Source organism: Netta rufina (genome assembly GCF_964035555.1).
Source record: "Netta rufina genome assembly, chromosome: 2".
Taxonomy (NCBI): domain Eukaryota; kingdom Metazoa; phylum Chordata; class Aves; order Anseriformes; family Anatidae; genus Netta; species Netta rufina.
In genome coordinates, this window is record NC_140124.1 from 99102868 (window position 1) to 99247046 (window position 144179).

At 35.0% G+C, this 144179-nt stretch overlaps 1 protein-coding gene across 3 annotated transcripts; it reads left to right on the plus strand.

Moving 5' to 3' along the window:
- Positions 1-25369: 25369 nt before the first annotated feature.
- On the plus strand, positions 25370-95159 carry NETO1 (neuropilin and tolloid like 1; the record flags this gene model as incomplete). 3 transcript variants are annotated; one of them, XM_084306688.1, is made up of 10 exons in its annotated part: positions 25370-25397; positions 28988-29041; positions 30585-30722; positions 38391-38639; positions 63018-63059; positions 63135-63292; positions 76611-76839; positions 89649-89762; positions 92068-92626; positions 95075-95159. In XM_084306688.1, 10 exons carry the CDS (start codon positions 25370-25372, stop codon positions 95157-95159), a joined length of 1656 nt encoding a protein of 551 aa, XP_084162814.1. The 3 variants fall into 3 exon arrangements, with proteins under 3 accessions (XP_084162814.1, XP_084162815.1, XP_084162816.1); XM_084306689.1 differs by having other exon boundaries at positions 63165-63292; XM_084306690.1 differs by lacking the exon at positions 95075-95159 and adding an exon at positions 93730-93790 and having other exon boundaries at positions 63165-63292.
- Positions 95160-144179: the final 49020 nt, after the last annotated feature.

Here is a 144179-nt window from a genome sequence, read left to right on the forward strand (position 1 = left end):
TCCAGAACACAAATGGTCTGTGACCCATGAAATTAGAGAAACCTGATCACAATAAAACTGTTGTCTGATACCACTTTAGAAGACTAACATGATAGGACATAAGGAACAGATCGTGGCTACTTTGGAGCACACCACCTTGTGGAAAAAAAATTTATCTTATTTCTAACAGAATTCAACTGCAAAGTAGATATATCTTTGCAAATGAAGTACATTAGCAATAAGGACTTTGAGATTCGGCTCCTTAAAAGACTTATTGTTACATGTATTGTGCTTCTTCGAGAAAACAACTGACCAGTCTCAGCCTTTGAGAATCTTGTCCCACTTTTAAAGAACTGTTCATAACTTTTGTTGGTGCTTCCAACCACCTCATGAATATTTATGCTGCAGTTTTTAATATTTGCTTGTACCTTTATATAGAATAAACTAAAATCAGTAACTTCTTTTCTGTCCCAAACATGTATGACATGGATGAAGAAAAAGAGAAGGGACACATTATTATTGGAGTTGACGGCATTTTATTTTTCTTTTCAGTAGCGTGATTTCTTTATATGTAGCTATCATAGGATCTGCTTGTCATATGATACACTGGCAGTAACATTTATTATTGCCAAGTACAGCCAGGCTGGATTTTGATTTAAGGCAGTAGGTAATTCCTTTAAACAATGAATTATGTCTCTGTGCAATGTTAGCAGAGGACACAAATCTAAGTCCAGTTTCAGATTGCACTTATCCTACTTCACTACTGTGAAACTATATTTATTGTATTGCATTAAAGGCTTTGAAGGTTCAAACATGATCATAGAGGTGAAAAGCCTGTAGTTTTGATGAAAATGAATACATATGCAATGCATTTTGGGTATAATTTCTTACAAAATGAATGACAAAATACATTATTTTCCAAAATCATCTTCTTATTTTCACTAATTCTGAAGGATCACTATTTTAAGGTATGGTATGATTGATTATATTTAATTAAGTCTTTATATAATGAAAAAAAATCGGATCTCAGTATTTTCACAGATGTGTTATTTTTGAATAATAAAACAAGGACTTTTACTGCAGATAGCTATCTTGTTACTTGCTCTTGTTGAATTATAAGGTACACTTTTTACTAATATGTCTAGATGTTTGATTGATGCCATTTATGATGTGAATATGAGCTCTCAAATTCCTTAAACTCTCAGGGCAACTATGTATTTAATCCCCAGTTCCTACGAGAGCACCCCTGAGAAGAAAGTAAGAACTAGCTTTTGTATATATTTAGCAAAAGGCACATTAAATCATTCACAATCCTTATGTGAGATGTTAACAGTCAGAACAGACAATATAGCCACAATGAAAACCTTTTAAAGTTTAACATACTAACATCTCTTTTTCATCTTCTCTATAATTTTACTCTCCTCTAAAACATGTCTAGTTATCAGGAACTAAGAGTATCCTTAAAATCATCTTGTCATATTCTTTTCATCTCCCACTGAACTAAGAGTTCCATTGTATGTTCAGTGCATCTTTTTTTTTTTCTACTGAACATGCTATATTTCCCTACAATTACAGTTGCAGGTGCAGCAATTCAGAATTTGGATATAGAGAGACAATACGAGTCGAAGAAAATCACTTGCAGTTAAATATTTTTTTCCTCTTGGAATCTGCATCTGTTTGTGGCTTAAAGCTGTTGCACTGTAAGTGTTCCCGTGCAATAGGAAAGCAAAAATGCTGATGACAATGACAAACTTTGTGTATTTATGAAGATGCATACACACATACATATATTTATATAACTTGTCATTAAGTATAAATCCCAGATTGAAAGAATAATTATGATTGATTATCAACTATAAAAGAGCATGATTTGCATGACAAGGTAAACATTAACCTTTAAAATATTTTTGTACAATAGTTGATTGGAATAAAAGGTAAACAGGGAAATGAGGTTTTTCTTACTGTTCCAGTACAATCAAGATTTTAATCAAGCCATGCAGATTCATCATAATGTTTGTCACACTATGTGTCTACAATAGTCCTCACTAGACAGAGGAGCTTCCAGGGATCTTCTGTGTTACACAACAGAGTAATTGTCTCAGGCTAAGAAATGATCAAATAATAAAATGTTCAAAATTATAGGAAAGATTGAAAAGACTGAAGAATTCTAGGATTCTAGAAAAATAGTAAATAAAGTAACTTGAGAGAATAAATCAAGAAGAATCTAATCACTGCTAGGTTATTGTTATTGTTATTGTTATTGTTATTATTGCCATTAATTATTATTAATAATATTATTAATAGTAATTATTAATAATTATTAGTTTTAATAAATATTTAATAATAAATAAAATAATTTAATAAATAAGATAATTTTAATTAATCTTAATAATAATAATAATAATAATAATAAAGATTGTATTTTAAAGATTACCTGGTTACCTTTTCACTCACCTTTTTATATGTATGTTGCCTTTTCTTAAGCTTCCAAGTTTCTTTTTTATCTAATTGAAAAATAGTGAATCTCTCACATCCTGTAAGTCTTCTGTAACTCTCAAAAAGTACTGTTGAAGCTCATCTGAGAGAAGGAAAACTTGAAAGAGGAAAAGGTGTATTATTAAAAGGTACAATTTACTGCTTGATACTGTGGAGAATTTACATTGAATATCATGTGATTATAATACAAAAATATCTTTCTTTGTCATGTACAACAATCATAGAATCATAGGATAATTAAAGTTGGAAAAGACCTTGAAGACCATCACCGTACTACCACTGTCACCCACTAAACCATGTCCCTAAGCACCAGGTTCAACATTTCCTTGAATACCCCCAGGGACGGTGATGCCACCTGGGCAACCTGTTCCAATGCCTGACCACTCTTTCTGAGAAGAAAAGACTTAATTTCCAACCTGGACCACCCCTGGCACAACTTGAGGACATTCCCTCTAGTCCTATCACTAGTTATCTGCATGAAGAGACAGACCCCCCAGCTCAGTATAATTAACAATATGCTATTGGGAAAAAAAAATAATAATTTTGTTTTGGTTTGTTTTTGTTTTTAGTATGAACCAGAGATATTATAATTTTAGTCTGTTTTGCTTGTAATATCAAGGCACAGAAATGTCACTGTAAGTTTATACATTGCCAAAGGCCTAAAAAGAAATGATTGGCAGCAACTGTGACATAGTCTGCCAGTATTTCTCTTTGTTAGACTGGTTTGATAAATCCTTTTCCTGAGATCAGATTATGGCAGACACTTATGGTGGTGATGTTGCAGCCAGAAGTGAATTTTGCACTGAAGTAATCCTAATAATGTAAAAGCCAATGGACATAGAATCCTTGTGACAGCCCATTCATTGTTAGTATGAACTGAACTATTATGTTAGTCATGGAAAGAAGAAGACAAGAGATGGTAAAACTACTATGCATTAGTTCATGAATAATTGAAGTTAAAGGTGTTCTGGTGTACAATATAAAGAAAATTTTTGTAACTACTGCAATGCAGTTGGAAATAATGTACTGAATTTTTATAGACTGAAAATCTAATGAAACCAAATGCATTGAAAAAGCAGTGAAATAGTGATAAATTCAATCCATGTGTTGGTAATTGAACACTGAATGTGCGTGGCAGATGATTTTTTCTATATATTAGAAACCTATGTCTCATAGAAGCATAGCGACACATTGTGACATCAGTTTGCTAATCTACAGGGATTTGTTAATTTGAAGATGGTACATCTGTTTTTGTAAAACCATTAATGAATAAGCTGGTCATCACTATCTACAAGACAGTAATGTTGTAAAATATTTTTAATTTTGAATAAATGGATGCTTACAATTTATAAGCTGTAAAAGTTAGGATAATGAAGTGAAGATAAGACTTTTTTTTTTTTTTTTTTTTTTTGTCAATGCATTTTAATTTATCTTCTCTTCTTTTAAGCACTTGATTCATTCATAGTTTTTTACTTGTATTGTTTGAAATCCTGTTGGTAAATTCTGAAACCTTCTTTATATGTCAGTGAAAAATTCCTGGACACTGTCTTAGCTGTAATCCCCATTCATTCTGCTTGATTGTCCTTGGACAGAGAAAATAAGATGGCTCAATAGTTTATATAAATGCTTTAAGAAAAGTACCTGTCAACATTGTCACCATAGCAAACTAGTGAAAACTGCCCTAAAGTTTCAAATAATTTCTATGGCTATGTTTCTTTAATAGGATAGCATCTTCATTTGCTTTTATTTAATGCTGATTTTCCTTTAAGACTGCAATTATCCAGCTGGCGAACACAGAATGGTCTCCTTAGTTATTTCCCAGCTTAAATATACAGCTATTCATCCAAACTGAATCTACCAAATGAAATGTGTAGCTACTTTGGAAGATAAAGGAAAAGATAGCTCTTAACTTTTTGACCTGTTATTTTCTAAGTGTTTTTCTGAATAGAACTGCATCCACAGATAATAATTTACATATGAACGAAATACAAGTTATGGTGAATGGAACAATGGAAGCTGGGTATGTTGATGTTCTCTGGTAGCTTGAGCTTTTTGAGGAGAGGTTTTGAGAAAAAAAGTTGCTATGCCATCATCTGCACATACAGGATAATTTACTTAAGCATGTATGATCAGAAATATTTCAGAAATAATTTTGAGAGCATAAACAGAAGAAAATTACCTAACTCTGTTTCTTGGCTCCCCCGAAATTGTATTTATGTACCATACATTTCAGTGTTCTGATTAAACAAAATTGAAAGGAATGGAAGTATAACCCCATACTGACAGTAAATATGACCAGACTTTTTTTTCTATCTGGACTATAAGGCTATGTGGTACAGAACACTTGCTTTTCTGCATTTTAAAGAAAAAAAAAAGTTATTGCCAGGAAACATATTATCTGAAACTTTAGAGGTCTTCTAAAAGTGTCTTGATAAAAATAGATTAAAAAAAAAAATAGAGTTGAAACACAAAAATATGCTCAGAAAGAAGTAATTTTGACCTCATTTCATGTCAGAACATTCTTTGTAGTATTGCATTGCTTCACCATGTTGGTGAAAATGTTATCTCAGGCTGATTGCTCAAGGTCCCGACCTGCAGAAAAAAGAGATTTCAATTGAGATTTTTCAGTGTAGACTGAAAACTTTTTAGAATCCAGTCATCCAAGTGAATACACTAACCTTTATACTTAAAGGGCACACGCCTTTCTTATACTCAAAGGTTTTTATTTTATTTTTGGATTAAAAAATAAGAAAGAAATCCAAAGAAGAATGAAATTATTGTCTTATGCTATGTTCTATTAATAGATCCCACAGCTAAAGGCAATGATCTATTTCAGCTTTACAGAAGATTACAGCAGTCACTTGGTTGTTCATAAGACACCGGAAATTCAAGTGGTTGTTTATTTTCAACTTGTAATAAAAAAAGGCCCAAGGACCTGCTATTAATATCACTATGTCATTCATGTCACCATCATGAGACTGCCTTTAGCAACCTTTTAAGTGGTATTTACCCTCGAACTGGTACTTGAACAGCTTGTATAATATTTGCCTCTTTCAAAAATAAATCACTATCAAAACTTTCATATCCCCAGACAAATGACTATATCATTAGCAGTGTCTGTTTTCCTGCATGACCTTTCTCAATATATTTAGAACTGTCTTATTATTCTTGACACCATGTGAAAGATTTCAAAATAAGTGTATGCAGGTGAAATTGCTAAATGAAATCTCGTCTGACTTTTTGTTACCTTCTGGAAGAACTATGTTCTCTTTTTGCAGTGGTTATTCTGTAGGAATAATAGACTATACTGCTCAGGGGCATTTTGCAGATAGGCATTTGCTGCACAGAGTGTTTTTACATCCTGGAATACCCTGATGATTTTGAAACTCTAACATTATGTTAATATAGCTGACAATGTAAGACAGTCTTGCAAGCACATCAACGTTAGTTGCGAACCTAGATATGTCTTATCACCTCATTTTTCAAGCTACTATAAAATGCAGAGATAAATGGCTACACATTGCTTGCCCCAAGCACAGTGAACTGTAGGTGTCAAAACAGAGAAGACTAATTACTCAAAATCCACTACCTCAAGGTCAGAGAAACTTTTTTTTCTTTTTTTTGTTTCTTTTTTTTTTTTTTTTATTTTAAGCTTGCATAAAGTGATCATCTACACTTTCCTATGGACCATTCTGGTCAGTGTCCCTCTCTCCATTTTTTCTTTCCCTGTACCTTCAGCATGGGCAACCAGGAGGAAAAGCCTCCAGTATTCAAGTCCTTTTTTTGCAAAGTGCTTTGTTAATTACCAAGTCTTTGTATAATAATTTATTTCCCCATGGAGTCAACTGATCATGCCATCATCTTGGCTGTACTTCAGTAACTGGGTAATCTGACATTGAAGTCTGTTTAACTTCATATGCATTGTCATGTGTTTTGGATCTTTTTGAAGCATACCAGGATTCTGCGAGTTTGAAGGCTAAAACCATCTTGTACTCTTGTGTGTTTAATGTGCATGTATGGTAAATGATTGTCCACCCTCATTCAAGCTTTCTTCTTATAATGTCTTTGAAATCACTTAATACTACATTAATGCTGAAAATAAGTTCATAATTTCTAATACACTGTGATATCTGGGATATCTTTCACAGCTTTTTAAAATTTTATCCAAAATAAGCTTTTTCCAGTCACAATTATTTTTAAAGCACCCTGTAAGTCACATTTTGCACCATTCAATATTTGTCTAGCTGTAGATATTGCTCAGGTAAAAAAAAATACAGTTTAATAATTATAAAACGTTCTCTCTGTACTCTTGTAATTAATGAGATACAATTGCAATGAAGAGACATATATTCTTTCTAAAAAGGGCTTATTTTACAAGACTAACTTTGAAACCAAAATTATAAATAGGTATTTGCTAATGTTTATGTATTGCATTATATGCAATATATGTTTTGGATATAGCAAGATTTTCAGCATGTCATTCATGCAGAATATAGAAAACACCTGTAAACACAGCATATTGAGAAGCAGCAAAACTTTTTTTTTTTTTTTTTTCTTCATTTACACTTTAATTCATACAATGGAAGTGAATTTCATTTTTTCTTCTTTTAGATATGGCATCTTTATGTGGCATTACAAAAAGAGTTAAGTTAAGCACACTATTTTACTCATGATTGGGAAATATATAAAAGAAAATTTTACTCCAAATGCAGCTTTTATTATAAACAAACTGCTAACTTTTCTGTAAAATTCTGCAGAAAGAGTGTTGATCTGTTAGCATTTTATTATTTTTTTCTATTTGGTTGGGTAAGCTTTCTCTGCACTCTCATAGCAGTGTGTAACAGACCTGAGTTGTAGACTTAACAGTTTAATTCTGATATTGATTAAGTTTAAGCAAAGATTTTTGCCTCTGGTAATGTAAATGAATTAGATCAAATAAGTGCGTATATATTTCAAGCACTAAAAATTTTTAACTGGCTACAGATTTTTGCTTAAATTGCAGAAACAGCATGGGTTGTGAGACACTACTGAATTACTGACAGTGAGCCTGGAAGCCAGGCTTTCCAGACTCTGTAGCTGCTTTGAATTAAATTAGGCACTCCAGAAAACCCAGGGATTGCTAAAACAAGAAAGAACCTTTCTACACACACCCTAGTAAGAACCTGAAAATCCAGAACATTAACCTTTTTCAAGTACAGCTGGGAAGATTATCAGACCTTTGTGATTTCCAAGCACTTCAGAGAGCTTTAAATATTGCAAGAGCTTTGTGGTCACCAAAACAGAGGAAGGTTTTTTGGCAGGACTCTCCTGGACTTAAAGTATCTGATTAAGTTTTTGTGACCTACTTGAGAATAACTAAAAATAAAATAAAATAAAATAAAATAAAATAAAATAAAATAAAATAAAATAAAATAAAATAAAATAAAATAAAATAAAATAAAATAAAATAAAATAATAAAATAAAATAAAATAAAATAAAATAAAAAATGAAGAAGCTTCCAGGTCCTTTGTAGAAGTTGTGTTAACTAGGTAAAACTAGGAAACAGCTACCTTTGAAAGAACTGGTACCACTCAATGGAAGTCCGTACTAACACATGACAATGCCTGATCAGCAATTCATACGATAAGAGCAAGACAAGCTAAAAAATCGTCCTTTTTAGATTATCATACTGATTATATGCAAATTATGCTGACTTTGACATTATTATTATTTTTCTTCTTTTTGGAAAAGAGGCAAAAATCCATGCAGACAAGAGTGTTTCAGCAATTCTTCACTTCATCAGACCAGTTTCATTGAACCAGTGTCCTGTCCCTCATGACTGGCAAGAGCAGATACATAAAGGAAAATAAGAAATAAGGTGAATATATACTCCATTTATACTCCAGCTTTCCCAATTCACCCTTTTCATGTCACTGATAACTTTGTGGGCCCCTACCATACTTGCTACCAGTAGTCTTCACAGAATCAAAAGAATCACAGAATCACAGAATCACAGAACTGTAGGGGTTGGAAGGGACCTCAGAAGATCATCGGGTCCAACCCCCCTGCCAAAGCAGATTCCTCAGAGCAGGCTGCCCAGGTAGGCATCCAGACAGGCCTTGAATATCTCCAGAGAAGGAAACTCCACAACCACCCTAGGCAGCCTGTTCCAATGCTCTGTCACCTTCACCATGAAGAAGTTCTTTCGCATGTCAGTGCAGAACTTCCTGTGCTCTAACTTGTAGCCATTGCCCCTTGTCCTATCCCCACAAACCACCAAGAAGAGGTTGGCTACATCCTTCTGTCCCCCACCCCTCAGATATTTATATACACTGAGGAGATCCCCTCTAAGTCCTCTCTTTTCCAGGCTGAACAGACCCAGGTCTCTCAGCCTTTCTTCATAGGGAAGATGCTCCAGGCCCCGTATCATCTTTGTGGCCCTCCGCTGGACAATTTCCAGGAGATCCAAATCATTTTATTTTATAGAACCTATTGTTCCATGCCTTTAAATTTTAATATAAACAGAACTTCTGGCAGCAATTAAAAGTGTGAGTTCTAATCAAGTTGTCTCTTTTTTTTTTTTATTTTTTTATTTTTTTTTCCATTCTTAATCATTGCTAACACTCATTTTGCTTTTTTGCCTGCTGCAAATGCTATGTGATATTTTCAAGGAGCTATCCACATAAACTTCAAGAGCTCTTTTATACATCATACTAAAGGGCAGTAGGTTATTGTTAGTATGCCACTGGCTGATTTCTTTATAAAATGAGTTAACTATGTTACATCCTTTGAGTTAATCTGCCACTTTATCTTTTTTTTCCTTTTTTTTTTTTTTTGAGGCATAATCCAAATATTATAATACTTCATTAATACTTCATTAATACTTCACTTCATTAATATTTCACATTCAGCTTTGACTCTTCTGCATATTTTTTTTTATTCTCAGCAAGATATGTCACATCATTACTCATATAATTTTCAGATTTATTGCAAAAAAAATAAAAGTAAAATAAAATAACATTGACCTGAAAAGATTTATTTTAAAAGTCCCTACAATTGTGAAAACTGACTATTTAATCCTTTTTTTTCTTGCCTAGGTAAAATCTTAACTGGTATCACTGACATATTAATTTGTACAGGAGTTTTTGTGTAGAATATACTGAAAAATCAAGATTGGCCTATTAACCAAATCACCTCTCCCTTTCCCATGTTTATTCCTATCTCAGAGAACTCTAATAGATATATCAGATATGACTTTCCTCTACAAAAGCTGTATTAATATATTGTACCATACAGAATTTATCCTTAGGGTTTATCCTTAGGTGACCCCTTACTCTCATTTCTACCATTTTGTCCATGATAGAGCTCAGATTGATCTATGGTTATTCAGATCATCACCTGGATTACTGGCATTGCTAGTGTCACCTTTTATTACTCTTGCAACAATTACAGTTTAAGCAACACTTTAAAGTGTTTAAAACACTATCCTTAAAAAATAGTTCCAGAGAGGAAACATCCTTACCTCTGTGACAAAAAACAATACACAGAGCTTACCTATTATTATTTATTATTATTTATTATTATTAAACTTGATATTTCTTGCATATCATCTGTATCTTGTCTGTATCTGCCTTATATATCTACGTTGTGCATCTGTCCTGAAAGGTTTTCATTAAAATATGCAGCAATGGATACCAAACAAATGCATTTGATTTTCTGCTGAATCATGTATTTCTGATTCTGAAAAGTAGCATGAAATCCAATGCTAACTCTATTAATGTTTTCATCTTTGAATGTGAATGTGGCTTGTGGTAGACTTTAGCAAATAGAGCATTTCATTAAATCAAACAAAAGCGATATGTTTATTTGGTTCAGATCTATTATGGAAATACACTCATTAAACATATTAATAGTTTTTTTGTTTGTTTGTTTGTTTGTTTGTTTTTTAATTGAAATAATTTACTTTGCAAAGATAAAGACCCTTATAATATAGTGCAAGGGTTCAGTAGTGATGAATTTGAGTTCAATTTTTAAAACTGCATTTCAAAATAAAGTTAAGGACAGTACAACTTTTGTAACACTTTCATCCTACAAAAGAATGAGCAGATTGTATGTAACTCTCAGAACATTTCTGAATTAACTTTTGAATGATTTCATAAATGTTATCACCTGCAATTTCTCACTTTCTGTATGGCAGCTGAATTCTGAATATTTCTAAGTGGATTGATATGGTTTATGAGGATTAATGCTTTATTATTTTCACAAATGAAATCAAATGCCTGTCCTTAAGATTTATTAGAAATTTTAGGGATTATCTAGGAATTACCTAGATTCTAGTAAGCATAGCCTTGTGCTGGACTCTGCCTTCACATTATATGCTATAGGTAAAGCATAAGGAATTTTGTGGTTACTTTGTAATTTGTCTCTTTCCTTGCTTATGAAAGACTTATGCAGAAATGGCTTGTGATAACCAAACTCTGATTTGAAGTATCAGCCAAAATGGCAAGGCAAGCAGTAGTGAAGGGCATTGTTTCATATGCTGCACTAAACTGTTGGGAAAGAAATGGAGGAATACTTGGCATCCCGAATGTCTCAGGCATGCAGTCTCATGTTATATCCCATTCCACAAACAACTTAAACGGTGTAACTGAACTAAAGCTGCAATGCTTTCCATAAACCACTGAGAAATTACTTAAAGTATCCCATATATAGCTTACAGGGGCAGTGAAATTTTGGCAAAGAGTTCCTCTCCAGGCTCTTCGGAGGGAGGTACTGTGACTTAAACCTTTTGCTTTGCTTATGCTTTATCATAACTGTTTTTGATATCGTTAGTGATCTCTGAGCCAGAGAATACTAAACTGATCATACAGTTTAAGTGCAAAATCTAGTTGCCTTAATGGAGGAGTAAGTTTCAGCTCAAAAATACCGCTGTACTCAGAACAGTATAAGCCCACTTGTGATGCTTAGATATGCTCTATTGGTCAGTGGTATTTTGTCAATGTATTGTGAATTTGCATCCAGAAAGATTCAGGTTACATATTAGCATAACTATTTCCAATAATAAATTTACTGAAGCATGGAAATAAATTGCCCATCTAGACTTTGCTATCTCCTTCACTAGAGATTTTTAAAGATTGGCTACACAAGTATGCATCTGGAATGACAAAGATATAGTAGTTGATCCTGTCTTGTGCCAGAGAACTCAGTGACCTCTTGAAGTCCCTCTTAGCTTTATTTCCTATGATTCTGTGAAGATTTGAAAGTAAATATAATAAAAGCTCTGAGATACTCAGAGACTGCAGTAATGGAGCTGTATAATGTTTTGAATAGATGACACAAGTGCTCCCTTCCTGGGACTTTTGCCAGCTAAAGGGTTTTGAACTACAGCTTTTCTGAATACTTACACTACTGAATTCCCCAATTTATTTCTAGTGAAGCCTTTCTTCTTAAATCCATATAAATAAATTAGGCATCTGAACGGAAGGGAACACATTCTGATTGTTAGGAATTGATTAGTATGCTGTAAGTGGTAATAAATGTAAATAACCCTATAGAGGACATTTCTCTGATGTAGTTTATTTCCTCTTTGACCTGTGGAGATCTCTTTGACCTCTAATCTCTGATTTATTATACGTCATTATACGTCAACTGATTTATTATACATACATGCAAATCTCAGAGGATTGTATCATTATTTTTTTGGTTGTTTGTTTGTTTTTCTGCCTTTTTTTTTTTTTCCCTTAATATTGCCAATGGAAATTGACAGGTCTTTCTATGCTCAGTGACTCATTTTAGTATTATTTTTAAAGATCAAATCAATAGTGTTGAATACTGCAATATACTGTAGATATGACAGCATTTAAATACAATGAAAATTACCTTAAAAAGTACATAAAAATATCATGTATACGTTCAAAGGTTGAATTCAAATTCAAAATTCAAGTACAATACGAAAGATATTTTTTTGTTATTTTAACATGAGCTTTTTTTTTTGTATAAATAGTATACAACGTAATTAATTTATCATAACCTAATTCTTTTCTAAAAAGATATATATATATATATATTCTTCCACAAGAGCTAAGCAATAGCACCATCTAGAAGCATAGTTTCAGTTATGTGCTAGCTTCTTTGAACCTATCATTTCCCTCCTTTTCTGATGATGGATGGAGGATAGCCTTCATAAGCTTCCAAAGTGAATACTCTCAAAGTTTCCTAATTTCGGGAAATTTGGTACACTTTTATTAATTTGCACAAGTCACTGGAAATTTAAAAGAAATTCATGTTTCTCTATTTAAAATAAGGTCTCTATAAAAATTATCAGTGAAATAATTATAGAAAAGAATTATTGAAGAGAATATTTTTACTTTACTTCAGACTGAGAAATGGCAGAACTATTTTTGACATTTTTCAAAAGTCTATACTTTTGATAGATAGAACCGGGTAATTGGCAGAAAAAGTCTACACAGATGAATAAAGCTTAGAAAAATATAAGAAACTGAGAATGGACCTTAAAATTGAAAATGCAGAAAAGCTCTTGATAAGCCTTTATACACCATACAAGGTATGTGTTCATATCAGTAACATTAGACCAATACTAACATGTCATATGACAATAATGTAGCTTGTAAAAATTCTGTCTCATGGTCGTATTACCATGGTAGCCCTGACAAAATTTTCTCCCAGCACAAGAATGACATAAAATTTTATCTGTAGGTAAAGAACAGTTATTCCATGTGTAGTACATCAAAAACAAATTTCACTGATCCTGGATCACTGAATGGTCAAAGAAATGAATGGTTAAACTCCAGAAAATGAATTATTAAACATCCCTCTCTGTGTATCTCTGCTGGTAATGTAAATTCAGAAGCCAAGTTCAATAATGTTCACAGTATGGATATTTATGCTTTAGATTTGGAGTTTTCTTCTCTCTCAAATTCTGCAGCTGACCTAACCTGACACCTGAGCCACACAGTTTTAGTAAATAAGTGTACCAGTTAGTGTGACTAATACCACTCAAGTGTTTGACAGCTTTCTGTCTTGCTGTCTGGAGTATGAAGTGGAATGGTTTGCTATTTTTTGCTTTCTATATATATACATATGCATATACATGTACATGTACATGTACATGTATATATATATATATATAGTAAATGTACTATCTTAATCTGGAAGGTCTAGGATTTTTTTGGGGAGAAATTTCATGGAAACTATTATTATTATCATTATTATTTTTCATTAAAACATAATGACTTGTTGAAGTGAAACATCTTCTGACAACATATTAGTTTCAGGAAAAAAAACTTTTAGGAAAAGTATCTTCCATCCAGCATTGTATTTTCCAGAAAAAGTAAAAAAGTAAAATAAATGACTGTGGTCAACATTTGGATAATTGCTTAGAATGCAGCATGCAGAGATTGCAGAGATTTCTCAGATTCAAGATACATGTTTCCTTTCCAACTCTTTAAAAGTGTATTATTGAAGATGGGATCAAATAAATGAATGTTGGATCTGGGAAGAAAGGGGAATATTTTGCTTCTCTTTTACTTAATGGTGATCTTAAAACTTTGTACCAGTTCCTTAAAAACATAAATCCCACAGCTTTATCCACTCTTACGGACTTAGTCTATAAAGTGCAATATATATTTTTTTATTATTTTTGTATTTTTAACTGAAAGAATGAGTGTTGTCACAATTCACTTAATCTGTTCAGCCTGGAAAAGAGGAGGCTGAGGGAAGACCTCATTGTGGTCTACAGCTTCCTCATGACTGGGAGTGAAGGGGCAGATGCTAATCGATTCTCTTTAGTGACCAGTGATAAGACTCGAGGGAATGGAGTCAAGCTGCAACAGAGGAGGTTCATGCTGGATATAAGGAAAAGGTTCTTCACTGAGAGTGTGGTTGCACACTGGAACAGGCCTCCCAGGGATGTAGTCATGGCACGAAACCTATCAGTGTTTGGACTGATATCTCAGTCATATGGTCTGAATTTTTGGGTAGACCTGTGTAGTGCCAGGAGTTGGACTTGATGATCTTTGTGGGTGCCTTCCAACTTGGGATATTCTATGATTTTAATTCAAAGTAATTTGAATTAATGTTTTAGTTTCCCTAGGCTCTAGCCATAAAGAAACAACTCAACTAGAAATGTAAGGCAAAGCCAAGTATCGTGGACAGGAAAGGACAGGCCTAGTCTCTTGTTCATGCCAAAGGTATGTGCCTTTAATATCTTATTGCACAAGCTAGAATTTCTCCACATGGGAATTTCCATGCTGACTTGAAGTGCATTACTGTGGTTCAACTAAGAGGTGAAATAAACATGACAAATATAAATAAACAGGCAGACCTATGTTGTATTGCGCAAAGGAGCTTGGTACATGATACCTGAGATAGCACCAGAAAATAAACCATGGGTGCCTTGTAGCTCAAGCTCCTTCAGGCCATGGCAATTATCCTGATGGAGCAGGGTTTAGCAGCAAGTGGGATCGAAGCTGGACTGGGAGCTGCTATTCTGTGGCTCTTGGCACACTGAAGGCAACCTACTGAGAATTTCAAAGCTTTGCACAAGGAGACAGAATCACTAAGCAGGAGAATGTAAAATTGTAGTATAAACCAAACTGCCTAAAACTTCTTCACACATAGAGTAACTTCTTAATGTAAACCTAAATTTTGGATAACCTGGTAAAGCTGTAAATTTAAAAAGGATTTTCCTATACAGTGCAAGTTGGAAGAGAATCCAAAAGAAAAAATGTCCCAATATAAGCAAGAAATATGGTATATAATCTAACACATATATAATCTATATATATGTATATAAATATAAAGTTTATAAGTATCAGGAACTCGGCATATGCCTTTAATATATTTCAACTTACATTTAAAATGTATTAAACATAACTGATTTAGAATGTTCTTCATGTTGTAAGTACAAAGAAGCAGAACATTAGTATTTAGTGCTCTTTTAATTAAAATAGCAGTTTACTCTAAGCCCTGGAATTAATTACTTTTTGAACTGCTTCTCTGCTTTGCTAATAATGTTTGGCAGTTTTAAAATAGGGTAGCTAAACTTGAGACTATTCATTTTAGAAAGCTGATTCAGAAAACATTGAATAAGCAGAACTATAATTTTAAAAAAATGTCATTTATAACTGCATACTACTAATTTAACCATGAAGACCTCTGTGAAAATTTGCATATGTGAACTGTGAATGAAAGGCCATTCAAGAAATGGAAATCCAAACCAATCATAGCATTACTGACCTAATGATACTAAATTTTGCCCTAGTGAGGACTTTAAATACAGATGATTACTTTTCTGTGAACCTAGCCCTTGGAAAGAAACAGTGCATTTTGAAAGAGATGTGTACTAAAAATGCTGGATTTTAGCATATTTATTTAACTATGGAAAAATATTTTAGAATTTAAAAGACAAGATATTTATTTTAAACTGGAAATTGAGTAAAAATTTCATCTGGTAACAATGTACTGATTCAAACAGTAGTCAAGGAAAGATTCTGTATTTACAATAACTTTTTTTTTTTTCTTTCTCTTTTTTTTTTTTTTCTTCCAGAAATGATTGCCTGAATACCAACTAATATTATCCCCCATTTAGAATATTTTGGTGCTAGTGTCCTAAAAGCAAAACCTCCATGTATACAGAACAAGAGCAACACCCCAGATAACTTCAGGCATTAATAAAGCAGGCTTCCACATAAGTCAACTAACTTCTGGAAGCAGCAAAAATATTCAAGTAATGGCATTAGCGTGTCCATTACAGACAAGGACTGATTGTGTGAACCATGTGCGATACATAAGCAACAGTCCGTTCTTGATATTTGGGAAGGTAATGAACCGTCCCTGAAGTAGCAGTTGCCAGATATACTTGTGTAAGTGCTGCTGGGGCAGTGACTCTTTGGAGTGCTTTTTATATTCCCAAATCAACAGCTTTGTCCCCATTTTGGGGATGCTATGGCTTGGATTTACTTGTATTTCTTAGAACCGCCATGTGATTCTGTTTTCACTCATGGTCACTGTGTTTAAAGGTGAGACACCTGCTGGAGGGTGTAACTGGCTGGCATGCTCCTGAATGAATCAGTCAAAGGTCATTGCCAAGTACTTTTGTTTTATGAATTCAGATCCACTGAAGTATTTAATGTTCACCGCCAGATGTTGATTTGATATTTAATAGTGGAGCTTCCTGTATTTTGAAAAATTAATAATGATCTATTTTTTACCTGAGAAGAGTTGTCTGCAATGGTATTCAAGTATCTATTAGAAGTATGTCTCACTTGTCACCTTTCCACAGTCTGCCAGCCTTCCCTCTTCTCTCCACCCCAAGGTTAAGAGAAGAACAACGCAATGCTAGTGCTAATCTAGAAACTAATAGTTAATACAGAACTTCAGCTGGACTGATAAATGTGCATCCAATAGCCTCAATGAAATTTTGTTGATTTATGCCTGCTGACCAAGCTAGGTATCTACATCTAATTCAGTGTTCCTGTGTAACTCTTCTTCTTTTACTGTCATCTCAATCTAGTTATTGATACATCATTTATTTACTTGTAGCTTTGAATTATATACTGCATATATAACTCATGTGCTCATATATATATAACTCATATATAACTCAGGTATAACAAAGGTGCTGATTTGGCAGTTAAAAAATAACATGCAGCATTCAAATTCTTTTTCTCTAAGACATTATAAATGAGTATCCTTTGATGAGGTTTACAGTATTTTCATTGTATGTAACAATAAAGAACTTCAGTCCAAAATATGTGACCAGACACTGCCTTTCTTACTCTCTCAAAAAGACAAAATGTTTGACAAGACAGCTAGATTCATGCTCTTCTTTCCACATATTACAAACATTCCACTTAAATAAAAAAGAACACCTATCCTGCCTCCCCAGTGTAAAAGAGTATTTATCTTAAAATGTAAATTGAGTCCTATTAACTATCCCCTGGAAAAATGCATTCAATCACATTGTTGCAATGGAACATTAATGAAATAAAAATTAGTTGAACTTTCCAAATTAACTCTTTTAAGATTCCACAGTAGAAATAGAAAAAGTAGGTAATAGAAACAGTGCTGTTCAGTCTTAAAAAAAGGAGTAATTTCTTTTGTTAATGGCAAAAGAAATATTTAATGAGCTTCAGGAAATTTTGCAAGTTTCTTTATAAATAAATTCAACTTTACTATAACATACGTTAAAGAGAATATACTTTTTAATGTATCTTCACAGTCCCTATGCATATCACTATTTTTAAATACAGTTTTCAGGTGGGAACCCCATTTGCTATTTGGATATCTTTTTCCTAAATACAGTTATAGGAAGAAGGCAAAGGTGTAATGAAATGGCTCAGAGTTAAGTGCAGATGAATCAGCTAATAGCTAATAAGCCACTGGAACATAGCTATACAGCGATGTATAGTCTACTTTACCTGTATATTGTGCCAAGGTCCCAACGTCATCAATCATTAAGCTTCATTACCACAATAGTTATTTCCAAACATTTTCCATTTACACATGGCAGACTGATAGGCAAATGAATGGTCTGTTATAACATTTGCATGTAACCAGTTAGGGATGATATAGGAGAAATATTCTATTACCTTATGACTTGAAAGGGAAGGTTATATTTCAGAAGAGCTACAGGAGTGAGGCCCAGAACTGTCCTACTTGCACTCTCAAAAAGCTCCTCATCGGCAGCTTCTACTCTTTGCCTGTGGGCACTGGAGTTTTCTTAAGTATGCAGTCACATGATTATATTGAGAAATCCATCCTACAGTTTATATTTTATTCCTGCATTTGGAAGTGTCATGGCTTTATCAGATGCTTTAATTTGGATTATTTTCTACAGCTGGTATCATATGGAAAGAATTCATCCCCCACCCTCCCATCCCCCCTATTTTTTAAGGTTAAGCAAGATTTCTGCAAGACCTTATTTTAATTCATGTAAATATGGAAATTAAAATTTTAAATATGTTCTGCCTTGTACAAATGTTCATACTTGAATTGGCATAGTTCAAAAAAGGTGAAGTTAGAAAGCTCAAAGTTGACTTATTTCTAATCTTTGTTATACAATATAAAGCATTGCCACTATGAATATCTAATTCCAAAATTCTGCAATGCATATGACTGTGTTTATGCATATATGTAGTGTTTGATTTTAGGAAGATTTAGAAATTTGAAATACAGTTTAGGATATAAAAGTAAAAGATGACCTACATATTTTGCAGTCTTGAAAAATTCCCAAACTTTTATTTGTTTAAGTATGAATCAACAGGAACATATTTTTGCACCCAAGGGATTATTTTCAGGATGTAAAAATAGGTATATATATTAACCTTTTGAACTAGCCTGAATGATTCCATAGTATAAGATCCTGAAACATTTAATACCTCATATTGTTCTTGAATCTAACACATAGTCTTTCTTAGTATTAATAGCAGGTTTAATAATAAAGTAATTATAGAAGGACTGATAAAATATTTGTAATTAATTATAGTGATATATTTTTAATTTATTAATTCATAATAAATATCAGATAGTTGTAATTCTTTGACACATTTACCTAACTACCTTCTAACTACCTTTTTTTTTTTTTCTAGAAATGCATAAAATATATACTGTTGCATTTGATTTTGCAATAGGTCTTAATTAATTATACCAATTATCATTTATATGGTGGTCTTTAGTTTTAAAGAGTCAACCTTAACTTGTTTTGTTTTGTTTTGTTTTGTTTACTTATTTTATTGTTAATGTTACAAAACATGTTTTTTCTTCCACCCCAATGGATTGTCTCGTGAACCCTTTGGAGTGTGTGCACCCTGTTTTGAGACCACTGTTCTTGAAAAACCTAATAAGCCTGTGTGCAATAAGCAGGCTTTTCAATTCCTGTATCACACAACCTTTTAATTAATTCAATTTCAGAGTGAGGCTAAATCAGATAGTAATAAATAATAACAACAACAACAATAACAATAATAATAAAGCATCCTGTAGAAAGAAAAGTCTATTATCTCTTTGAATTATGAGGTATCATGTATATAACATGCATAGTCCAAGTGGCACCTAGTAAATCCTAGGCTAATTATGAGTAACTCTAGTTAAAAAGCAGATTTTTAACTAGATTTTAACTTTTTTTAATTTTTCTTCTTTCTCTGTCTAGATGTAACTGTTTTCTTCTGATATTTAAGTATTATCACCCATGCTGGATTGAAGAAGGGAAACACTCTTACATTTCCAAGAAAAGGTAGTGAGAAGAGGTGCTCTACCCCTGCTGTGTTCAGGATATTTGGTTGAAAATGTGTAGTCCCAGAGTCACTTACAGGAGAGAGGTCTACAAATGCCCAGGAAATGGATAACAAGAAAATAAGTTTTATTTGAAGTGACCAGAAGATGCCATTATCCTAACATCAAATAGCAACCCGTCTGATATATAAATTCTGCCTCTCGGTAAGTGTTTCATCACAAAAAGAAAAGAGTATATTGTGGTTTCCATTGTTTTAGCTTTGATCCCAGCTGAAAGAAATAGTGGGCAAGTTCACACTTATGAATAAGTCAGTGAAAAAAGAGCTTATCTTAAGGTCTGTCTCCACACCTTGTCTGTATCTGTTTTGGGGGAACTTATTATGCACTAACATAACTCGGTTCCTGTGGACTGCATGCCCTTTAGGATCTGGAAAACAGATTCTAATCTTGGAATTCATCTTTCAGTTTAGTTTCATCCATAAGTAATGAAATAGACTGCTCCAATTTGCAATCCAAAATGCAGTAAGTGGGGGCAATTGGGAAAATAACTTCAAAACCACACTCCTAATCTCAACCAAAGCAAGAATGTAGATGTGCTGATTGGCTTGGTGATTCATTTTAGCGTTTCCAAATGTCACACTGTGTATAGCTGTATTATTATGAGCATCTCATTTGGATTTGCTACGTTCTAGCAACAACAACCATTCACAACAAGATCGTGACAAAAAGTACATCTGTGATAACATACGTCAGCATAGAATTCACACCATTTATTTTTTTTTAAATGTAGAGAAGTGAAATATCATTCTCTTATTTGTTCTTTCCCATCCTCAGCAGGGTAGATTGCTATTCATAAAGCAGTAAGCCAAAGTCTCCTCCATTTCAGAACTTATCTGTTTATTGCAGTTCAAGGTGTTCTTTCTGAGTGTGGGAGTAACTCATGGCTACTTTGAATCTTTTCAGTCTTTTATCTACATCAAGAGGAATTAATTCATGTAGTTATTAAGTGACATAGAACAGTATTCAATGGCAGAATAGGACTAGGATGAAACAAGCTGAAATGACCAAGAAAGAGTATAAATGCTGGATTAGTTCTGTCTTAATAAAAAAAATATTTCAACAGAAAAAGCTACTGGGATAATATCCTACCTAGCATACCTTCATGTTACAAAATTATTAACTGAGACCGTGTAATTGTCCAAAAGATATAATTTGGTTCAAGGAGAAAATAATTCTTATATTTTGTCTAATTCTATTACTTGTTACAAATGAAAGCAAGATACTTCAATTCTCATCTCTAATTTTTCTCCCTTATCATAAAAAGGAGAAAATACTTTTAACCTCTTTCCTTAAGCTTCTTCTTCCCCCAGTGCTTTCTTCTTCTATTTATTGTATAAACATGGAGATTAAATACAGAAGAGAGAAAACAAGACAGAACACCACTAAAACAGAGTTCCAGAGGCAAAAGCTTTTCTTCTGTTTGCTAAAGTGTCCAGACCCTCACTTAGCTCCAAATGAGAGATTGTACACTACTGTTTCTGACAGAACTGTCAGAAATATTTTCATACTTTTTTGTCTTTTCTTTTTTTTTTTTTTTTTTTTTTTTTTCATTTTGTAGTTCTCAGCCAAAAAGATCCTCCATACTGCTTCTCTCTTCAAATGGTTGTTCTCTTTTCTACCACACTAACCATCCTCAGGATGATCAGTGCCTAAGGACTGACTACAGGAAGGAAGTGCTCCATGTCCTACTGAATAAAATCTTCTGGATCCAAGCAAACTCTCATAAAAATCAGTAGAAAAACTCAGCTGTGAAAGTGAAAGAGGGCTGGCAGAATACAGAGAGATTGCTATGTAAGTGATGGTTAAAACTGCAAAGAATAACATTGTGCTATATATACTGAATCAAAGAACACATTTCTTACTCTAAGGAAAATGCAAAATTTAGCTTCAAACCTAAAACAAACAAACAAACAAACCAAAACAAATAAAGCAAACACAGCAACCTTGAAAGCATTAAAAAATAATAGTAATGGGAATTTTAGCAAGGAAAACCAAAAGATTCCAAACAATACTTAGATGTCATTTGAGAAAACTGGTTATCATCAATAATCTTTCCTATTAAAAAAAAAAAAAAAAAAGTCTTTAAGCATTTCATGCTCTATTAAATGTGAATCCTTTTCTCCCCTTTTAGTTTACTACTTAGCAAAAATGTGAGGGTATGATATTGGCTCATTAAAGATGTAAAAAAAATACTCACTACTTATAAAATATTTACCCATGTAAAACCAGTGTAATAAAAGGTGTACACTGGCTGGTGAGCTGGTACCTTTTCAGAAAGAGTATTTACCAAAACTCTTGTTTTGGAAAACATACCAAACAGATTCTGTAACAAAATGGAACATAAAGCCAAAAAGGGTAGTGGTGAAGACTGTATGAAGTTCAACATTTCAGACTCTCTACAGGAGGGAGATCTATTTAGGTAGAAAGTGTTTTTGACTGGTCTGTAACTTGCAGCCCCTGTGTTCTTGCTTACAAACACATTTGAACAAGGTTTTTGGCATCCAGCTATGCAAATCCTAACATATCCCCTTAAGGTCTCATTAGCAGAACAGACAATGGTCACTGTGGCCATTCCTCAGCTATTTTGTGGATGTCTTACTCCGCAGCAACAATTACCAATTACATTTTGGCATAATTTAAACATATCTGCTATGTAGTACATGCTATTTGTCAATATTATTGCAGTGGTGTCCTTCAAATGAAGAGTGCCAATCAAAAGAAATCTAAGACCTTTAAAGAAAACCCACTAACTCTGAAAAGGGGAAATGTTGAAGCTCACTCTTATATGATATGATGCAGCACATTTTCCCAGGAGAGCAAAATCAGCTGTTTTGTGCCTACTTGTTCTATTACCTTTTTTTAAAGTAACTATAACTTGAAACTTAGCCATATGGATGGCTGCATCATCCTGCAGAAGAAACATCTGACTGTCTATAAACACTCTGGCTGTTTCCAACACTATCTTGCTTCAGTTAGGCTACTGTTGCTTGGCTAAGGCAGCCTCTACACATCTGTAGTTTAAAAGTTTATCTTATGGATAAATCAGATGACTTTCAATTACTGCACAAATGAAATACTTTAAGTTGAGGTGGGAGAGAATAAAGAAGGTCGGAGAAAGAGCTGAGATGGCTAGAAATCAGAGTAGAGTAGTTTATTAAGATTAACAGTTGTAGACAATGTTGCTAATGGCAAGAAAGATTACACAAAACATAGGTGAATGTTCTAATGGAGTCCTATTTTTCTAGATTCTTTATGATAGGGAGAGTATTGCAGAGCCCTGTAGCTGAATCTTGTGGCCTTGTTACCCAACAGGGCTTTTAAATGCTCAGAGCATCACCCTGGCTGGCTCAGGTGATGGCTGGCTGGCTGGATTGTGCCAGCCAAGATCACCTCAGACTTATTGTAAAGCACATGCTGCTATTGCTGACTGGCTGCATTCGTAAGAATCGATGGCAGATATATTCTTGATTTCAGAATACAGAGCAGGGAATCCACAGGCTGAAAATAAAAAATGATGCTCTTTCTTAGAGCACAGAGATTTGCTGAAAACAAACAAGCAACGAAAAAACGTCATCCTGAGGCTTTCTCATCGTTCACCTCTCAGATTTGCAGTTCAGCCCTGTCCCTAAGGGAGCAAATTAATAATAATAATAATAATAATAATAATAATAATAATAATAATAATAATAATAATAATAATAAAGAGCTGGTTAAAAAGACGCCCTAAGAACAACAGGTCTCCCCAGTGCTCTCTCTCTGTCCCTCCCCACCGCCCCTTCCTGTCCAGCCGCGGGGATCACCTGCAAACGCGCCCCACGCCTCTTGACCCGCACTCGCCTCCCCTTTGCCTTTCCTCATCCGTGCACAGCCGGATCCCGGATCTATTTTATTCCTGCTCCTTTTAAAGCTTCGTCCCCTCAGAGACCCCCCGGAAGGGGTGCGCTCCCAGACTTTTCTCGTTGCAGGTGCGGCCGAAGAGCGGGGAGTCCTTGCTGGCCGCGGCCTGTGGGGGCCGGGGAGGTCGCCCCCCGCCCGCAGCAGCGCTGTGGACAGGCGAGGGGCTCCCATCCTACATCCTATCCCCTCGCACTTCGGCGGCACAAATCCTTGACCCTCCCCGCCGTCCTCCCCCCCGCAGCACTCCCCCCCCGCCGCCCCCTTCATCCCGTTGCCCCGCCAGGGGTGCATCTCCTGGCTGCCTCGTCCGGGAGGGGATGCTGCCCTTGCTGTCCCTCCATCCCTCCTCCTCTTCTCTCTCTCTTTACATCCCTTTGAAATCCTTTCAGTTCCTCTCACTACTCTTATTATGAACATGTTTTCCCTACTGTGCTCCCATGCTAGCCATTAGCCCTCTGCAACCTCAAAGGGATAGGTGTCTGGGGTGAGATGTAGCCGGGGAGGATGATAAGCCTGAGGAAGGGAAGGGGGGGAGAGAAAGGGAGAGATTTTTCTGCTGTCTCTGGGCTGATTGGAAGAGGCAATCATTGTATCTGCGGCCGGAGGATTAACAGCTAAACTTTTATTGCTCCCTTTTGTGCTTGTGTCTGTGCGTGTGTGTGTGTGTGCAAATGGAGAAGTCTTTTCTCAGAGGGGAAGATCCTTTCAGGCTCCCTGTGGAGGGTGCAGTTCAAGGAGGAACTCAGGAGCGGTTTGTCTGATCCATAAAGTGACCAGGTGAGGGGAAACGATCCTTCTCCTGTCACTCTTCCTCTCCCAGTTTTGAAATCATTCTTTCCCCACCACCGCCACCCTCACGTCCTTCCCCTCCCCTCCCCTTCTCTGCACTGAGTAAATGGAAGAGTCTCCAGGGTTTTCTTCTGCTTCTCGCCCTGGACTGGAGAAGTGAGGGGACATCTCTCTATCCTCATCCATCTCTATCTCACTCCATCCATACCAGAAAGGATTTGAGACGCTGCAATGTGTTTTCATCCTCTTGACACTGCAACCACTTGATACTATGCAACGCATAGGGAGAGGGCTTTGCAAAATGGATTTGTGCGATTTTAAAGGATTTTTTCTCTAATAAGAATCGCATTGCACACAAATATGACTAAATCCCCTATTTGGTAAATCTTTCTTCCCCCCACCCCTCCTCTTTGGGTTCCCTCCCGCCCACCCCCACCCCTTCAGAGGAGCAAGCACAGGGAGCTGATGACGGACCCATTAATCCCTTCTTCAATGCATCAAAAGAAGCCGAAGGGCTGGAAATCGCTGGGCTCGGAGTCCTGCAGGAAATGCTTCGATCTGCTTTTGGTTTTGTATGAAACTGGTGACTAGGGGCTCGGTTCGCCCCGCCGCCGCCCGCCGGCACCTGGATGCGCGGGTCGCCGCCGCCGCCGCCGCCTTGCCCGCCGCCGCGATGCAACGCTTCTGGTGGTGCTGCCGGTAGCTCGGGTGCGATGGGAGCGAGCCGGCGGTGATTAGTGGAGGGCGGCGAGGGAGAGAGAGCGAGAGGAAGGGCTGCTCTGCTCTGCTGTGTGTGTGGGCTTCAGGATTTTTTTCTTCTTCTTTTCCTACTTCCATCCTCTCCCCGTCACTGGAAGTCCTCCCGTATCTAAATGGAATTAGTGGAGACCGAAGCCCCTTGTGTAAGGCACAGACATGACCCATGGGCGCAGCTTCTTTCACAGTGAGTATGTCCCTCTTCCTGCCCGCCCCCTCCCCTCCTGAGCTCAGCCGCCGCTCACGGGCTCGTACCCTCCGCTGCCTCCCCAACTCGCCTAACGGGACGCCCAGACTCCGCGCCCTGGGGGCAATCTTCCCCTACCCCCCCAAAAAAAAAACCAAAAAAACCCAAAAAACAACCGCACCATCTCCTTCCCCATCACTCTGCGGTACAGCAGAGGGAGGTAGGTATCTGTCAGCCCCACGGTCACGCTCGTGTGGGCTGGTGGCTGTCACCCAGGCGCGACGCGTCTGGTCTTTTTTGGCATGGTGGGGGTAAAGGGAGAGAGGCGACCCTCGTGCCGGCTGCGCTCCTGTGATGCCCTGGCCGGGACTCGAACCCTCATCCCCGGGGCAGCACCGAGCGCCGCGCCGGGGAAAGCCAGGGCGGGCCGGGGTCCCAGGCTGGCGGCCCCCTCGGGATAAATCCTCTCGGAGCGACACGGAGGCCGCGAAATGCGTTAATTATTCGTCGGAGACCTCGGGCTGAATGGATAGGACCCTCTCCCCTGCCACAGTTTTGCAGAGGGTCCCCTCTGCTGAAGGGGCTTGTCTGGCCCCTTAGTTTCAGCACATCACCCTACGCCCATACCTGTAAAACAACAGTGCTATGGGCAGGTATCGCTTTTCCCAAAACTCTTTGCTAGGCTAACCGTGTCCATACCAAATCATATCCTCTGAAAAGCTGCCTGGAAGAGTGATAAATCTCTTAATATACAACTTGTGATGGAAAAAAAAAAGCATGGATCCATGAAAATGCAAAGATGCGTAATCAGTGGAAATAGAAAGTGTGATTATAATTACACTCTTGATTAGGAGAGAAAAGTGGATGAGGAAGACAGAGAATGCAACAAAAATGTAGTGGAAACTTCTTCGAAATAATTCCCAAACCCGGATAATGCCAATATTGTTACAGTACTGTCAAAGCTTCCCAAGTGACAGCTTTGAATGAAAAAAGACTGTGACTGATCTCTTTGGAGTCATCATCATCATCATCATCTTCTTCTTCTTCTTCTTTATTTTTTATTTTATACCTCTGTGAGAAACACTGTTCTTTTCCCATTGTTTGAGAAAGAAAAATTCAAGGGGTTATAGAATAAAATGGACTATCTTGACTGCTTGAGTGAAAAATATTTTGTTATCTTTTCCCATAAAGCTCATAATTTTAATTACTTTCTGGCATCATACATATTTTTGTAATGGTGGTGTTAATGCTACTAAATCAAGAAGATTTTTTTTTTTCTTATTTATTTATTTATTTATTTATTTATTTATTTTAATATGGGAGAAGTATTTCACTCCAAATGCTGGATATGATATGTGCTGAAAAAAAAGCTTAGAGTCTCTTAGTCTCTTCTTATCTATTACATGTTACATTCTATTATCAGTACCATTTTGACTCCTTATTAATAATAAATACTGGCTTGCTAATGTGTAAGTGTAGCTCCCTGCTTTGGAATAACATGGCTCTGCAACTTGGAAGCACTCTTTCTAGTGGTAACAGCTGGAATTGAAAAGACCTGTGTTTTTGCTCTCATATCTGTAATAATATCCCATTAACTTGGACTGAATCTCTTTAATTCTCTGAACTTAATTTTTAACATGCAGAAAAACAGGGAAGTGTTAATAGGTAAAAATACTTGAAGGGAAGCTGTTAGAATAATATATGAATTAATTGCCCAAGAAGAAACATTTCTCATGTAGGGTTTGTTTAGCTGCTGTACCTTCCATTAGAGCTTTTATAAATTCGTGAGAAGAAAGAATGTTGGCAGCTGGCTACATATTCCAACAACAAACCACCTTAAATATTAAGAAATTAGATTTTGACTAGTGAGGATTATAGGCATAGATGCAGTATGTTCACTGCATGAAACCCAGCTAAGTAAATGAGCAACTTAGTGAATGCGTGAATCCTTCATTGCCTTCAGATTCTGACATAGCTGATGGACAGAGTCCCAGCTAGGATGTATTTCCAGAATCTATCCCTGAGGAGAGTAAAGGCATGAATGGTTGGATAGCATCCAGATCTGAGCAGAAGATGTAATGTTCTCACTGAATGCCCATGACACAGAAGAGTTTTTAGCCACCAGATCTGCCAATATCCGTCTCTGTTAGCTGGGGGATTCAAAAAGACACGGGGACTGTGAGCCTGACCAAGAAATAGTGAATATGCTGCCAAGCCTTCATTTTCCCAGCACTACGACCTTTACCTCTTTAATAAGTTAGCCATCATCCAGAGCTAAAGCCCTCTGTCATACAGGAAGAGGCATAGAAATAGAGATCTCCATGTTATCAGAATTTGGGAAATACAAAGAGACTTGTTTCCTTCAAGGTAAAAATTGCACACAATTTGCAGTAAAAAAAGCTGGAAAGTATGCAAGCACCATCTTCAAAAGGACCATTTGGGTACCTTCGTAGTAGCTCTTGATGATTTTTGGCATCTCTTGGAGATAAGAAGAAGAAAATATGTCTTTCAACTACATTTATTAAAGATTACAGGTCCATCAATTCCTTGTCATAGTCAACAATACAAATGGCAGCAGATCAATTCAAAATACTCAGGATAAATAAGGAACTTCATCTCCACTTTAACTTTAGTGCAGTCTGAGTGCTATGTCTGGGCTTTATGCCAAACTATCTGGGGTCAAAATTCTGAGCATTCCAGGAACTCATGTACCTGTTCTTTCATGCTCTTGCTATCCCACTTTCTCCAATAGCCAAACTGGCTATTGGACTTAGGAGATGGGAGAAAGATATGATTACCATCAGTGCATGTCTGCTTCATCAGGTAGCTATCCAGTCATTTTGGTCTTCCAAACCAGCCTCTTTGCTATTGATCTGAACTTTTCCCTCTTAGCCTTAACACCCAGAAACTCAAGAATTATCTGCAGTTAAAATCCACATTTGCTCCCAAGCCCCAGCTGTATTGGTATGGTTGGAAACAGGAGATTTTTGTTTGTAAAATAGACTGCAAATTCACTGCAGCATAAAGCAACATACCCTTGTCTGGTCAAACAAACTAGTGTAATGAGACTGTTAAGCACACACAATAATTTATTTCACCAAAGGTTTGCATATACCTCAATGGAAAAAGACAACCCTTCACTTTTTTCATAGCTTATGAAAGTACTTATTTTCAAATATTATTATGCCATGGCAAGGGGCCTAAGTGAGACCAGTGGCACTGAACCTTAGTAGGTCTTTGTCTATAAATACAGCCTTTTTTATTATTATTACTGAACCAACTGATGATTATATAAATATAAATATTGGTAAAATGTTTTCTTCTAATATTATTTTTTTTTTAAAAGAGGGAAACATCAATGCTTGAAAATTTTGTTTTAAGCCAAAAACTTCTCTTAATTTGGATACATTCACAGAGATAAATACATAGGCAGATCAAAAAAAAAATAATAATAATAAAAAAAATAAAAATCCAAGTAAATGAAACATCGGTTTTGTACAGTAATTTAATTTATATCCTTTTGCTTACAGTTGATTTGTTTGCTGGCCATATCACACTGTTATATCATCTAATGTATATTTCTCTTTCAGTTGTAGCAAGTCTAATCATCCTACATTTGTCTGGGGCAACCAAAAAAGGAACAGGTATGTAAATTTCAGACATTTTTTCAGACATCATATTAAAGCCCGAAGTGAGTTAGTGACCTGATCCATGGCTATATCTAATTAAAGGCTTAGCCTGACTCTTGCAAAGGCTGTAAACTTCTCCCCCCCCCCCGCCCCCCCCCCCCCCCCCCGCCCCGTCCTTCCAGATTGACATGTTCAGATTGGGTACTGAGCTGTCTAATCTTAAAGTCTTTTTGATTGTTGAAGTAGAATTCAAAATCTGAAATTAGGTATCCTGGCTTCTTGTGCAGTTTTGAGTATAGAAAAAGGTTCTTGAAAACCCTGGATGTTAAGTGTGGTGACAGCCATGCAGGGAGAGATGATAAGCACAGTGTGTGTCTGAATTTGTGTCTGCATGCTCAGTCCCTGCAGGCTTGAATTCATTTTAGGAAATTAAGATCCACACCGTCCTTAGTTTGGATACAGACCATGAAGAAAGAGAAATGTATGCAGAGTACAAGGCAAATCTCTTGTGGTTAAAATCATCCTTAGAAGTTTCAGGACAGGAAGAATTATCCTGTATCCGTTTGCATTGATCATAAGAGCAAACAACTCATCTCTGAACATGAGAGGCTAAAGTTAGCTAGAACAGTTAGATATAGGCACCTGATTTGGAGCAACACATAGGAGGCCTTACCCAGGAGGCCTGGGTAAGGTCTGGAAATTTCTACCCTTCCTAGAACCTACTATCCATCAAGCCTAATTTTTTTCCTCCAACAAATCCATTTTATTTTAGCTTACTAGTTAAAGTACAATGTTCAAGAAGTGATTCTTCATCTCCTTCAACCTGAAAAGATTCAAAGCTTCATGTCCAGGCTCTCAGAGAGTGTGCTGAAAGGAATGCAAGAGTTTCAGGGCTAGGAAGAAAGCAGATGAAAAGGTCTGATTCTCTTTTCTGATGACTCACCTAGGAAGAGGAAAGTTCTGGGTTGTGATTTGTGACCCCAGAGCTAATTATTAATTCTACAGCAAACAGCAAAATAAAAATAAAGAATATTTTTGAATCAGAATCCAGGATTTCCTCCATCCATCTCTGTCAGGTGAATCTAGAGTCAAGCCACAGTAAAATAAAAACAGTTCTTACATTCTATCAGTATGATGTGATTTATTTTTTTTTTTCTTGATTTTGTGACTGACGTATTTTGGTATTACAGCTTGTATCTTGCTGACAAGGCACATGTTTGAGTCTTTTGAGATATGTGAGTGGGAAACTCATGTTTCCCATTCTTGAGCACATGTTTTTCTTACAAGGTTGTTATTTAAAAAGCAATATAAGTACTACTTCCCCTAGACATCCAAGCCTCTTCTTTGTTTAAAAAAACCTATGTTTTCAATGAGAATTATAGGTTCATATCCTTAAAGCACTGACTCATTCCCCTCCAGATCAATGATCATACAGTCTAAACAGAAAAAAGCTGAGACCACCAAGAGAAGAAACTCTTTTATTCTGTAAGAGAGTTCAAAGCTTCATAGGGACATAACAACAGTTAACTATATAATACTTAATGTGATCATTTCACAGAAAAGCAGACTACTGCCGAAGGACAGAAACCAGTGCAGTGCGGAACTTGGACAAAATATGCAGAAGGAGGCATCTTCACTTCTCCCAATTATCCCAACAAATATCCTCCTGACAGAGAGTGTGTCTACATTATTGAAGGTGACCAACAAAATAATCTTTGTATTCTATCTTCAACTGATTCAAAAATGTATTTTACTTTGCTATATGTAAACAGTAGGTAAAGCCTGTAAGATCATGATCAATCTTTTCAAGAAGCAAGGTTTAGAAAAGCTTTTCCTTTCTTTTCCTTTCCTTGCCTTGCCTTGCCTTGCCTTGCCTTGCCCTTTCCTTTAAATAAGTTGCATTACATACTAAGAAATACTTGCAAATACTAGATTTGTTTTCTGATACTACTAATAAATTATCTCATGTAAGTATGCAGGAGTTCCTTAGTGATAAACAGTATAATTATTTCAGTATTTTCAGAGAATGTATAGAATCTAAAATGCTGTAACATGGCAGAAGACAGAATATTTAGAAATGAATAAAAGGAGTGAGGAAAAACAAACAAACAACAACAACAACAAAAGCTAAATCCATGTCTTTTGTATATAGTAGTCAAATTATTCTCCCAGCCCATGAGGCTGGGAGAAAGTAAGCCTATTTCATCTTCAGAAAACTGAGGCATGGAGACATAATCTTATAATCAAAGAGAAGAGCTATGGAAACAAAATATGACCACTTTTGTAAACCCTAATCCAGTATCTTAAACCATGAGTTGTTCCTCTCATTAGTAAGAAGGTGTTTGAATGTTCTTTATAGTAAAGACATGTCTTTATCATATTAATTACTTGCTTATGAAAATATAGGTAATAAGCTGAAAGGTGGCTTAATACACTATTGAAATAGACTGTTTTAAAATAAATTAGAAATGTCTAAGAACAATTAATAAAGGAAATATTTAATCAAACATCTTCTGTGATGAAGGTGAAATTCCATGTTGACAAGTCTGGAGTAATGAGCAGTACAAGAAATAGCCTGAATTCAATAGACCTCTTATTATATATATATAAAACAAACAAACAAACAAAAAAAAGCAAAAAACAAAACAAAACAAAACAAAAAAAAAACAACCCAACACATAATTTCTTACAACACACTTGCTTTCTACTACTGTGTGTCCAACCATGTTCTAAAGTTTGGATTCTAACTGCATAGCTTAAAACCTGTGATAATATTAACTGCATCAATATGTAATTTGGTGAAAACCATGTATACTGCACAACATATTCAGCTCTACCTGTTTCTGTCTTCTAAAAAGATCAGGAATAGATATGTCTGAAAAAAGTCACCAAAATAAATAGAAATGTCTCAGTAACCATACTTTAAAAAGTGACTGTTTTGAAAAAAGGCAAAAAGAGACACACCAAAGAGCAAACATATGTACATATATATACACTATATATATATATAGTAGTTAGAATAACTTATTTGTTCAAATTTATACTTTTTACAACATATAGATATGACAGAAAAATATAATGAAGTGAAAAACTTTTCCTATATCTTTTATATATACTCACTGACATAAGATTTAAAGGGTTAAAAAAGATTATATATATATATATTTTTTATTTTTATTTTTTTACTAATTGCAATATCTTTGAGGCAGGATAACAGTATACGGAGTGGATAATCTTTGCTAATCCAGAACCTAAACATCTGTTAAACCTGAGCATAAACCAGAAACATATCTATATACCTATTATTCCTGTAATTAATATTGATATTTCAAAAAACTTAGAATAGCTTCTCTCTGCTGTTGAATATCTAGTAGCATACTAGGGGGACTGTTAATGTGATCCAGTATAGCATCCCCACATTCCTCTCTCCTCTTTGTATGTCTTAGATAACTCAGTGTGGCAGGTTCTGACAGCTGTGTGACCTGAATTTAAATACATATATGGATCAACAGGTTCTTTCCTGTCTGCTTGCTTTCTTTCCTTCATTTTATTTTTTGCTATCATACACAATCTACAGCAAATTCTGGTGGCTTCTCTCAAACACCATTCCTACTGACTATAAAGGACTTGAGTGAGGACTGCAGCATGTAGTTTGTTGTAACAAAATTGAATTTAATCTCAAGATACAATTTTTTCCCCTGTATTTTAGCTCATCTTAAATGTATGCAAACCTTTTATCATTTCTAAATTACTTTGGTAAAGTAAAAGAGCTGGCAAAAATTGCCATGATCATACACTGTGAGTTTCTAAAAGGGAAAAGCATTTTTGATTGCAGTGGAGCCTATACTAGCAGTCAAAGAAGATCAGCATAAGAAGATCAAACAGCTAGAACTTTCTTTTTGTTTTTCTCTCTTTGTCTCCCCCCCCCCCCCCCCCCTTTTTTTTTTTTTCCTTCTATTTTGGTAGTAATGACAATTAGCTGTTGGAACAACTAGGAATTTTGAAGTCCAGGTTGGATGCCTTTCTAAAATAAGTCCTTTAGGTCATCCAGAAGTCATAGACTCAGTACAAAAATTATTATGCTATAGAGGAGCTTCTGGTGAGTCCCATCTGCCTTTCAAAATGCATTATTTATTTATTTATTTATTTATCTATTTATTTATTTATTTATTTTGGTTCAGTCTTATTGGGCATATAGAGAATGTAGGAAATAGCTGAGTATATAACATTACGTTCCCTGTTGGCCCCAATTTTACCCTTGTTTTGAATATTCATGACTCTTACCTGGCAAAATTCACAGCTGCAAAATTCAACAACCGCAGCAGCAGCAGCAGCAGCCTTTGCCAGACTGCAGAAAATTTGGCATGTGTGCTTCAAAGAGATATATGCACAGGAGTTTCTGTAGGAACAGTTTTTGTTGGTGCTAAAAATATGTGGGGAGTGGGATAGACATAGTTTACACAATATATTTTAAGAACTGGTTTGAAAATCTGGAATCTTATATGTTTTGATTATTTATTTATTTATTTATTTTAATAGCTACAAGCTTATTTATAGGTATAGACTAGAATTGATTTATGGAGATATAAAGAAAATCTTCCACTGTATATACTTCTGGATATTTAAAGTTAGCTCTCTTGAAGGTCTTCCATATTTTTGACTTAAGGTCATTAAACACCTTATTTCTAGACATTTCACTGTATGAAAAATCTCATGTCAAAGTCCTCTGGTATTTCTTAGTGATTTTTGTGTCCAAATAGTGTTCATTAAAATGAGGAAAGAATCTTCTTTTAGAAGGAGGTTATAAGTGATTTACTTGTCAGTAATAGCCAAACAACCAGAAATATCAAGGACTATCAGTTCTGTACAGCCCTGATAGATGTGGGCAGGGGTTGAGTTCAGTGTCTCATTTCCATGCAGTTGCATAAATTAAAACAGATATTTTTGCTTAACTTCAGCTGTCAGTTATGCAGACCTACAGGCTGATCAGAACTAAAACCTTAATTGCATGTTTGTTGCTGAAAATGTTCTTCTGAAAGTTGGAACCCAATGTCTTTTATTTTCATTGAATATAAAATCTCAAGATAGCACTTGTGTAAGATAATTAGATGAAAAAGATGACAAGACATGTAAGCATTAAGAAGTCTTTCCATGGTATTAAACATCTTTGAAGAAAGATAATTAGAAGCTAAATATGGAAAATTTTAATATTTGAAGTACAATCACTTTATGAGATAGCTTCAACATATTTAATTTGGACTTTATAACATCTTTTTTTCTGACATAGTAACCACCAAAAAAATTTTTTGAAGATGTGAATATGATTTACCTGTTAATGAGGATATCAGAAGTTACCACTTTACCCCTTCTTTTCTGATTAGATGTCCAGATACTGCTCCAGTGTGGAAGAGATATATATTCTCTTTTTACTGTTGTGGTGGCTGCTGGTTGTTTACTCTTTTGTTTTATTATTTTATTTTATTTTATTTTATTTTATTTTATTATTTTATTTTATTTTATTTTATTTTATTTTATTTTATTTTATTTTATTTTATTTTATTTTATTTTATTTTATTTTATTTTATTTTTTGTAGTTATACATTATTCTTAGTCATCATTCTGTACTTTTTATTGCTTTATTTCCGTAAGTTTTAAATTTGTACACAAAATTTGAAGGCAAAACGGTGGCATGAGATGTGTTCATACAATGCCTGCTTGCTTCAACTCACTTATAGCAAAGAAACCCTTTGTAAAAGTCAGAGTATAACTCTAAAAAGACACCTTTTTGGCTAAATGACAGCTAAAGTTGGGAATCTTAATCATGTTTTCTTCCCTTACTGTCATTTTCAGGAAGATCTGAATCACTTAGGTAGATTATTGCAACCAAAACATTTAATTTTTTACTCTAAGATGAAGCATGGAAGTGTATTTGAAAGCACATAGTGGAAAGGTAGCATGGATGCTTGCACAGTATTCCATTCTATCTTTGCCCAATATTCTGTAATGACCACAGTCACTGAAAATACAGAAACACAAAATATTACATTCCCCAGATGAGTTATGAGAAAGAACCTAGAACCATTTGGGCTAGTGTGCAGAGCAGGCTGGGACATGGGCTGTACCTGTGCTAATAATAAAACTTAAGTCAGGCCTAAGACTGATTGGCACAATCCAACATCCTTTCACCTTCCTAGTGAATAGTACATACCCAAACTAGTTGTGAATAGTCCTTGACCAATGAGGACCACTACATCATGCCTAAGACAGTTTTTGGCAGTTCTGAATGGCATGGGACAAAATCATGCCAGGAGGTGTTTTTAATGGTTGAAGGAATAAGGACAGTCAGTGGCTCAGCCCCCAGCCTTATTTTATTTAGCAGTGGAGAAGCAGTGCTGATGGACTATCAATACTCCATTGTTCCAGTGTTGCAGACTGAATCCATGGGAGACCTGGCGAAAAGTAAAAACTTCCTCGAACTCTCCTTGAACTGATGTGATTTTCTGTGATCCTTTAACAAGAACTGAGCTTGACTAGAATAAGCCTTATCTTGACTTTGTTGAAAAATAAATAAAAATAGAAGAGAGTATGCTATGGCAAAAAGTTGATCGTAAAACTAGTTTGCAATGTGAGATTCAGAGTTCTGTATGGATACTACAAAAATTGCATAGTCTTTACCAGGCCATACTTCTACTGAGTCAGTTGATTTTATGCTTAAGTTTGTACAACCGAGTTTCATTTACCTTTTTACAAGTCCTTTTACAAGAACTTCTTTTATATTATAGTGAGATTATAATGGACTTGAAGTTTCCTTTTCAACAACAACAACAACAAAACCTATATGATATGTATGACTCAGAGGGGGCCTTACGCCCATTCTTACCATATGTTGAGTTTTGGGTTCAAGCAAGGCTTGCTAAGTATTTAACTTGCTTGCTTTAGCTAGGCTTGCCCTGGTAAGCCTTAGTATAAAATGGAATAGTGAGACCTAACACCGATAGTTTAATGAGAACAAATGTGTTATGTTAATGGTATATACACAAGAACAATGGGAAAGGTCATTTTTGAAGCAGGTATCTTCTTGTTGCCATGGAAAGCAGAGGAATTATATGCTGTGTTAAGATGCTGTTTGACACTAACAACACTAGTGGAATTAATATTCATATCTAGTTTGCAACATTAACAAATTAAAATAAATCTTTAAGTAGGATAGTAACATTGTATTTTGGATAGTGAGTATATAAAACTTACAAGTCTTAATAAGAATTCTCAAGTTTACCCAAAGTGTTACTCTGTTGGAGTTTCTGATACTTAACTCTACAGTCCCTAGATGAATGATGAATAGATCTCAACAAGTCTCTTTACATGAATAGGGGCATAAAAAATGTGATCACAGACTGAAAGGTGATGATTGCTTTCTTCTCCCCTAGTATTTTTTTTAGTTAAGTTTAAAATAATATTTATTGTAAATATATGACACCAAGAGTAGAAACATCTGAAAAAAATAATTAATGATATCTTCCAGTTATTCAGACTATTACTATAATCTAAAAGATGTATTTCTGTATTTAAACCTCACCCAAGGTGGCATTAATTGTCTTTACAAACTTTATTGTCTGATTTTATTTTTCTTTCACTTTCAAAATAGTTTAATTTCCAGGAATTGTGAATTTCATATAATTCCATATAAAGTTTTAAGTTTTTATTTTTCTATTAAACTTGTATGGACACAAAGATCACAGGATGAAAGCATTACAGAGAAATATATATAACTCAATTACCTACAATGTCATGTAAATAACAGTGGGCCAATAGTAAGTACTTTCCTAATTATGAACTTGTTCAATTTTATAACAGTAGGTAAGGAGTTTGATTTTTTTTTTCTATGTTAAATATTTCAATAAATAGAAATCACACAAACATATTAAAATTAGAAGTAAAACTATTAAAAATATTTTTTCTTTTCAAGCAACCTGTGTAATTAATTTCAGAGTTAACTCTTCAGAATCTTATAAAATGAGCCTGTCAATTTATATGATAGTTGCAAGAGGGAGGTGTCAGATCTTATGTAAGAGTATAAGGTTTACCTTGTATCCACTTGTTTTGTTCATTTTAATTGTTCTCAATTATGAGAACAGGAGCTCATCCCAAAAGATTCATTTTCAACCATTTAAAAATGTATATTTTCAGGCCATGTTGATCATTTTCTCACTGTTCCTGAAGTAAGAAATAAAAGGATATTTGGCTGCCAGAGTGGCAGTAGTTGCCATGTTAAGCTTGGAGTTTGATCTTGTATATTTTAATGTGAAAAAAACTGATAACTTGGGCAAAGCTCGTAGAAATTTCAGTCTCTTCTAATATTTGGAAAGTGTATGATCCCATGAGAGGCGGAGGATGCAGTGACACAACAAACCTTTGTCTTAGCAGAAAACATTATTAGAAGAAAAAAGGATATTACACCAAGATCTGTACACATAATACATTTTTAGCTATGGACAGGATTCAATGCAGGAGTACATACCCCAGGGATTCTGCATCTTAAAATTTCTAGGCAAAACTATGATTTCATCCTTTTAACAAAATGCTGTAGTTCAAACAATAAGAGTTTTGCTTTTTACACAAAATGACAAGCAAATCTTGTTTTTGAGATCATTGTGACTACTACTAGCCTATGAATACTGGTACTAAGCTATGAATAATATAAATTATTATTGTTGTTGTTGTTGTTGTTGTTGTCTGAGGTGACTATTATAAGTTTCTTCAAGTTTTTTTTTTTTTTTTTTTTTTAAGAGTATTCTTTACTCTTAGTTAATTTTGCTTCATTCTTATTGTTAAATGAAATTTCACTTCACTATTCCTAGGACATAAATGAGATGATTATACTCAAGCTAGTCATTGACTGCTATACATATAAGAACAGAGTGCTTAGTCCTATAGCACAGTTCCCACCAGACTTTTCTTCATTAGGTTAAAAAGTATTCTGATTAACTTTTCCCCTCAAAACAATGTATGTATGTGGTTTTCCACATACATAAGATCCTTTGAAAGATTTTGTGCTTGAACCAATTCTTCCAAGGCTGTATGTTGTTTTACATCATACATATCTCTTTTAGTTTCACTAAAAACTACTATCATAAGCACTTCTAAAAGAAGAACAGATGAGTAAGCATATGATGCAAAATCTTAAAAAAAAAAAAAAAAAAATTTAAATATTGTACTAATTTTCAAAAACAGAATATACTTTTTTAAGGAAAAAGTTGATGCATACGTTAAGATTCATAAAAATATATATTTGATACTCTTAATTTTGTTTCAGATTTTAAGGATTTTGGTTCAGTAAATAATTTCATTTTCTTTTAATTTCTAGCTGCCCCTAGACAATGCATTGAACTACACTTTGATGAAAAATATTCCATAGAACCTTCTTGGGAGTGTAAATTTGACCACATTGAAGTACGAGATGGACCTTTTGGCTTTTCCCCAATCATTGGACGTTTCTGTGGACAGCAAAATCCACCTATGATAAAATCCAGTGGCAGATTTCTGTGGATTAAATTTTTTGCTGATGGTGAGCTGGAATCTATGGGGTTTTCTGCTCGATATAATTTTACACCTGGTGAGTACAAAACATCATACTTTTTAATAGAAAAATCTTAGTGTAGTAACTTTGTTAATGATGTATAATTGTGCCATTGTAATTAATATTAATGAGGACTATATTTAATATCAAAGAAAGTATTCATAGATAGGAAAATGGTATAAGGTATATATCTTTTACATAACTAGTAAGGCTAATTCAAGGAAGAAAATTTCAATACAGTTTTGTCTAAGATTGTACAATTATTCCCTTTTTGTCAATTTTTAAACTCAATTCATTAAAGTAAGGTAATATTCTTAGGCAAACTTTCCGTTCTTTTTTTCCTCCACTTATTAACAAAAGATTGCTGATCTTAGTTTTCATTTTTGGCTGAAGCTACAATATATTGCACTGCACTGCTGTATTTGACGTAGTTCTGTACTTTCTTGTTTTGAGTGATGAGTCATACCTTAATATAGCCTACTCCAGAGCACTATAATTATTATGTAATTTTGTCAATTATGTCACTATTGTTTCAACTGTTGTGTTAGGTGGAATATTTTTTAGAATATCTACTAAAATTAACTGGCTCAACATTCTGCTTTCTAAATTATTCCACTAGCACTATAGAAGATACCAGGACTACTTGAGTGTTCCTTTCTGTGGCCTTCTCTGATGCAAGAAAAATTCTTATAAAATTACACAGGGTAGTTCAATGTTCTTTTTAGTAAAATATACTGTATTCCACAGGAAAAACATATTTAGAAGATTTAAAGAGCAACAAAACACAGAATTTCTTTAGAGAATGATGTGATAGCCATATATATATCTGAATAGAAATATCTATTGTAAATGCAAAGACAATAGATGAAATTGTATTTTTTCCACACATTTGTCAGTGGGTTTTTGTCATTTTCCTCACCATCTTCCCCCAGAATTCTTTGCTTTAGATTTCATGTCCTTGTTTCAAAGCATTATGAGTGAAAAGATGTTCATAGCAGGACCTAAAGTTTCTTCCAAATAAAAAACTCCCAGGTGAAAAACAACTTAATGCACCATGTTTTATCAGCATTCCTTTTCTCCTGAAGTAAGGTGGTTTTCTACACTGAGATCAATTTTTTTTTGTATCTATATTACTGTAGCAGTATCAATTATTCCCAACTTCAGATGCAGTAGTTATCTCTTATATTATTATTATTTTATCTCTTCCTCCCTTTTTCCTCCCTTCCTTCCACTTCCTTTCTTCTTCCTCCTCAGCACTTCCTCTTCCTCCTTTCTTCTTCCTGATAGCTTGAAAGCTATGTAAATGGTAAATTTACATGTGGTAAAGGGCTTCTATGAATATTTGCCAGAATGAGGATATGATTAATTTTACAAGTGCAAAGCAGCATTTATACCTCCTTAATCACCAATAATAGGATGAAGCTATCTTTCTAGATGAATTGCTTGACCAGCTGTTTATTAGGTGGAATGGATTAGGCCTGACATTTTGAGATCCACTGTCCAAAGGTTTGCAGTGAAAAGGATGACTGTCAACTCATCAAAGAGTGACAGCTTTCAGAAATGTGTAACGGTAGCAGAGAGGCATTGGATCCAGATATTATCACCTAAACCATCTGGATCCATTTTGGTAGTGACTACTTCTGAAATTAAACTATTTGCATAGAAAATATCAGAAGAAAATTTTCAGCTAACCTCTCTTTAAAAAAAAAATAAATCAATAATATGACCAAAAAAAAAAAAAAAAGAATTCTGGAACTTTTCTGTCCAGAGCAGCTGATGCTCAGGGAGATGCAGTTTGTTGCCTCCATCTCACTAAGTGCAAGCAACAAACTCCATCTAACTGCAGTCCTAACTGTAGGAGGCTTCCTCCATCCTGGTGGTGAAAACAATAGAGGTGTCTGTTTAGTACCATTAGTCTTTGATGGTCCCCACCTGAGTGGTCGTGACATACTGCTGAAAAGTTCCTCAACTGCTACCTTTGCCGGTGGTATCTTGACCAAGGCTTTTGCTTGTTGATAAAAAGAAATGTGATGTTGAGTGTGGCTGTGTGTGTAAGTATGACAATTTAAAAAATAAGTAAGTAAATTTGACTAAATTGAAGCTGCAACCATTTATTACTATTTGGCTGGTACACAGAGAAACAGGAAAAGAAATTATTTACTATGTCTTCAGGGTGTACAAAAACAGCTAACTAGATGAAATTAGAAGAAAAAGATCAATTAGTGTAACTGGACAAATGTTCCAATGAAGAACTATTAGTCTGTGCATAAGGAAAGAGCCCTGTCACCTGGGGCTTTTTAAAACTAGTTAGCATTAAGTCCTAAAAAATAAATTATATAGAAGAATTCTAAGGAATAGAGCATTATTTTGCATTTACTAAGCCTTTTCTGTTTCATAATTTCTTTGACCTCTTGAAGTTTAAATTGTCAAAGTCCTAGACTCTGTGCAAAGATTGAGCTTCATCAACCAAAGCAAAACACCAGTGGAATTTCAGAAGTCTCTCAACAGGTTGGGATCTCAGGCATCTTGAGACAAGCATCACTGTCTTGTCATAAGCTCTATTCTGTTTAAATAGAACAGTACTTAATTTTCTCAAAGCACTTTCAGCACTCTGAAAGATGAAATCTAGCAGAACAAATGACTTCAATGACAAATAATTCCAGAACTCCACACAAAAACAAAACAAACCCTCTAAATAAGAGAAATAGAGAGAGAAATAGAGAAAAGATTCTATTTATGTTTTCATTTTTATAAGTCTTATGGTTAAGCAAAACATGTTTGAATAAAGCTGTATGTATGGAATCTCGCTTGAATATTTTTAATGTAAGGGAAGGACTTGTCTTTTTCTTTTATGTTATTCTTGGTAAATACCAGTAATAACAACATGTAATCTGGAAGTAAAATAAAGTTTCCAATATTTTGTATATGTGAAAGTTTAAAAGTCTCAGATATGATAGAAAGAACATCTCAGACTACAATATTTTCAGGTTGTTCCTTGTTCATTCTGAATAAAAATCAGATTGGCTAGGGAAAGACAACACAAAATGAATCACATGTTAAATGTCCCTTGCTCTTGTTTCATCACTTTCAGGATCATTGTAAGGCCTATAGCACAAATTTCATTTCACATCTCTGTGTCCTTGTATTCCATCTGTTATCCTCATTTCTCCTAAAAAGTTAGTGTCAAGAGCATTTTCTGAAATGATGTTGATTCACTGTTTTGTCTAGTCCAGTCTTTCTGTTTCGAATACTACTTCAATGGGACTTATTCTTGAAAACAATTCTTCATGATTAATTTTTTTTTTTTAGTGTAGACAAGGATTCAGACAGAGAGAGGACATTTATTTGGGCTGTGTTACTCAGCTCGAATAATCAGATTTTTGTTTATCCCAGTCCCTGATTTTGCAGGACAGTGGCTTAAGATAGCACATCATTACTTGCAGTTCCATCATTTAATAGAAACCATCTGTGTTTTTATTTAGCCTCATTAATATAAAGCTCAGTCAGTAATGCTTTCTGTTCAACTGCCTGATAATGGAAAAGTAAGAAACAAACAAACAAACTTTATACTCTTATGTACTGAAAAGTGGGGCATAAAACTGTCTAAGCAGAACAATGGTACTTTTACTTTAACATTGTACTGGTACAAGTAGCTGTAGAAAGTCAGAATATTACAATAATAACATCACCATGGACAGCAAAAAAACAAACAAACAAAAAACAAACAAACAAACAAAATACAAGCAAAATTCACCCTGACTGAAATTCACCCTGACTGGGGAAGATCCATATTTTAGGACTGATGAAAAATCAGTATTATAGGTGTACTGAATTCAACTGCAGTTTGAAAGAAGTTAGATAAGATATTGTCAAGTCATTTTGGCACCTAATGTCCAAGTCCTGTCTTGGACTTGTATATTTAAGCCTCCCAGCCATCTGGGACAGGTGAAAAATATTTGTAAGGGCTTGCTCACCTGCTTTTATTTTATTTTATTTTATTTTATTTGTTTTGTTTTGTTTTGTTGTTTTACTTTATTTTATTTTATTTTATTTTATTTGTTTTATTTATTTTTTTTCCATTTCTCTTCAGAGTGATGAAATGGTCTCTTTGCTTTTGATGAAAAATGGTCTCATTGCTTTCAAGTTAACTTCTGTGACAAAAATTATTAGCTAATCTGTAATCCATTTATGTTTTCTGAACAATTAACCAGTCGTATATGTGACTCTGAATGTGTCAGTCTTATCCTTTGGGATAAGAGCTGGTTTGAAATCAGTGAAATGACTCGTTATAACCTTTTCTTTAAGCTTTTGAGCTGGAACAATATTTTTTATTTGTTTGTTTATTTTGTTTGAGTTTTTTATTTACTCAGGTTTCTAGTCCTCAGCACTTCAAATTGCTACAAGCAGCTTCTTTGAGTTATGAATTTTTAATGTATCCATACAAGTGTGCAACAATCAGGCACTACATTGCTGTTTATAATAAATGTATTAGGACTTCTGGTCTTGTGAATAAGAATGAATTTCACTGTAGCATTTAGGATGATGAATTTTCTTGTTACAATCACAATCATGATTGGCTACATAAATGTTGTCTTTTCAAGGGAATTTGCTTTGCTCTGTGCTACAGACGCCATTAACTTCTATGAACTGTAGGCTTACATCCAGAGTATTTCAGTACCATGCGTATCAGAAGGTAATGGAGTAATATGTTTATTTTAAATGTCAAGCTAAAAAGGATTTATTTCATAGAGCAAATGAGTGTATATAAGATCTTACAGGATTCTCATATTCCATATTACCTTTTTATCACATCCTTATTTTATTTTATTTTATTTTATTTTATTTTATTTTATTTTATTTTATTTTATTTTATTTTATATTTTATTTTATTTTCTACAATACCCAAAAGACAATTACTGAACTTCCTGTTTTAGAAATCCTTGTATGCTGAAAGTATCACATTACCATATTATTGCTACTCTGTTTAGCCTTGCTGTAAAAACAAACAAACAAACAAACAAAAAACAATAGAAATAGAGGACATAGTTTTAAGTATTCAAATATTGCGGTGTTGGGGGGGAAAGGAGGCAGAACTATTGCAGGGTTTTCTAACAACTGCTTTCAATGAGGACATGAGAATTACTTTTGTGTTGACTGTGTATAAACATTGGAGCTAAGGGGCTTTCTAAGTCATGTAGTGTTGTCTCACATTAGGATTGTAAGCAACATGTTTCTAACTCATAGCATAAATATTCAAATTTGTCTTCCTTTATTAATGGATCTTCAAAGACTTTCATTGTTTATTTTATCTAGTTATTTTCTATATGGACATTCCTATGGAAGTCCTGTCTCAGAATCCAAATTATTATGATATCTGACTTATAATTATTCATGGTCAGTTTATGTCTTTGTTTTCTTGCACCAATATTACTTGTTGGCTTTGAAATACCTTTTTAGTTGTTTGTTTTTTGCTTGTTTGTTTGTTCCCACCAGGAGTACCTGCCACTGCAGCATAAAGATGTTAGTCATATCTTTTTTTAAGATGTCAATTTACTTGGCTGCACAAGCCAATTTCTTCTACTTGCTTTATGTTATGGACTCTTTGTTCCACTTGCCATCAGTACCACCCCACCTCCCTCCAAGAGCCTCTCTCTGTGTGTCTTCCACAATTAGCTGAACACAGACTTCTGAAGGAAGTTTACTAGGACAGTGCAATGTAGCATAAGTACAAATAATTATTTTTTACTTCCACAGCTTCTCTTGCTGTATTGTGAGCTCACCAATAAAGGTCATTATGGTGTTGCACTGTTAAATACTATTTACAGAGGAACCACACTTCCCTGACAAAGAATCTATCTTTTCGGAAGCACCTGGGAAGAAACTTTAAACTTTAACAAATTTAGATATTTAGATGTGAATTCAGAAATAGTACTAGAGAAAAAAAAAAAAAAAAAAAAAAAGAAAAGAAAGATAAAAAAAAGATTTTTAATATAAAGCTGCAGTTTTACAACATGATTCTAATTTTCAAAACAGTTTATAATATTAATTATTTCAGAAATCTAGAAAAATCTTAGAGGCGAAGTAGGATTTTCCTTCAATATTATCCTTTTCACATAATCACAGAATCATCTAGTTTGGAAGAGACCTCCAAGATCACCGAGTCCAACCTCTGACCTAATACTAACCAGTCCTCCACTAAACCACTAAGTTCTACATTTAAATGTCTTTTAAAGACCTCCAGGGATGGTGACTCAACCACTTTCCCAGGCAGCCTATTCCAATGCCTAACAACGTTTTCAGTAAAGTTCTTCCTAATATCCAATCTAAACCACCCCTGGCGCAACTTTAGCCCATCCCCCCTCATCCTGTCACCAGGCACGTGGGAGAATAGACTAATCCCCACCTTGCTACAGTCTATACTAGTCTACCTATAGAGTGTGATAAAGTCACCCCTGAGCCTTCTCTTCTCCAGGCTGAACAACCCCAGCTCCCTCAGCTGCTCCTCATAAGACTTGTTCTCCAGACCTCTCACCAGCTTTGTTGCCCTTCTCTTGACTCACTCGAGCACCTTAGTGACTTGTGACTTTTCTTATATTTTTTTCCACCTAAGGATACAGTTTTGTCTTTGCATTATTAGTACACTGAATTGGTGAGCCCCAGGTTTGGTACAGAGTGGTTAACCTTTGCTTTAAACACTGTTGCAAAGTGTTTAACCAGTGAGCCCTAGGCATTCATTTTCCTTTTCAAACATTTGTCTGTAACATTTGTGAAGCACTAGGAAATAATACAGAAAAGAAGGTATTACAGAATTTGTACTGAACAGAAAGCCTGGGTAGTCTTTTTCCACAAGTGGTTGTGGAAAGCAACGTGGTTACTATGAACATTTTCACCTATTCAGAATAACACTTGCAAAACTTATAAAACATCCTACTTGGTATTTATTATTCAAACACTTTTACACCTATTTTCTTCAGATAAAAAATTAAAAACTTCTTACTTCATATGTAGCAGGTACTGAGTTTTTGAATGCTCTTCAAAGCTGTTTCAGCAGATTTTCTAACAGTTCTACTGGGATGCATTTCTGGGTGACTCTGTTGTGGCCTCATCTTGGCACTGTTGTCTGTTGGTGACTTTGGCAATGTGAATGTGGAATTGAAGCAATTTTTCTTCTTTACTTATCAATTCCTTAAGCAGCTAAATTTTCATTTTTATGTATTGTATCTACAGGTTTCTGGGGTTTATGGCCAATAAATCTAGACAATCATCTCAGTACTTTTGTCTAATCAGTATGACTGTGGCCCTTCTGTTAGGCAGAGAAGCTATTTTCTGTTGTAGCCACAGACCTGTAAGTGGTCTGATTCTTTAGCTGTCCCTATATGAAATTATGTTTTTATGTTAGATACAAAAACATGTTTATATCACTTGTTTTCTTTCATCTATATTTGATAATTTGACATTTGCATAGGTTCAAGTAACTGTGATCTTTTATTTTTTATCATCTGTTCTTTTACTGAAGTATTTCTCAAATCTAACACCAACAAGTAAACCTCCTTATTGACATATACAGCTTTCCGTAGCAGGTTTTTGTACTCTTTGTATAGTTCTTTAATTCTCCTTAAAGAAATTGACCTTAGTAATTGACCTTAGTAAGTCCATTGTAACAAAGAAAAAGTTCTTGCCCAATAAGTAGGAGCTCTTATTCTACAAAATGTAGTCTTTGAAAAAGTCAGTCATGTTTCTGTTCCTGGAATTGAATATTTTTACAATATGCAGTGCTTAGTAAATGTGTCAAATTCAAGTATACCATCTGTCAGCTTTTAGTATGTATACTCAAAAAAAATGTTTAGCATTCATTTATTTTCTTAGGTTAGTATTTATACTTTTTGTCAAGAAATCAATCCAGAGGGCCTTTTTTTCTTACCAGTACTGAGGTGTTTTTTACTGAATGTTGTTTTGTATACTTTCAACTCCAGTGGGTATATGTTGTCATCTTAATATATATTTTCTGATATTGAGTGATATAATCAATACTGGTTTGTTTATTAGTTGTTGACTGTGCAATTCTTTCATCTTAAATATCACATTTGAGCTTCTTTGATGCCCATATCCAAAAGTAAGACTGCGCTTACATCAACTTCAGTAGAAATTTTGTCACACCTTTTATCTATGCATTTGATCTGTCTTCTCTTTCTTTCTTATGGGATATCAAAGACCTTACAATCTTCAATATATTATTATAGTGGTCTTAAGTGGTAGAGATTCTTCTGTATGAGGAATAGAAATACAAAATTATTGTGAGATAGATGGCAACTGCATGGCTATGCATGAAATTAGTGGAAAATCATGTGCTTGAATCAAGTTTCTAAATGCACAGACTTATTTCTAGCTGTTTTTCCCTTCCTCTCTCACAGTCTGTCTGTATAATTATATTCTAACTCAAGCTATTGACCAGATCTTTTTACTACATACACTTTTACCGTATATATATCCATTTCAGGATTTATGAATAAAGTCCATCTCAGTAACTGTAGCTGAAATATATAGCAAATATTAAAAAAAAAAAAAAAAAAAAAAAAAAAAAAAAAAAGATTTTAAGCAAAATTAAAAGAATACAAACTTTAAAATGAAAATTTATAATTAAGAAGTATGTGATGATGATAGTGGATTCATGTAAGTCACCTGATTATTGTGAGTCCTGTTTAATGTTTGTCAATGTTGAGTAGATTAAAGAATTTTTGTTTTGTTTTGTTTTTGTTTTTTCTTTTTTCCTTCTGATATTAATTCCCTTTGGGCAACAATATTCCTTTACAAGCACCTTCTTCAGGTCAAAAGTGTAAGGCTGAGAAAAAGTTCAGTCACCAAATATAGGATGCCACAGAGCATCCTTATTTAAAATACCAGAATCCAGAATTTGCCAGCTTCAAGTAATCTATTTCTTCAATGTCAAGGAATGTAGCTTACACTGTCTCTTGCAGGTGTCTTACAAGTTAGCTTTGAAATTGGAAAAAGAAAGAAAGAAAGGAAGGAAGGAAGGAAGGAAGGGACGGAGGGAGGGAGGGAGGGAGGAAGGAAGGAAGGAAGGAAGATAGGAAGGAAGGAAGATAGGAAGGAAGGAAGATAGGAAGGAAGGATAATTTCCATTCCTGTAAACCTTTGAAATCATCTTTACATGCCGAATGCCACTAGCTCAGCTGATGTTTTTCTTTTGCTTGGGAAAGCCAGTGAATCATCTTTGTTGAAAAAAAAATCAATTTGCACACAATTTATATTGTCGTAAGTCCAAATGTTAGGTATCATTATTTTTCTTCTCTTCAAAAAGTGTGCATTTCATTAAGACTCTTTGGCCAAATAATAATAAAGGCAACTATAATTTAACATTGTAATCCATCAAAAGTCACCAAAATTACTTTCTTATACACTCCAAATAATAATTCCAAAGAACAGTTGCTTAAGCTAGCTATATTCAAATACTGAACTGACAAGCTACTAACTCTAGTCCCAGTTTAGTAAAACACTTCAGGACAAGTCTACCTTGAAGCACATACCTAGATCTCTGGCATCTCACCATGGGTACTTAAAGGTATGTTCAAATACTGTCTTCCACATTGTCATCTGCTGACCTATGTCAAACTGAAATATTTATTTATTCCGGAGAACTGAACTACCATTTTTTCAACTCTTTTCATGAATCAAAATATGGTTTTCTACTTTTACTCAAATTATATCAATTTGGTGACTGTCTGTTTAACCAATATTGTAAACCTAAGATAGACTAAGTTTATTCACTAACTCCCTGTTTTCCTTTATTACATTTCCTTTATTAAATTCTGCTACAATAAATTGAGTTTTTGTATGTGTTAGAATGACATTTTCTGTGCTATTCTTCTTCCAGACATCCTTGCTCTTCAAAACAAAACAAAATAAAACAAAACCAAACAAATACCAACTCTTAATCATCTGCAACTATTTTTCTGTATATAAAAATAGTTCATAGAACAATTCATTCAGCTATGTTTTTTAGTCCAACTCAGTTTGTCAGTCAGGTTTACTACTCATAAAATGCAGTGATATTAGTTTTTCAATCTCCTTGGATTTTATATTTTGAATATAAAATAAATAGATATTTGATACATTCCCACTATGTCAGCTTTTGGTACTGCATCTGTTGGTAACTGAGCTTTTTAAAATGAAAATGGAGAAGTATTTGAAGATAATTTTTTGAAGGGAACAATTATCTAATTGTTAATAATAAGAAAAGAGGCTTTTTGTCTCTTTTTAAAAATAAGTATTCTCTGTGTGTGTGTGTGTATTATTATGTACTCCTTTCTCTGAAATTGGAAGTTAGGCTCAGACAAAATCTTTACAAGCAAAACGTACCTAGAAAAAGCCAAGACGATCTTCTGTCTCTCCAAAATCTGATCTCCTCACTCTGTCTGAATTTGGAATTCAGTAGAAGTCAGGATTGAGAAGTTGTCTTCCAAAAATGGAGAAACTGAAAAAAAAAGACACCATTCTTCTTCCAGAGATTGGTGTCTGTCTTCCATGTTATATGCTGTTGACAGTATTTTTAACTAATTTATTTCTTAGTAACCTCATCTATTTATTCAGCAATCTGGAGACACCTAGGAATTCCTACAATCTCTGTTCACTTATCTTCTTAGCACATTTAGGAACAAATATAAATGCATTAGAGGCTGAGATGTTTACTGAAATAAACAGAATTTAAGCAAAATTAGATTTAGAAATATTTTAATTTTAAAAGATTATTTTGATCTGCCAATTCATTATCTTTCAATTATATTTTATACATTTGCACCTTTCCCCTTTTGCTCAAAAAAAAAAAAAACCAAAAACAAAAGAAAACAAAACAAACAAAAAAGAAAAGCTTGTTTGCTGGAAATTGCATATTATCTTTTTATTTATTAATGCAAGGTGATACTATTTTCAAAGTTGGCATTTATGATTACTAAATGAAGACCACTGAATTCCTTAACTCTTCATGTCTTCCAAAAATGTAAATTTTGTTTTTCAAAGTGATTCCATTGCAGTCTATTTGTTTAAGTATTATAATCTTATGCATAAAAGCATTGTCTTCAATTTCATACAATATAGAAAATTTTCAGTTTAATGGACCAAATTGTTTTCCAGTTTCAAGATGAGATTTTAATCATATCATTGATGTTGGATACAGAGTCAGATGTGTTAGATTTAGTCTGGTATTCTGCTCTGCTATGATATTCCCAAACTAAACAAATCTTTTGCAATTGTAAGGACTGAGAACTTTTCACTGGGAATATATTAGTAATTCATAAATAAATGAAGTGATACTACTGGCAGCAAAATTACACCTGCTTACATTTTCAGTTTCATAAAAAAAAAATATAAAAATAAAAAAAAATTAAAAAAAAAGATATCATAAATACCACAAATACTCAAATACACAAACATATTTTGAAATCAAGAGATCTGGTGCCCTCAAATTATTCTTGCTCTGAAGACTCTATTTAGTTATGTCAAACGTACTTAGCATGACAAAAGCACAGTCTGTAACTCACTAGATTAATGACAACAGTGTTTCCTCATATAGATTTGCAGATGAGAATTTAAATTCAGTGAGACAAAATGTCTCAATCTAGGCTACGTAGTCTAAAATGGACTCTATTTAAAAAAAAAAAAAAAGTAACTTTTGTGGTAGTAACAAACAACAGAGAATATTGAGAATCACTGAGAATCATTGCAAAACTGTAAAAATAAGTAAATGCTTTTGAACAACACTTTAAAACATTGCTTCAGAGATCATTATACATTAGAGAAAGGTTATTTGAATACTTTGATGTTGAAAGACTACACTGTGGTTTGTGTTAAGAAAGATTGCTTGAGTCATGAGAAAGATGATGAGAACAGGAATGCCAAATATTTTCTGAGAATCAAATTCAAAAAAACTGATGCCTTAGCACATCCATTGTTAAAAACCTGTGGTAGCATGACAAAAGCAGACAGCATGAAATGTGTTATTCTGGTCACGTATCAGATCGTATCTCCCCTAGATGACACTGAGAAGCCAGAAGATGTTGTGTAACAGGATTTACAAACATCATTTGCCAGATGTTATCTGATAGTTGAAGCTCAAGAGACAATGTTACCAAATCTGCTGGCTTCGATATGTGGGTTAATAAAAGATCATATGATACTATTTCTTGATTTTTTCCTTTCCTTTCTTTCCTGTAGCTCATTTCTAAACTCGATGTTGAAATGAATATTAAAAGAGAATGCAGGAAATTTATCAAAAATATTTTATTCTTTATTGGTGATCTGATTTTATGGATTATAGTTATTAACTGCTATCAACTACAAAGTTCATATAGTTATTAACTGCTATCAACTACAAAGTTCATGCTAAAATTCTGCAAAATAAGGTGTTTTTTTTTGTTGTTTTTTTTTTTTTTCTTTTTTAATTTAATAAAATGCATACTAGTGTAGTAGTTTAAAAATCATATTTGGATAATTTGAATTTCCTTAATTGTTTATGCTCTCCCCAAAATGACAATTTGTACCAGTAATAGAGTTATTTGTATTCCAGGATGTTTCATGTCAGTGATATTCCAATATATGTATGTTATATCAATAATCTACCAAGTGCTTTTAAATGATTTTTTTTTTTTTTTTTTTAAACTAAAGCTTTAAATGACTCTTTCAAATCAAGCTAGGAAAAATCCTGCTGTTTGGCAGCCAGAAACTTGATCTGGTCAAATGAAATTTAATTATTGCCTGCCTGGATAAGCAGCTGACCCATACATAAAAATCCTAAGTACTGTGACTTATGATCTTGTCTGACCTGTTGCTGACAGAGAAAACTGTTCCGATCTCTCTCTCTTTTTTTTTTTTTTTTTTTTTCTAATTATTACCATATCAATGGAAGAACTGGAAAATTTCTAATCAGTACCTGGTTTGCTGTTCTTTTCCCAGTCTCTTCATCCAGTTAATGGCAATACTGAACATTGTATAACATAGACACAAGGGCCTATGAACACTGCTGTCCTGGTTTCAGCTGGGATAGAGTTAATTTTCTTTCAGTAGCTGGTATGGTACCATGTTTTGGAATTAGGATGAGAATAATGCTGATGACACACTGATGTTTTAGTTGTTGTAGAGCAGGACTTACTCTTGAGGACTTTTCAGCTTATTGTGCTGCCCTGCCAGTGAGGTGGCTGGGGGTGCACCAGGAGCTCAGAGGGGACACACAGAGCCAGGACAGCTGGCCCAAACTGGCCAAAGAGATATTCCTTGCTATATGGTGTCATGATGAAGAATAAAACTTGCAGGAGTTGGCTAGGGTGGGACAGACATCCTCTGCTCAGGAACAAGCAAAGTGTTGGTCAGCAGGTGGTGAAAATTGTGTATCGCTTGATTTTATGATTCTTTTATCATTATAATTAACAATTATTGTTATTCTTTTCCCTTCCTCTTTCATCCTATTAAACTATCTTTACCTCAACCCAAGAGTTTTAACCTTAACCCCACCTCCCAGCCCTCCCACCCCTGATTCTCTCTCCCATGCCACTGGGTAGAGGGGAGTGAGCAAATGGCTGTGTGGTGTTTAGCTGCCTGCTGGGTTAAACAACAACAACATTGTGTCCTTCAGTGGATCACAATGGTTTTTTAATATTGAATGTAATGCAGAAGACCAGTTTTCATTCTTTTCATGATACTAAGCTAGTCAATTAGTGTAATATTCAATACACTAATTGCTAAATTCATATCAGATTGTGGGCCTAAACCTGTTTATGTTAAAATGAATATTAAAACTGTTAGCAAATCCAGTGGTAATTAAATTATTGCTTCAGATTGGTAGTTTTTAAAGAAAGAAGAAAAACTTAAAATTTGTTTTATGGAAACTATAATTTTTTTAATCTAAATTCCCAAGCTATGAAAACAGAATTTTAAATTATGTAATAAGTTGAATATAATCATTCTTTAACCTGACTAAGAGTGGGGTTTCTGTCACAAGGAAAACCATATGTAACTTTTTTTTAAATTATTATTATTTTTTATTAGACATAAATATAAATCTGTTCAAACTCTAGATTACAGACACACACACACCTGTTTTTTTTCTTTTTTTCTTTTTTTTTTTTTTTCCCCTCATGTTTATGATAAACCAGTTTTGGAATCATTTAATGAACATTGAGTATGTGACATAAGTGATACTCAGAAGAACTGACAATCTATTACAAGGATCTTGTTTAAAGAAAAAAGTTTGAAAGTCTGAGGACATTTTGTTTTAGAATTTATCACCTTGCTAATTTTTTCATGTGGATATATGGCAAAACGTAGCTTACTGTTACTGATGCACAAAGCTTTTTATTCATTAATTTAAGTGGAAAATATTTAGGGATAGGATTAATATGAATTATGTTTGTTTTAGTCAAATACATAGTAAAGCATACAGTAGGGTTCTCCTCATCAAAATAATAAAGTCTCAACTGCACTGGTGTCTTGTTTCTAACAGATTATGTCTACGCTATGTCACTATTAGCAATTAATCGTGGTTTGGATTTTACTCTGGCACTTTAATTGTCTGAAGTGGGATCAAAATGATCTATTCAAACAAAAAAAAATGTCACTCATGAAGCTGTAACCAACAGAAAGCAACCGAAATGTAAGGCAAAAACTTAGCTGTAAATCTTTAGGTAGAGAAAGACTTATCAAAGTGTCTTCCTCGTGGAATCTCAGGAGAAGTTGAATTGCATAATGCTGGGAAGAGTGGAAGGGTTATTGCCCTCTTCTCATATATTATTTATATCCTTTAAATATCTAGATTTTATCCTGTATAATGAAATGTAAAAATCATAATTATTTGGGTAATTTAAGTAGGAATTCACAATTTAATACATACAGCTTTTTTTTTTCTGAGAACTGGACTATCCTGAAAATCTTCCCCCTAGTGAAAACTTCTACACTGTGTTGTTAAAAAGATTAATAAGGAAAAGACAGTGAAAAGATATCTCCAAGCTCATGAAAACCCATCTTCACATCTTGTAGAGAGTGATATGTAAATTTGGGAAACCTGCTGGGGTCAATAGCTCAGTGCTCCCTGAAGGAAAATGATTTCTAGGCAATAAACCTCCAAAAAGCAGCTGAAAGAAAAGCAAAACTGGTATCACTGTAAGCTATACTGTTATGTATCCTGGAAGGACAGGACAGAATACTTTTTTCCTTGAAGATGTTTCTTGGACTTGGTGCTGATATGCATCCCTCAGCAATTCCTTGAGTTGCTGGGCTCTTAGAGTTCTTCTTATTTGATAAAAGTGGATATTCCACCATCTGTGGTAGGCATACACAATAGCAATTAGTGTTAATGATTCGGTTTAATAAATTATATATATTTTTTTCCTTTAGAAACAGTGCATTCAGGCTCCAGTGAAGTGCAGTGAAAATCTAGACTTCTCCCTTTCTGTTAAATGTCTACAGATTTCTACTCCATTTTAAAACACATCCCATGACATTGGCTTTTGGAATCATAAAGAGATTTTGTTATAGGAGAGCTCTACAATACATTTCATCCAATAACTTCCCAAAGTCTTGAAGCTGCACAGTGAACTAATGAAAGGCACTGTACTATGGCTATTTCACTTTCCATTCTAAGGATCATATTTTCAAGAGTATTGTGTCTATTTCTTCTTTCTAGTATCTTATATGGCCAGATGATTAAACAATCTGTCGTTTTTGCAAACACAGCTCGATTCCCATTCTCATAAGGTTATTCACTTTAAAAAAGTACACTTGTTGCTTTGCTAGGCAGTAAGAGAAAATATTTGGAAATAGAAAGAGATCTCTTGTTAAAGTGGAAGATGAACTGTTCACACATGAGAACTAGAGGAGACACTTGTGGTTCTCATGAAAGATGAAGTTATCTTCACAAAAATGACATAACCTATATGCCATAGCTAGCATGGACAGCTACAGCAAGGGGTTGTCAGGTAGTATAAACACAATGCTGATGTTTCTGTCTGTATTGGAAATGAGTCTTACTGTGTGGTCAGCTACAGGTTATTCAGTACTACTTGAAGTAACAAAAATGATATATTTTGTTGAATATAATAGCTGAAAAAGATGTAGTTCTTCAAAATAATTGGGAATGTTGCAGTGAGTGTATTTGTTCTGGGTTTAAATAAATAAATAAATAAATAAATAAATAAATAAATAAAAAGTTAAATACAAGGAAGGCCTTTCCCTTATGATAAATTCACAATGGTTACTTTATATTGAGAAATTATTCCTTTAGGTTCTCTCTCTTTCCTGGTAAATCTATGAGATAGACTGTTGTAACATGAACAGCTTCTTTGCAAAGATTATGCACAGTTATGTAGTGGTAGCAAGTAAAAAACTTGTAAATTGATTCAGTCAGAAAAAGTAACACTTAGCAACCAGTTGTGGCTAAACCTTCTGAGTCATTTTTCCCTATGCACTGCAGAGTGCACTGAAAGTATTATTTTCTTGGATTGTTAAGAGTCATCTTTAACAAATCAGTGATACAAACCCTAAGCCTTGATATTATTATGATGAAATTGCATAACTGGGCCAAATTCAACATCACTCACGAAAGGCTCTATGGCACTTCTATGTTGTACCTTTCTTCCTAGTGAAGTTTAGACACAATTAGTCAATCACAGGAAGCCACTGAGATATTATATTGGGATGACACATATGCTGTACTGCCCTTAATGACTGACAGTCAGTCCTCATGGTTCGGCTGCACTTCGTCAGCAGAGATTGCTTGGCTGCTATTCTCAGATAGAGTGGGCTCCTGAGCTCATTCATTCTTGGTTCAGACATTTCTGGACAACTGGCAGTATATGCAGCCCATTAAGTATATGCAGCCACTGTGCTGCATGAAGGGAATCTGATTCCTAATTGGGGCATTCAGGAGCAAGTACAAATACTTAACATAATAAAAATTATCTGCCAAATAATCCCACCCAGATCATCAAGGACCCCAGACTTCCTCTTTCCATTGAGCAGTCTCAGAGTATGATGTTGTTGCCCATTACTGCTCTCCTTTTTAGAGTACGTCTATAATGCAGTATCAAGAAGTACTTCTCACTTTTGGAATTTAGCTGCACATACTGAATAGTCCAAACACTTTTTGAGGATGTGACCTACGAGCCCTCTCACCTTCCAGAACAGTTCCTTGGTTCCTGTCCATACAAAATTTACAATGGAGAAAGAACCTGCTCTAAGTAGGTGACAGAGCAGACAGGGGAGGAAAGCAGGCACAATATCATGCAATATATCAATCCTGCCATTGTGTACTCAAAAAGAGAAATCCAAATTCAATCTCTGTATTCATGTATTCTTTTCTAGTAGAGTTCATTCAGGCGATTTCTTGTCTAAGTATTTTGACCAATCTTAGCAAGAAGCTACATAAAGATACAGATTTTCTTTTTCTGATGATACTGCTTTTTCATTTCCAAAATGATGTCAAAGAAACAAGTATTAACTTTTGGTATAAAAATGTTAGCTCTTGTTAACACGTGCAGTATATCTCAGGTCGCCACAGTAGTGAAGTTTGTATGTCAGTATAATATACCAGTTACAGCCTACAGATGCTTTGCTTGTCAATATGAACTAAGATCAGTAAATATGACATTAGAAGAATTGAAAAACAAAACAAACAAGCAAACAAAAATCTCTGGGAGGCAGTCTGTGTTATTTCAACAATACTACAGTACTATAAGGAATCAAGTTGAAGTAGCTAGAGTGAGTGGATTGTATTTTTCTGTGATTTTTTTAAATTATGATGTTGCATCCCCTACTGCTTGCAGCATTCATTTATAAAATTTCTTCCTAAGAAAAATAGTAGCTGTGTATTTTACTGCGAATCAGAAACACAAGACAAAGTAGTCTCTCCTGATGGAACTACATCTTCAAAAACAGAGCGAATACTCCAGAGTATTCTTTCAACTTACTTGGTTTCACATGACTTCCTGCTGATGTAAGACTTTAAGGTGAAAGATTAAGAGTCATAGTCACTTCTACATAAACACTTATTGCCTTTAAATTCTTTCATAACTGTGCTGAGGAGTGAACAATATACAAAGCACTGTTTTAGATTATATGTATATTAAAAAAAAAAAAAAGTACATAAAAGTACATAGAAAACAAATAGAAAATGTAGCACATACTCTTGCCAGATAGAATTTTTATAGAACTGTTTTTTCAGGGTGTCTAGCAAACTATATGTTTTCTTTTAAGATCGTGTTGTATCTTTAATACAGATATAGACATATTAATTGAAGTTTCAATAAGATTACAGAACTGAAAATTGGAACAAATTTTCTTTTCAGCTGACAATACAACAGTTTTTATTTATTTTTATGTATCTACTCCACTTAATACTTTTGTACTACTTAACACTTTTCCCTCACTCTCTCAGCAGAACATTTAAGTCCCCTTGCTTGTACACCACAAAATGGTTGCTTATAGATTTTTTTTTTTCCTAATTTATAATTATTTTTGTGATTCTTTAGCTTATTTCAATACTTTTAAAATCTTTTGGTCATCATCCAGTCTTTGCATTGCATCATCAAATACTATAAGACAACCACATACAATAACTTAGAACAATCCTGTCTTTTTTTCTGAGTTCTGCAAGCTCTGCTTTTACAGAAAATTACCACTCAAGAATGCAGGACTGACATAAGCTCCCATAAATAATTGTAAAAATTACCTGGTTTCATAAACTTGAAAATAAATAACTAGTGCCTTGCTAAATATTGCAGTTCTGCTTACTCTTTCACAAGCATTTGAATGTAAAATTAGGTCTTTGATAAATACTATGATAGGCAACAATGTGTATACACTAGAATTCCTTAAATATTAATAGAATGAAGCTTGAATGACTATTTCTAGTTAGTCAAATATAAGAAAATGAAAAGATATATCTATAGCTGTCTGTTCAAGAAATGAAGTTGAATGTTTTCCTTATTCAGCAAATAATGTTTCTCTACATACTTTGAATATTCTTGGTATATATCCATTAAAAATGTAGGTTTTGTATTCAAAAATAACATCAACTTGCTTATGTTTCAGACATCAACTCTCTATACCATATAGTTTGATCAAATAATTCCTTCTTCTCTTATTTATTGAAAAAAAAAAAAAAAAAAAACACCAAACAAACAAACAAAAAAACCTCTATCAAAATGTCTCACAATTTAATTTCAAAACAGGGTTCATATCTGCAGCAAGATTTTGTGGCACACATTTCCTTCATCTTGACTTCTGACCATATATTAATTGTTCGTGTTCTTCAATATGTATACTTTATTCAGATATAAACAATCCCATGAAATTAAGTAGATCCTAGACCTAAAATATTCTAAGAAATACCAAGTTAATAATCACATGACTTGAAACAAAAACAAATTCCACCAGACTGAGTCTGCCTGTTGACAGGGATTTGTCTAACGTATGCTATTACTTTAGATTTATATTTTGACTAGGAATGTCACTGTCAGCCACTTTTGGTGTTTAGTTATTACAGTATCACAGAATGATGGAGTTTGAATGGGACCTCTGGATCACTTGGTCCAACCTCCAGTTTACCAGGGCAATCTGGGGCAGACTTCCCAGGATCATGTTCAGAGGGAACCTACTGTATTTCAGGTTGTGCCTGTTGCCTCTTGTCCTGCTATTGGTTACCACTGATAAAAGCCTGGCTCCCTCTTCTTTGCAAACTTCCTCCAGCTATTTATATACATGCAGAAGATATTACCTGAGCCTTTTCTTCTCCAGTCTGAACAGTCCCAATTATCTCTGCCTTTCCTCATAAGAGAGATGTTCCAGTCCCTTCACCATCTTTATGTCCTTTCTTTGGACTCTCTTCAGCATCTCTGTTGCAGTTTGTATTGGGAAATTCAATATTGGACACAGGCGTGACCTCACCAATGCTGAATAAAGCTTTCTTGGTAGCAAGAGCACCTTTCTAACTCATATTCACTTGTCCACCAGGACCCAGTATGTACTAGTGCCTGGGGCTGTTCTACCTCAGGTCTATGAACACCTTGTTGAACTTCATGAGATTCCTGCTAGACCATTTCTCCGGCCTGTCAAGGTTCCTCTAGATGGCACCATTGACCCTCTGGTGTATCCACTACTCCCAGGTTTGTGTCCTCTGCAAACCTGCTGAGTATATGCTCTGCACCATCTTCCAGACTAGAATTGCAGCCAATATTGTGCCCTGTGTTATACAAGTAGTTACTACTCTCTAACTAGACTTTGTGACACAGATCACCATCCTCTGGGCCTGGCTGTTCATCCACCTCTGTTTCCTCATCCAGCCCATTTTTTACAAATTAAGGAAATCTATAGATTTTCATAATTTTTGCCTTGGGCCACTCTGAATTTTCTTTTTCTGCTTGTTTGTCAGTAACTCTGAATAATCTGGCACATATTTTTACATCTCATAATATTTTTCAAATGTAATTCTGTGCTTCACAGAGACCTTACAGGAAAACCTGTGTTAACTAAACATTGCAGGAATCTATTATTTGTAGAATGGGTTATAATATATCACCAAAGGAAATTTTTGGATACTTTTGTTTGTTTGTTTGTTTTAAGAGAGATGTTCAATGCTGCAGCAAAGAATACCAGAATTTATTGTGGTTTCAAGATCTTCCATTTACATAACTTTTACACATTTATACATTTTTTATATAAATCCCCTGTTTTACAGATTTCATTTTACGAGAGAGATCCCCATTAAAAATAAATAAATAAATCCATGTACTACAATCCTCTCAAGACTTATTACCTCATATTTTTCCTCTCTCATTATAGGTGATCAATCTTATTTTTCACAACAAAATTTTTCTGACTTTGGATTCTTCCCTAATGAAACATAGTTTTCATTAGTGCAAAAGAAAAGAGTATCTGGCTATCAGAAGATCTAGCCAGTTAGTATTTAGATATCATTAAAAGGTTTCTGACTCAGCCAAGCTGATAATAACAATTTGATTGAATTACATACAGAAGAGCTGCTAAAGTATAATCTATTTAATAGTGGATTATTTCAAAACCAGACATTTGTTTTGGCAATATGCTTAAACATGGTAGAAATCTCAGTATTTCTCATAATACCTTACTTACAAATCGTTGCTTTTATTATAATAATACTGGTTATTAATGTTATTATTAAATATAATATTAAATATAATGTTATTATTAAAGCATGTTACATACTTTATTAGATTATCACTCTCAAAATCATGTAATCATAGAATCATAAAGGTTGAAAAAGACCTCAGAGATAATATGGTCCAACTGCCCCCCTACCACCAATATTACACACTAAACCATGTCCCTAAGTACAACATACAACCTTTTCTTAAACACCAACAGGGACAGTGACTCCACCACCTTCCTGGGCAACCTGTTCCAATGTCTAGCTATTCTTTCTGAGAAGAAATTTCTCCTAATTTCCAACTGGATCCCCCCTGGCACAAGTTGAGGCTATTTCCTCTAGTCCTATCACTAGTTACCTGTGAGAAGAGGCCAACTCCCAGCTCCCCACATCTTCCTTTGAAGCAGTAGTAGTGAGTAATAAGGTTTCCCCTGAGCCTCTTCTTCTCCAGACTAAACAACACCAGTTTCCTCAGCCATTCCTCATAGGGCTTTTGTTCCAGGCCCTTCACTGGCTTCGTAACCCTTCTCTGGACACACTCCATGGCCTCAATGTCCTTCTTGAGGTACACAGTACATGAGGTACCAGAGCAGACTACAGGGGGTCCTGGTCCTGCTGGCCACATTATGCCTGACACAAGCCAGGATGCCGTTGGCCTTCTTGGCCACCTGGGTACACTGCCAGCTCATGTTCAGGTGAGCATCAAGCAACAACTCCAGATCCTTTTCCTCTGCATAGCCACTCTGCCCCAAGTCTGTAGCATTGCATGGGGTTGTTGTGGCCAAAATGCAGGACCTGGCACTTACCCATGTTGAACCTCATCCCATTGGCCTCTGCCCATTAATCCAGCCTGTCCAGAAGCCTCTGCAAATGTTGAATGGTTGTAAACACAGCTGAGTACTTGCATGTCCACTTCTAGATCTACCATATTTCTAGAATGTTTACAGATTTTTGCATTTCTGTGTGATTTTATTATAACTGTATTGTTAAAAAAAAATGGGAACATATATTCAGATATGTTTTGCGGGTCAAAGTACATGATTGCACTTCAGACATTAAGTTTCTTGAAGGAAGAGATTTTGCAAATTAATTGTAAATATTATAGCAGCAGCTAGAATGAGCTGTACACTATTTGTAAGGTATGCTCAGACTTGGAAACCTCAGAGCAAAAAGTCATTCATGTTTTCTTTCTGACATGCAGTCTGCCTTCAACATCCTCCACATCCCTATCACCCCACCCCCAATCCTTATTTCTAATATGTTAAGTAAGGCCAGTAAATCAGCAAGGAATCTTGCTATCAACACTCCTGTCTATGAAAAACCTTTCATATAGGAGAAATCCTGTCAGAACTTTTTTCTCCCTCTTTCCTCCTCTCTACTTTGTAAATTTGCTGGAGTGTTTTGAGTAGATCAGACTGATCTCTGTAAACTCAGACTAGAAGAAATGTGATGGATACACTAGACATGATTTGAACCAGTAAAGTGTACTTCCTTTAAACACCTTGCTTTCAGCAGTAGATATCAACATATGAGTATATTAACAGAAATATCTAATTACATTTATTATCGTATCTATCTGCTGATCTATAAAACTGACTAACAATTAATACTAATTTCCTATTCACTTATATTTGAAGCTCCTTAAGTTAATGAGTATTTAGTCAGGACTTATATTGTGCCACTGTAAGAGGAAAACTGGGAAATAAAAAAAAAAAGCAGCAGCCTGGTTATAACAAGACAGTTTTAAAAGGTGATTTTAAAACTCTGCTTTTGACAGTATATCCTCATTGTTCAGGCTAAAATTGCTGTTCTTGCTCATAAGACACTAGACTTTGTTTTTCATGATATTATTTGGTTATAATTGTTACTGTACAAACTAAACAATGGTTAAAGGGGAACAGCCGGTTTTGCTGTATTGGTTTGGTTTTACTCCAGTTGATTTCCAACTGTCAGACTCATTGTTTTTATAGCTTTGGATACATTGAGTCAATCCTGAAGCAATAAGATGAGTTCCATGATTATATTGTATAGCTCAAATTTGACCTTGATTTTCTTTTTGTGCAGTCCTTTTGAGGCCTGGGTGGAATGTGGCCCAGGAGAAGCTTGATGCAGAGTGTTTACTTGTAGATGTTTAACATTGTTTTCAGAAGACCAGATCCTGCCAAATTTCAAGAAAGAAAGAAAGAAAGAAAGAAAGAAAGAAAGAAAGAAAGAAAGAAAGAAAGAAAGAAAGAAAGAAAGAAAGAAAGAAAGAAAGAAAGAAAAACAACAGTGGGTTTCTTTTTTGTTCTCTTTCCCATGAAGATGGGAAAAATAACACAGAATTTTCATGTTAAATAGCATAATAGTGCAAGAGATTAAAACAAACAAACAAACAAACAAAAAACAACAGACAAAACAGACAAGACTAGTCTATTTTGAGGAGATAATTGAAATAATTTAGCCCCTTTCACATTTCTGGCAATATATTCAAACTGCAGCAAAATTTTACAAAATGTTGGTTTGTCTATGGATAGCTGTTTATTGAACCATAGATCCATGACCAAACTCATTTCATATAAGTGTTATATCTGGCTATAAAAGCAAAATACAAAGGATCTCAGGCAATAAATATTATCATGTTTATCTTATTAAAAATAACACATGTATTAGACTTATTACCTTGTTAACACAATAAATTCCATGGTAAATTCTTATGATATGTATTCCTGGAATACCAAATTGATTCCTCTGAGAAAGAAAGAAACTCCTTATTTTTGGTAGAGTTGATATTCATAACCACAGAAGGAAGTTGTGTTCTAATAATGCTGTTAAATAAGGGTTTCTGAATGGATTTGTAAATATATCTTTTTCATTAGACTGATATCTCTAATTTAACTGATGTTAAAATATCATGTGGGTAGCTGTGTGATGTTCTTCCTTTCTAGTGTGTACAGATTTTGTTTTTTAATTCATTCTTCTGAAAAAGAGTGAGACAGAGAAAATTGTGACAACATTTTTCAAAGCAGGATTCTATAATGGAAAAATATAATAACTTTGCACGGTATTACCAATACTTTCTGCATTAATAATTAGTGTGTTGTCATAGCTTTTTAAGCCCATTGCAAGAAACAAGTCACATTCCAAAGAAATAAATGCATAATTATATCACTGAAGTGTCCAGTTTTAATGCATTGATGTTATACACAAGATATTGAACAAAACTAATTTTCTCTTTCTCAATTTTCAAGATCCCGATTTTAAGGACCTTGGAGTTTTGAAACCATTGCCAGGTTGGTATATTGGTTCTTCCTAAGACTCGGAAGCCTTTGCTTTCTGCTGTAGAAAATATTTTTTTTGCTGTTCAGGATTCATTCTTCTGGTATTTTGTTATTTAGTTTGTGAGTTTGAGATGGGAGGACCTGAAGGAATTGTGGAATCTATACAAATTGTCAAAGAAGGAAAAGCTTCTGAAACTGAAGCAGTAGACTGTAAATGGTACATCAGAGCACCACCCAGATCCAAGGTCAGTCCTTTGTCCACTTGCTTATTTGCCACTTAATTTAAGAAATTGACTTTTCTAATATGCCGTGCATTTCTTAATACAGACAGATCTTGTTTAATAACTTTACAGCTTGAACTTGTAAACTGTTTTTTCCTTCTGCTGTTGAAAGGTAATTTTTCACCTCAATCAAAATAACCTTCTTTCTCTATAAATAATGATGTGGGCAGCATTAATGTGCTTTTTGTGCCATAAATAATTTTCTTAAATTCATCTTTAATTTTGCTCATATGTTTAAAGAGTTGGTGTGTTTAGTTAAGTGGGAGGTGATCTTATCTAACACAGAGACTGCTGAGAACTGCTGGGTCCCTAAGATCATTACTGTTTCTCATCTGGGAATGGTGAAAATGGAGTCAAGGTAAATTAATGTTACTATGTACAAGGTCTTTAGTTCCTTTGTTTTAGAACCACTGACAAAAAGAGATAGTGTTCTCATTTCTCTCTCACCATAATCAGCAAAACAGGTCTTTGTAACACACAGGACAGTGCTGCAATGAATTTAATGATTTTTTATTTTTTATTTTTTATTTTGCTTGAGTTCGTCTCTTATCAGTTATTATTTGGATTAATTGTTGCTGGCTATACTACTGTTTCTCCTCTCTGCAGTTGGAACATCTCTGTGCTCCCATCTACTTTCATTTAGACTGCTAAAGAGAACTCCCCAGTATATTTTTACTATCTGTTTTTTATTGTACTAGAAAAGTTTTACAAGGTATAATTTTTATATCCAATAATCTCTGGATCTTTAAACAGGTATGGTTTTTGTGTGTAATCCCAGAGCAGACTGTATGGAATACATTACACTGTTCCAGCACTGAATATTGAATAAGCAAGATGAAGAGTTTCCAGTAGAGAAAAATGCATTAGTATCAAAAATTTTTCTATTGTGAAAGTTTAGGTGTTGAACAGTTGGCTCATAAGACTACAGATAAATTATTTCCAGAATATGTTTTAGTCTCATATTTTTTACTGTTTGGAAAATTCAATATTCATAAACGTTTCCAATTAAGTAGATGAAGTTTCCAGACTATACATGTGAAATGACTGGACTAATTTATCATTATTACACATTATATACTTAGATATTTGTTGGTAAGAAAACTGATAAACACACGATTAAAATACAGATTCAGCACAATTAAATAAGCGAATAAAATTGCCCTACAGTTTTAATTCCACTGTATTCTTAGTTGGTCAGATAATGTCATCATGACATTCTTATTTGATCTAACTCTAAAGTGCCACATGATTTAAAGTCTTCCTAGAAATGTCATATTTATTTATCTGTAGGATTTATCCACAATTTAGTCCTGATATAAAAAAACAATATATGTAGCCATGTAACTGTAACCATAATGTGTAACAGTAGAATGCCACACTACCACTGTCAATAGAGGGTTAGTTCTTTGTGAATAGGTTAGTCTGTGAATTTTTATACTTGGATTTAGCTGTACTTCATCTCAAAAAGCATAGACTAGCAAAAGAGTATATGGAAGGGAAAGCAATGAGAAAATTCTAAAAGGCATGAGGAGAGATCAAAAGTTTTTAAATATCGCATTAAGATTCTAGTGAAGGAGGGTGTTATGAGACAGTATCTAAAAAGTTTTAATAACAAGGAAGGGCTGCTCTCATGTCCATGGCTCAGACAAGTCATGGTTCTGCATTGGAAAAAGATTGATTCTGGTTAAATGTTAGGGAAAAAAATTATGGAGTGGATTACAAATGATTGGTTAAGGAGGTTTGTTCAGCCAGCATGGCTAACATTGTTAAAGTGGAGGTAAAATGAATAAATAAAGATAAATAAATAACTAAATATTAGACAAACATTACTAATCTTACCTTTAGAAAGAGAGGTGGTCTGGGTCATCTCCTGAAGAATCTTCTTGTTCCCATCTTACAGAATTCTCTGGGTAAAGACATTAAACAATATAACAGCACATAAATCAGCATTTCCCAACATGTAAATGAAAGCTTTTTTGGTAAGGTAGGAAAAAAAGCCAATTTTGAAGCCTTGATTCAGTTTGAAGGACAACTAATTTAGCATTTGAACTTTATTAGCCTGTTTTTCATATACATATATATATATATATATGTTTATATACACAAACACACGTATGTCCATGGTATTGCCACACTGGGAATGTTTGAAAAATATTCAAGTATTAGGGAACAAATTAATGGATAATTTTTGAAAAAAATCATGTAAGAAGTAAGATCTATGTTAATATTGTTTATTGGTCTGAATTCTGTTGTCCATATTTTACAGTCTGCTTCCTCTGTGCTTATCTACCCTTGAATTAATGACATATTCAGTACAATGTCAGTGACTTCATTCTAATTTATAGCAGTATCCACCTATGAAAACAGGCTTTCCAGCTAAGAACAGTAAGAACTCATCAACTGTCTTTATATCTACATGCTCCTGTACTCTGAGCTGTACTGTTTGTTACTGGGAACTATGCCTAAAAGGTCAGTGTTTCTCAGACAGAATTTGGGATGGATCCTTACATTTTAGTTTCTTCAACTGTGCCAGAGTGTGAGCTGTTTGCAATTTCATTTGGCTTAAGCTCATCCAATCTAAACTGTCTGCAGAAGGAAGATATAAGTCCCTTCCATGGTTTGCAGTTTCAGATTCAAGCCAAGTCTGAGCTCAACATGTATGCAATGAGATCAGTCTGGGTGTAGGAACTTGAGAGCTCTAAGCCTGAACTTCAACCTGACAGTCTGGGTGTAACATTGCTGCTACTCTCAGCAAGCTAGAATGGGACAGAGAATGGTACACTTCTTGCACATGCTTAAAATACTGAGTCATCACAGATCACCTTGTAGCACAAAAATTAAAATGCTGAAAATGCATGCAGAATGGAAACTTTCTGTAAGTGTAGAAGAAAGCAGAAGGCAGCTTAATCAGAACTTCAATCTTTATGCAGACTTGCAGCCTTATGTTTGATAGAGATGGGTTGCAAAATGTGTGATTAATGCGTTCATTTAAAGTCAATTCCTGCTGAGTAAGATAACTGTGAACCTGGAGTTCAGAAATATTGGGGGTTCTGTATTACATGTAGAAGTAGATTTCAATCAATAAAGAACAAGATTGGCAAATAAAGAAGAGAGATGCGGATTGAATGTGGCAACCTACTCAGAACAATAAAGAGGTAAAAGAACCTCTCCATTCCAAGATACTTGGCCCTTCACTGCAAAACAAATGCCAAAAGAGAAATTAGATAAGTTTATTGCACTGGGATTTCAAAAACTTTGGAATCGTCTTTGGCTACAGCTGTGGATAAACAAAGAATCCTTTATTTGTGAATAGAAAATTAGAAATATAAAATAACTATGGGAAGCAATGTCAAGGCATATGCAAGACAAAGAGGTGATCCGAGACAGCCAGAATGGCTTCACCAAGGTCAGATTGTGCCTGACCGATTTGGTGGCCTTCTATGATGGAATGACTGTATCAGTTGACAAGGGAAGACTGACCAACATCATCTACCTGGACTTCTGTAAGGCCTTGTCATGGTCCTACATGACATCCTGATCTCCAAATTGAAGAGACATGGATTGATGGGTGGATAAAGAGTTGGCGTGAAGATTGCTCCCAGAGAGTGGGGGTCATTGGCTCTATGTCCAGGTGGAGGCTGATGATGAGTGGTGTCCTTCAGGCATCTCTCCTGGGACTGGTACAGTTTAAAATCTTTATCAATGACCTAGGCAGTGGGATTGAGTGCATCCTCAGCATGTTTGCAGAAGACACCAAGCTGAGTGGTGCAGTTGATACAACAGAAGGAAGGGATGCCATCCAAAGGGAACTAGAGAAGCTTGAGAAGTGGGCACCCATGAACCTAATGAGGTTCAACAAGTCTAAGTGCAAGGTTCTGCACCTGGGTCAAGTGCATGAGAACAGACTGGGAGAAGAACTCCTTGAGCTCATGTCAGCTCTGCAGAGAAGGACTTCGGGGTTCTGGAAAAGCTTGACATGAGCCAGCAGTGTGCACTTGAAGCCCAGAAGGCCAACTGCATCCTGGGCTGCATCAAAAGGCAAGTGGCTAGCAGGTCAAGTGATTGTCCCCCTCTACTCAGCCCTTGTGAGGCCCCACTTGGAGTACTGCATCCAAGTCTGAGGCCCCCAGCACAAGAAGGATGTTAACCTGTTAGAGCGGGTCCAGAGGAGGACCACAAAGGCTCTCTCTCAGAGGGCTCGAGCACCTCTCCTACAAAGAACATCCCAGAGAGATGGTGCTTTTCAGCCTAAAGAAGAGAAGGCTCTGGTGTGACCTTACTTCAACTTTTCAGTTCTTAAAGGGGTCATAAAAAAGATGAAGAGCAACTTTTTGCTCAATCAGATAATGACAGGACAAGAGGGAATGGTTTTAAGCTAAAAGATGAGAGGTTTTTCTTAGATGTTAGGAGGAAATTCTTCACTCAGAGGGTGGTGAGGCAGTGGAACAGGTTTCCCAGAGAGGTTGTGGATTCCCCACCCCTGGAAGTGTTCAAGACCAGGTTGGGTGAGGCCTTGGGCTACCTGATCTAGTGGGTGGCATCCTTGCCCATGGCAGAGAGGTTGGAACTAGATGATCTTCAAGGTCCCTTGTAACCCAAGCCATTCTATGACTTTATGACTCTATGAATTTCTTACTTTCTGTTTGGGGTGAAAAGGTAGAGGAAAAGATTGTCAGGAAACATTTTTCTATTTTGGATACATCAGCAGAGTTTGACAAAGCCCAAATAGAAATAAAATGTATGTTTGTGATGATGTGGTGCTCCTTTTGGTGGTAACTTCCCCAGCAAGCTACCATCATATTGTGCTTAGTCCTTGAGTGGTTTTGTAGGGGAAAAACCTAACCAACCAACAAACCAAACAAACAAGAAACAACAAATAGTAGGTTTTGATGGTAAAAGTAATAAAATGTTTACAAATATGGTGTTCCAGTTCTGACACAAAACTATAAGAAGTGTTCATAATCAAAAACTCTGGGCAGCATAGGAAGGAAGACAAGTGTCCGAAGCACAGACAGGGGATTTGGAACTGGATGATCTTAAAGGTCCCTTCCAACCCAAGCCATTCTATGATATGATTCTATGGCTGGTGTTGACAGAGTTGGCCCCAGATTGAGCCAAAGTGGCCACTTGGTGAGATAAGGATGTGGGCAGTGAAGCTAAGCATGGGGTAAAAACTCCCATCCAGGGTTCTGAGGGCCCATGCTTGGGTTGAGCTACCCACCGCACAGAATGACACACCGCTGTACCATATTCAGCCAATTGTGTGTATGGGGGAACCCAAGCCAAGTGGAGCCTGCACTTGCACCCAGGACACTGGCAGGGGAATTAAGAGTGGGAGACCACTGCTTGATCATGTAGGCATGCCCGTAAAGTGTTGCTGTATTCAAGTCAGGAAGGAAGTTTCAAGACACTGACTTACTTACAAAGGATAAGTACTTCTTACTACTGACCTGGCAGAGGTTCTAAATAATTTATTGCTATTTTCACAATTGACCTTGTATCCTCTTACCTGACCAAACACAAGTATGCTTTTGATTCCAGGAGTACAACTTTCAGATTAAACAAAATTTTGAGAGAGACTTGGTTGTTGCCCATGTGTTTTCTGGACCAGCAGGAAGAAACAGGATGAGAAGCAAATTCCAGAGCAACAATTTTGTATAAACCAGCCTGACAAAACATTTTCTGTTCTCATAAGCAAAGTGGAAATTTATGCTCTGGGATGAGACCCAGTTTAAACTGTTTAAACTGTCAGCTCTAATGAATTAACATAAACCTATTTTTTGGACTCTTCTTTATCAGATGTAGAAAAGAAGCTTGAAACGGGACACTAAAATTCAATAGGAGACATTTGGATGGTGATTCCTCAAATGTTACAGAAAAAAAAATGGAATTTAGAGATTGAAAAATTTAAGAGGAGACAAAGTCATGTTTACTAGCTTCAGATGGGATCCATCCCTAAAGAAGCTCTGGAGATTATTAACATATAGATAATGTGAATAATATTTGCAAATAATGAGAAACCCTGTAAATTTTGATAGCATATTAAGTTTTCTTCCTGAAACATGGTGGACAAATTATGTTTAAACAAATATAAAATATTGTTTACCTATGTTAAAACATTAAAATTACTTATCAGAAACATTTTTTTTTCAGATGACATAGGAAGACCAGCATGTGTGTAGAATCTTATCTAGCAGATGTGATAATATGCATGCCCAAGTGTAACTGGCAAAAACAAACACTGTTAAGTTAACATGAATCTACCCTGTTCAGGTATAAAAATATAACCAACCTCAGCACTCTCAATCCAAACAATTGCTAGCAAATACAATAAAAAGGCTACCAATGAAAGTAATAAAACATCTACCAAAGAGAGCAGCAGAATCAGAATCTGATCTACAGTTTTGAGAATTAGAAAGCAGAACAGTACCAAGAAACTTAAAAGCTGTCACTTACCAGCATTTTTCCACTGAACAAGAGAACAAAATGAAGAAATCTTGATGGCTAGAATAAATGTCAGTTAATGGGAACTTGGAGAAGTCTGAAAAAAAAAATAGAACAAAATAAAGAAATCTAAAGAGTTTCACTTATAATGGAAGACAATATTCTGATGTCTAAGGCTGGCTGTGAATCACAGGGTGTTAGAAGTGCCGTATAAAGTTGTCATCTGACAGGTAGCATTCTCCAAGTCCCAGCAGAGAGGAAAATATGAAGCATAGAGTCTTTTCACAACATGGTCCCAGATGAGTAAAAAATAGCCCCCCAAAAAAGTCAAAATACAATACAAAACAAAATAAACAAAAAACAAAAGACCAAAAACCCACCCCCAGAACATGGTACCATTAACACTTTTCAGCTAAAATAAAGCTGATGTTCAAGAGAAAAGTTGCCTTTTTTTTTTCTTTTTTTTTTTTCCTTTTTTTTTTTTTATTTTCTTTCTTTTTTTTTTTTTTTTTTTTTTTTTCTCTTTAGGCCAACACACTGAAGGACTCGATGATCTTGAAGTCTCTTCCAACCTAGAAATTCTGTGATTTTGTGATCTGCTAATCACATAGAGCTGAACAAGATGTAAAACAAAGCAAGTACTGTAACTGGTCACTGAGCAGTAGGGAAGGACATAAACCTATTTTTCCCAGTCTTGTGCTCGCAGAAGAATTGACTGAACCTAGAAGCTTAATATGAAAAATCTGGAAGTTAGGCTCTGTTAAAGGTTTTTGTCTCACATCTTAAATACTTCTGGCAGTTGAACAATGTTTTTTGGTTAATTTGTTTTTGTTTGTTTGCTTTGTTTTGATGTAATATAAGGGACTGGATGTCTGTACACATATATTAAGTCTGATATGCTAGGATATGGTTTGAAGCTTTTCCTGACTGGTCCGATCAATCATGTTGTCAGCACTAACCTTCAGAGATTGATTAAAAAGCAGACCTCATGGAAAGTGATTCACTATGAAGAGATTATAATCTGACCATTTTACTGAAGTGATATATTATTCATAGTTTACAAACCTTTTTTTTTTTTTTTTTTTCTAATATATGCAGAGTTTTCTGTCATTTTCAAATTTAAATAAAATAGTAAGACTTATCCAGCATTTCCTTTTTCTTTATTATGATGACAATACAAATGTTAAGGTGACAAGACAACTATTTAAAATAGAATGTGACTGAGTGTAAATTATATATGCCACAGTACAGTGAAGCTTTGTTGTGAGTGGCATTGGCATTTGTAGTGACATCTCAAAGCTCTGTAAAAGTTAATACTTGTGCACTAGCAGTCTGTTCTAAATAATGTGGATTTGATGATTTGAGGAAAGTGTCTTATTAAAACTTTACAAGTAAAATGTGAAAGAAGATACTGCCTATACTTCTTTCAAATAAGATGTTCTCTTCAACAAGAAAGTACTTGTAATGCTAATCTTATGTGTCACTACCTACAGAAATATTAACATTCCAAAAGCTCTCACTAGCATCAATGGAAGAAGATTTAATGAAGACAGTGGATGATATTTGAATGTGTGATCTCCTTTTTTGTTCATTTCTTTGTTTTTTTTTTGTGGACAAAGTTGATTATCTGCTGGTAGAATTAATGGCTAAGTCCATAGAAAATGAAATAACCAGAATGGTTATCCATATCCATATGGATACTATTTTCTCTCACTTTATGTTTAATTCCTTTTAGTGAGATCCACATGCCAGTGAAAGTAATGAGAATCTTGCCATTGATTTCAGAAAACCATGCATCAGGAATATTTTGTATTTGATAACATTTTGTTATATAATCAGTTTTATTCTTTCCTTGTGAATCCTAATTTATTAGCAATTTTCTCTGCCAGTGTGGGTCTTATACCCAGTGACAGCAACAATGGAAAATATATTGTAATAAGACCATGAAAATTGGCAGAAGTTTGCAGATGCAATTAAATTACTTACAGTTCTTAAAAACAAAATCTGATTCAATATTATGGTGTCAGTTTGTATTATCAGCTCCCAGTTTTAAAAAATGTACTCCAGCCTTAATTCATAGATCTAATCTAAATAAACTTAAGTAAATGTATTTCAGGTAGCCTTGGATCAACTCTTCTTTGTTTTATATAAAGTTCTGGACATAGTTAATATGGAAATTAAATTCCAGCTCAACTCAGACACATCACAAGTTTATTTTCTCTAATTTATGAAACTTCATGCCATTGTAGAAGGTGTCGTCTTTCTTCTGAAGAATGGATGTAGATTATTAAGCCAACTATTCATTTCCAGTACCTATCAAATCTCTCTATATATAATGAACTTATCTGAACTTATCACACACAGAAATTAACTGGTGTCACCAAAACCAGAACTCAGTCTTGGGAAGAGCTTAAAATGTTGGCTTCTTCACTGAAAGAATCAAATGAAATGCTAAGCTATCATTCTCTTTATTCCTTCTCAACATTTATAACTGCCTACTCTCAGAAATACTTTATTATTTTAAAAGGCTAGCATGTCACCAGAAACTAAAGAATGTCAAAGGATGAGCCCAAAGTAAGACTTTGGCTGTACTGTTATAAGAACAATCTATTGAAACAGATCAGGAGTAATTGATGAATTCTGGAAATTGTTGTGAGAGCTGGTATTTTACAATAATAGTGAGGATTTGTTCACATTTCTTGTAAGAATGAAAGCTGTTATAAATTGCGTCTCAATACTGAAATGGTACACAACGTACAGACATATATATGTGCATAAATGTATATACGCACAAATACAAATAAGTGTATATTTATAAGACTGCAGGATAAAAAAAAAAAAAAAAGAGAGAACAAGCAAACAAAAGTGAGAGATCCTTGACCCATTTATTTATTTTTTTTTCCTTGAGTAGGTTAAGAGTTTTCCTGAATAGTGGAATAAGATAAAGTATGATCTATGTACGTTATATTATACCTGTATGGTCTATTAAACATGCATGTTGTCTATAATACATATGGTATGCATGAAAGGCATATAAGGCATAAAAACAAATTTTCATGACAATAATGTATCAGAAGCCTTCTGTCCTTTCCTATAAGACATTTTCATCTGAGAGTACATACATAGATGTACTTCATTACTTGGAAAACAGCCGTGTACGCAATATTGCACATAATCAGCTGCTGAAGGTTTTTATTCAATTGAATTTTATTCAATGACTTAGACAAAGGGATAGTCTACCCTCAGAAAGTTTGCTTATGATGCAAAACTGGGAGGAGTGGCTGATACACCAGAAGGCTGTGCTGCCCTGCCATCCAGTGAGACCTGGACAGGCTGGAGAGCAGGACAGAGAAGAACCTGATGAGGTTCAACAAGAACAAGTGTAGAGTCTTGCACCTAGGGAGGAATAACTGTATGCATCAGTACAAGTTAGGGACTGACCTGCTGGAGAGCAGTTTTACAGAGAAGAACCTAGTGGTCCTGCTGGACAACAGGTTGGCCATGAGCCAGAATTGTGCCACTGTGGCCAAGAAGCCCAATGAGCTCCTGGGATGCATTAAAAGAATGTCGCCAGCAGGTTCAAGGAGATCATCTTCCCTTTCTACTCTGCCCTGGTGAGGCTAAATCTAGAACACTGTATCCAGTTCTGGGCTCCCCAGTTCAAAAAAGATATGGATCTTGTAGAGAGTGTCCAGAGGAGGGCCACAAAGATGATTAAGGGCCTGGAGCATCTCCTGTATGAAGAAAGACTGACAGATCTAGGTCTGTTCAGCCTGGAGAAGAGAAGATAAGGAGGTGATCTGATCAATGTTTATAAATATCTAAAGTGCAAGAGGCCAATGGATAGGACAGGCTGTTTTCAGTGGTGTGCAGTGATAGGACAAGTGGCAACGGCCAAAAACTGGAACACAGGAAGTTCCACACAAACATGCGTAAATACTTTACAATAAGGGTCACAGAGCACTGGAACTGGCTGCCCAGAGAGGTTGTGGAGAAGCATCTCCTTTCTCTGGAGATATTCAAGACCTGCCTGGATGCTTTTCTGTTCAACCTACTGTAGGGAACCTGCTTTTAGTAGAGGGGTTGGACTCAATGATCTCCAGAGTTCCCTTCTAACCCCTATGATTCTGTGATTGCATTATTGGTGACAAAGCTGGTAAGCACTGAATCGCCACTGTCAGAACCAGGAAGTGGAAGAAAGAAAACTAAGATGCACATTTAACTCTGCATTCTAAGTGAAATATTATTCAGAGTTGGACTATTTCACCAGCTTTAAAGGAGAGGCTAGAAGCCAGGGTTTCACAGTGCCTGTTAGGCTCTTGTTTGAGCAGGACTGACTGCTCTCTATGACACAGGAAGCTGTTCTGCAGAGTGCCCCAGTTCTGGCCAGTTGATGGCCAGTATGCATGGTCCTGCTTTCCCTGTATGGGAATACATCCTTCCCTCTTGCAAAATCTTGCCCTGCAGGGCAGTGATGTGCCTGTACCAGCTGGATACTAGGAGCCACTAAAACAAGAGGGCCCTCTCAAACCACTGGAGTGAGGAATAAAAGCACTTCTCATACTGCCCATCCCAGTTCTGCATGACTTCATTTGAATCTCTCACTGGTCCAGAATTCTTGTCTGAACATTTCCCACTGGACTTTTTCTGCTGGAAGTGAAGTTCAGCCATCTGCCTGCTGGCTGTGGAAGTGGCTGATGTTGTATAAATGGAAAAGAGCAGCAGACATGCTGAAGACTTTGATGACCTGAGGGGTTAAAGTCATCAGACATCAGTAGGACATAATGCTCTAAATAGCTAGAGAACAGCAAGAACAAGAATTTGGAGCACAAGAAGGAGAAAGTCTCAAATTCCTGAGCACCTATTGAAGGGAGGGAGACAGCAGAGAATGAAAGAGAGATTTTCAAAGGGATACAGCCAGTGCAGAGAAACTTCAGAACTACAATACATGTACTCAACAGATTTAAGAATTCAAAACAAGCTCTTAAGTATGACTTTGCCAAGGCAGAAGGTGACTTGTTTTAACAGGAATGGAACTGTATGCCCCCCAGTAGGAGAGGAAATGGCAAGACATTTCAAGACAATACATTTATAAAATTGGTGGATACTGTGAGAAAATTTCAGCAATGCTGGATGAGAGAACTCATAATTTTTCATTCCACTGCAGAGTTGTAACAAGCGGTAAATAAAATAATAATAATAATAAACACTATAAAAAGTATTTCTTCACCTATGTTTTTTTTCTATCTGAAGATTATTTTTTTATGTATTGCTGTTAAATGTTCCATTTTGTAGTGATCAATAGAAGCAGCTTCCTTAATTTATAGTATTTAAAAAAAAGGGGGGGGGAGGGGGATGGGGATGGAAGAAGTATGAAAGAAGGATTTACTTAACAACAATTTAATTAACATATGTTTCTTACAGTTCTTTTGGAGGATGAGAATGTTGGAACTAAATTAAGATCTGCTGTAAGAAATAACATGCTAGAGAAAGGTCAGGCAGGAAAAATGAAATTTAGTATATTAAATTTAAAAATTCATTTAAAAATCTGAGCTGTTTTTAAGCAGCATCAGACTTCTTGATAGTACATAATTCTGAAAACATGAGAGTTCTAATATATCAACAACATGGAGTGTTGAGCCCTGTATGCTGCTAGGGTATGCTGTTTGTGTACTTTATGCAAATCCAGAGAAGATTTTTCAGCAACTGTTCTGTGTATGTAAAGAGTTACATGAAGTTAATAAGACCATTTGTAAAGAAGTAGATCTGATCTCTAATACAGTGGAGTCCTTTTTTTGGTCATTGTTTCAAGATGCATGCAACTGGATGCTGAGTATATTTACTTTTCATGCTAATTCTGCCCTCCTCCACTTTTCTGTATCATTCTCATGAGGTCTCCTGGGTGCCCTTAGCAGTTTGAACTTAGCAGTTAGCAGTACTGTGTGTCTACTGAAAATGGTACTAGTTTCTCTGTTACTGGAATATTTGATGTTGCTCATCTTAGCAATTGTTTTTAAAATGAGTGTGTGGACTAAAATGCGTGTGGACTATTAAAGTCCATATATAGCTGAGTATCAAATAATATCTTTTTCTCCTCACCCATGCTTCCTTTTAGGTAGGTTTAAAGAGTTCTTTGTAAAGGACAAGACATCTACTACATTTATAAGATAACTTAACTGGTATGCAAGAGACATTTCCTTAGGAAACTTTCTAGGTTTCTAGCAGTTTCCATCAAATATTCTTGATTTTGTCCCTGTTAAGTTATGAAGAAATATACCATACAGGCTTTGTTTAGAAAAGCTGAAATGATAGCCAAATTGCTTGAAGAAACATAAAAAGATTAATGATTGAGTTCTGCCTGGCTCCCAGCTTCTCACTTCCTGAAGCAGTGTAGCTGAGACATATCACAAAGATGACACATATTGACTCTGAGCAGGGAGCAACAATTATTTTCCTTATTATTTTCCATGTCAGGGAAGTAATAGAGCAATATTGTGCCAGTGAAAGAAGAAATTTCTAGCTTGTCTGCCCTTCAGCTTGAAGGACTGTTGTACACACTTCTCATGGAGAAAGAAAAGAAAAATCTGGATCTTCCACTAGATTCTACTTTGAAGTAAGGCAAAATACAAGGAAGAATAAACTGGGCTCACTACCTGTATTAATGCCCATCCAGAAAAATGACCAAGAAATGAAAATTCTGGATCTCCAGCACCAGAAAAATTATTTTGATGTTGTTGTGTGGTCTTTCTCTCACAACACCGAGCAATGTTTTTTAATGTTTGTTTAGCCATTTTCAAATGTGTCTACATGTTGACTTTTTTGTTTGTTTGCATCATAGATATACTTGCGATTCTTGGACTATGAGATGCAGAATTCCAATGAATGCAAAAGGAATTTTGTTGCTGTTTATGATGGAAGCAGCTCTGTGGAGGATTTAAAAGCAAAGTTTTGCAGCACTGTTGCTAATGATGTAATGCTGCGGACGGGTCTCGGTGTGATCCGCATGTGGGCAGATGAAGGCAGTCGAAGCAGCCGATTCCAGATGCTCTTCACATCTTTCCAAGAACGTAAGACCTTAATATGCCCACCTTTCAGTTTGTTAAATGACACTAGTCCCACAAACTGCTAATGTTTTCTTCATGCAGAGTAAGGATAAATAAGTAACATCAAAGGATGGTCCTGAACAAGCTATGTAAATCACTAGAATAGTTTAAATCCATGCATAGTGTGCAATAATTTGTAACACAGTAAGTAGAGCACAGGATTCAGAGACAGAAAGACGGGTATAGCTAGTCACAATGACCACAACTTACCGGATTCCCAAGATACCAGTCCACTCTGTCTCAGTTTTCCTTTACACAATTGGAAAATAATACAGCTCTGAAGGATTTTATCAAGCCTAGTCTTTTTCTATGAATTTGATTTTTTTAGATCTTACAATGATGGGCACTTCAAAAACACCTTATGATTATTTTATCATAGATGATGAATATGTTTGTTCATATGCTGGAATGCATATATCAATAAAAACATATCAGACAGTTTTAAGCAAATAATTTAGTGGTGATTTTGTTGTTGTTGTTGTTGATATATGTATATGCATATATATATAGTAACAGAAGCTATCTAAAAGCTTAAATGATATATCTGTTTACAAACTTAATATTCTCCCTATGCAGATTGCATTCATTTATATTTATATTCATTTAAGGAGAGATTGGACTGTGCACTTAGTCACATGGTCTGAACTTTTGGGTAGACCTGTGTGGTGTCAAGAGTTGGACTTGATGATCCTTAAGGGTCCTTTCCAACTCAGGATATTCTATGATTCTATGATTCTATGATTTATATGATTTTTGAGCTCAGGTAATAGGAAAAGTAGCCTTTGGGGAAAAAAAAGAAAAAAAAAAGAAAAAAAAAAAAAAGGCTACTTATTGCCAATTTGAAAAACAAACAAAACCCCATCAAACCCAATAATCTCATTCACTGAAAATTATTAATTCAGTTAATCACCTGTGAAAGATATTGGTTTATTTTCTTTAATGGAAACAATGAAAACAATGGAAACAATGATGGTCCCTTAAGGAGTATAAGCATTTATTTTCACATGCTGTTTCATGGTGTTTTTTTGTTTGTTTTGTTTTTGTTTTTGACTTGTGCACCACAAGTTTCACAAGAAGATTTCTGTGTGACTGTGAGTTACTGAAATGAATGCACACTCCTACCAAGCATAGTCTTCATCTGTATTCTGTGTGTGTGTACCCTGCAATGAGGCAATAAGACTCTGTTGAGAACAGCCTCCATAATTTCTTAATTATTGCTCTGATTAAAAAAATTCTGACACTTTGCATGTTTGAAACGGCATATGCAGTTTTACTGCATATGCAGACTACACTACAGTGTAGTCTCACACTGTAGCATTAGGGTGGGTTATGTTTTTCTTGTCTGCAAATCAGGCCAGGGTCTAAATGATACTGAGAACTCTCAATTGAGATGACACTGTCTTTGTCTCATTTCTGCAACTGAGGATGTCTTGAATATTCAAGATCTGTTTTTTTTTTTTTTTTTTTTTTTTTTTTTCTTCACAAAGCATCCTGATCTGTTACCTTAGAAACAACTGCATAGACACTGGAGGTTCACAGCATTAAAAGAACTGGAGAGTGAAACACTATGATGACTAACTTGAGATGAGGGTTTGCATAATTGTATGTTTGCAAGGCTTCATATTTTAAAAGAAAAGAAGGACAGATAATGTTTTTGTTTGTTTGTTTTTCCTTATAGCATTCCTAATATGGTTATTTGACATCCTACAGCTTACGAGCTACTCTTTTCTCGTAAACAGATAATGTTTTATAATGTACTGTGACTGGGAGTTTAAAAATATTAACATGATGTGTCTTCTGTAATTCTACTGTACAAAGTTGTTGCAGACTAAAAGCTGTAAATTTACAAAGGGTGAAATTGTACTTTGAGATATCTACACAGCCTGATCATAAATATTGGGGGAAACTGCATCTGTGTTTTTAATGCTGTAAATTGATGTTAAAGGTTTAAAGGTGATGACAACTGTACTTTCTATGCTATGTCAGCTGTCCATAAGTTCTGTCCTATACTGTAAACTGGTGTTGAATGTATGAAGTAAGGTAGAGCAGATGTCCAGTCTGAGCACAGTGAGACACAGCACATAGCATGCAAACTGTGAGGTCTTTCAGTAATGTGTGGGAATAATTAGATCATCTGTGTGGAAAAGTAGGAATGTCAGACTTAATTCAGGGAGATAAGCATCAAGCAACAGACGTCTGTGTCCCTGCAAAAATGCAGGGACAAAGAAAGAGGGAAAAAAAGCTAGTTTGTTCCCTTAGAGTTGTGGAGGAAAAAAAAAAACAAAAAACATATATATATATATATATATTTGATGTGAAAGAGTGACAAAGTAAAAGTTCTTTTTTATTGTTGCTGTGGTAATGGCCAGGAGGTCATTGACCACATGACCAGGAGGACCAGAAGGTTATGTGTAGCTCCTCAAGTTCCTCTCCTTAGTGTGAGGTACTGTCTGTAGAGTTAAGTGAGATTGTAGTCCTCTGTCACACAAAGCTCTGTGAATTGGAAGGTTTCAAAGGTGTTTTTTGTTTGTTTGTTTGTTTGTTTGTTTGTTTGTTTTGTGGAAACAGAAACAGGCTACTTAACCTGAGGAATCTTTTCTTTCTGTCTAAGTCTGTTCAGTGTTAATTCTTGTTACAGAGCTGTTTCCTGGGGACTTGACATTTGTGTAGAACAGAGAAATCTTAAAGAGATTTCTTATATGATTATTTTCATATGGTTTGATCAGCGCTCTCCAATTTCATCTGAAATATATGTAGATATATGTTGTTTTGTTTTGTTTTGTTTTCCTCTAAAATGTGGTCTTACAAGTTTCCAAACCTCTAGTGGTGATGATCTGCCAAGCAGAAGTGCTGTTAATATATCTCAAGAAAGAACAGGAATACAATGCAAGAAATCATTATATTTACTATTCCAGAAAATCAGTAACGATTCTTAAATCATGAAAATAGCAGTATAGCTCTAATCAACATTTAGCAAACATACAATTCTTAATAGCTGATAAGGTACAACGATGATAGATATTTTATGATCAGTATTATCAGCTATTCCAAATATATATTTTTTTCTGTTCATGCCCTTATTTTTTCAATCTTTTATACAACCTGTAATCATATACATTTACTTCATACTTTTCTGTATGGTAGTATGGTAGTCACTTTCTATAATAGATTTCAAATAGCAAATACATTAATTTAAGAATCTGAAAAAGGAAAAAAAAAAAAAAAAAAGAAATCTGGTATCATCAAAAGGCATATGTTCATCTGTTAAGAAGACTTGAAAAATGAATCCTTGTTTTCTCACCTACTAACTATTAATTTCACTTTCCATGGTTGTGACAGTGATCTCCAGCCTGATTAATGACGGACATGCTACACTTACAGCTTCTTCAAAAGCTGTTCCTGAACAGGCACACCTACACTTTAAAAAATAGTTTCATAAAACCAGGGCATAGGGGATAAGAGAAAATCCCTCTATATGCAGAGCACACAAGATGCTTATTCTCTCAGCTCTGACAGCTATTTGATAGCACTGCTTGCCTCTATATCCAAAACTCCTTTTTTTTTAAAAAAAAGAAATCAAGCAGAAAAATATTATTCATTCTCTTATTTTGTTGTCACTTTGAGCTTTAAGGGTGTTTTTAAAGCCCTATCTCATGGTGTTTTCTTAAAGGAGCACAAATTCTATTATAGTTGCTTTCTTTTTATTAAAAAAAAACATATTTAGATAGAAATTTAATGCTGTGTTTAGAAGAGTAGTGCACAGCTTTATAGAGTAACAGCAGCCAAGTCCTTATTTACAGCCAGAATCCCTGAAGATGATCATCCCAGCATGGGCAATTTTCTAATGGGGAAAAGGCTCTGCAGGTATTCAATATTAATGGCTGTGTTTATTGTGATAATGCAAAAGGAACAAATGAGAAAAGGAACAGCAATGCGATAAGTGCAATACATGCAAAGAGATAGTTTCCTCTTGGAAGGACTTAAGAGTGTAAACAGATTACAGCCTTTTTGTTTTTGCTCCCTGCTTCCACACACATAAAAGAAATCATTGTGATTGCCTCCTTAATGGTGAATACTCATCTGTGATTTTCTGCCCCTCTGTTATATCTACAGCTATCTGTAGTCAAAAACCTTCACTGGCTAACCAACCCTATGCCTTTCTGTTCCTGAACAAAATAGGTGTCTGTGGTGCCTAGAGTGTATAAATTGAACTTTGAATGGAGCTCTGAGCACACACTTCTGAGCTGACAGTCTCTGCTGATCTCATATTGACATGTGTCTGGTATTAACACTCAGAAAACATTGTATTTATTTTGAACAGAGTTGTCTGAAGGTGGCTGAGGAGGAAAATTAAGAATTAAACACATTCCATTTTCAAGTATCTAATAGCTATATTTTAATAAGATTTTTTCATTAGTGGCAAATGAAAAGATAAGTAATTTTACTTCAGATAACACAATTTAGTATGCATTACTAAAACCATTGTAATAATTTTATTATTTTAAGAAAGTAAGTGAAACTGTCTGTCAGCATGACTGATGGACTTTTCCTTGGGGATGCTGAGAGAAAACTTCTGTTTCAAGGATGATTTGAGGAACGTCTGAAGAATTTAATTTTTCTTTTTCTTGTGAAGAAAAGAAAGCTCCATTTTTCAGTAAGGAACAGTGGGAAATTCCAAATGATCTATGCCTAAAGAATTAATGTGCAGAGCATGATGCAATAAGCTATCTTGAGAACATGAAGAGTAGGTGTGAAATGTGTAATGAGTTCAGCGGAAATTATTTTTCACATCTAACCATTTTTCAGACTTCAGAATTTTCCCATTCACCCTCAGGAGAAAGCAAAACGTCTCAGAAAATGTTATGACAAGAATGGAAGGGGTGGAGATAGAGAAGCCTGAAAATAGTAAGTAGAATAGGGATCTAATATTAAGGAGTCCCACACTGAAATCCCTACCCTGAAATGGACTCAAAGGGCAAGCCCACAATGTTCAGTGAAGTGAGACATAGATTCCCAAGCTAGCTTGCTCAGATCTAGTGCACACCTCACGCAGAAGGTATGGAGTTAATGCTAACTCTACATGGTGCTTAGAAACAGATTAAATACACCGGGGAAGGCTGAAGTAGAACAGCTAAGCTTCACAATATGTCCACAGCAAGTCGGCTTTTGACTTCATCATATAAAAATATTTTTACACCACCATGTCTGTATTTTATATCCAAAATATCCTCACTCCCCAAAATTATGCACACCACACACACAGAGACATTGTATTTTATTATTAATGCCACTATATCATGATATAATAATTATTAATAACACAAATAATGTTTGCTATAGTGCTGTATAAATATTGCTATTTTATTTTATAAATGGCCATATACTACTTGCAATTATTTATTTTACTGCCCCAGTGAAAGCAGTATTTTATTGGAAAAAATATAAAACATGAATTTTTATTTCATATTACTTTGTAAGCATGGCATATGGAGGAACTATTAATGCTCTTTATGTTCCTTTGCCTTAGGGTTATTCAGGATTAAAAGAAATTGTGATCATTTTTCATTAGTAAATGAAAAAGTATGGATTATTATCTCCATATGCTTTTTCAGAACCTTCTAATAGTAATCAGATATAAGTAATAAGACAACTCCATTGACTCTTTTTTTTTTTTTTTAACTTTTAAAAGCAGTAAGTTTCAAATGCTGAATATGGGTTTTTTTGAATACTGGGATGGTAACTTTCTGGAAAGATGATTATTGAAACAATCCTCTAACCTCCTAGTTTGTCCCCATTAGAAACAAAAATATATTTACAAGTCAGCAAACATAAATAATATAATTAGTCTAGGATTTTTTTTAAGTATAGGTTTTCTAAATCTGAAAAATTCACTGGGTTATCAAACTGCATTTGCTTATATATGTTCTAGGATAAGTGCTCCATCTTGTGTTCAGTATAAATACTTGTTGAAAAGCGGAAGACACTACATTCTTTTTTGTCCATAACTAAAATATCAGCTTGTGTGTTAAGATACCAGTTATCCTTACACACAAATATATATATATAAAAAAAAAAAAGAACATATGGAAATTTAAAATAATGGGAAAGGTTTTGAAAGTTTATATGTATATATATGTCTATATATAATTTTATATATACAATAAAATAATATATGGTTCAATTTTATATTATATATATCAATTTTATATAATATATATCAATATATATTTAAATTTTCAAGTTCAATTTTGATATTATATATATATTTATTGGCACTTTAATTAAATTATAATATATGAAATATGTAACTCTTGATCTAACTAAATAACCATCTTTTCAGAGAGAGACAGAATGGCTGAGGTTGGAAGAGACTTTGGGGTTTGGACTTTCTTTGTTGGGGGCTGTGGGTCTGCATTCTGTTGGGTTTTAAATATCCCCAACACAGTCTTCACAGCCTCTCAGAGAAACCAAATCTTGCCCTGTGAATGACAAGCCACAAAGTAAAAAAATTGTTCTGACATGTAAGTGAAATTTCCTGCATTTTATTTAGTGCTCATTACATATTTTTTTTTTTGTCTTGTCACTAGGCTCCACTGAGAAGATCCTAGCTCTGTCTTTACTCTGCCCTGTCAGGTATTTGTACAAATTGACAAGATCTCCCCTGAGCCTTCTCTTCTCCAGTCTGATCAGTCCTAGCTCTCCTAGGCTTTCCTCATATGTCAGATTATCCAAGTCTTTGATCATCTTCGTGGCCTTTTGTTAGATTGACAAAAGTATGTCCATGTCTTTCTTGTGCTGGGTAGCCCAGAACTGGACCAAACAGTGATTCACCAGTACTGGGCAGAGGGGAAGGATCACCTCTCTTCACCTGTTGGCAATGATCTTTCTTTTTTTTCTACAATACTGTGTCTTTCTTTGTCACAGGGGCACAGTGCTGGCTCATGGTCATGTTACTGTACAGAAGCACCTTTTCTGCGAACTTGCTTTCCAGTCTGTCATTCCCCAGGACTTAGTGGTTCATGGGGTTATTCCTCCCCAGTTGCAGAACTTTGTATTTCACTGTTGAAATGCACGTGCTTACTATAGACATATTTTTCCAGCCTGATAAGGTCCATTTCTACAGCTGTTCAACCAACTGTTCTATTAACCAGTCCTCATAGGTCTGCATTGTCTGCAAACCTGCTGAGGGTACACTCTGCCCCATCATCCAGGATATAAATAAAGGGAGATAAACAATACTGGCTGTAGAAGTGAACCCTGTGCTAAAACATTAATGGTTGGCCTCCATCTGGACTTCATTCTGTTGATCACTTTTTTGAGCCTGGCTGCTCAGCCAGTTTTGGTCATAGAATCATAAAATCACAGAGTGGCCTGGGTTGGAAGGGACCTCAAAGACAACCTAGTTCCAATCCTCCTTCCATAGGCAAGGACACCTCCCACCAGACCAGTGTGCCCAGGGCCTCATCCAACTTGGGCAACTTGTTCCTCTGCCTCACCACCCTCTGAGTGAAGAATTTCCTCCTAACATCTAATAAAAATCTCTCATCTTTTAGCTTAAAATCATTCCCCCTTGTCCTATCATTATCTACGCTACTAAGGAGTCCTTTTCCATCCTTTTTATAAGACCCCATTAAGTATTGAAAGGCTGTGATGAGATCACCCCAGAGCCTTCTCTTCTGTAGTCTGAAATGTGCCATCTCTCTCATACGTTCTTTGTAGGAGAGGTGCTCGAGCCCTTTGATAATCTTTGTGTCCCTTCTCTGGACCCGCTCTAACAGGTTAACATCCTTTTTGTGCTGGGGACCCAGACCTGGATGCAAGTGGGGCCTCACAAGGGCTGAATAGAGGGGGACAATCATCTTCCTTGGCCACTCATCTTTTGATGCAGCCCAGGATGCAGTTGGCCTTCTGGGCTACAAGTGCACACTGCCGACTCATGTCACTGTTGACTTATGTCATGAGTCTATGCAGACTACTCCCTTCTTGTCCTTCATTTGTTTGGAAACCTTCATTGGTTTCCAGGATAATTAGGTCCATCCTGTTTCCAGGGATTAAGTTGAAGTTGAACAACCTGTAGCTCTCAGGATTCTCCTTCTTGCCTTTCTCAAAGACAATGGAGACATCTGCTTTCTTCAGGTTTGTGGGAATTTCTCTCTATGGCCATGAACTTTCTGAGATAATCAAGAAAACAACATCAGCCAACTTCTGTGGGCATCCCACAAGTCCAGGGTCCATGGATTCATGCCTGTACAGTTTGTTTGATGTTCTCTGACCTGGTCCTCCTCCACTGGGGGTAAGTCCTGCTTGTTCCAGACTGTCTCCTTCATCTCAAGTGCCTGGAACTCCAAAGGGCAAATCCACCAAAAAAGATGGAGTAGAAGAAGGCATTTAGTACCTTATCCTTTTCCATATCTCTTATCAACAGGTACCATGCCCCATTCAGCATCACACACACATTTTCCCTCACCTTCCTTCAGCAGCGAATATACCTGTAAAAATCATTTTTGTTGCCTTTCACAGTCCTTGCCAGATTCAACATCAGATGGACTTCAGCTTTCTTAGCTGTTTCCCTGTATGCTTGGCCTATGCCCCTATACTTCCACTGGGGTCACTTGACCCTGCTTCCACCTCATGTACATGTCCTTATTTTTTGTCTGCATTTTGTCAGGAACTCTGTTTATCCATGCAGGCTAACTGCCACCTTTGTTTGATTTTCTGCTTGTTTGGATAGGTTATTGAGCTTGGAAGAGGTGATCACAGAGAGTCAACCAACTCTTCTGTTGGACCCCTTATCTTTCCACGTGGAATTTTTCCAAGTAAATCCCTCAACAAATTCTGCTCTTCTGAAGCCAAGGATTGTGATCTTGCTTTTTCCTTATTCCCTCCTCTCATGATCCTGAACTGCAACATCTCACTATCACTGCAGCCATGTAGTGTTCACATTCCCAACCAGTCTTCTGTGTTTGTAAAAGCATGAATCCCACCAGAATTCTCTAAAACAGCTCCCTGTATCAGGAAGTTATTGCCAGAGCTCTCCAGAAACCCAGAAACCTCCTGGATTGTTCGTGCCCTGCTGTGCTACCCTCCACAGGTAGTTAAAATCCCCTTAAAGACCAGGGTCTGTGAATGTGTGACTTCTTTCACATTGGTCTGCCCACTAATCCTGACCCAAAAACTATCAGTTTGCTCAACACAAGCCAAGGCAGAGTACTGTTCATTTCCACTGCTCTCTCATATAAGGACACTTAGTCATAGTGAAGATTGCATACTGATAGATCTGTGGAGACAGGTTGGTGGAGAAGTTTGCCTTATTTTATCTAACTGAAGGTAGTGATAGAAGTAAATTCCTTTTGTGAAAACATTCATACCCTTTCTTCATTTTTAATTATTTTTTTTTCACGTATTGAGGCAACACCACAGATGTTCAAAGGTTAGGTTAAGCTCTCCAGTGTTGGAGCCACATACTTTGTCTGCTTGATTCCACTACCATGCAGGGTTCTGTAACGGCCTCAGGAAAGTGTTAGGACCAGTTCCACCTTGCTGCAAAAGAATCCTGTTCACTACCAGTTCATGTATCTTTCTGCTATTACTAGAATATCCTTGGATATTCGCCCTAAGATCCTATTACTGTGCCTCTTCAAGAGGAATAAAATAAAATACAAAGAGCTAATTCCTTCAATGAAAATTGGGACTGACAAGTTTTCAGCTTCCCTTTATGCTTTCATTCACTCTAACAAAAAAGCCTCATTAGAGTGGGGAAAAAATATTGATTTCTCGTCCAGCTTAATCACTCTAGGCTCAAGGGACCACAGAGAGGATTTGACTATTCTAATTTTAAAAACATAAACAGAAGTGTACAGTTTATCTTTAGATTTAGAAATCTGCTGCACTTGGGTTTCTCCAACGCTAAGACTTCTGTACTTGTTTTGAAATTTCTCTGCTGTCTGTCCATCTAGTGAGACTATTCACGTAGCATTTCTTTCCTCTGTAGTTCAACAGCATGATTTAGGGAAGCAGAAACTCTTTTTTCTTCCTTGTTTCCTCATCTGCTGTCTTCAGATCTCCCTGACATCACTTTGCATAAGTATTCTGTCTTCTAAAATCCAAAAGAAAAAAAAATAAATTAATTGCTCGTATTTTTTCTCTCTTGTTCCTGAAACATTTCCTAATATTCTCACTTGATACAGTATGTTGTCATTTATTTCACTGCAGAATGCCTAATATTTCATTTATTTTGCTGTCTTGCATAGTTCTCTCATTCTTCCTTTTCCTTTCTCTTCCCTTACTTCCTCCATCCAGATCTTCTTTTTCTATTTAACAAGTGTATGCTTCTAAATGCCCACGTTTCTGCCCACACAACTGTCCTTCTTTCCCGTAAGTTGTTCTCTATTCTTCGGGGGGGCTGTTTTCCCACTATTATTCCTGTCTTTGCTGTCACATTCAGGATAGGATCAGCTTGGATTTAAAGTGGGAAGGGAAAGTCATATGCATTTAAAAGGTTCTCCCTGCTGAGACAGGACTTTTTCCTCACCACTTCACTTGTAATGAGAATGACAGTCTCTGTTTTATTTGTTTGTTTTCTTTATGTCTTTATTTCTTTCCTAATGCTGCACTTTACCCCACCACCCCAACCCTCCTTGTGCTGCTTATTGGTGTACTTTCCCAGTTGCTGTGGTGCAGTAGTTTTTTCCCCTTTCTTAAATTAGCTCTCACAGAGGTGCAAACAACATTGCTTATTGGCTCAGCTCTTGGCAGCGGCAGGTCCCTTTGGAACTGGCTGAAACTGGATCTGATCTGACATGGGTAGCTGCTGGGCTCTTCTCACAGAGACCACCCCTGCAGCCCCCTGATATGAAAATCTTGCCATGTAAATGCAGTAGCACAGCATTGCACCCAAATCTCCCCCCAGCTCTTCCAGCAGCTGGAGCCTTGAGGCCAGATAACCACAAAACTCATGCTGAAACTCAAGCAGAAGGAGCATACAAAGCTCTTAGCATTACATTAGATCTTCTATTGTGGGAGTAGCTATTGTGACTAAGGGGTATTTTAATGTACTATATAAATTTTCACGTTAGCTGCTACTTTTAGAAAGCAGTGTAAATGATGGAGACAAAAGAGCTGTTATGTCTCACAGTTCACAAACACGTAAAGCCAGTAGAGAACACTCCTACAAATAAAATATGTACTTTTTTTTTTTTTTTCTCCATAAGCATCTCCACTTTAAAAATGTGTTATTTATATATTAGACCAATAACTGTTTAAGCTCCTGACAACATTAGGCTTCTGGTGAAGTGAGTAAAAGTGATGGGTGAGTAAATTTGAAAATATATGCTCTTTGAAATTGTAAACTTCTGTGCATGCTACTTTAGTATATGTGTATACTATTATATCTGATTGGATGGCAGTGTTTTTAGGGACAAGTTTTGATGGTGTTTATCATTTCTTTAACAGACTATAACTGATCTGAAGAAGCCATTATAGTCAGTTATGGATATCTGAACTTAAGCAGTTATTTAAAAGTGGATTTCTTGATGTGATGTATGAAGTCATTACATTCTACAATCTAAATCCTTTGTACTGTCCTTAGTTAACAAACAACTAAAGCAGTCTTCTGCTCTGAGCTAAGGATATATGTTGTCATAGGAACTGCTTTTAAAATTGCAGAAGAGAAATATTGCCATGAAACATCAAATTATAAATACCAAAATTTAGTAATGTGAGCATCGTAACTCCTTTCTGATTAGTAAGGGTCTTAGGTTATTCTTTAACTTTTCCTTGGGAAATAGTTATAATATCGTTTTTCAGTTGAGCTTAAAAAAAGGAAAAATAAGTTCATTTTTTGTTGATTTAACACTGATAAAATATATATATATATAATTTTTCTTATATTGAGGAAGAGCTTCTGGTTTATTTTTAATGAATAAAATATGAGGAGTAAATTATCTTTACTGCACAGAATTTTGGAGTACAACCCAAACTTTAAGGATACATGTAAGGATCGCTAGCACTTGAGTTTAGCAGCAGGTACACTTCCTGCTGATGACCTCCAAACTACCATCATGGTAAAGGTCCTTCAGTAAAGACTTCATCTGATAGCTTTAATCCTGCATGATTCTTCTAGATCATAGACTCCTTGGACATTGATGACTATTTCTGTTTTTAATCTCCTCATGTAATCAAAAGAATACTTTACTGTAACCTTTTGTATGACTGGGGTGGTGTTTTGTTTGTTTTGTTTTGATGGTTTTATTTTCTCTGGGAATAAATGCTCAGATACCATTGATATGAGCAGTAAAGTATATATCTTCATTCAGTCACACAGTGCTTTCTCTAAAACAGGACTTTCAGGAACTTTGAAACTAATTATTTGCCATGTACTGGCTATGATATAGTTAAAATTCTCCACAGCAGCCCATACAGTGGTGTGTTTGGGATCTGTGGCTAAAACTGTGTTGATAATGCACCAATGACCTGCCAGAAATGTGAAGTTGTCATCATACTGCAGCCATTAGAAGCAAACTATGGGAAAGAAGTCCATAGTCAATGCACTTAGACAAAAGTGAAAATATATATTCAAAGAATATTAAGTGTGTGACTTAAGTGCCTTTGATGGTGAATGTCAGATATTAAATATGTCAGATATTGAAATAAACAAGGATCCTCTGCTGTAGAGTTTTCCCCTGGTACAGACTACACGATTCCTCCTTGATGTGTCTGTTGTGGAAAATTGAATGACTTACTATTTAATATCAGCTTTTTCTCTTTGTTTTTAGCCCCTTGTGAAGCCAACACATTCTTTTGCCACAGTAATATGTGCATTAATAATACATTGGTCTGCAATGGACTCCAGAATTGTGTGTATCCTTGGGATGAAAACCACTGCAAAGGTAATGTGTAGGACTGAAACTGTCAACTCATTAGACTGCATGAGATACAACGTATTATTCTTAGTTTCTTGTTAATATCTGTGAGAGGGCTCAGGAGGAGTAATTCAGGGTCAGCAAGCATGAAGCAAGAGAGAAAATGGAGAGGGTAAAATACAGATGGATTTTTCTTTCAGTTTTTGCAATTGTTTTGCTTAGTGTTGATTTGTGGTGGTTATAGCTTTCTGGCAGGCTTTCTGATCACTTTGTTTCTGTACAAGCTACAATGCAATTAAAAGTAATACTTTAGTTCCTTTGTCGTAGTTACTTTTGTAGTGAAGTAGCATATGCATAACAGGTGTATTTTAGCTGCATGCCATGTCCATAATAGATCAGGTGGGCTAAAAATCCCAGATGAAGTAGAACTAACATTGTAAAAAGGCAGCCAAATCTGTATATAATCCTCCAGTGAAAATGAAGTGCAAAGACAACACACAAAATTAGACATAAAGTCTATTTCATAGGTAGGGACTGATGTTTCCTACCAGATGTTCACAATGGTTTCTAAATATAACTCTGTATTTAAAAAATAAAATGAAATTAAAAATCATCAGAATCTTTGTTGTCTTCAGAGAAAAAAAGCTTAACTAACTTTCATTACAGGCTAGAGAGGCAGGGACACAGTTTTTATTTTTTTTTATTTTTTTTTTATTTTTTTATTTTTTTTCCTCCTCTATTACAACAGATTTGTTCCTGAAAACATGGGTAATAACGAACTTAGAAACCAATCAAGAAAATATTCAGAATGAAGATTAGAAGTCATCCCATTAGTCTGTTGAAGCCTGTCAAATCTTGACAAGCAATGCAGTAGGGTAAAACATAAATGAAATCATATTTCAAATGAACATAACAAAACTGTGATGTGAAATAATATTCTTCAAAAGAACTAAACATGGTAAAGAACTATATGTTCTCTGTTTCTTTAACACAGAAGAAAACAGAAAACCTTCCCCTGTGTAATTTCCAAAATTATTTTCATCTTTTATTTGCTGAGTGTCTTTTTATTGGCTCATGTGCCAATAGAATCACCCTGTCTTGTATTTCAGACTAGAAAAATGAGGTTTGATAATTACATGAAAAAAAAAAAAAAAGGCTATTTGTTGCTGTGTTGCTTTTTCTAAACCAGCTCCTTCTGCAGAGTCTGTGTCAGTCAGAGAAACCCCAAATGAGTCTACAAGAGTAGGCAATAGGGAGTGCTGAAAAGTTCATTGTTGGTACCTAGAAGATTATAAAGAGGTGAATGTTATTTTTTTTTTCCTCAAGTCCTTTGGTATGTTTTAGGTTGCCAAGAAAAATTACACTAAACTGAGTGTTAAAACTTAATCAGACGTGTCAAGTCTTGAGATGCCTGTAAGAGACTGATGTGAATACTTTCAGCTTGGCTCAGTCACTGTTTTATCTCTCTGAAGCCATCTGAAAGCAAATCACAGAGAAATATGCAGAACAGGAAAGCGAAATTTTGTCTCTGTATTATTTTACTGCATACTTTTTATTTTCTTTTATTCTTAATACTGATTTTGCTGGCCAACTTCCTAGCAGCCTCTGAGTAAAGGATAGTAGGTCTAATCAGCTTTTGGATTACTGAGTATGTTTTAAAACATTCTGATAATTATTAGGTTAGGAAAAAAATAAATATCTTGCACACTTTTTGTTGTTGTTGTTGTTGTTCTTTCTGAAAACTCCTTTCCTTTCTGAATAACATTTCTATTTTATTCAATTTAGTTTTAGTTTTTCACTGAGTACAGTCAACAGTCCCATTCAGCTCATAAATTGTAGGAGTTCAAAAAAGTTCCCAATTTATTTTTAAAACTTGTAAAGGCTTGATATTTCATTTATCCTAATGTTCTAGCAACATATATTTACTAGAGAAGACAGTAAATAATGGAAGAAGCTCCTGCAGAAATCTTAGGGGCTTTAACAGGTGAATAGACTGTGACACGAAATCCATCCGTTTATTATGGTGGTTGCTTTTTATATATGAAATAACAACAACAAAAAATACATAAATAAATTTTTCATCTAGTTAAAAGAGCTTGAAAAAAGCACTAACCAAGCCACTTAGTGGAGTCATGTATTGTTCATTTGGTTTTCATGAATACTTGATTTCTTTTTTATTTCCCCACTAAGACTGATTAATTGAACTCAGACATAGACTAGGCATGGCTTTACAGTAATCTGTGAACCCTTCATTGCCATTGTTATTTTTGAACTGCAACTAATTCTGTGCTTTTTTTTTTTTTTTCTTATTTATTTATTTATTTTAACACAGAAAAAAGAAAAGCTAACCTATTGGACCAACTTACCAATACCAGTGGGACCATAATTGGGGTGACGTCTTGTATTGTTATCATCCTCATTGTTATCTCTGTGATAGTACAGATCAAGCAGCCTCGTAAAAAATTTGTCCAAAGGAAAACAGACTTTGATCAAACGGTGTTCCAGGAGGTGTTTGAGCCTCCTCATTATGAATTATGCACCCTCAGAGGGACAGGGCCTACAGCTGACCTTGCTGATGTTGCAGATGACTTTGAAAATTATCATAAACTGCGGAGATCATCTTCAAAATGCATTCATGACCATCACTGTGGATCACAAGTGTCTAGCATTAAGGGCAGCCGTAGTAACCTCAGCACAAGAGATGCTTCTGTCTTGACAGAAATACAACCCCAACCTGTAAAACCACTCATTCAGCCCATGAACAGGAGAAATATCCTTGTCATGAAGCATAGCTACTCACAAGATGCTGCAGATGCGTGTGAGATAGATGAAATTGAAGAGGTACCAACCACAAGCCACAGGCTGTCCAGACATGATAAAGCTGTTCAGCGGTCAGTATCAATAGATTTTTGATGAAGACTATTGTGTAAGGACTTGATTGCCCAAGCATATTCACTCTTTATTCAGTAAAGACATATTTTCTTTCCTCTCTGTTTATTGTTTAAATTTCTGTTTCTTGATAGCATATACCATTATATTATCTTTCTTTGTCTCTCTCTCATCTCTGCTCCAGTTTCCTGGAAGCTTCTGTATCTGTTTTACCCTTCTACGTGATATCTTTCTTTTTCTTTTACTATTTTATATACTTGCCCACATGCATTCATGCACTGATCAACAGAGAACAAGTACGTTTTTTAAAAAAACAAAGAAGATTTTGTGCAAGTCTAGTTTTTGATAGAGCCATGTGCATGTGGTTTCCTTGAAACTGAGGTGGCCTTGAATATCATCTACTGTTAGTCTAACATTTCAAAATCATTTTGATGTATGACACAATAATGAGAATCACTAACTTGGGGTAAGGAAACCCCTTTTCCCATGAAACATTATCTTTTATACAACAAATGAAAATATTTGCAAAACGTTAACGTATCTGTTCCATTATTGATCACAGTATGTTTATAGATACAAATATATATTAATTACAGTATGAGACAGAATAGTAAATAGAGAATGATCCTATATTTACATAGAATAGTGTAGTTAAAAGGAATCTTTCTAATCAATGAAAAAGTTGAGCATGATATTTTTAATAAAAGAGATATTTCTACTGTATATTACATTCTGAATGACTGTAAATATGAATGATTAAAAGTAAAAGAAAAAGAAAAGAAGAAAGAGATATGAACCATTTATTTGGAAAAGCAAAAAGAAACTTTTTATATATATACTTGTGTTTTCTGTTGCATGCATAATTTATGTACTTCTTGTGACTGTTTACATGCTCTCCATATTTTCTTTGCACATTAAGGCACTTCTATCTTTTAAAAACAAGTTATTTGACTATTTTAACCTAACTGCATGCCAATGTAAATTTCTTCATGAATATTGATCAGATTATCAATTTGTGCATTTTATTAAGTATCTATATGCATATATTTCTTTTTTTTTCTATGCAAACATTATTATTTTGAATGAAATAGCCATAACATTCCAGGTTCTGCCTCATTGGGTCTCTAAGCAAACATGAGTCTGAGTACAACACAACTAGGGTCTAGGAGACAAACTTGAGGTAAGTAAAAATACCTATACAAAAAAATGAACCATCTGTTCCATTCCATTTTATTTGTTATGTTGTTAAAATGTCTGTTAGTCCTCAAGCTATACACCACCTTGTCCTTGCATGGAGAGAGCCATGTTTTAATAATGAGAAGATTGAAAATCAGACAGATGACCACTTCAGCACTGTAAACTATGAAAAATTAAATTCCTATCCTAATTAAATTATTACTCTTGACTGTAGAATCAGTTAAATATAATCCCCCAGCCAAATATCATCTGTATTCTCAACATATCATAAAGATAAATGTTTTTCATGGCTGTAGAGTTTTATTCATTTTTAATTTATGAAAATAAAATTTAGAGTTCCAGCATGAGAAACTGTAAAATTTGGCAACCTAGCCCAAGCCATGAAGATATGGAACAACTTGTATTCAGTTTGTTTTACTCATTCAACCTTGTGAAGTATATGGGAGTATAGGAAGAGTACATAAGAGAACAGATAAATTTAGAGATTCTGTAGCACTAATGTTAATGTTTGATTATTTTTTTTGAGTCTTTTCCTAGACTTTTCATTTTGTATAATTTGTTATCAACACTTAATAAACATAATCTCATATTTTATTGAAGTTATAAATAGCTGCTAGTCTGTCAATTTCCTTATATACATATCTAAGCATATATATGTATATACATGTTTACACATGCATATGTATATAGCAATTTTTTAATGGGAGATATTCCATTAATGTTTCTATTGCTTCCAGATAGTTTAGGTAAATATTTGTCTGTATTTCTCTTCACAGGGAGAACATATTTTAACTTTGTTTTGCTTTCAGAGAAACACTATTTATACAATCAAGGGAACTGTGAATGGAAAAATCTATAGTGAACTATTTCAGCTATCAGGAAGACAGAGTGGACATGTTTCAAATTTCATTTCACTGCCTTTATCCAAACTTAAAAGTTACAGACATTTCTTACTCCTTTTGAAAGGGATTCCCACTGCACAATAATATGTTTATTTTGTAATTCGCTTTCTGGCCACCAAGTGTTCCTTAGTTTTTAAAAACATTATAAGGTTTACTGCAAACTTGAAGAAATTAACTCCTGACTGAGATGACTGAGACTGTCCCTACTTTTTTTTTTTTTCTTCTTTTTTTTTTTCTTCATTTTATTTTAGTTGATATGTTTTAAGTTTGTTATCTACTTGTTTGTTGTGTGATATGTGGAAGAAGATTACATTGAACTTTTGTTGTATGTACATTGTTTTCATTATATAGACTGCTTGAGAATAGTGCGCTCCTTGGTGATTTTGAACATGCTACAATGAAATGTGAAACTATCGACCTTGGAAACACCAGCTAGAGGTTTTATGGACTCTCTGACCAGCTATTCTCATATCATGACAAAATTCAGCAATGTTGAGTAAAATTACTAGAAGGCAATAAGACTTTCATTATTATGCTTATCAGTCATTTCTCTTTTTCTATTTCTCTTTTCTTGTCATTGCAATTTAAATTCCCAATTTCAGGAACAATTTATTGAAATCAGGTATTTAGCCATTCATAATCACTTCAATAGAAATGTTTGTTGGATAAGCATCTAGCAATATGACTGAATTTGACACTGAGAAAATAATTTGCATGTATGTTACTGAATATTTGAGTTGGCAAAAATCCCCTTATTAGACACATTGTAAAAAAGCATGCATTCACAATTGTTGCTGTTACTGTTCCATTTCTGTGTCATATGCTTGCTACTTGTAACTTTTTATATAAAGATACATAAAACGATGTATAATAATTTCTTACCTTGGGTTTAATGTCAATATTTTCTTTTACTAAAATTACAAATTTTGTAGAAGTTTAACTGGAAAGTCAGACACATTGGAGTATCGGCTGCCTCGCACCCCTTACTTATTGAGACATTAATTTCTTGAGATTTAATTGAATTCATATTACATAAAGATGATTGCTTAATTTCAATGAAAAGTTTTGTGAAAACATCTGGTTTCAATTCTGCACACTGTGTTTTTTACATTAATATGTTATCAGGAAGTTTGTTTCAATGCAGCCTAAAATCTGATTTTTACCAGTTATGCAAATATTATGGAAGGACTTCAGTTTTAGAGATACATATAAACATCAGTTCCTCCTGCAAGATAAAATGCCATTCATAATTCAAGCCATAAACATCAGTAACCAACACTGAAATCAAATACAAAAGGTTAATTTAGTACGAAAATAGTGTAGGCTGAAAAGCCACAATTATATAAATTTGAAAAACAAACAAATATACAAAATCATTTTGTTTTGATAACTCATTAACCATGAATGAAGTCATAGGACGATCATCTATTTAAACTGTTACCTTGTAAATTCTGTCTCAGAACAAATCCCAATCCTTTCTTAAACATATTGTATCATTTCTGTTCATTTTAGCTTTTTTTTTTTTTTTTTTTTTTCCCCCCTGGTATTGCTGATAGGTGTTGCTAGTTTTACTGAAAAAGTAGAAATAATATCATGGATATCCCAAAAATATAAAAAGGTGGGAGAAGAGAAGCCTTAAATGCCAGCATAATATATATCTATATATATCGAAAGGTTATCTATATCAGTTATTTATATATAGAGAGAGTACATCCTTTACATAATTACAAATACAGAAAATCTAATTTCTACAAAACATTTTCTACAAAAGTAATTTAGGAATTACATAAGAGGAAGGAGGAGTTCAGGTATTTTGTCTCCTTTTTTGTACAGGATACAATAAGTTTTACATAACAGGATTTTACCTTGATTCGTTTGCTATAACACATAATCTGAAAAACAATCCTCCCTCCTTTACAGTCATTGAGAGCCATCTCTCAATTACATGGATATTTTTTTGCATGTGATAATAGATTTCCAGATGTACTCCAGAATTCCAGATGAATTTCCAGTACTATATCCAGACGTATAGATCCATTTCCAACTTCACGTAATTTATCATTTTTTTCCTAAACTTTCCAACGTCTATTTCATGATCATTTCTTAAATATATTATGTTAAGATTTTTTTTTCTCACATCCATGTTTAAAATGGATACAACCGTGCATCCATTAAAAAAACAAGGAAGTAGGCTTGCTGACAATAAATGTATAAACATTCGCACACGTTTATGTATATTTATAAATATTTGCTGATAAGATAGTGTATAAATAAATATATAAGGAGAAATCTAAATATGTGAATTTAGCTTTGAACTAATTACATTGGTCACCTAGAAAAATGCTAAAGCTGCTAAATTTTAAAGCTGCTAGATATTTAAGTGCCTAAATCCCATTGAAATGTACAGCTAACCTGGTCTTTATTAATCATGTAGACAAGAAAATCCATTTTATTTTATTTTTATTTTTATTTTTTTGCTGTTTGTTTGTTTGTTTGTTTGCTTTTTGTTTTTTAGTACAGTGTTGGCTGAGAGAACTGGAGAAGGCATGGGTATTAGTACTTATGTAATACGCACATCCTTACTTTCTTAAAATAATTGTATCAGGGAAAATAAGAGAAAAACATTAAAACCTAAAATATAGCAGTTCAAACAAAGATGGAATGCTTACTTGCTTACTTTTTCTTGGAAACTCCTCAATAAATAAGAGCTAGGTACCCTTACACAAAATTGTCATTATTAATGACAAAATATGTTTATACTGGGGAAAGAGGGTCAAATTATACAATTAATTTTTAAAGAAATAAACAATTATAAATTCAAGCCAAATTAAAATTATAAAATAGAAAGATTTAATTTTGAGAAATTATATTCTGCATATAGTCAGTGTAAATAATAATCTAGTCTATTCTATAACAAACTAAAGAAAAATTTTTCTCAGTATCACACAACAGTAAGATATCTTAATGTAATCTATAAAACTCATAATATTAAAATAAAAGGGATTGTCATTAAAAGTAAAAAGTTCGCCTTTCCTATGAGTATTTTTTATTATCATGAAGCCACTTTTTTAAAAAACAGAAAGCAACTCAAGCAAGTTTTTCTGTTTCAAATAAAGGGGGTGCTCACAATTGCAATTTGAACACTCTACAAGGAAATTTTTACTTTTTCTATTATACCTTTTTGCATTAATTGGGAAAAAAAAATGGCAAAAAAAAAGGTTTAGCTTATTGAATTAACACAGTTACATGTATTTTGTATATTAATTTAGTAAATAACTGAATCAGATGAGTTGGGCATGTTAGCTTCATGCATTTTACCTTAGATCTGTTTTAAGATAAAAATAAGACTAGTAGTTATTAGACTGCTTTGGTTTGATTAGTGGGTGCAATGTGTGTGATGTATAGCCATGTTCACAGTATGTTTATTCCTTACATATTTTTTTAAAGATGAGTTTTTCCACCATGATACATTACCATATTGCTCACAGTTTTGCTTTTTTTTTTTTTTTTTTTTCTTTCCTAGAGCTGTATTTTTATGCATTTACTTTTATTTTTAGATGATAGTCTGAACAACCAGCCTCACCCATTTTTCTCCAATACAGGGAGTAAGGTCTTTCCGTTTGTGAAGTCTTCTTTTCAACGTCATTACAAAATTACAGGAATTCCTTTTCCTGTAATTATACCTTTCCATTTTTTACAGATTGAAGAAAAAAAAAAGTAAGAAAAGAAAGAAAAAAAAAAAACTACATGGATCTGAGAAATGTTAGTAACATATTCTTCTATTTTTCTCCATTTTTCTACTTAAGATATTCTCTCAGACCTAGCAAGGATGTAACCAACGGGAAAGGTTTCCTGCTAGCACCAAAATAAGGCAGAAGCAAAGAAAAGTAGCAGAGAAAGGAATATAATTAGAATAGTAAGAAGGACTTTTTCTCACGTCCATTCACAAATTTGTGGACACATTTAGCTACCATGTAAAAAGTATCCATGTCCAGCTCCAAGATAACCGCATTACCTCTGCTTTATGGAAACACTATACTGCAGACAACAAATTCGTCTTTTGTATTTTCTTGTCTTCTGCTTTATGTGGACTCTCCCTGCTATCACACAGAGATATTCTAGTTAAGGGAATATAGACGAAGACTCTTTTGATACAAAGAAGGAAAAGTGCATCATTCAGAACTGTTAAACATGGAAGTTTGTATCTGAACTTGGAGTCTCTTATCTCCTCACTCTTGACTCAACATTTGATATGAAGTCCTGGACTCATGGCTTTGCTCCTCTTCCTTATCATTACTTCAGCATCATCTCTCTTTACTCTTTGATGATGATTTTATGTCATTCTCACTTTTACATTTCTTTTTTGTCCACAGTGAATTTAGTTTTGTTCCACTCTTTCCATCAAATTAATTGAAAATGCTGAAATCCTATTAGCTCCTTGACCTTATTGTACCTTTTCGTTCACCTGGCTCTGTCCCATCTATCACTTCAGAGCCATCTTAATCTTATCATAGTTACCTTTAATTTATACAGCACAACAAAAGCCATAAAGATGTATTGGGAAGGTCTTGAGTAAAGGTTCATTAAGGATACTGGGTTTGTATCTTAATTACTGGGCCTCAGTGTTGTCTGGGCTGCCCACCTCTGGGCTGGCATGCTTGCTCCTGCTATAGCCGTACCTCAATGTGCTGCAAAGAGAAACTCACCTCCACCTATTCCCTTCTCCCAGTGATACCTGCACTACTGTTAAACCAAATTTTGCTTCAGGAACTTCTATGTTTTATCCTATTTCCCACAACATAAATCACCATCCTAGTTTCTTTTACATGTCTAATAAAACACATTTTTGCTGCAAAGCCTTGCAAACACCAGCCAGTGGTATGGCAGAGATAGCAGCAGCAAGGTAAGAACATCATTTACTGGGAGCTGCTGCTTCCCTTTCATTTTCCTTCCCAGGAGAGAATCATGCTGATCTGCAAGCTCTCTGTCACCATAGGAGAAAGGAAAACCCTATACAAACTGCAACTGAGAGTACAGACTATCCAAATGCTCATGATAAAAAAATGGAAGCAACAACATTGCTCAGATTTCATTATCAAAGTAACAGGCCTGACCAACACCATGCATAAACATTACGTCTCTTCATTCTCAGATAATGGAAGACTGCTGTGAAATTCTGCTTTATCCCAGGCAGCAGGACACCACAACTGTGAGTGCTGACTCTGTGCAGTGCTCTGGAAAGGACTTAGCAGCTTCTTATACAAGAACGTCACAAGAATGTCACATGCAGCACATAGCTCTGCAATATCTACTTGTTTAATCTTTTTAAGCTTACCTTTCTTCAATCCATCCTCCTCAGCTTCAGTGAGAGACACTAAACAAAATCAACTTTTTTTTGAAATGGTGGCTTCACTGGAAGGTGGTCATTTGGCATTTAACAGTATTCCTATATGAAAGACAACAACAATGTTTGCTGAAACTATTGTAAAACAAAAATATTTGGAGTTTTTGCACAGATCCTCAATACAGGTTAAATGAACCATTCAGCTGCAACAACTGCATCAATAAAGGAAGACGCCTTGCATCTGTGATTTTTCTAATAGTACTGCAGGCTCTGATTCATGACCTATTCACATCATCCCTCTTGATCCTACTTTTCTCTCTTCAGTGAAAATTTTAATTAGGAAAAAGCAGTTTGTTGGAAGTGAATAGCTTTCACTGCCTTTAGTGAAGAACAGAATGCAATTTACATTGGGGAAGGAGAGCTTCATTCCATGATTTTTTCCTTAGTGTTAAAGGACTTCAAAATCAGTGAAGATATAGGTGAGCTGCTCTTTCTCTTTGTTTAACAGATCAGTGATTCAAAGAAAATGTAATGTTTTATGCTTAACTAACCCCTTTAAGGTAGAAAAGTAAATGCCTTTCTAACTTTTTCACTCCCACATTTTACTGGATATTTTGGTATAGAAAATGCATTTGGGGTGGTTTTGTTCGATACTCTAAATGCATCTGGCACTTACTTAGACCAAGGTTGAAGAAATTCCCCCTGCAGACAAAAGTGTAATGTTTCTTTACTTTCATGACTGAGGCCCAGAGACTTGTGCCATCATTTGAGAGTAACTTTAGTGCCATAATGGATCTTGTTAACTTTTAGTGTGTTGGTGGAAAGTCTTCACCAACCTAGGCAAATATTGAATATTTTGAGATAGCTATTAATAATAAATACTTTTAGAAATAATGCAAGTATAGGATCTCCACTGGTAGTGTCATCATCACTTTGGTGACTGAAAAAGAGGAGTGACATTAATTTCAAGAACTTTCAGTTCTTATCAGAAGGGAGCAAAAATGATGTGACATCATAAGTGTTTTAATATGTGTGATTTTTCTCCTTAAATTCAGCTAGGATTCTTAGTTTTAGTCTTCCTATCCCTTTCCTAATATAGACATGTTTATGTCAATTTGGTGACTCAAAATAAAAATTAAAAATCAACAAAACAAAACAAAAACATAAAACTACACTGTGGTACAATGCACAGCTCTTTTTTTTTTTTTTTTTTTTTTAAAAAAAAAAAAAGTGCTATCAGATGTCATTAGAGTTTAGCTGAATCACTTAATGTACTGCTGGAAAATTATTATATCCAAGATGCATAAAAACAGAAATAGAAAACTCTGCATGATTTTACTTCTCTCAGTTTTATTATTCAACTGGCTTTGATCAAAAGACAGAAAGCTCAACAAGCATAAACTTTTATAGAAATCTCTACAGGGACATAAACTTCATATAGCATAATGTTCTAAACATACATCTGTTTTGAGTATATGGAGAAAAGAAAGAAAACATTCAGGAACTTTTTTAATGGTTTGAGAAACTGAGTGGTTCTTCTGACTCTCAGAACTAGTCAAACAGAATTTGCATAGGTTCTTGTCTGCATAGTTGGTACACCATGGTGAACAAAATATCTAAATAAGTATAAAATCAGTATTTAAGAAACAAGAGAAGAAAAACATGGTAAAAAAGACTGTTGAGAAGTATGGTGTGTGACTTCAAACCTGTTAAATACTACCCTGAAATACTGTAAAACTTGACACTTCCCTTTGTTTTTAGTTTTACTGTAAGCCTTATGGTTTAAAGCTGCCACACACTAAGAACGTAGTATACAATGAACCCACTAACAAAACTCTTTGATTACTGAGGCTCTTGGTCAGCTCCTGAATCAAATCTTGTCACCCAGTCTGTGACAGTGGGCTCACCACCCTTTGTTGCTGATGACACTAAATTGGCTAATGATACAGAGGTGATGTTCTTTGTCTTTGTGACAGACTTTATTGCTGACTTTGGTGGCACTTTCAATTCAAACTCCATTTATGATGATAACAACAGAAGTTAGTGGGTAATGGAGAACTTGTTTCAGTTAAGCCTTAACCATACACCCATCCATATCAACCGTATCTGCCTCTATATTTTAGTAGTCAAAGTAGAAATAACTAATTAAATTTAAAACAAATTATTGTTTATTCATATACTATTTATTATTTATTTTAATTAAATATTATTAAATATTTAAAAATAAATTTTAAACACATTCTATCATCCTGTCTGGGTCTTCTTCAGCATTTTTGAGACATATTCACATCTGAAGTATTTCTTGTTGAATACCATGATTCAAAGGACACTTTGTTTGAGCACAAAACTCTTAAGATATTTTTATTTTTTATTTATTTATTTATTTTCCTGAGATTTTAAGGCCCTCCAAGCCAATCGGGAACTTCTATACTGTTTGGGGCTGACTTGTTAATGATGAGTATCAGCTGGGTCAAAAGAGAGAAGAATAAACTTTGCTTCTGAAGATTGCTAAATTATTTTCTCAATGTGAAGAATGACCTGAATACTTGGATCCTCCATGTGGATCTTCCCAATATTAGGGGAAAAAAGAAACTAAAGTTCCAGACCCCTAGGTTTATGCTATAGTTTAATTTTTTCCACATTAAAACTGGTTATCCTAGTTATCTTCATTTGCAAAATAGAAACAGGAGAAAGTGGAAAGTAAAGTGGCTGCTAAGAAAAAACACTGAAAAATGCAGCAGTGGTAAGTAAATCAATTATTGTACACTTACACATACAAATAATGTACAACATGCTGTGAAATGGGACCACTTCTGTTTCTGCTGGAGAATTTGCAAATCATCTAGGTTTATTGGTTTTGGTTTTACACTTGGACAAGACATTGGCTGACAACTTTTTAATTATGTTTATTTCATATAGCTCTAAGAATTATGAAATCTCTACATTCCGAAGTAGTCAGAAAGCTCAGACACTTTCTGCTCTACATATTTTATAAATCTTTATAGAAGAAACAGGATCTATGCTATGGAATTATTGTTGTGCCTTGCAAAACATTGCATAGATATGGCATCTAGCCAGTACTGTAGTCATAATACATTGTCTGATGGAGAAAAATACAATGATCTAAAACAAAGTCACAAGATCCATACAACCTTGAAATGAATGTTTAAGTGAAAAGTCAGTGCAGAGTTATTTTTGAAGAGCTTGAATTTTTCCTTTTTCATATGCGGATGTCTCAAATGATTAGAGGCATTGTGAAGGAGAAAGGGAGAACAAAAACATAATCCAGATTTTTTCTTTCGTGATAATAGTATTGCTTATCTCTATATCTGCTGCTGGGGTGATGTGCTGTTAGGAGAAAATTCTGTGCTGATACAGGCTTTTGATAGTTACATATAATGCTAATGCTTATACAAGCCTCCCCTAACCTTGTTATTGAAGGTTTTTAAAATTCATAAGTCCAATAAACATTTTATCAGAATATTACAGCATTTTGCCTTTTCTGTTTTCAACAGAAAAGAAACTCCAGATAAAAAATTAGAAAGAAGCTTGAGTTTGAACAAAGGTCATGAATCTCCCCTTAAATCATGCATGAAGAGGAGTTTAACACAGACTAATTTGTAAAATGTGGTGCATACGCTGACATATGCAATCAGTTTTGTAATATAGCATGCTTTCCATCATTTAGTATGCATACTTCACAGGTACGTGGATACTTCAGAATGAACACAAGGGTTTATGTGTCCCCAGACAGCAGTAAGCAGTCATCAGATTGCTGAAAATGGCAAATGTTCCCAAGTTAATGCTGTAAGTATTTGGACTGATATTACACATAGAAGTTAGACTGAGAAATACAAAGAAAACCTCTCATCCATTTCCAGAACATTTCATGCTTGGCATTCCAAAATGTATTTCATTTCCTATGATAACGAACATAAATTTAAAAGATTTATTAGTTCACTTGCTGAAGTTGCTTGTAATGTTTTATTTGGGGAGGTGGGGGGGGAGATGGAGGAGAGAAGAATATGTAGTTAAAATGTCATGATGCTTAGAAAACATCTGCTCTACCAGATCATGACTAAAATATTTTATTTGTATTTTGCTATAATTCGTTATACCTTTCAATTACTCTTAATGAACGTTATAAGCTGCTAGTCAAGGATATGTAATATCTTGAAACTGAATCTTACTTCAAGAAGCACTTCAATGGGTGGAATACTCACCAGGATAAGATGAGGAGAACCAAAGGGAATGATGGGTACAAATGGCTTTCTCTGCAAAAAATTCGACATGTCTGTTGTAATCTTTAATCTCAATGTATGTTTGAAACCAAAGCACTGTAAAGAAAGACCCTCATCTGTAAAAGATGCTCTTGCTGACATCAAAGAGAATATGAGATGCAGATTCAATCTCTCTCTCTGTTATTCTTCTGTTTTGTTAGCAAGTTGTTGTCTGCATTAGTTTTCACAAGTAGAATTGGTCTCTCCTTAAACTGATCCATGAGGTTTGAACCTTAGTCTCCCACATGAAATAAAATGGTCTATAACCACTGGGCTAAGGATTTATGCTCTTCCCTACTCCTCTACCTTAATTTTCCCTCTTGTTCTAATGAATGGTTGTTTTTAAACAGAAAGAAGAATAACTCTCATAACAGTAATCTGACAAAGAACTATGGAAGTACAGCTAGAGCTGCATTTGCAGGCAATTAGTTTTAGGATAATTCATTACACCTGTTTCTTGAATTGCTTGAATTGACAGATTTGGGTAACAATATCTGAAACCTTCCAGTTAAAGGAGAACTCTGATATTGCATCCATCTTTCCATGTTTCAGTTCTGCTAGTGCATTGAATTTGAAATTTCCTGCTTCTGAGCCCTGGAAGAAAATCCCTACAGAAAATTCCCCAACATAATTAGATGGCCTTAGGTAGCCTTCTGCCAGATCAGTCTCTCTCACAGATGACCTGGGACAAAGAGGTGGCAGCAACTAGTGGCAACAACTAGTGGCAACTGGAGGAAGGAGACCCTGAGGTGGTGTTGGGAGAGGGCAAAGGAGGTCTTTCTCTCGTCTATTATTATGTCTTTCATCGCTAACAGCTAAGTCCTTTTGCATTCAGGAAAGACAAGTGAAGATTTTTAAATAGCTCCTTCTCTTGTGAATTTAAAGTGAGACTGGTAGAGAGGACTGTAAGCACAGAAGGATGAACCCCTTTTTGTCAACTAATTCTGCATATTTTTCTGAGAATGGTTCAACAGTTGTTGTGTTAAAATAGAATTTCCTTCTCAGGAAGGTGTTTAGACAGTTCAGGTTTCAGTTCAGGGCAGGTTTTAGACACATACATTTCAAATGGAAAACTGAATGTCTAACTCCATTAATTCAATGAATTCATACTCAAAATTACTCTCCTCATAAGTACTTATTTCCTTTGATCCAGGTCAAAATAAACTCAATTACCTGCCTCTTTGACAGATTTCAATAAATCTTTGTTGTTTCTTTCTGCTAGAATAGACATGTGAAGGAAAGAAAGTAACTTATTTTATCTGAAGTCATTTATTCATTCAATTAGAACTTCATCTTGGCCCCACTGAACTCACTGGGCTTTTTGCCATGGACTTTATTAAGGTTAGAATCAGAATCATAACACACAGTTTCTTATTTGTTGCAGATAACCAATTAAAATATCAAGTATCTCAGAGGGAATGCTTCTTTCTCTTCTACCTCTCCCTTGATATTGTGCTATTGCTTTTTCTGTTCTTCATTAAGTTTTAATTAAGAGTTCCTTTGTTTGTAGGTAAAGAAGTGTTATTTTATTTTTAAACTTTTCAGAATATGTTTCAGTTTTGATGGTTTTCTAAAGACAGAAAAACACGATAATGAACATGACTTTTCTAGTGGAGACCTAATCTATCAAATGTGTTTGCCTGAGGATGAATGGGGAAAATAACGGGGATCTGAAAGTAAGCATGCCTTCTCTCTCTTATTCTAATTAAAAAAAAAAAAAATGCATTTGGTTAATAAAAATCATGTTTATCATCAAGCCTTTCTAGAGGAAATAGAAGCCTATTCTATTTTCTATCATGGAAACAAAATATTACTGATACTCAACTTTATTTCTGAAGTTGCATTCTTATTCATTCATTCTTCTTTGTAAACCTGTGAGATCAATTCTTATGAGTTTACATCATTGTCAACTAAAAATATTGCCTTTTGATGCAATTTGTGGCAGTGTTTGCTGTGGCTGACAGTACAAGTGAAAAGTATGTGATAACAGGGACTACAGATTCAGATAAGAGAGTGAAGGAGGAGATGTGGACCAAGCAATGTTTCTGAAAACATATTCATATGCTGGTATGATCTGGAATGAAAAAGACAGATACTTACCTGAGTAGTGGAGAGGGACAAAAAAAAAAAAAAAGAAAAAAAAAAAAAGTATGATGTTCACTTTGATTTGTTTTAGTGACTAAACTGTGACCACAGTTTGTATTAGCAACTTATTGGGTTGCTGTGTATGTATCAGTAGTATTGCATGGCTTATACATTAATTCATGTGCAGTGCCCTCATTTCAGGTACATACATGAAAATCATAACTTTGATCTATGCAAAGATTTTACACTACAATTACTGACTTGGGTTTTGTTCAAGGCCAAAAAGATCAGTATTTATCTCTCTTCTGTGTAAGTGCACACAACATATTGGTACATGAAGATGACAGTTGAAGACTTTGGTAAGGCTCTTGAAAATAATGAAAAATTGCATTTTCACTTTCATTTAATAACTGAAGAGGGAGAGAAGAGAAGAAGGAGAAACTAAAACCCAATCTACTTTTTTGCAAAAGTAACAAGGGACTTCTAATGGCATAAAATGTAGCTTCTTCTGCTTTAAAAACCTGATTTATAAAGTCTAAGGTTTTAGATGTGTTATAGGAAGCCCTACTACTCATAAGAATGAAACTGTTCGTTATTTACAAGGTTTTTCAATGAAAAAACTGCCTGTGAACTAATTCCAGCCTTGTTTATTGATTTCTTTAGGTATCTAAGGAACGTTACAAACTTACCAGAAATTTTTATTTCCAATGTACTCTGAAAGACGGAACTGCTAATATATATATATATATTTAATATACAAATGTCTCTGCCTAATTTTTTGATTTTAAAACAAGCTTAAACAATACAATGGATGTCTTCGTGACTTGAACTTTTCCTCTGATGAGGTAGTTTAAGCATCCTGTGTGCTTTAAGTTCCTTGCTGTAGGAAGTAGACAAGGAAGAATTTTTTTCAAAGCAGAATTGTGCTGTGAAATCCTCTCTAGCAGTGCTGGACAAATACTTTGTCTATCTGAAAACCAATGGGGGAAGTTTTCTATACATTGTACATCTTGGGCAATTTCTACAATTTGAATTTTGGATAGTGTCACTACAAGATTCTAAGTGAAGGAATTTAATATTTATATAGTTAAATAAAATGGGGGCTATAAATCAACATATTATTTATAATCTAATAATCCAAGCTAATTTTAGTTAGCTATATAATCTAATAATCCAAGCTATTTAGTTAGTAGCCAACATGCCTCAGGCAAGCAGTTGCTAAAACTTGTTTGAAAAGCCTTGATATCTGATAATCTTACTGATGATAGCCACAGTTATAATCTGAAAAGTCATAAATGGATATTCTCAGATAATTTGAAAAACACATCAAGGCAAATTAATGTTTTTTTTTTTTTTTTTTTTTAAATAGATGTGAAAAAAATCTTTGATCTACATTGGCTTCAGACAACAGCATGTAAAATGCACAAGCTTTCTTTCTTTTTTTTTTTTTTTTTTCAGCTGATCCAGGTGGTGGGAGGCTTTCACTTTTTCCATTAAATTTCAGACTTTGATTTGAATGAAATAGGATTGACTAGACATTACACAAGGATGAAGGGAGAAAAAAAAATAAAGGGAGCTTGTACTTCATTTGTTCAGTGAACTTTTAATTTGGGTTTGTTTTGTGTTGGTAAGTATTAGATTCTAAGCTGAAGTAGTGAATCTCATCATTCTCACAGAACGCCTGAAGTAAGAAGGGACCTCTGGAGGTCATCACCCATGGCAAGTTGCCCAGGACCATTTCCAAGTAGCTTTAGAAGATCACCAAGGAGGGAGACTCCATAACTTCTCTGGGCAACCTGTGCCAGTGTTCTATTACTGGGAGCTCTAGAGAAAGGCAAATTTTACTTTGCCAAAAAAAATTGCAATATTTGTAAGTTTTACGTACCTTTATTTTACAGCAAAATCGGCATAGTTTTTTAATTCAAAAAGAAAGAGAGAAATCCAGAACATCCAATAACATTCATAATTATAGTATTCAGGTGTTTTTTTGTCTGACATGATTCATACCATGGATCCAAATATAATTTTTCCCATTCTTCATAAGAGTTCTTGGATTAGCAAATTTGTGATTATAATTAAGAAAAATTAATATACTAATTAATATACTTATCTGGAAAAGTGGTATATTTTGATGAAGAGATTTAAGACCTCATTTTTTTTATATCTGAAATTAATTAGTATAAATATTATCAACAGGTTATTGAGTTGCTTAAAGTTAAACCTAAGTGGTGTCACAGTGTTACAGAAATGCATCTGATAACTGACGTAGAAATGTTTATCTACATTAATGCAAAGGCAAAAAAAATTTTTCGGCTCAAAACTTACCTTAAATTTTTCTATCCCACTAGCTTAGTGGGAGGACCATTATGTCACTTGTTTTATTTTTCCATTCATTGATCACTGAATATGTTGATCTGTTAATAGTAAAGCCTGTTGAATTTACAATAAATTTACTTTTTTTTTTTTTTTTAAGAGATAAAATATATCTTTAGAAAGATCTTTATTATATAGTGCACAACAGCCTGGATGATATAGATATATATTTGAACTATTGTTGTCAATATGAATAAACAAGGTAAAATAATAAGTATTGCTAATGGCAATTTAATGAAAGATAATAGATAACATGGGGTTCTTGGGTTCATTTGGAATGTCTGATTTGCCCACTGATTTATTAGAAATACAATTTTAAATAAGAAAAGCACAACATATATTTGTTTCAGATTTTTTTTATATAAAACTGATCACATATATATATTTGTATCTGATTTATTGACACTGTAAAAATTCCATTCATTTACTGTCAAAGCTTATACTAATATAACATTATTTCAAAATTTATATCTGCAAGTTCAAAAAACTTAGAGGTGTTATTACTGTTTGTAATGTTAATAACTTTCTGCCATTTTCATTATGAATTTATTGTGCTTTGTCATGAAAACTGAGAAAACACTTTGAGAATCTTTGTACCATGCTTTGTCTGTTAGCTTAAAAAGAAATAAAACTAAAACTCTTAAATATTTAACTGCGTTATATATAACATTTTAGCTTCTCCTGTATAGTCAGCCATTATGCTGACCTCTCCAAAACCATTGTGTTGCATTTGTTCATTGATCAAATTAGAGCCTACACTATGCTTCTGAAGCATAATATATGTTCAGGACAACATAGATTTCTTTAGCTTCACTTATTCTTGGTGTTTTCTCATTAGGATGCCTAAAGATTTCTACTGAACTGATGGGTTTGTCTATAATTAGGAAATGAAAATGCCCACAGTTTAAGTTTTCTTATCACCAAAAAAAGACCTCAGCTTCATCTTTCAAATTTCAGTGGACTGCAGTCTAAAGTGAAATTGATGGGACCTTAGGTACTCCAGGCTACTGGACAGTCATCTTATTATTAACGAAGAGACTGGACTTAGGGCATGATCCAGAGCCCATTGTAGTCAATGGGATTCTTTTTCCATTGACTTCAGCGGGGTTTGGATCAGGCCTTTACTTCCTAAAATGAATAGACATCTAGCAAAAGTCTGCTCTAAGCAAGTGGCATCCTTTCCTCAGACCTTAGAAGATCTTGAAGATATAATAGTTGTGATGTGATTGGCAAAATGGTTATATGTATGGCTCACTGCTCATATTCAGAATATGAATCAGAATCGCATTCAAAATACTTGATCTAGAAAGCAGAAATTTATGTTCATATAATAAACTGGTAAATTATGAGAAACAATGCAGATACATATCTAAGTATTTCTTAGTTCCCACAGGACAGGGGAGAATTTAAGTTTTAAATTTCCAACACATTAGTATGTGAATACTTGACATACAGATATAAAACTATTAGTGATATCACTAGACACTTGACTTTCTGTCACTAGCATTTTAATTAAAACTAATAGCACAACCAAGAGTTGTACATTTTATGAGAAGTGACCATTTTCAAAATGTCTATATATATGAAAGGAATTTAGACATTACAAATTGAAGGAAAACTTTTTAAAGGAAAGATTTCTTTAAAAAAATATCTTAGGGAGATAAAAGGGTCCTTTTTTTTTTTTTTTTTTTTTTTTTTTTTTTTTTTTCTTCTGAATAACTTCAAAGATTTTTCCTAAAGTGAAGAGAAAGTAGTAAAACTAAATTCTCCCCTACCTCTTGAACCCATGTATATTCAAATGGAAAAACAAACAAACAAACAACAACAAAAAAAAATGTATCAAATGTAAATGTGTGAAATCCTGAATGCCTGGGAACACAGACTGAGCTAATGAATTCAGGGCTTTTAGCTTCTTATTCTTGACATGTCTGATTAAGACATCTGCAGGACTGTCTCAACATCTGATTTAGTTGCTCAAGATCTCTCTTGTAGATTGTGTGGGCGCTTTTGTAGCAGAAATCTTATCATGCTCATGAAGTTATTTAAAGTAGATCTGATGAACTAAGTCCCTAAACCACATCCCCTCTCCACTGATTATGAAAAGCATACATATGACAATTTAAAAATACGTCTGCATTTGAGCACATGATTTGCTTCTGCCTTCTCCAGTTGATATAAAAGGAGATCCTTAAACCTCGTGACAAGGACCAACAAAATTCTTGTACTCAAGGCTAGAGTACTCAAAAGATGTGTAGTTGGACTTCTGGTTTTGGCCTCTGGACTTCCAGGAGTCATTATTGTAACAGTGAGAAGGTTTGGACACTGACAATCATAATTTCCATAGCTCTAAAGCAAGTAATTTTCAAAGGCAAGAAGAGGGAGCTTGAAAGATTTCTGCCAGATGTGTCCAGACACTCCTGATACTTTCTCCTTTTTCTCCTTCTGCATAATGGTGCTCATGTCCTTCCATTTCTGCCCAAAAACTTGAAGTAATCACTTTCTGGTACTTTGGAGAAAAGTCAAACAAAATTTGTCTCTTTTTATCAGTGTTTCATCTCCCTCTCCTAGGCATACAGATATGCACAGAGTGAAATAAAATGATTCTGAAACTCTTGTTCCTTCTGGCACCTCTGAAGAGAGTAACTTGTAATTTTTAGCTAGCACAATCTTCAAAAAAACTAATCATTTCTGGTGAACAAGTAGTAAAAGGTGGATTCTTGGCACATCTGAGGTGGTTCCATCCTCTACAATACTTCCATAAACCATGAATCCTCTGGCTGACTACAATGGAACTTTACAGGAAATGGAGCTGTTTGAAAAATCTGTTTTAGAAAGAGAATAATACAGTGGGACTCCTAAATAATTCTTGTCTTTTCCCATTAGAAATGGAAGGCATTAATTTTATCATTAATTCACAGAAATTTCACAGAAACTTTATAATCAAATAATGCATCTTAATTAGCATAAATGATATTTTGCCTGCTAATGTGTTCTCTTATAGAAAGTGTTTCATACGAGGTGACTCTTGTAATAGTTCCTATTTCTCTTGATTGATGTGAGCCTAATTGACCCCATTTGTGCTGTTAACAGTGTTGTATAGGTCAACAAGACTCTCTGAACACTGGAAAATTGCACCATTGTGTTTTGCAAACTTATATCCTGTGTGGGCAGAGTGGCTTTACTGTAGATTATGACACAACCAAACTGCAAATATGTATATATAAGTTGTAAATATATTCCTGAGGTTCACATTGGGTTACTAGATATTTGAAAGTTGCTCTTATATTATAGTTTTCTAATAAAAATTGCACTTGTTCTTTTATTTTAGATAGTCTCTTTGTTAAACAGACTTTGTTAAACACTTTCTTTTATTATTTTCTTATGGCTAGTTCTTAGACTTCAAGCAAGAACACAAATTATGTCTATTATTATTATGCCTGACACAAGAAATCTCTTTTCCTATCTTGCAATTTTGGTGGTATGCCAAGCTATATTCTTAAAACAACAACAAAACAAAACAAAATAAAATAACAATGACAAAAACCCCACAACCTAGGATCACACTGCTGAAAAGTTTTGGAATATTATTCTTTTATGTTATGTAAATTACTTTTGTCATCTATATTATTGAATTTTAGTTCAGTAAAACTGAGTTAAAATATGAAAGCTACAGGCTAGAAACCTTTCATCAATATTGGCAAGAAAAGTTACTCAGGGAAACCACTTGTACAAGTAAGAATAGGGATTTGAAGGACTATCTGTGTGAGTGATGTTATAAAAGAAGAACCACATTTAATATTATGGATAATGACACATCTTCAGCTTGAAAAAGTTTACATATTTTTTTACAAAATATGATAATTTAAAAATTATAAGGAATTATAAGTAAACCTCCCTTTTTTATGTCTACCTAAAATAAAACACTTTTCCTTTCCCCTTCCATTTTTTTTTTCCTTTCCCCTTCCTGTTTCCCATTTTTCTTCTTTGTGAAACAAATATGACATAAAAATATGACATAAAAATATGAAATGCTAGAATTCATTCAAGTATGATGTTGATTATGTGATATACATGTATTACATATTGTTTCTACTCAGATAGGATGCTCTGCAGAAATTTTACATGTTGTCTCTAGAACTTTAAAATATCTACTTGTAGATCACCTCAAACTTGTCACAGTCTTATCTTTAAGAATCTTTTAAGAATTGTTAACTATGTAGCTATCTTTAAAACCATCAATGTTTTGGATACATCAGGATACTGATGACAGGATACATCATCCTGCTAGTTTCTCACATCAAAGTAATGTTTGTGCATTAGCAGAGAATACGGATGCAATGGCTGAACATTAGAAAACCATTCTGAAGGGTAAGTTGGCAAAGAAAATTAACTGAAAATTATGAGGAACTGAATGGCTATAGAGGTTTGTTATCTCATTGATTAAAGTTCACTTAGGAAAATAACCCAAATACATGCAGAAATATAACTCAACCTCTTATATACAAAAGGAGAATGAATGTGTGCTGATATGGAAATTAATTGTCTAAATAACCATTACACACAGGGGTATTGAATGAAGCATAGTTTTTGGCAAACATGATTGATTTTTCTATATTGCCATTTAATGATTTAAATAAGACTATAAAACAAACCATTAATGTGAAGAGACATCTTTTATGAGTGCTAGAGAGTCAAAGTTGGTTTTGTACACAAGGTTGTGTACTTTTTGTACAAGTTGTTTTGTAACAAAAGTTAGAAGAGAAACCAAATCAAGACCTCTTAACCTAAGAGCATACATCACATGAGCAGAATAATTATTATGATTCAAAGTTGAGTCTCAAATATATTTATGTAATTGTAAATTAGTTTCACTGCTCCTAGCTGGTATATCCCAAGGTACTACTATGTAGAGAATCCTGCATATTGAGAGCCTGAAAGAAAATCCCAGTTACCATGCTCACTTAAATATGCAAGGAAAAAATGCTGTTCTTAATTGAGCTGTGGAAATGTGATACACACAGAAACACAGGCACACAGTCCCTGCCCACACACACAGATGATACTTTTACTATTCACTGTTTTGATGATTCAGATTCCATACTTCTGATGTACTTTTTGAGAAGGGAGGATGTACTTTTTTGAAGGGAGATCTTCCATGAATTACACAGACAGCTGATAGAGATTTTATTTTGGTACATGTAAGAATAAATTTAGGAACAGCTAAACTACAGTTTCTGTAGTATATAGCCCTAGAAATACTTGCATGATGGTACAGGATACAACATGGTCTGCGGATATATACCTAGTCTGGTAACCTGCATTGTTGGCTCTGTCCTGGAGAGGACATCATGCAGCCTGGTCAATTGTGGATCTACCATCACCTCTTTATTTTGATGCACAAAAACAGAAACCTGGATCTTTCAGAGGTTTCATTGTGCATAAGAACTGTATTATTTAAGTCACTACAGTGGGCCTGTCATATTACACCTGTAATTATCTTAGTATCATAGTATGGTTTGGGTTGGAAGGGACCTTAAAGTTAGTTCCAACTGTTCCGACCCCTCTGTCATGGGCATCTTCCACTAGACCAGGTTAGACCAACCCCTTCTAACCTGGCCTTGAACACTTCCAGGCATGGAGCATCCGTAACATCTCTAGGCAACCTGTTCCAGTGCCTCACCACCCTCACAGTAAAGAACTTCTTTCTAATATTCCTCATTATTCCTAATTATTGGATTATTGAATTATTCTTAATCATAGAAACTATCAAAAATAAATATTTTAATGTTATTTTTTCCACATACTTAATAAATTATTATCACTAGTAAATTCTGGAACTGATATATATATACTTATATATATATATATATTGTTCCTAACTGTCACAAACTGCCAGATGAAGCTGAAAATTGTTAATGTGATGCAAATAAGATGTTGAAGATGATATGTTGTGAAGTAGACAAGTACTGCAATTATTAATTTAAATTTATATCATTATTTGATATCAGTACCACTTAATGTCCCTGACTAGCACTGAAGTTGCATTTTTTTAATTTAATTATTATTTTCATAAAGAATTATCTGCCTATCTATTTGTTAGGGTATATTAGTTTGGAAACAAAGATGATGAAGTGTAGTTCAGGTTTAGACTAACAGACTAAAATATTTTTGTTTTAGTCTCTGCAATCATTAAAATCTTAAAATTGGACAGGGAAGAGATATGTTTTTGATAAATTACTTTACTTAAAATAGACTGCTATGTTCTGTGAATCTTGTATATACCATTAAAATACAGGACATACTTTTGTAAGTTTTGAGAGGTGAGCATTCAAACTTATCTTTTGCTTTAAGTCTCTCAAAATCTTGCCAGGTAATGAGGAGGTATAGGTTTCAACAAGGCTCCTTCATTTTGTTAGGGTCTTATCTGTCAGTGTGCGTGCGTTCATCTTAAATTCCAAATGTTTAGTTTATGTCACTCTTTCTTTCACACTTCTCATTTATATCTTTTTCCAGGAGTGACCCAGAGAAAAAATACCAAAATTGATCAGATTTTGCATATTAATTGTCACAGCTCTAACATAAAAACATAGATCCTTTTAGCCTGTGGATATATTGAAAATATTGTATTCTTTCATGATACCAGATGGTTTCTAATTACTGAGGCAGTTGCCTGAAAGAGTTTTTAGTCACTGACAAACAACTCACATCCATTTGCATTTAAATGTCTCTCAGATGTGACTAACAGCTTCACAATACGGTGTCAGTAGGGACGTAATTCTACACTTCAGTTCTATACAGTAGGTACACATTTCAGTGTACTACATTGCTACCACATGTAGCCTGTCTAAAAAGTGAACACTTCTGATTGAGGTCTGTGGCTCTAATGTGATGAGTGGTTACCTGCTCCTTTATTCTTTGGAGCAGCTCCCCAGTCTAATAAGCAAACCTTTGCTTATCTTTGCTTTGCTTTTATCTTATCCAAAACATCTTAACACCAAACATTCTTCTGACAATCTCTTACGCCTTTCATTTTAACTTTCTCAGGGCTAATATGGTTTTCCCTAACTAAGTGAATGATTTCCAAGTACTACAGAGTACTGTGCTGAAAAAAGTCTTCCTCTTACTTTAAAGCAGAGGAAAAAAATCCCCATTTGTTTATGTAAAGCTTTCATCATAGCATTACCAAATACTGATTGATTATTGCATTTCATCTGCAAACTGACTGAACTTTGGTTCAAAAATGATTTATCTTTGAAATAGGTTAACTTTTAATCTATAGAATAGATTATACAAAACTGAACTTTGCTTCAAAGGCAACAACTTCACTGTGTTGCTTGCAAATTCTCTGTTGACAAAAAAAAAAAAAAAATTGTCTGGAGAATGTGTGTAATATAAAAATATGGATATTTTAAAGTTTAAGCAACCATTATACAGACTTGTATGCTAGTGGTCACTGACACAGAAATTGCATTAGTATTATTTCAAACATGCTTCTGAATTTGACTAATCTAAGACTAAAAATTCAGAGATAATTTTTTCTGATTTGTGAAAATGAAGTTGGCAGGGTGTCCATTAAATTAATGTGATTCTGTCTTCATTGTATATATTAAAAGGAAATCTGCATTATTTTTCTATATACAGAAGTTTCATTTGTTTGCAAATGTACCATAAGATTTTAAAAAGTATTTATGCTTATAATAATAAGTCATAAAGATGAGAAAAACACCAACTCCTGATTGTTCCATCATATCAGCTAATGGCATGAATTTACTTCTGCGAGCTCTTTTGAATTTCTGTTTCACTGATTACTCCATACATATATTTATATTGCTATAGCAGATTTACATATTGTTGCTGTTGAACAATTGCAATGTCAGCAAAACGCATGATCACTGTCCTGAATCTGTACTAAAACCTATACTGATAAAAGAATTCTAAGATCTGCAGGTAATTGTTTTCATGTGAGGTATTTTTAAACTAAGTACTTTTAGTAGCTTAAGGTTTTAGCCCACAGAAAGAGGGGCTTTTCTGAAGCAAAACTTCTGTAATACTGTTCTATTGATGTCGATATTACAAGGCTCACTGAACTCAACCACACCGGATTTCACCTCTGGTATTTATACTCAACATAGACTGAAGTAAACTCAACATAGACTGAAGTAAAAGCAAAAGCTTTTTCTACTTTTTTTTTTTTTTTTTTTTTTTGGTGGGGGTAGTGGGGGTGGTATGTTGGATTTAGCTAGATATGATTGCAGTCTGGATAGTATTGTTATCATGAGTGAATGAGCATGAATCATATACTGGATTGGGAAAATCAGCTGCTAGATTTTCCAGCACCTGCAGCTTTAAAAGAAATCTGTATTTTGCTGAGGCACATTATTATTGTATAATTGGAGACAGTAGTCCTACAGCTGCCAGTTCACATGGCAAAGGCTGGAGGCTTGATACATCTGTGAGCAGTGGGATTTTTTTTTTCCTCTCTACCTTCAGAATTGTTCTGGAATGAGCTGTTGGTCTTTTCTATCGTTTATGTATATCTTGTTTAGCTGAGTTACCCCTGCAGTCAGTGGAAAGCCATATGCTTCCCTGAAGAGTGAATCATTCCATCCAAAGGCAAGTGTGAAGAAGTGTGTGGAGAATGATTCATCTGCATTTTTTCTATCCATCCACTTTGAGGGGAACGAAAGACATAAGTAATATCAGCAAGTCAAAGATTCAGATCTCTAATGATTCTTGTAAATGTGCTCTTCAAAATATCTTATGGAAAAATTTGACATGACTAAATATAACTAAGTTTAAATGATTCTCAAGACCTACAATCACAGAATCACAGAATGGTTGAGGTTAGAAGGGACTTCTGGAGGTCATCTGGTCCAAACCCCTGCTCAAACAAAGGCACTTGTTTGACACAGAGCAGCTGCCCAGGATCATGTCCAGGTAGCTTTTGAAGGTCTCCAAGGAGGGAGACTCTACAACTTCTCTGAACAAGCTGTGCCAGTGCTCCATCACCCTCCCTGTAAAGAAGTTTTTCCTGATATACAGATCACCTTCAGTATTTCAATTTGTGCCTTTTGCTTATCCTGGCACTGAGCATGACAGAAAAGAGCCTGGCTCCATCTTCTTTAAACCCTCCCTTCAGGTATTTATACACATTCATGAGATCCCACTGAGCCTCCTCTTCTCCAGGCTGAACAGTCCCAGCTCTTTGAGCTTCTCCTCATAGGAGAGGTTCTCTGGTCCCTTGATTATCTTGGTGGCCCTTTCCAGTGTATCCACTGGACCCTTTCCAGTGTATCCATGTCTCCCTTAAATGTCAAATTATGATCAACAGTCTTTAAGATAAGTGGGAGAGAAGGATGAAAACAGTTTTCCTTGTCTGGAAAACTGAAAACTTTCCTATGTCTCCTTCATAAGGTGCAGGCTGTTTTTCCTTCCAGTAGCACTTTTGAAACTAGCTTTCTAAGTAGGGACGGTCAAGGGTAAAACTCCATTGATATCTGCCAGCCAAACTAGGTAGATATGTATTCTGTATTGCTGTAGTGATGTAAAAGTAGGCATCATCCCTTCCTGTTGTCTGAGAAGAGAACTGATCTAAGAATCTACACAAAATCATTGTTTACCCAACGTGTTGGTATGACTTGCTTAATTCTAATGAAAAACTATTTTTGAAATTGGTGATGTGATGGCTCCTTTGAGGAGCTATAATTCTGCTGTGAAAATATGCAAATATTGGAAATTGATCCTAACTTGAATAAATAACATAAAAATCTAAAAAGGCTACATTGGTTTCTGGTGCTGTCACAGTTGCAACATCACCTGTCCAGGAAAAGGAGAAGGCACTCTAGTAGGTACTAAATATGATCTGGTGGACAATTGAAGAAAAAGAAGGAAACTGTAGAGCCAAGATCCAGGTCCCACATTAGGAAATATCTGTCTATATCTGACTATTAGCAGGGCTGAGTGCTTAGAAAGTATTCAGAGAAGCCCAGAGCTCATCTCTTCAGAACTAGCAACAACAATAGCATTTGCTGGGGTTGTTCTCCTGACAAAGTACCAGAATGAAATAATCCTTTGCATATATTAGACTTGCTTCCTGTTGATGGCAATGGAAATAGTTTGTAAAAATATGTAGCACATCTGCTCATATATTTTTAGGCCAGGTAACAACTATTAGTTGCTTCTAGACTAATTGCCATATCAGATCAAATGATCAAATGGAATCTATCTGAGAACAAGAGTCCTAAGACAACACTGCAGTTAGACATAGAATCATAGAATCATTAATGTTGAAGATAAAGATCATCTGGTCCAACCATCACCCTACCACCAATATTATTCGCTAAACCTAAGTTCCTAAACACCAGGCCTAACCTTTCCTTGAATAGCCCCAGAGATGGTGACTCCACCACTTCCCTGGACCCATTCCAATGCCTGACTACTCTTTCTAAGAAAAGTATGCTTCAAATTTTAACAGCTATGAAGCATTTCCAAATAAATAAATAAATAAATAAAACTTTTCCCCGAAAATCTTCACAAAAACTAATTCTTGAAATCCTTAAAACTAAGTTATATAGACAAGAACAGAGAATTTGTCTCCCCTCTAGCCCCCAGCCTGAGCCATTATTTTAATATTCACAAATTATGAGGAATTTGAGAGTTAACTGGTCAGGAACAACAGTACACTAAATGTTAAAAGAATTACAATGGAATAATTACAAAAATCAATAGGGCAATAGAGGTTAGCTTAAAACAAGGAGTTTAAAAAGTAATATTAACCTCAAAGTTAAAAAAAAATACAAATTAGTAAATAAATGGTTGTTATCTCAACTGTGATGACAACCTTATTAATAACAGACAGAATGAAAGCTAAGGTTAATATCTTACTCATTAAGGTCTACAAAAGCCTACTTTTTATACTTTTATATAAATTAATCTCTAACAAACAAACAAACAAACAAAATCAAAGCAAAACAGAACAAAACAACAACAACAAAAACAACAAGAATATTAGTGTAGATTGTTATGGAACAGATATAATACACACCAAACATTATATACTTAATATTTTTGATAAAACGTATGTGATTTGTAGATCAAAGAAAGCTTTGGGGAATATTTTGGGGAATATCTGATCCACAGCAGAAAATGTGACATTCTGAAAATCCTGATAAACTAACCATGTAGATAGCTGGTTGACTCGCATTTTAGAAACAGTATAAAAGACATCTTCAGCACAAATTGGCATTGATTTAAGTGAAATTAAGGATTGAACAGGAGTACACGTATTGGCTCTGAATATGACTATTGAAGAAGCACAATCACTATGAAAATTCTCAAGCTGGGCTAAATTTAAAGTGTTTGAATAAGTTTTTGTCTGGGCTCATTTCTTACTCAGTATGCACAGAAGAGATCAGAATCAGGAATTTGTTTGCCAGTAGTTCAGATTACTATACTATAAGAAAGATAGCAAATTTTTGTGATACTCTGGACAAAGTGGCGTAAACAAAGATGGCTATTTCCCAGACAGGGAAGACCTATGATGGAAATGAAAAAAAAGCCCTTGGTACCAGACTGCAGCCATGATTGAAGCCACTAATCACTGGGGCTGTGGCCCCACCACCTAGGCCAGAACACTTCACAGTTTTGAGCAGTGAGCTTAGGTGGTAGAACAGGGCTCTACCACTCTGTTATTTTCTTCAACCCCTTTTATGTCCAGCCCCTACTTTTTGAGGCAGCCCAGCTCTGATTTTATAATCTCCATTGCCATTTTCTTCCTAGAAAGAAGCAGGGGTAAGTTATGAAAGCAACCAAGGAACTTTGGGTTATCTGGATCCATAAACTACTTAGAAAAAAAATTACTGGATGGCAAGTTTTCTGCCATGTCTGCTGTTTAGAAATAAGATATTTCTAATATAATATAATACAATATAATATAATATAAAGTTATAATATAATATAATATAATATAATATAATATAATATAATATAATATAATATAATATATTTTCTAATATATTTGCCTCCTGTACCATTTATTTGCAAATAAAACGGCTGTCCTTCTTTAATCCCTCAATATCAAGCATTCTGGTGTGTAAAAACAAACAAACAAACAAACAAAAAAACACAACTGCATTTACCAGAAATATTTTTCTATTTTAAATCAAGACAGTGGAACAGTGTTATCAGATAAATATATTCATTTCATATTTATTATGTCAGTCTACCTGAACCTTTTTTTTTTTTTCATTGTCATTTTTGCTATTCATCAGTCAGTGCTTTCAGAATTTTGGCAATCTCTTCTGACTGGTAGAACAATCTCTCTCTCTCTCTCTCTTTTTTTTTTTTTTTTTTCCTATAATTAAGAAAGTACTGTGTATCTATATGTAGCATAAAATGGTGTGGATGGTACATGAATTAACCATCAAACAGACCACATGATGATCCATTTTTTCATTCAAGTACTGTTTACTTCTTGGTATTGTTTTGAATTAAAAACAATTGACTGTCTTACATAATTAAACAAATAAATCTTTTTGCTTTATAGCATTTTTCACTTAATCCAAAGCCTCTTTCAAATCTGAAGGATGATTTCACTCTCTTTAGGGGGTTACTTCCCAACAGATTTTAATATGCATGTGTATATATACATATTTAAGCCAGCATAGTTGCAGAATATCTCTGTTGTCTTTTTCATAGTTATTGCTTTAGTGAGATACTTGGTACAGCACTGTGACCTTTAAAACAGACCAAGAAAATCCTGTACTTACCTGATAACTGTGAATATATGAAAAGTCCTCTGAGAATGATATTTAAAATTTTGTTAAACACAATGAACACATCAAAATGACTACTCCTCATTCACTTGCTCACATGAAATTGTGCAAAACTGGAATTTAAAAATCATCCCTGATTCATCCCTGAATGAATGGCATTAGATCTGAAACATAATGTGTGAGCTTTTTATTATCTAAATCGGTAACTCCTGAAAGACATCCACTTAAATGACTTCAACAAATTCAGAATCCAAGTAATATAAATTGAAATCTGGGCAGATTGGTTACCTTTAAGGTTATTTTATTTGTTTTCTTTTTAATACGGTGTTGTCATGCTACAGTAATCAAAAACAGCAAGGAGTTTATGGAGTATGGTATGGATTTATGATGATACATTTGTGCATAAATATTGTTGTTAATTACTTGAAGTTATTGTCTCCAAGACTGCCTGTCCATGGATAAGGAAACAAAGCATGCATTGCAGAGTTACATTACTAAAAATCATTCTGTTATTTATCTTGTTATACCTTCCACTAAGGATTTGAAGTTAGTCTTTGCCATCTGAAAAGAAACAATTTTATTAGAGGCAGAACTGCTGAGGACATTACAGGAATCCCTGGAATTCTTTTAAGGAAAGGTTAATTTGATAAATACTTTGGGATCTCTATGAAAATAAGGCAAAGCTGGGCAAATCACACCTGAAATAGGCATTACTGGAGTTTCAAGAACAGTTCTCCTGAGATACTGCTCTTTTTATGTGTAAATTTACTGTTTAGATTCATCAGGCCTGGGTGCAAGGCATATATGATAGGTGAAATTAGATCATCTTCTGTGCATTCACATCACTTATCATATACTTTCTAATACCCTACCACTAGATGAACAAAATCAAATGCTGCACATGAATCTGCTACTATCAGCATTGACCCAATTTGTAACCCATACTTTTAATCAAGTTTCAATCAAGTTCAATTAACATATAATCCAAGACAAAAACAAAGGGAATCAAAGGGAACAGGCTGCACTGGACATGTTTTGTACTGCTGAAATTCTGTGAGATGATCTCATAATTTGCTTCCAAAGATTTTGATAGTAATTTTGATTTAGACTGACTTCAACATGTACTTTACATCTATTACTGACCAATGTTCAGTGTAGGTACTGAGAAGTAACTTGGCCAGAACCTGACATAGCTCTACTTAACACTGGAATAATTCATCATTGGTAAGAAATGCAACAGACACTAATTTAAGCCTGTGAGAGAATTACTGAGCATATATACTACATGTACATGGATCAAGAAAACCATCAAAATTTCCTCATCCAAAATGCAAAACATTAGTAGACATTATTAAAAAGATTTCAGCAATTTGTTCTCTATCAAGCACCAGGTCTGTTTATTTGGAGTCTTCAGGATGAGGAAGAAAATTTCACAGAAAACAAAATTAAACAATGAACGACTAGCTATCAGAAAGGAAACCTGGCAATTATTAATGGCAATAGGCTAATTAAGCTTCCTAAATCATAGTCTTGATCATCCAAAAATGAGAAATGTGTATTAACCAAAAGGTGTATAATGTTAAATTTTAATATAAGAGAAAAGAAATGCAGATCCACTTCTTTGTAATTCAGTATTGAGCTTGTCAAAGGGAGCTGTAATATAGATTGGCTGTGCTTTTATCCATGTGCCATATCCCAGTACCTGAGCACATATAGCACCAAGGCCTATGTAATAACTAGTCTCATTGCAGCATTATGAGATGCTACCTAGAGTACTGCATCCAGATCTGAGGACCCCAACATAAGAAGGATATGATTCTGTTAGAGTGAGTCTAGAGGAGGGCAAGAGGATGTTCAAAGGGCTGGAGCCTAAGATAAGGTGGCCTAAGCTACCTAAGACGAGAGGCTGAGAAATAGTTGTTCAGCTTAGAGAAGAGAAGACTCCAGGGAGGTCTTATAACTGCCTTCCAGTACCTAAGGGGTGTCTACAAGATATCTGGAGAAGTGATTTTTATCAGGGAGTATAGTTATAGGACAAGGGGTAATAGCTTTAAACTGAAAAAGGGTAGATTTAGATTAGATGTTAGGAAGAAGTTCTTCACTCAGAGGGTGGTGAGGCACAGAAACAGGTTTCCCAGAGAAGCTGTGTATGCCCCATCCCTGGAAGTGTTTATGGCCAGGTTAGATGGGGCTTTAAGCAACCTGATCTAGTGGAAGGTGTTCCTGTCCATGGCGGGGGGGGGGGTTCATTAAATTCATAAAAATCTTTAAGGTCTTTACCAACCCAAAACATTCTATGATTCTATGGTTCTATGACCATTAGTCAAGCACAAAATGAAGAATTGCTATTTGAATTTTTCTGGACATCTCTGTACAGAAATTTGTCCCAAAAGTCTCTTCTAGATGTATATACTCATGATGACATTTTCAAACCACCTTTGGGAAGTGTGACAATTCTGAATAAGGCATAATTATTTCCCTTAAATTGGACATTTTTAATTGAATGGATCTGTCACCCTATATATGCTTTAGATAGGAAATGTCTCTCCCATCATCTTGTGGGTTGGTAAAATAAACCTGCATTTGTCTGGCACAGTTTGTTAAAATTCTGGTGTTGCATTATCTTTTCAGAACAGCTGGCTGGTAAAAGTTGCATATTGAATTGCTTGAGCTCATTCATATTTCAAAGCATGTTTATATCTGTCAGCGAGCAGTTTTATAACATCCCTCTTATATTTTACATCAACAGTATTAACTACAACTCATTTTGTTTGTTTGCTATTAGAAGTAACAGATGGTACACTAAGCTGTTTTTTCTTCAACATAAAACACACACTCAGTTGACATTAAAATGTGGTTCTGTTCAACAAAGTGGTTTTCATAAAAACATATTTTGTGGATTCCACATTTATTACTTGTCAATTGTTACCAGATGAAATCATATTCTTTTTTACAAGTTAGAAATTGGCTTTTCTAGCTGTGTGCAAGTTTGTGTGGTTTGCGAAAATAAAGTTGTCTTTTATTGTACCAGAATCAACAGAGGAATAGACTTTGTAATGAGAACTTAAGTACCAATTACCTTCATGCTATTTGAGTCAGGTAAAGATTCTAGTTCAGTACTCAGATCTGTACTAAACCTACTAAACATAGAGGATCAAAATATAAGTATGCAAGACAGAATGTCACCAACTCTTTCAGAAATCAGCCAGCAAAACACCGGAAGTTTTTCTGTCAGCATAGTGGAGTCCACACCAGCCCACAGTTGGATTTGCTTTCATAGTCTGTCGCCCCTCAGAAAGTAGCATGGGCTGCTGGTGTTTGCTTAATCTAATATTTAGGCAGCTCATGTGTCTTTGGCCACTTGGGCAGTTGAGGTTTCCCTACTGCCCAGATAATGAAAATTATTATGGAAAACTCTGGTGTCTCTTTGCTGTCTGTGTGAGGGCTGTTTTTGAAATTTCTCATTTAGTTGTGCAGCTTTAATGAAGCTCTTGATGTAATGTAACAGGCATTGCTGAGAAACAGTTTGCTGTTTCTAATTTATTTTCTTTACTCTTTTTCTCTGAAAATTTGATGATATAGAGGCATCTAGTGATCTGAATGGTTTTCATTCTAGAAAAACGTTTGGAAAACTATAATGTGGAGAAAATATTTTTTTTTTTGTGCATTCTAATTAGAAAATAGTGTACAGTTAAATGAAGGTGTAGAGGCAATGAGGACGCAGAGATTCATGCAATAATCCATACTTTATCATTGTAAGACCTTATCTCACTTATCTCCTACTTTTGATCCACTTGAGGTTTTCTGAGAGAAGATATCCAGAAAATTGCTAAAAAAAAAAAAAAAAAAAAAAACACCTCTTATATATATATATATATTTAATGAATTTAATTTTATTTGAACTCCAACAAATTAGTATTAAAAAATTCTTCCTTTTTGTTGTGATGCAACACTGAAAACTTTTTCTCATTATTTGGCATGTGCCAAGCAACAATAGCACTTTTAAAACTACTAATATTTAATCTATTATATAAGCTCTCTCACAAATAGAAGCATAAGCAAGAGGGATAACAAGACTTGTCAGAACACATTTTAAGAAACACTGGAAAACATACAGCATTGGTGTTTTTCAAAAGATAACAGAGACACCTAATGGCAAAGAAATAGAACTTGTTTGACATTAATCCTTCTGAACAAATCATTAATTATGGGGAAATTTAAGGTAAAAGGAACCATGCTCTAAAGGAATTTTTCCTTGTGATATTCTGGTCTGACTGTAACATAAATGGATGCAGAAAGTTTATGCACTTGGGAGTAGTTAATAACATTGTTTATTACCTGATAATTTCTTTGGTTCAAAGTTCTCATATCCAAATAATTATTTCTAGTTTTCAAATTTCTATCTTGTGTTCTGTACAAATATCAATACAGAAATTTTCTGTTTCTGAGAGAAATATATATTTAATTTTTCATTTAAAAAAGACAAGTCAATCAGAATGTAGTGCTTTGACAAAATTTCAACATCATTGAATAGGATTTTTGATCCAACTCCAAACTGTTAGGAAGATATAAAGGAACTTTTTCTGACATTTTTATTAAAAAGAAAGGAAAGCTGTTGAAATGGACTTATGTTGAAATGGACTCCTCTGTCCTCTTCTTAAATCTACAGTGAAAAGAGAAAATTGTGAAAGTGAAAACTGACAATCTTGTTCCACCTGATCAAGATCAAAGATCAAAATCAAACAAACATGTCAGATTCACATGTAAGCCAGATGTAGACAGTACCTGAAACTCAATGCATGTGGAATAGCTGCCTCCCCAGGCAAATGCTACTCTACTGGCATCCAGAGCTCATCAAAATGATAGTGATACATGTGAGAATGGAAATGGGCAAAGACTAGCAGTCTACATCCTTTATAAAAATCCCATGGATATACAGAGTGGTTTAAAATATGGTGAGCTCTCACACTGTAACAGAAAGAAATACACAGTTTTCAAGATATTTAAAATACTATATTTTACAAAAGAAAAACATGTGGTTGACTGCTGCTGTTTCTCCTAATACTCAACCAAAGAACAAGGATAAGCGTGAGGTCTCCTCTGCCATGCTCAAGCACCAACCAGAGCAAAGGGTGAGAAACTAGCAAAAAATATTATTGTAAAGTAGTCATACCAGCAGCAAGAGAAAAACGTGACTCTTGCTCAGTCATCTGTTCATCCCTGGGAATGAACATTCCTTAATTAAGTCATTAAGGAATGACTATTCCTTAATTAGGTTGGATTGTAGGGTTATGATACAACCTGAGGTGAAAGCGCCAACATCAGTTACAAAGTATTTAAAGGCGTACATAATAATGCATAGTAATGTTATAATTCTCTTCTGATTTATTTGCTTTTAGATTAATTGCTGTAAAACACCACTGACTTCATTCCTGCTAGAGTAGCTTGAGAAATAAACATTTTTAGTGACTCATCTAAGAAAGTGTGTAAAAGATTGTTCATTCTAAAAAGTGTCAGAATAAATCTTTTTCCTTCCTTCCTTCCTTCCTTCCTTCCTTCCTTCCTTCCTTCCTTCCTTCCTTCCTTCCTTCCTTCCTTCCTTCCTTCCTTCCTTCCTTCCTTCCTTCCTTCCTTCCTTCCTTCCTTCCTTCCTTCCTTCCTTCCTTCCTTCCCTCCTTCCTTCCTTCCTTCCTTCCTTCCTTCCTTCCTTCCTTCCTTCCTTCCTTCCTTCCTTCTTTCTTCCTATCTACTTTCACTTTTTGCTTTTCCTTGTCTTCCCTTCCTTCTGTTACATATTTCAGTTTTCCACGTACAATCTTTTCCACATACATAATTACATACATAATTTATGTGTATATATATATATATATATACAGACACTGTGGTGTCTGTCTATGTTTTTCTGTTGTACCTTTACCACAGAAAAAGAGAGAAAGGAGGAAGAATGAGGAAAAATAAAGGTCTCATTTCTCTTCTCCTCTCTCTCGATAATTAAAGATCTCACACAACACAGGAAAAACATGGAAATTAAAAATTGTTTTTCTTCCTCATTGAACAACTCTGTTAAAAAATAGCATATTACCAAACTTTTCATGTTTCTGCTCATCCGTGCTAATCCCTGCATTAAGTTTTCATTTAAACACTATATAACATCATATAAGTGCTTATTTGCCTCTTCAATTTCAGTGTCAGAAAATACAGACCTTAGGAAATAGTTTTGTCTAATATAGAGAAAAACAAAAAGATATATATATATATATATATATATATACACATATATATATATACAGTTTTCCATGTCACAGTTCTCACAGCTCTCTAAAGGTCATTTTCTTTATCATGGACTTTACTTGTGAAAAACATATTTGCAGAGAGGCAACAGATAAGATTGTGGATTTTTGGGCTTCTTACACCTTTCTCCTTAGAGAATGTCTATCAACTGACAAATCTTTCCTTGTCTAAAATTATATGCTTGGTCTGACTAGGAGCTTTCCCCAACACTTACAACACCTCCTCCTTACAGTGAGCTTTTCAAGTTTCTTGTTTATCAAGACCAATTTTAAATCTGTTCAATACAAACAAGATTGAGTCCTATGGTGTTGTTGTGTGAAAATACTTGTGACAAAAGGCAGCTGAAATAAACATTTGAACAAGGAACACTACCTGGACAAATTGTAAAATTGTTTTGGCTTCAGACCCCATGAGCTACATGTCCACACATGACCAGAGTTGTCTGTTGACTTCAACTATATCTTTAATCCTAACATCATCCTTAGCTTTAATCATAGTTATGAAGCCCCTGTTAGTCTCAGACCAGCACAAAGCTTGCTGCACCTGGAGATGTGTGAGAGAAATTTATTCTACTGCCCATTCTACAATCAGGTACAACTCTAGATTATCAGATGGCTGCAACATTCATCCTGTACCATTTTCAAACCAAGACAAACCGTATAGAAACCAAGACAAACTAACCAACCAAACAAACAAAAATCAGATTTTCCCAATATTCTATTTCCCTCAGAGGCAGTAACTAAGGGCGTGGCTCTCCAGTCCTGTCAGTCTGAATAACAGAATCATCCTTGGCAAACTCTGCAGATTGAACAAGGTGTCAGCTATGGGTGTCAATTCAAAACTGTCTGCCTTAGACATCACTGGCTTCGGAGGCTTTCCAACCCTTGTTGCTTTTAGCACCAGTATTGAACTAGACAGTCTCTCTAAACACAGCCCTTAACATAATTTGCAGTTCTTTACTAATCTGACCAATGTTTGCAATCCTAATCTTAGCTTTAATTATGTCCAGAGTCATTAGCAGTTTCAGAGCAACACAAAGCAAACAGATCTCTTCTGATAGATGTGTTGGTACTATAATGGTGAACTTAAAAGCATGCAAACATATTCTTACATAATTTGTTCTCTGTCTATCACTCTGCTCTGGTAATCTCTGCTAAACACAGAGCCAATTCTAGACTTGTCCTTCTAAGCAGCAGACTCAGAACAGACAAAGCCTAGCAGCTCTTTTTGGCCTAGCCATAACTTTAGTTTATTAGCTTCTCCCCATTTGAACCTGACATTTACCCCTAGATGCAGGCTGAACACACTTCTAACATCTAGACTTGACAGTTTCCAAAACCTTTTCTCCACATGTAACACTTGGGGAAAAAAATGACCCAGACTGGGATTATTGCATCTTTACATTGAGGTAAAGCAGCTGTTTGCTAGGCTTTCAGGGGAAGGTAAATTAGGTTGACTGACTGTTGTGGTTTAACCCGGTCGGCAGGTAAACATCACACAGCCATTTGGTCACTCTCCCCCCTCTCTCTGGGATGGGGGAGAGAAATAGGAAAGTAAAGCCTGTGAGTTGAGATAAGGACAGTTTATTAAGACAGGAAAATAATAATAATAATAATAATAACAACAACCATAATGATGATAATAGTACTACTACTAATAATGTGTACAAAACAAGTGATGCACAATGCAATTGCTCACCACCTGCTGACTGATGCCCACACTAACCTTGAGAAGTCCAGCCCTCCTCCCCCAGCTAGCCACCCCTATATATTGTTTAGCATGACGTCACATGGTATGGAATACCCCTTTGGCCAGTTTGGGTCAGTTGTTCTGGGTCTGTCCCCTCCCAGCTCTTGCTGCACCCCCAGCTTGCCCATTGACAGGACAGAGTAAGAAGTTGAAATGTCTTTGGCTAGGTGTAAGCACTGCTCTGCAACAATTAAAACATCATTATCAGCACTCTTCTCATCCTAAGCCAAAATATAGCATTCTACCAGCTACTAGGAAGAAAATTAACTCTGTACTAACTGAAACCAGGACACTGTTCTTGAATTACTGAAGATTTTACAGGGAAAGGTTTTCAAATTTTTATTCCTTAAAAGTGGAAGCATGCAATACCTCAAACATGACAAATGATTCCCATGTCCAAAGACCCATCGAGGAAGGAGAATGAAAAAGTGTCAAGCATGACATCCTTGTCCTATGTTTAAATATTTGAATTAGTATTTATTTTGTTCTAGATCCATCAGCTGGATAAAAGGTCAGCAAACAAGAATTATAAGTGTTATGAATGTAAAGATTTCATGTTTTGTCTTGTATGTGTTGATTGTTATTTTTGGTTCTTAAGTTTTATATGCTCAAATCTAAAATCAATAAGTAATAACTAAACTAATGGACCAGAGTTTCATTTCTAATAACTATGATACAGCGAAGATCAGCATTCAACATAAACAGCATATCTATCCATGAAGAAAACATGAAAAAAAAAAAAAGTAAAAATAAATATGAACAGTATATTAATTTTTCCTTATCAGTTTAAGTAAAATAAACATACATTTTCATTAGAAGAAAAAAAATAATAAAAAAGACTTGAGGACAAGTGACAGATGTTAGCAAACAATATTATAATATTACCTACATTGAAAGTCTTAACTGACATTTTCAGCGTTTCCCCCCTCAACTCTGAACACCCTGTCCCGCATAAAGAGACCTGAAAACTAATTTTTAAGGCAATTTCAGGTCATTGTAAGTAGCAGTGCAGAACAGTGAAAGCTTCCCAAACTAAATAATGTCAGTGTAAATATAAATGAATAATACAATAATATATTTATGTTGTTGGTGATTAAATTATATCATAGAAGGTGAAGATTTAAAGGGAGACTGATTATTTTTTTTTACAACTAGTTTGTGGTGAAAGCATAACCATCTTTAAATTGTTTCAATACATAGCTGAATTATTACCTTGCTAAAAAAAATAGCCTGTTTTCCAGGTGAAATGTAACAAGACAAAAGTTATCTCACCCATAAATTGTATACTAATTGTATACATCTAATCAATGTGGGGGTTGACACAATCTTTGTTAATAAAATTTGGAGAGTTAGCTGAAAATAGAAGAGGTTTAATGAAAATGAGTATATTCACATCCTATCATCATGTAAACAAGAGAGTAATCTTTATTTCCCTCTGTTTATATTTCTTTATGAAGCATTTATTAAATGCATCTAATATGGAAGTAATGCTGCTGTCTCATCATACTTTGCTGGGACTTGTGATTTTGTGCAACTTTGTAGTCACTCCTTTGCTAGAACTTTCAATTTCATCCCATTTTGTGACTCAGTGGGTATCACCACTGAAAGAGAGGAAGAAGAAAAAACAGAAATCCCTGCTGCCTCCCCTTCTCCCCTCTCCCCCCCCCCAAAAAAAAAAAAAAAAAAAAAGAAAAAGAAAAAAGTGGTAAATGACACCTAAATATAGTATGATTTCAGATATGGGCCTCGTAAAATACCTTCCAAAGGGAACAGTATTAGTTATGAGGAAAGAGAATAGTTTTCTATGAATCACTGAATTTCTTTTATATGTTGCAACATACTGTTGAATTGGATTAACCTTGATCAACCAGAGGTCCTTAACGTCTTTGAAGTTGTCTCTGTTTTGAACAGGGAGTTGGACTAAGCAAGTTTCAAAGACACCTTCTGGCCCATATTCTTTGTGGTATGAGGTTTAAGAATACAAATTAGAGAGTATTACTCTTGTTTCTATTTAAGGCCTTTAGTAATCAAAATAGATTTTAGAATATATTGCTAGATGATTGTGGACAATAGATTAGCAATAGGAACTTGAGGGAGATAACCTATGTGACATGACAAATCATTTTGTAAATCTTTATTTCAGTTTTGCTATTTGTGAGGTGGACATAGTCAGTCATCATCTCCTCTTCATAATGGTGATTGGAGTAATCAAGACAGCATTAAATATTGGTCCACTTGTGAAACTGGCTCCAAAATGGATTTCTCTGGTTGCTTCCTTTCTGAAGAGAAAAAACAAAGCATGATATAATGAATTTCCACAAGAAGTGACAAGATGGGTTGGTGATATGATACTTTTTTTTTTTTTTTTTTTTTTTTTTTTTTTTTGTCATGGGCAAAAGATAAAGACAATTCTTGAACATGGTCTTTGAATTCTATAGTATACAGGGAACTTACTTATTTTTAACAAACAGCTCAATACATCAACACAATTATTACTAAGCACCTGAGATGAATGTTGGGGCAGTATTGAATAAACTGCTGCTCCCACATGTACTTTACAGATGTGAAGTGCTGGCTGTGAATGACATGATTTTGCAAAATCAGTCATCTCTACCCCTGTAGTTCTTGTGCTGTCAGAGTAATTGCCATGACATTCTCAATATTGTCAGCAATAACGCTCCATTGACAAAAAAGAAAAGAATGAGGGCACATGCGGCTCCAGGTCTGATGATATTTGCCTTTTTGCCCTTCATAACATGACATGCGATGTGCACAGTTCTGTGTGTTGCCCTTTCTATGAAGAACTGCTTTGGGGAAGCTTATATAATCTTCTGCATGACTGGGAAGGCACCCACCAGTAAAGCTGGCTTTCTTGTTCCTACATGTCAATCACACCAAACTGAAATTTGAATTAGATTAGCCCTGTCATTGAAATTATACCTTCTATTGTAAAACTCATCCACCCCCAGCAAAACAAAACAAAAGCAAAAACAAACAAATGAACAAAACACCACCATCACCACCAAAAAGATTTAAATTCTATCTTAACATTTACTGTGGGAAAGGATACAAGTGAATGCAAATATCATAGTACTGTTGCCTTCCTGCTTGACATCATTTTAATTGCCTACAGTGTTTTTGGAAATTTTCAACATTTTAAACACAAAGAAAAGGTAAAAATTTAGGCTGCTCACTCTCCTCTCCTCCCCCCACTGTCTTAAAAAAATTGTTATGAGAACAGGAATGATTTTTCCTGTCTTTGACTCTCTCTGAAGAGCATGGTGGGTTGAAATCTAAACAGTTTAACGGAGTATAGCCTGCTTTCAGATTTGAGAGACTCTGACATTTTTCCCAGGGCTTGTAAGTGATTTTGTCATCATGACAGAAACTGGTACCTTCTGGCACTGCAGTTGGGGAGAGAGTTCTCAAGCAGTAAGACCGACAAACCACCAGAGGGTGCCAATTACTTTCATAAGCAGGATCCTTGAAATAATCTTGTCAGATAAATGCTACATTATCTACAGCACGGGCATGTTCAGAAGGTTGTGCTGGGCATTTTACTGACCACCAGAATCCTCCAGGCATGAGCACAGAAGTGAGGCCCTTGCCTCACTGAGCTGAAGCATGCAGTGCACAGCTGTGCTATTGAGGGCCATGTGGGAAATGCCTCTGGGTCTGATTTCAAAGACAGGATCAGACATTTGATTTGAATGACTACCTGTAAGAGCTATTTTAAAGCATATGATGTGCCACAGCTGAGAAAGCTGCAGGCAAATGGGTGATTAACAAGGTGTGAGGATGCAGTAATGAATTAGGACCTGTCTTCTTGCAGAGCAGTCCGTGAACTTGCAGTGTAGCATTTTAACTGTGATATGTGCAACAAGATTGGTCATCTTTGCACGTGCTACCTTCTACATGGATGTAATTTAAAGGAGCATGATGGCACGGGAGTTTTTCATGTTACAGAGCAATGTGTTTGATAAGGATCTTATCTTTCTTTGCCCTTCTGTCTCTATTGCTGCAGCTGCTCTCTTCTGCAAATACTCTTATTACAAACAGACAGTGCTTCTCTGAGCTGCCAAGACAGCCATTAGGTAGGAAGCACAGAGAAAAGAAGACAGATTTGGGGGTAATTTTATGGAAGGAACAATTTATGAATTATGAGTATTTTATAGTCATAGTAATCTCTTAGAGTTCTGCAATTATAGAGTATTAAAGTAGTCAGTGCTCCAACAAGCAGGATTTTTGTTTTGTTTATGTAATATGTACCCTGAACTTAAAAATTATATAATACACAAGCAGAGTATAATTGAAAAATACATTGGTGGCTCTGTTTTTCTGGTTCTATTTTTTTCTCAGAGAGTGTGGGGGGTAGGTGCAGGTTGTGATGTTGACCTTGGCCAGCTGCCTGAAGCCCACTAACTGCTTTCTCAACTCCCTTCCTAAACACAACAGGGAAAGAAAATAGGTCAGAAAAAAATGAATGGGTCAACATAGGGAGGATTACTAAACAATTGCTATCACAGGCAAAACAGACTTAACTTGAGGAAGATTAATTTCATTTATTGCTGTTTAAGAAAAAAAAGATTAGGATGGTAAGAAACAAAGACAAACATAGAAATCTTTCCTCCTGGCCACCCTTTCTTCTCCTGCCCATACTTTTTTCCCAGGCTTGACTTTGTTCCTTCAAAGCCTAGCTCCTCTAACTCCCCTCCACATCCTAGTAGCACAGGTGGATGGGGAATGGATGTTGCGAACAGTCCATAGCTCCTCTCTGCAGCTCCTTCCTCCTCACACTTTTCCCCCACTCCAGCAAGGGCTTTCTACAGGTTGTAGTTTTCGATTAGGCCCATCTATCTCCCTGCAGCATGCAGTCCACTACAGGCTACAGTGAGGATATCTGCTCCAGCATAATCCTCCATTATGTTTACAGGTGAACAACCTGCTTCAACATGGTCCTCTCCACAGGCTGCAGGAATCTCTGCTCTGGCACCTGCAGCACGTTCTCTCCCTCCTCCTTCTCTGACCTTGGTGTTCACAGAGCTGTTTCTCACTTGGTGTTTTTTTTGTTTGTTTGATTGTTTTTGGTTTGTTTTGTTTTTGTTTTCTTTTCACCATTTCTCACTGCTGTGCAGCATTTTTTCCCCTTTCTTGTTTTTTTCCCTATTGTGGCAGCTGAGCTCAGACATGCCTTGTGGTGTGGTCATTGGAGCCGGCTGGAACCTGCTGTGTCTGGCACCAGGCGCCTCTGGCCTCTTCTCAAGGAGGAACCCTGCCAGCTACCATTGCCAACAGCTTTCCACCTATACCCAATCCAAAGGATTAGGGGGCAAATACAACATTTAAATACCAAGATGAGAGGGGAAATGGAGAACAGATTGAAGAGGCAAGGAGCAGATACTAAGTCAATTATGAGGCTGGGGTGTCCTGGCTGAAAGAGGGAGCTGCAGAGTGTATAGCAGGGCACTTGGTCCTTCAGGGCACCGGGTAGGTTGTACTCTGAAGCTCTGGGAGAATTTTCTAAGGGTGAAATAGATGTCCAACAAAAGTTAGTGTTTTAAAAGCAGAATAATAACCTTATTTTAAAGGTTGTCTTATTCTCTCTGAGAGCTTATTTTTCCAAGGGAAACAATAAATATTCAGTTTATGAGGAAGATGGAGTAAGAAGAAAGGGGATGTAAATTAACCTCAAGACTTCTTCATGCCCTGTGGCAGTAAGGCAATCCTATCCTTTTGTAAATTTACTAGTTAGCTTTACATTTACTCTGTAAGGGTCTTCTGTGTTTTATCTGTATGTGCATAAATTAATTTATGTGTCCAGTCACATTCCATGCCAAGCCACTGTCTGACCCAAGGTAATGTTATTGACATGTTTTCCACTTTTGAGCAATTAAGTTTCTTCCCGGACAACATTGATAAATCAATTAATTGTCTAGTGATTTAGTTTTAGAAAGGTTAAGAGTTGCAGGTAAACAAATATATTTGTGGTAAGTAGGAAATCTCATTCTTGGCTACTGGGACTGTCAGTAAATAGTTTTTGCCATAACCAAAATGCAGCAATTTTCATATTGCTTGCTGCTGTAAAGCACCTAAGATGTCATTACTTTAACCATGAAATTTGTGTTATATTGACTGTGGTAGGACTTTTTACAGACTTAAATTTAAGCTTATGCCTTTACTGAATCTAGGTCAAAATGATGCTAGGAAGGAGTCTGCATAACTAACGTGTTTGTGGCACATTCCCTCTGCCTCCAGCTTCAGGAAGTGTCAGGTATTTCCACACAGCTGCCCTTGGTTCAAGTTGACCAATCAGAGAGAGGAAATACATTAGAAACGAATAGTCTGCATGTTGGGAAATATTAACTCTTATGTCCCTTTAAAGCACAGTAAGTGCCCATTAGTGAGGAAGTCATCCTCCTTCAGTTGTTCTCAGGAGGAATATATCAACACTCGCTGCAGTGTTTGTGTTGCAGATGCTGACCTTGTAAAGTGATCCATCCCTCAATTCCTTATGACTCCCTCTCTGATCTGGAGCTCATGTGATTGGGAATGTCATCAGAAAGAAAGAGCAGCCCAGATTTGCAGGTGTAGTGAAACACCTACTTTTCCTCATTCTTCTTGATACGTAGGCACAGAATTCCTTCTCAAAAATCTGCCTCTGTCCACTCAAATGATTACTATTCTTCATCAGTTTCAGGCTGCTTCTACTGCACATGGTTATGGCTCATTTTTTACTTATTGTCATTGACAAGATGTAGGGTTGTTTAGATTGCTAGGAGTGTGGTAGAATGGTTCAGACAGATTGTGGCAGGAAATCACCTGTCTGGGTTTGCATAGCATTCCTGAGACACTGACTGCAGGTTCATTCATGTTACACAAAACTGTGTCTTTGTCTTTAGGGTCTTGGAGACAGTGAAGCCATAAGAAGAGGCTGAGGCAACCACAAATGATTCTTGATGTCAGTGGGGCACGAAGGTGTTCATGAAGATCTTTTTAGGGATGGGAAGTGATTTTAAGTAAATCACCTGTTATTTCTGACCTGACAAGAGTGTTTGAAATGTTATATGGAGGAGTTGCAAATTGATTTTGACTGATTTTCAGTTTGGCTGTGGGTGGGATTACACACTGAAAAACATGTCATCCCCCAGTGTTAATGAAATCCTTCATATATTAGTATCCATATGAAATTCTTCAGTATTAGTATCTGACCTTAGTACTCTAAGAAAAGACTGCCCATAATTTGTTAACTCTTGTTATTCGTGATGCCTTTTTGCTATAAATGGTACAACTTAATAGGAAGATGCCCATCAGGAGGGATGATATTTAAGACTTTTCCATCTTTATATGTAATTATACATGTATAATGTTAATTCCTTAAAAACTGGATCAGGCAAAGCCACTTACATGTAAAAGAGGGATTGTTGCCTTTAGTTGCTACAGATCCTGGTCAAATACGGAAGATAGAGGAGATTGAAAGTGGTGGCAGGAACTGTGGTTAATAGTTCAGACAGCAAAATTGCAAGGCTGCTGAAAGGGGTGGGGGAGGCCAATTATAGTGGAGAAGGAAGGGCTTCTCTAAGCAGCTCAGAAAGTTACTGAGTGACTTCCTGCAGCTGAGAGAATTACTGAGTGACTCAAATCAAGTCTGGAAGCCAGACTCATTTATAAGACATTGGGTATGTTGGACATGAACTGAAGCATTAATGTTATGCTTGCTCAAGTCACTTTGAATTTTCTTAACTGAAGTTCATGATCTTAGATTACAGACTAATAAAATTGGGTTTTCAGTACTGAAAAGTCTTTCAGTCCTTTTGGAGAACTCTATAGAAGATCTGGATATCTGAACATCCCAGAGCTCTCACCAGCTCAGGCATCCATCACAGGCTTTTAGGACAATTACTGTTTCTGGTCTTTCTCTTTGTATATCTGAACTCTTCCTCTGTCTATGTTTTGTCTATGCAGCTTTCATTTCTTCTTCCTTTTTTTCCATTAAAATAATACAATTGTTCTTGTTGATATTACAGCTCAACTGCCAATTACTTTTCAGCATACATCCAGTTGATATCTGTGGGCTACAGTGAGATTTCGACATCTAATTTTGTTTTTAACAATCATCAGCACTTTAAACTTAATAACTGAAAGTTATGGTAAGTTGCAAAAACCTAGTCTAATGGAATCTTACTTGTTTCTCTAAAGTATCTATTGAAATGTCTGAAAAATGAGAAAGACAAAATTCTCTATATAGTTACATTTACTTCTTCTTTGTCATTAAGGTCTTCCTTTATCAAAACAAACAAAACAACATATATTAATATGTTAGGGGAAAGGTTGAAATGCTACTTTAATCCTGCCATGCAAAATGGACATAAATTTCCAAGAACCTGAATGACTAAAATTTTTAACTCCATTTTCAAATCCATATTATCTACTTGTCACTTTGTGCCTGAGATACCTACTATCAAATTTTATTCCTACTCCTCTCCAGGTTTGTAGGCAGTTCTCCATAAAACTTACTCATTTGAATCTACAGAATTTTCCCTCTCCGAAGGTAATTAATCAAAATTTGAATGGAGAAAAATAGGTACAAAGATGAAATATTATTATTTGACAAATATTTTTACCGTTTATTTCAGAATAAAACAATTTATTAAAATCATAAATATATATATATATATATATATATATATATATATATATATAAACTATTTAGTGGGGTTGCAGATTTCATTCTCATCTTCTCTAAAAGTAACTTTAATTATCCAAAAGCCTTGATTTCAGGAAAGGACAATTTAAAGTGGCAAAACCCTGTGTTACATTTTAGGCCAACTGCAAAAAATGTAGCACAAAATGTAAATATATTTACATAATGTTCTCATAAATGATTCAGTGTTTAGACACCAATCTAATTTTGTTTAAACTGTATCACTCGTAGGCTACAAGGTTTGAAATTTGAATTCAACTAATGAGCGACACAGGCATAGCCTGTGGTTGGATTTTTTTTTGTTGTTTATACATTGTGTTATCTTCATTGTGGAGGAAGAAAAAATAGCTTTTGAACGAAGAAAAAAATAAAAAGAATAGAGAAAGGTGTTCCTGAGTAAACAGCTTCTCATAAATTTGTCTCCATTTGACAGTATGTCCCCACTTAAAGCAAATGTTCTAGCTTTTTCTTTTGTCTCTCTCCTATACTTAGTTTTTTCTTTTTTTTTTTTTTTGGGGGGGGGGGGGTGGAAAGTAGCATTTAGTAAATTCAGCTAAGCTTCTCTAAACACGCTGAAAATGGAAGTGATAATAATGAATATAAATTCTGTGAAAATAAGGTGTATTAATTGCTTTAATTAATGCACTAGCTCTGTGTAGGTGAGTATGATCTGCTGTGTTATGTTCTGTATACCAGCCTCAGGGCTGCTCAAGATTTTGAAGGGACACAGTTTTTGCAAATTTCCTCTTTTGTGGAGTGAAAACCTCTCCCAGAGAGAATATCTCTAAAACAGAGGAAGCCAAATGCCTGGATACTTGTCCTTCCTTGTGTAAAAGAAAGCTTCCCATTATGGAAAAAGATTTCTCATTGCTTAATAAAAAAAATAAAAATGTTTCACTGAAACAATATACAGAGGTTTCCCATCCTTAGAAAGAAATGCACTTCAAAAAATAGAAAGTGCTTCTGGGGACCTATCATTCTTTTGCTTTCAAAGCCACTTGAGTGTATATATGCTTTTTAAAAAAGTGTAAAATGCAATTTATTTAATTCATTATGTAAACTTGGTTATTTTTTAGTTTCTAAGATTCTATCTGTTTCTTGAAATTGTCTCACAACAAGGCTACATTGCTCAACAATGTTATTTTTGTTTAATGTACATGTTGGAGAGGTCCATTAAAATGCGTTTAATGTGCAAGTTGCATGTGAAGGTTTCCTTCAACTCAATATTCTCTATGTGTTTCTGTTTCCATTGAGCAAAACAGGAGGCTCTGTGTGTAATTGTCCTGAAGAGAATGCTCTGCTAAAGCATTCAGTAAAATGATGTCTTCTGCGTAATAAAGTCTCAGCAATGGAATATGACTTTACCTTATGTATGAGAAAGTTTAATTAAAATACAGGAAGTGCCGTGAAGAAGAACTTTATTTATTTATTTATTTGTTTATTTTAAATTGGCCCTTTAGTCAACTGATAAAAACACAGAAAAGGTCAAAGGTGATTCCCATCCAAGTAAAGTCTGTTATTTTTAATTGTTAACATTTTATATTTGTTTTGCTATACTGTCAATGTTTCTGAAGGGGAAGAGAAAATCTCAGCAGGGCTTATTACCTCATCCGCAGGTTCCCTCCATTTAGACAGACATAAAACCTTTTCTTGTAAATTAGGTTGCCTGCAGTGTCTTTCCTCCCAGCTCCTAACTCAGCTTGATATGTGTGCAAATAAGTGTAGAGAGTATTTCACTGGAGTTTCCACAAGAGCCTTGTGCAACAGCCATAATGTTTCAGCTCTGAATATTGTATTTTTTTTTTAATTTTCTTTCCTTTTTCCCTGACTAAAGGAAATGTTCCTTGTGATTTCGGTCATTCAGAAACAAATGACAATGGCTTTGTTGGTCTTTTTTGTATGTCCGTTTTCCTGAATTTAGGCTTGAAGCCTTTTAACACCACTTCTGACAGTCTGAAACTTTTCATAAAGGAAAGGTTTTTATCCTTTTACCTTACTGCTATTTTTTTTGTGCTCCCAGCATTTTAATTACAGTCTGATTATTACACCTTTTCCTGTTCCACAAAATGAAATCTGTGGGATCCAAAAATAATTGTAAGCATGATAAATCTCAGAAGAAACTAAAACTGATTATATGATTTTTTATTTTATTTTTATTTTTTCCTACAAACTCTTAAATCTGACAGACAGCACCTTCAGACATTAACATTTGGCTAGTCTGAGTACTCCTGATATTTGAAGACATCATAAATAACAACTTAACATAACAGGCCATGGAGATTTGAACAACTCCTGAATGAAACTGTAGATGTGTCAAAACTGAATGGATAACATGATGGTTTAACTTTTTTTTGCTAAAGCTTATTCTATGATATAATCTCATTTTCAACTTCAGACTCAAGATAGGTATTATTTATTAAGAAAAAAAAATATTAAAGACATTTTGGTAGGGAGAGGAAGGAGGTCAGCTATTGAAGTGAGAGCATAATGAGTTGAGCATTGTCATTGTAGTTTAACTCCATAATGAATTGAACATTGCCATTGTAGTTTAACTCCAGAGATATCTGAGACACCTGGAAAGCTATAGGCTCTGGCAGCTATAGATGACGAGATAAATTAAGTTAGACAGCATTTTATTTAAATTCTTATACTGTTAATATTTTTTGTTTGTTTTTCTTTCAGTTAGTGGTATGTTAATAATTATATGTACAGGGTTAATGAGCCTTGTCATACAGCTGCCTAAAGTCTCACCCTACTTATACCATTATTTAAAAAATATCCTTCCACAATCAAAACAATTGCCTCTGAAACAGCAATAAAAGAGGATACAGAGCATATTTAACAATGTCAGTTTAGCAAAGACATTTTAATACAGCTTTATATAGCAAAAGAAATAAACATTATGCATAGAGTCTTTAATACAATAGCTTTTAAGTGTTGATAGTTAGAATTAATGATGTGAAGCTCCATTTTTTTTTCTGTCACATGCATAATATGGGGTTTAGATACTGAGCATTGCGATGATGACCTTAATATTCCCCAGAGCAAAATAAAGTATTATGCTGACTCAGACTCCTTCTGTCTTCATGCCTGAATGGCATAGACATTCATTTATATATTTATTTTCATTATATTTACCTAACTTAGTATGTAAATTGCCATTATTTGAAGTTTGTGCTGCTTTCAGCTAAAATATCCTAATGCAGCATTTATAATCATTGCCGAATATTAGTTCTTTGGCTTAGAGGATAAGAAATAGAAGAGACAAAGGGAAACAAATCATCCCTGTAACTCATGGTAATTAGGTGTTTTATTAAAATAACATAACAATGAGCTCTTAGTACGTTCTGAAGGCAAAAGAGGTATATGGAACTGCCTTCTTCAAAAGTACTCTAATGATGTCAACCCCTAATGTTCTTCTTATATTCATGTTTCCCTCAATAATATTCAGTCTATAAACTCTCATTGTTTCAATCTCATTGAAGACAGAGAAGAGAGGCATTACAGGCTAAAAGTTTGGTTTTCTTGCTTTCAGCACTTTTAAGTATGGTGTGTGAAAGGATAATGGAAGCAAATCCATGTCAGCCTTTCCTAATGTACAACTTTACCCCATGTTATGGCTATGCTGTGAAAACAGCACTAAAGGATTCGGTCTTGAAGCATACAAGCTTCCACCCTTTTCATAGTATCTGCTCTGAAGATACCAAGTCAGGTTTTGATTGTTAACCACAAAATACGAGGACTAACTCTACAACGTGTAATATTCCTATAGTGAGGTGTTGTGGTAAATCATGGATATCAGTCTCTCTGGTTTCCTTAGTAGCTTAGTCCTAAAATGAAGGAATGCTGTCTTATCCATTGTCTTTGCGTTGCTCTTCTATGTTCTACAATGGTGATTTATAATTCATAAATTATGGAATGTGAACTCTCTGCCCTGATTATTTATAGAACTTACTCTCCATTTTTGATAAGTATTTTAAATTAATAATGTAAAAATCTATTGATTTTATGTAAGCGTTTCATTTAATATACAGGAATATTTGTTGGGGTATTTATGGAATAACAAAAATAACTCACATGGAGAGGTGATGGATTATGTTTAAAGTCTGCTTTGGAGTGGAATTTGGATTGTTGTGACATTAAATTATTCTTGTAACTTTTAATCCTCAAGACAGGGCTACGTACACAGACTATGAAGTACTTTAAAAAAAAGATATTGCAACAGTTTATCTCATTGCTTTTAAACTGGTGAATTAGAATTCCCTGAAAAAAAATTCAACCTTACATTATTAAATAGAACATCAGAACACAATGGGTGTTGTTAGCAGTTCTTGCAAATTTATAAGTCCTGTAGTTGTTAGTGTTCTATTGCCTTTTTGTATTAATTACAGGAACTAAGTGGTCCTTGAAAAAAGTCAGCACCAGATTTATTTTGAGTTAAAGAGCAGGTGGACATTACTCCATACTCTGAAGAAGGACCATTTCAGGTGATTTTAAGCAGGTTTATTGTTCTGGCCTCATTGTTTTTTTTTTTTTTTTTTGGTATGTAAGAGTACCTATTAACCAAAATGATACAACTTTCTTGGCATATTGTGATGCATGCTCATCCACAGATACATTTTTCTTGGACCTTATAGGTTGGTATTTCATAAGAGTTAGTACAGCATTATAAGTATTTTGGATAGAATTAATTTTAAGCTGTGTTCCTGTTTTCTTTATGTTTTTCATAGTATGCAAGATTAATGATGAATATTTTGCAAGAAATTATTAATTCTAAATCATCTAGATATTTATCTCCAGACAGGTTTGCTGCCATCCTGGGGCCCACATTCATGATACTGCAAAGTGGCTATCCAGACTGGTGGAGCCAGAAGACTACCACCTCTTCCTACTCTTTCATGTAGGAACAAATGAGGCTGCAACAGAGAGACTCTGAAATATCAAAATGGACTTTATGTCCCTTGGAAAGACGTCAAAGGGATCAAGATTCCCACATCATTTTCCTGAAGAAACTGGCTGCTCAAGGCTTGGACTGGTGTATACTTTGTTGGGTTAAAAACTGTCTGGGTAGCCAGGCCCAAAGAGTCATGATGAATGGGGTCAAATCCAGTTGGAGGATGGTCACTAGTGGAGTCCCCCAGGACTCAGTACTAGCACCAGTTCTCTTTAATATCTTTATTGATTATCTAGATAACTGGATTGAGTGCACCCTCAGTAATTTTGCAGCCGACACCAAGTTAGGTGCATGTGTCCATCTGCTCAAGGGTAAGAAGATCCTGCAGAAGGATCTGGATAGGTTGGACTGGTGGGCTGAGGCCAACTGTATGAAGTTCAACAAGGCCAAGTGCCGGGTCCTGCACCTGGGGCACAACAACCCCAAGCAGCGCTACAGGCTGGGAGATGAGTGGTTGGAGAGCTGCCAGGCAGAGAAGGACCTGGGAGTATTGGTTGATAGTCGGCTGAATATGAGCCAGCAGTGTGCTCGGGTGGCCAAGAAGGCCAACAGCATCCTGGCTTGCATAATAAACAATGTGGCCAGCAGGACTAAGGAAGTGATTGTCCATACATACTTGTACTTGGCTCTGGTGAGGCCGCACCTTGAGTACTGTGTTCAGTTTTGAGCCCCTTGCTACAAGAAGGACATCGAGGTGCTCAAGCAAGTTCAGAGAAGGACAACAAAGCTGGTGAGGGGTATGGGGAACAAGTCTTATGAGGAACATATGAGGGAGCTGTTTTTTTTTAGCCTGGAGGAGAGGAGGCTTATGAGTGACCTTATTGCTCTCTACAGGTACCTTAAAGGAGGCTGTAGTGAGGTGGGGATTGGTCTGTTCTTGCACATTCCCAGTGATAGGATGAGGGG